Raw genomic sequence first — 144,179 nt, 5'->3', positions numbered from 1 at the left:
AAAAGAGGCCAAAGAGCCCAAAAAAAGAAGATAAAAAAAGAGGCCTAAGATCCCAAATAAAAAAAAGAGAACAAGAGAGAAGGGACAATGCTACTATCTTTTTCCACAATTGTGCTTCATAATAGCACCATGTTCTTCATGATTGAGCGCATCTTGCTTTGTCACTACCATATTCTAGTGGGAATCTTCACTATATAACTTGGCCTGTATATTCCAATGATGGGCTTCCTCAAAATTGCCCTAGGTCTTCGTGAGCAAGCAAGTTGGATGCACAGCCACTAGTTTCCCTTTTGAGCTTTCATATACCTATAGCTCTAGTGCATCTCTTGTATGGCAATCCCTACTCATTCACATTGAAATCTATTAATGGGCATCTCCATAGCCTATTGATACGCCGAGTCAATGTGACCATCTCCTCCTTTATGTCTCACAACCACCACCACACTCTATTCCACCTATAGTGCTATATCCATGGCTCGTGCTCATGTATTGCGTGATAGTTATAAAAAGTTTGAGAAAGTAAGAGTGCGAAAACAATTACTTGGCCAATTCCGGGGTTGTGCATGATTTACATTAGTTCTGTGAGGATGATGGAGCATAGCCAGACTATATGATTTTGTAGGGATAACTTTCTTTGGCCTTGTTATTTCGAAAGTTCATGATTACTTTGCTAGTTTGCTTGAAGTATTACTATCTTCATGTCAATAGAGAACTATAGTTTTGAATCTTACGGATCTGAACATTCATGTCACGTGAAAGAAGTTGCAAAGGACAACTATGCTAGGTAGCATTCCACATCAAAAATTCATTCTTTATCACTTCCCTACTCGAGGACGAGCAGGAGTTAAGCTTGGGGATGCTTGATACGTCTCCAACGTATCTATATTTTTTGATGGTTTCATGTTATTATCTTGTCCAACTTTGGATGTTTTGCATGCCTTCTATTTATTTTTTCACTACAAGAAATATGTCAACTAACGACCTTTTGTTAGTGACGCTGGAAGGAATAGTCATAAATCTATGACCATTTGACATCATTTGGTCGTAAGCTGTCTGGAGGGGTCCTAGCCCCAAAAACCAACGACCATTATCATCAAAAAGGTCATCACTTGCTTACTGGAAAAGGTCATAAAGCGGACAGCACCTGGCAGTGCCTTATTTCTAGGTGATAATGACCCATATGAATGGTCGTTACTAAACAGTTCGAATGCACTAGGCTGGTTACGCAGCCACCTCAGCAGCCTTGCTTACTTGTCACTGAGGTAGGACCCATTTGACAGGCAGGTGAGGGGCCGACGACTGAGCGGGGACATGCGCGAAAAAACATGCGCGTGCCTCGCTTAATTCCCGTGGGACTCGAACCCACGACCGAGCGCGCCCGCTAAGTGTTTGCTACCGCTGGGCTAGAGAGGGACTGTTGCTCAGCTATCGGTATTTGGGGGTATATTGTATTAAATCGCGGGTCTCCCGTATCATTGACAAGTGGGACCGACGGGGACGGCCAACACTTGGCCAATTTCCGACACGGGCCAACACTTAGCCAATTTCCGATGAGCAAATCTAGATCTCAGGGGCGGCGGCGACCGACGGGGACGGGGCGGCGGCGATCGACGGGGCCGGTGACCAGCGGTGGTGGTGATGGCGCCACGGCCACCTCACCCATCGGCAGTGGTGGTGGTGCCGATGCCACGACCACCTCGACCACGCCTCGGCCACGACGACCTCGCCCGACCAGTGGTGGTGCCGCTCGCCTCAGCCACCTCGCCCACTGGTAGTGGTGGTGGTGCCGCTCACCTCGAACAGCGACCTTGCCCACACATGGGGGACTCGCCGCCGCCGAGCAAGAGGGACTCACCACCGAGCATGGGGTACTCGCTGCTGCCGCCGGACAGAAGCTGGATTAGAAAAGGAGTTAGAAGGTTTTGGAAAGAACATATGAAAGGAGTTGATGAATTCATGCAATTTGTTCGGGCAAATTTTTCCAAGGACGCTGTCATTGTTTGCCGATGCTGTAATTGCCTCAACCGTTCGAGAAAAGCTCAAGGAGTAGTGGAAGATCATCTTCTTCTTAATGGGATGGCCAGCACATATGATAGATGGATATATCATGGAGAACCTTTAGCCGGACAACCTCAACATATTGAAGCCGATACACAGGCCCCTCATATGATGGGTGGTGGTGATGCTGGCATTAATTTTACGGAAAATATCTTGCGAGAGAATGCTGGTTTGGATGAACAGGATGGGCATGAAGATGATAGGATTCCTGACCTACTGAAGGGTCTATACGATGCTGAAGATCGTGCTGATGGGCAGAGGTCGATGTTTGCTGAGGTGTTGGAGGAGGCTAAGCGCGCAGCTCATGAAGGGGGTAAATTTTCAAGATTTACCTTCACCGTGAAGTTACTCCACATCAAGTCTTTCTACCGGATTAGCAATGCTGCATTCAACGCAATACTCCGCATTTTGACCTTGCAATTCCCTAATAGCTGTGTTCCCAGGTCTTATGATGAAGCATTATGCATAATCCGCAGGCTGGGGCTAGGTTATGTTTCAATACATGTGTGCCAAAATAACTGTGTCTTGTTTCGGAAGGATTTTGCGAAGCATGAGAACTGTCCAAAATGCAATGCCTCAAGGTGGAAAGATGCTGATGGGAAGAAGTCAATACCAGAGAAGGTACTGAGGCACTTTCCGTTGATACCAAGGCTGCACCGGATGTTTATCTCGAAGAAATCATCATTGGAGGTACAATGGCACAAGCTTCAGCGGCAACCTGTGGACAATGAGCTGAGCCATCCAGCGGACGGAGAGGCATGGAAAGAATTTGACAGTGAACATGGAGATTTTTCTGCAGATCCAAGGAATATAAAACTCGGCATTGCCACAGATGGCTTTAATCCGTTTGGGAACATGAACACGTCTTATAGCATGTGGCCCGTTTTTGTGGTGCCGTACAACCTGCCACCATGGGCATGCATGGATAAGTCCAACTTCATGACGTCACTGCTTATCCCGGGTCCAGAGTCTCCAGGAAAGGATTTTGATGTCTTTATGGAGCCCCTCGTAGAATAACTGCTCCAGCTCTAGACTAGTGTATGCACATACGACGCCTCTAGTCCGGAAGAAAAGTTCAATCTACGTGCTGTAGTCATATGGTCCATCCATGATTTCCCGGCACTGCACACTCTGTCTGGGAGGATCACAGCGGGTTATCAGGCATGTGTCCATTGTGACAAAGACCCTTGCTCAAAGAGAATAAGGAGCAAGATCTGCTATATTGGGCACCACAGCTTTCTTCCCCGAAACCATCGTTGGAGAAGAAGCAAAGATTTTAATGGTGAGAATGAAACCCGTGAAAAGCCAGCTAAATTCACTAAGGAAGAGCTGGAGAAGCAACTTGAGAGGGTGAAGGATGTGAGACCAGGAAAGCTTGCAAAGAAAAGAAAGCGCGCGGAAGGTCAATGTTGGGACCGGAGGTCTTGTTTTTGGATCCTGCCATACCGGGCTGGTCTGAAATTAAGGCATAATCTCGATGTAATGCACATTGAGAAAAACATATGTGAGAATCAGCTAGGGACATTTCTGAACATTGAAGGGAAGACAAAGGACACGGTTAGTTCTAGGCTTGATTTGGAGGACATGGGCATAAGAGAAGATTTGCATCTACAACATGATGAAGCTGAACATACATTTGAAATGCCACGAGCATGGTATACAATGAGTAAAGAACAAAAGCTGGCATTCTGTGAATTCATAAGAGCGGTGAGATTTCCAGATGGTTATGCTTCTAACCTAGCAAAGTGTGTTACTTCTGATGGATTCAAGCTTTCAGTACTGAAAACCCACGATTGTCACATCCTCCTCCAAAGGATTTTACCGGCTGGCCTCCGTGGAATCATGGACAATGATATATATGAAGCGGTTGCTGAGGTGGGAAATTTATTTAGAGAAATGTGCTGCAAAACACTCAAGTTAACTGTTCTGGAAAGACCTGAAAAAGAAATCCCAATTATTCTTTGCAAGCTTGAGAAGATTTTCCCTCCAGCTTTCTTCACCGTGATGGTCCATTTGGCGGTGCACTTACCAAAAGAGGCAATGCTTAGAGGCCCTGTGCAATACGGTTGGATGTACCCAATCGAAAGAAGGCTGCTTACTTGTCAGCGTTATGTGCGAAACACGACAAGACCTGAAGGTTAGATTGCTGAAGCATATGTCGTTGACGAGTGCTTGACTTTTTGCTCTAGATACTTTGGCGATGTGGAAACAAGATGGAACCGGCCGGGCAGAAATAGAGAGCGGTCTGATTCGCATATTGGTGATGTCTCGGTTTTCAACCATGGTGTGAACTTTCTTGGAGCCTCGCGGTACTTGGAGGCTGGTGATGAGTATGACAAGATTGTTTGGTATGTGCTCAGCAATTGCACCGAGGTTATACCATATATCAAGTATGTTATATCTTGTGCACTCGTTATTTATTTACTTTTTCTTGGGTTGTTGGCACCAGTCTAATATTTTAATTCACATGTTTTGTTGGCATTGCAGGAAATGCAAGGAAGAGTTAAATCAGGAAGAAAGCCAGATCAATGTTGATACAAGGGTTGCCAAGGGATTTGCTAAATGGTTTGAGAATCATGTTGGAAAGTTGCATGAGGAGAAGAAAGTTAGTGATGATCTATTTTCTTTGGCATGCTTACCGGATAAGCGAGTGCGAGTGTGTTCAGCATACATTGCTGATGGTGTCCGGTACCACACCGTTGATCACGAGGAAAAAAGGAAGACACAAAATAGTGGAATCGTCACTGAGGGGTCACATGATCGTGAGAACATTGACTTCTATGGTCAGCTGAGAAGCATCATAGAGTTGCAGTACAACTCTAGTGGAGGCATCCATCGCTCAGTTGTCTTATTTCGTTGTGACTGGTTTGATCTTGGTAACAAGAAGAAGAGACGCTCTTGTGTCAAGTATGATGGCCACTTCAAAAGCATCAACACTTCAAGGTGCTGGTATAAGAATGATCCCTTTATTCTAACAACACAAGCAACAATGTTGTTTTACCTGCCAGACACTCTTTTGCACAAAAAATGGCGAGTTGTGCAAAACTTTGAGCACAGACACTTGTGGAGTGTGACTGAAACTGAAACTGAAGTGGAAAAGGGCCCCGGTGGTAGTGGCCTAACATATCAGGATGATGACTGTACGGAAGTTCCGGTGCAAGCTCGTGATGACTCTATGGAAGTTCCGATGCAAACCAAAGTGCGTAGGGACCGGGAACGTGTGCTCATTGATGTTGCAACTGTTGGGGAATGTCGCATGGGAAACAAATTTTTTCCTACGCGCACGAAGACCTATCATGGTGAAGTCCATCTACGAGAGGGGATTTTCGATCTACGTACCCTTGTAGATCACACAACAGAAGCGTTAGTGAACGCGATTGATGTAGTGGAACATCCTCACGTCCCTCGATCCGCCCCGTGAACCGTCCCACGAACCGTCCCGCGATCCGTCCCACGATCTAGTGCCGAACGGACGGCACCTCCGCGTTCAGCACACGTACAGCTCGACGATGATCTCGGCCTTCTTGATCCAGCAAGAGAGACGGAGAGGTAGATGAGTTCTCGGGCAGCGTGACGGTGCTCCAGAGGTTGGTGGTGATCTGATCTCGGCAGGGCTCTGCCCGAGCTCCGCAGAAACGCGATCTAGAGGTAAAACCGTGGAGGTATGTGGTCGGGCTGCCTTTGAAAATTTGTCCCAAATCAGCCCTAATTGGTCCATATATATAGGAGGAGGGAGGGGAGGCTTGCCTTGAGGCTCAAGGAGCCCCAAGGGCTGCGCACCAAGGGGAGGAGTCCTCCTCCAATCCTAGTCCAACTAGGATTGGAAAGTGGAGTCCTTCTCTCCTTTCCCACCTCTTTTTTTTCTTTTCTCTTTGATTTCCTATCCTTGGCGCATAGGGCCCTCTTGGGCTGTCCCACCAGCCCACCAAGGGCTGGTGCGCCACCCCTAAGACCTATGGGCTTCCCCGGGGTGGGTTGCCCCCCCCCCCCCCACCGGTGAACACCCGGAACCCATTCGTCATTCCCGGTACATTCCCGGTAACTCCGAAAACCTTCCGGTAATCAAATGAGGTCATCCTATATATCAATCTTCATTTCCGGACCATTCCGGAAACCCTCGTGATGTCCGTGATCTCATCCGGGACTCCGAACAACATTCGGTAACCAACCATATAACTCAAATACGCATAAAACAACGTCGAACCTTAAGTGTGCAGACCCTGCGGGTTCGAGAACTATGTAGACATGACCCGAGTGACTCCTCGGTCAATATCCAATAGCGGGACCTGGATGCCCATATTGGATCCCACATATTCTACGAAGATCTTATTGTTTGAACCTCGGTGCCAAGGATTCATATAATCCCTTATGGCATTCCCTTTGTCCTTCGGTATGTTACTTGCCCGAGATTCGATCGTCAGTATCCGCATACCTATTTCAATCTCATTTACCGGCAAGTATCTTTATTCGTTCCGTAATACAAGATCCCGCAACTTACACTAAGTCACATTGCTTGCAAGGCTTGGGTGTGATGTTGTATTACCGAGTGGGCCCCGAGATACCTCTCCGTCACACGGAGTGACAAATCCCAGTCTCGATCCATACTAACTCAACGAACACCTTCGGAAATACCTGTAGAGCATCTTTATAGTCACCCAGTTACGTTGCGACGTTTGATACACACAAAGCATTCCTCCGGTGTCAGTGAGTTATATGATCTCATGGTCATAGGAACAAAGACTTGACACGCAGAAAACAGTAGCAACAAAATGACACGATCAACATGCTACGTCTATTAGTTTGGGTCTAGTCCATCACGTGATTCTCCTAATGACGTGATCCAGTTATCAAGCAACAACACCTTGTATATAATCAGAAGACCCTGACTATCTTTGATCAACTGGCTAGCCGACTAGAGGCTTGCTAGGGACAGTGTTTTGTCTATGTATCCACACATGTATATAAGTCTCCATTCAATACAATTATAGCGTGGATAATAAACGATTATCTCGATACAGGAATTATAATAATAACTATATTTATTATTGCCTCTAGGGAATAATTCCAACAGTCTCCCACTTGCACTAGAGTCAATAATCTAGCCCTCACATCATCATGCGAATTACATTGTGATAAATCTAACACCCATACAGTTCTGATGTTGATCATGCTTTGCCCGTGGAAGAGGTTTAGTCAGCGGGTCTTGTACATTCAGATCCGTGTGCACTTTGCATATATTTACGTCCTCCCCTTCGACGTAGTCGCGGATGAGGTTGAAGCGTCGTTTGATGTGTCTGGTCTTCTTGTGAAACCGTGGTTCCTTTGCTAAGGCAATGGCATCCGTGTTGTCACAGAACAAGGTTATTGGATTCAGTGCGCTTGGCACCACTCCAAGATCCGTTATGAACTCCTTCATCCAGTCACCCTCCTTAGCCGCCTCCGAGGCAGCTATGTACTCCGCTTCACATGTAGAATCAGCTACGATGCATTGCTTGGAACTGCACCAGCTTACCGCACCCCCATTAAGAATAAATACGTATCCGGTCAGCGACTTAGAGTCGTCCGGATCTATGTCAAAGCTTGCATCGACGTAACCCTTTACGGCAAGCTCTTCGTCACCTCCATACACGAGAAACATCTCCTTAGTCCTTTTCAGGTACTTCAGGATATTCTTGACCGCCGTCGAGTGATCCACTCCTGGATTACTCTAGAACCTGCCTTCCATACATATGGCCAGGCTAACGTCCGGTCTAGTGCACAACATTGCATACATGATAGATCCTATGGCTGAAGCATAGGGGACGGTGCTCATATGCTCTCTATCTTTATCAGTTTCTGGGCACTGAGTCTTACTCAATCTCGTACCTTGTAAAACTGGCAAGAACCCTTTTTTGGACTGTTCCATTTTGGACCTCTTCAAAACTTTGTCAATGTATGTGCTTTGTGAAAGTCCTATCAGGCGTTTCGATCTATCCCTGTAGATCTTAATGCCTATAATGTAAGCAGCTTCTCCTAGGTCCTTCATAGAGAAACTTTTATTCAAGTAATCCTTTATGCTCTCCAAAAACTCTACGTTGTTTCTAATCAGCAATATGTCATCCAAATATAATATTAGAAACGCCACAGAGCTCCCACTCACTTTCTTGTAAATACAAGATTTTCCAACCACTTGTATAAATCCAAATGCTTTGTTCACCTGATCAAAGCGTTTGTTCCAACTCCGAGATGCTTGCACCAGCCCATAAATGGATCGATGGAGCTTGCACACCTTGTTAGCATTCTTAGGATCGACAAAACCTTCGGGTTGCATCATATACAACTCTTCCTTAAGGAAATTGTTAAGGAACGCCGTTTTGACATCCATCTGCCAGATTTCATAATCGAAAAATGCAGCTATTGCTAACATGATTCTGACGGACTTAAGCATCGCTATGGGTGAGAATGTCTCATCGCTTTATAAATAGTCACATTGCCGTCAGCATCCGTTTTCTTCTTAAAGATCCATTTGTTCTGAATAGCCTTGCGGCCCTCAGGTAGTACTTCCAAAGTCCACACTTTGTTTTCGTACATGGATCCTATCTGGGACTTCATGGCCTCCAGCCATTTGTTGGAATCTGGGCCCACCATTGCTTCTTCATAATTTGCAGCTTCATTGTTGTCTAACAACATGATTGACAAAACGGGATTACCGTACCACTCTGGAGCAGCACGTGGTCTCGTCGACCTGCGTGGTTCGATAGGAACTTGAACCGGAGTTTCATGATCATCATCATTAACTTCCTCCTCAACCGGCGTCGCAATGACAGGGGTTTCCCCTTGCCCTGCGCCACCATCCAGAGGGATGAGAGGTTCGACAACCTCATCAAGTTCTATCTTCCTCCCACTCAATTCTCTCGAGAGAAACTCCTTCTCGAGAAAAGCTCCGTTTTTAGCAACAAACACTTTGCCCTCGGATTTGAGATAGAAGGTGTACCCAACTGTCTCTTTTGGGTAACCTATGAAGATGCACTTTTCCGCTTTGGGTTCCAGCTTTTCAGGCTGAAGCTTTTTGACATAAGCATCACATCCCCAAACTTTAAGAAACGACAACCTTGGCCTTTTGCCATACCACAGTTCGTATGGTGTCGTCTCAACGGATTTTGATGGTGCCCTATTTAAAGTGAATGCAGTTGTGTCTAACGCATAACCCCAAAACGATAACGGCCAATCGGTAAGAGACATCATAGATCACACCATCTCTAATAAAGTACGATTACGATGTTCGGACTCACCATTACGCTGTGGTGTTCCAGGCGGTGTCAACTGTGAAACAATTCCACATTGTCTTAAGTGAGCACCAAACTCGAAACTCAGATATTCACCCCACGATCAGACCGTAGGAACTTGATCTTCTTGTTACGATGATTTTCAACTTCACTCTGAAATTGCTTGAACTTTTCAAATGTTTCAGACTTGTGCTTCATTAAGTAGACATAACCATATCTACTCAAATCGTCAGTGAAGGTGAGAAAATAACAATATCCGCCGCGTGCCTCGACGGTCATCGGACCGCACACATCGGTATGTATGATTTCCAACAAGTCACTGGGACGCTCCATTGTTTCGGAGAACGGAGTTTTAGTCATCTTGCCCATGAGGCATGGTTCGCACGTGTCAAGTGAATCAAAGTCAAGTGACTCCAAAAGTCCATCGGTATGGAGTTTCTTCATGCGCTTTACACCAATATGACCTAAGCGGCAGTGCCACAAAAACATGGCGCTATCATTGTTAACTCTAACTCTTTTGGTCTCAATGTTATGTATATGTGTATCATCACTATCAAGATTCAATATGAACAATCCTCTCACATTGTGTGCATGACCATAAAAGATGTTACTCATAGAAATAGAACAACCATTATTCTCTGACTTCAAAGAGTAACCGTCTCGCAATAAACAAGATCCAGATATAATGTTCATGCTCAACGCGGGCACTAAATAACAATTATTCAAGTTCATGACTAATCCCGATGTTAACTGACGTGAAACTGTGCCGACGACGATTGCATCAACCTTGGAACCATTTCCTACGCGCATCGTCACTTCATCTTTCGCCAGCCTTCGCCTATTCCCCAGTTCCTGTTTCGAGTTGCAAATATGAGCAACAGAACCGGTATCGAATACCCAGGCACTACTACGAGAGCTGGTTAAGTACACATCAATAACATTTATATCAAATATACCTGATTTTTCTTTGGCCGCCTTCTTATCAGCCAGATACTTGGGGCAATTGCGCTTCCAGTGACCCATACCCTTGCCATAGTAGCACTCTGTTTCAGGCTTAGGTCCAGCTTTGGGTTTCTTCGTCGGATTGGCAACAGGCTTGCCGCTCTTCTTTGAATTACCCTTCTTGCCTTTGTCGTTTCTCTTGAAACTAGTGGTCTTATTCACCATCAACACTTGATGCTCTTTACGGAGTTCAGACTCTGCGACTTTCAACATCGCAAACAACTCGCCGGGTGACTTGTTCATCCCTTGCATGTTGTAGTTCAACACAAAGCCCTTATAGCTTGGCGGCAGTGATTGAAGAATTTTGTCAGTGATAGCCTCTTGTGGGAGTTCAATCCCCAGCTCAACTAGACGGTTTGAGTACCCAGACATTTTGAGCACATGTTCACTAACAGACGAATTCTCCTCCATCTTGCAAGCATAGAATTTATCGGAGGTCTCTTACCTCTCGATCCAGGCGTTCTTCTGAAAGATAACATCAACTCCTGGACCATCTCATATGCTCCATGACGCTCAAAGCGACGTTGAAGTCCCGGTTCTAAGCCATACAAGACTGCACATTGAACTACTGAGTAGTCCTCCTTACGTGTTAACCAAGCGTTCTTAACATCCTGGTCAGCCATAGAGGGTGGTTCATCTCCTAGCGCAGCATTAAGGACATAATCCTTCTTCCCAGCTTGTAGGATCAACTTAAGATTACGAGCCCATTCTACAAAGTTGCTCCCATCATCTTTCAACTTAGCTTTCTCTAGGAACGTATTAAAATTCAGGGTGACTGTCGCGTGAGCCATGATCTACAACACAAATATATTCAAAGTGGACTTAGACTATGTTCAAGATAATTAGAGTTTAACTTAATCACATTACTTGCTAAACTCCCACTCAAAAAGTACATCTCTCTAGTCATTTGAGTGGTTCATGACCCACTTACACTAGCTCAAGTCTGATCATCACGTGAGGTGAGTATAGTTTTAGTGGTAAGCATCCCTATGCTAATCATATCAACTATATGATTCATGATCGACCTTTCGGTCTCATGTGTTTCGAGGCCATGTCTGCACATGCTAGGCTCGTCAAGCTTAACCCGAGTGTTCCGCGTGTGCAACTGTTTTGCACCCGTTGTATGTGAACGTTGAGTCTATCACACCCGATCATCACGTGGTGTCTCGAAACGACGAACTGTAGCAACGGTGCACAGTCGGGGAGAACACAATTTCGTCTTGAAATTTTAGTGAGAGATCACCTCATAATGCTACCGTCGTTCTAAGCAAAATAAGGTGCATAAAAGGATTAACATCACATGCAATTCATACGTGACATGATATGGCCATCATCACATGCTCCTTGATCTCCATCACCAAAGCACCAGCACGATCTTCTTGTCACCGGCGGCACACCATGATTTCCATCAACGTGTCGCCATCGGGGTTGTCGTGCTACTCATGCTATTACTACTAAAGCTACATCCTAGCAAAATAGTAAACGCATCTGCAAGCACAAATGTTAGTTTAAAGACAACCCTATGGCTCCTGTCGGTTGCCATACCATCGACGTGCAAGTCGATATTATCTATTACAACATGATCATCTCATACATCCAATATATCACATCACATCGTTGTCCATATCAAATCACAAGCATACCCTGCAAAAACAAGTTAGACGTCCTGTAATTTTGTTGTTACATGTTTTACGTGGTGACCATGGGTATCTAGTAGGATCGCATCTTACTTACGCAAACACCACAACGGAGATATATGAATTTCTATTTAACCTTTTACAAGAACCTCCTCGGTCAAATCTGATTCAACTAAAGTTGGAGAAACCGACACTTGCCAGTCATCTTTGAGCAAGGGGGTTACTCGTAGGGATGAAACCAGTCTCTCGTAAGCGTACGAGTAATGTCGGTCCAAGCCGCTTCAATCCAACAATACCGCGGAATCAAGAAAAGACTAAGGATGGCAGCAAAACGCACATCACCGCCCACAGAAACTTTTGTGTTCTACTCGAGAAGACATCTACGCATGAACCTAGCTCATGATGCCACTGTTGGGGAACGTCGCATGGGAAACAAAAAATTTCCTACGCGCACGAAGACCTATCATGGTGATGTCCATCTATGAGAGGGGATTTTCGATCTACGTACCCTTGTAGATCGCACAGCAGAAGCGTTAGTCAACGCGGTTGATGTAGTGGAACGTCCTCACGTCCCTCGATCCGCCCCGCGAACCGTCCCACGAACCGTCCGGCGATCCGTCCCACGATCTAGTGCCGAACGGACGGCACCTCCGCGTTCAGCACACGTACAGCTCAACGATGATCTCGGCCTTCTCAATCCAGCAAGAGAGACAGAGAGGTAGATGAGTTGTCCGGCAGCGTGACCGTGCTCCGGAGGTTGGTGGTGATCTGATCTCGGCAGGGCTCCGCCCGACCTCCGCAGAAACGCGATCTAGAGGTAAAACCGTGGAGGTATGTGGTCGGGCTGCCTTTGAAAAGTTGTCCCAAATCAGCCCTAATTGCTCCATGTATATAGGAGGAGGGAGGGGAGGCTTGCCTTGAGGCTCAAGGAGCCCCAAGGGCTGCGCACCAAGGGGAGGAGGAGTCCTCCTCCAATCCTAGTCCAACTAGGATTGGAAAGTGGAGTCCTTCTCTCCTTTCCCACCTCTTTTTTTTATTTTCTCTTTGATTTCCTATCCTTGGCGCATAGGGCCCTCTTGGGCTGTCCCACCAGCCCACCAAGGGCTGGTGCGCCACCCCTAAGGCCTATGGGCTTCCCCGGGGTGGGTTGCCCCCCCCCCCCCGGTGAACACCCGGAACCCCTTCGTCATTCCCGGTACATTCCCGGTAACTCCGAAAACCTTCCGGTAATCAAATGAGGTCATCCTATATATCAATCTTCATTTCCGGACCATTCCGGAAACCCTCGTGACGTCCGTGATCTCATCCGGGACTCCGAACAACATTCGGTAACCAACCATATAACTCAAATACGCATAAAACAACGTCGAACCTTAAGTGTGCAGACCCTGCGGGTTCGAGAACTATGTAGACATGACCCGAGTGACTCCTCGGTCAATATCCAATAGCGGGACTTGGATGCCCATATTGGATCCCACATATTCTACGAAGATCTTATCGTTTGAACCTCAGTGCCACGGATTCATATAATCCCGTATGTCATTCCCTTTGTCCTTCGGTATGTTACTTGCCCGAGATTCGATCGTCAGTATTCGCATACCTATTTGAAACTGGTTTACCGGCAAGTCTCTTTACTCGTTCCGTAATACAAGATCCCGCAATTTACACTAAGTCACATTGCTTGCAAGGCTTGGGTGTGATGTTGTATTACCGAGTGGGCCCCGAGATACCTCTCCGTCACACGAAGTGACAAATCCCAGTCTCGATCCATACTAACTCAACGAACACCTTCGGAAATACCTGTAGAGCATCTTTATAGTCACCCAGTTACGTTGCGACGTTTGATACGCACAAAGCATTCCTCCGGTGTCAGTGAGTTATATGATCTCATGGTCATAGGAACAAATACTTGACACGCAGAAAACAGTAGCAACAAAATGACAAGATCAACATGCTACGTCTATTAGTTTGGGTCTAGTCCATCACGTGATTCTCCTAATGACGTGATCCAGTTATCAAGCAACAACACCTTGTATATAATCAGAAGAACCTGACTATCTTTGATCAACTGGCTAGCCGACTAGAGGCTTGCTAGGGACAGTGTTTTGTCTATGTATCCTCACAATTATAGCATGGATAATAAACGATTATCTTGATACAGGAATTATAATAATAACTATATTTATTATTGCCTCTAGGGCATAATTCCAACAGCAACAGTTGAAGGCATCAAGAAAAGAAGAAAGGTGGTAGCGGATGGACATGAGAGCGAGGATGAGGAAAACAGGACTGGTCATACTATGCTGCAATATTGTAGTGACGATGAGGAAAACAGAAGTGGGCATAGAGTTACAGGTTTTGGTATCGACGATGATGAGTAGCGAATAGACATGAAGGTAAATATTGTCTCCTTGGTGATCTAAAACTATTACTGCATGTTCCTTGTTTTGATTGGTGATCAACCTTCTCTATAGTTTTTGTTGTTGTGATCCTAATGTAGTTTTTGTACTACAATTCTCTCCAGGTAGCAAAATGCATGAGACTGATGGTTGTAGTGATGGAGAGGCAGGTGGTGAAGATCATGATGGCTGGAGAGGAAAAATGATGTAGTTTTGGTGATCATGATGGTTGGAGAGGCAAAATGTTGTATTCAGAAATGGCTCGAGAGGCAAAATGATGTAGTCTTAGTTTTGGTGAGAACTGTTGGTTGTGATGTGATCTTGATTCAAACTATTGTGTTGTAATGCAAAATATTGCAAACTGTTGGTTGTGATGTTCCTGAAGTTTTTTTGAACTGAATTGACATGTTGTTTTCAGAGCTATTTTCAGAACTACATCAGAGAGCTGTTGCTATCTACATCATAGAACTGAATTGAGATATTGCATGTTGTTGTTGTTTTCACAACTGTTGCTGTTCCTGAAGTTTTCAGAACTGAATTGAGATGTTGTTTTCAGAGCTATTTTCAGAACTACATCACAGAGTTGTTGTTATCTACATCAGAGAACTGAATTGAGATGTTGCATGTTCCTGTTGTTTTCAGAACTGGGAAACCTTTGCATTATGTCATCATATGTGATAAAGTTACCATGTAAAATAATAAACTTGTAATACGACAATTTTTTTTAAAAAGTGTTCACACAAATGAGCTATCATTGTGAAGATTCATGGCTTTCAAGCCACATGATCCATCTCATGGCCATATTCATGGCATAGTTTGTTGAAATGGTCTCATATTTTGCATAATCGTGCATGTTGGAATGACAAACAATGTTGATTAAGGAAGTTTTCATCTTCCTTGTATGAAAAATTCATTTTCCATTTTTCAAGTGTCCGTAATGAGTTTTTTTGTGAAGGACCTACCATATATTTGTTTCAAAATTGGTCCAAATCATTTTTCTAACATACTAGGCCATATTTAATGTACAATTGACAAAATGGTTGGGTGTCAAAAGCTTTTATCCGTCTCTCGTGAAAAAGACAAATCTATGTCGAATCAGTTGGAAGCGGGTCAAATTTGAACTGCGGCTCCCTTATAGTTTGCTCTTTATTTTTTCCAAAAATCATTCCTAGGTACACAAGTATCTACTTAATCATAGAAACACCAAAAGCTTTCCAAGATTCAACCACTAGGTAGGAACGGTCATGCCCGCTGTTTCGACCGCATTTTGAAACGGCCATGAAAAATTCAAAAAAATCAAAAAAATGGGAAACCTTTGCATTATGTCATCATATGTGATAAAGTTACCATGTAAAATAATAAACTTGTATTACGACAATTATTTTTAAAAAGTGTTCACATAAATGAGCTATCATGTGTGAAGATTCATGACTTTCAAGCCACATGATCAATCTCATGGCCATATCCATGGCATAGTTTGTTGAAATGGTCTGATATTTTGCATAATGGTGCATTTTGGAATGACAAACAATGTTGATTAAGGAAGTTTTCATCTTCCTTGTATGAAAAATTCATTTTTCATTTTTCAAGTGCCCGAAATGATTTTTTTTGTGAAGGACCTAGCATATATTTGTTTGAAAATTGGTCCAAATCATTTTTTAACATACTAGGCCTTATTTAATGTATAATTGACAAAACGGTTGGGTGTCAAAAGCTTTTATCCATCTCTCGTGAAAAAGACAAATCAATGTCGAATCAGCTGGAAGCGGGTCAAATTTGAACTGCGACTGCCTTATAGTTTTCTCTTTATTTTTTCCAAAAATCATTTCTAGGTACACAAGTATCTACTTAATCATAGAAACACCAAAAGGTTTCCAAGATTCAACCACTAGGTAGCAACGGTCATGCCCAACGTTTCGACCACATTTTGAAACGACCATGAAAAATTCAAAAACAAATCAAAAAACTGGGAAACCTTTGCATTATGTCATCAAATGTGATAAAGTTACCATGTAAAATAATAAACTTGTAATACGACAATTATTTTTAAAAAGTGTTCACACAAATGAGCTATCATATGTGAAGATTCATGACTTTCAAGCCACATGATCAATCTCATGGCCATATTCATGGCATAGTTTGTTGAAATGGTCTCATATTTTGCATAATGGTGCATGTTGGAATGACAAACAATGTTGATTAAGGAACTTTTCACCTTCCTTGTATGAAAAATTCATTTTTCATTTTTCAAGTGCCCGAAATGAGTTTTTTTGTGAAGGACCTACCATATATTTGTTTCAAAATTGGTCCAAATCATTTTTCTAACATACTAGGCCATATTTAATGTACAATTGACAAAATGGTTGGGTGTCAAAAGCTCTTATCCATCTCTCATGAAAAAGACAAATCTACGTCGAATCAGCTGGAAGCGGGTCAAATTTGAACTGCGGCTGCCTTATAGTTTGCTCTTTATTTTTTCCAAAAATCATTTCTAGGTACACAAGTATCTATTTAATCATAGAAACACCAAAAGGTTTCCAAGATTCAACGACTAGGTCGAAACGATCATGCCCGCCGTTTCGACCGCATTTTGAAATGGCCATGAAAAATTCAAAAAAAATCAAACAAATGGGAAACCTTCGTGTCGCATCATCACATGTGACCTGCCAACTAGAAAAGATATACAAATTTGAGTACCGATGTCTTCTTGAACTATTCGGTATGATTTTAACCATTATTTTCACCATGTTCATAAAAAAGAAAAAGAAAAAGTCTGCCTCCAAACCCCAAAAAATTAGTGAAATTTTCCCTCACACCCCACCAAATTTTCCCTCTCACCCCACCAAAATTTCCCTCCACTCCCTCTGCCACTACCACGCGGGACCCACCACTCCCTCTCCCACTCCCCTCTACATTCCACTCCCCACTAACCACTCCCCACTCCCCACTCCGCCGCCCCTCCCCTGCTCCGCGCCGCCCCGCCGCCCCTCCCGTGCTCCGCGCCGCCCCTCCGCCCCTCTCCCTTCTCCCCGACGACGACTACATCGACGACGTCGACGGCTACATCTACATCGACGACGTTGACGGCTACATCTACATCGACGTCGACGGCTACGACTACATCGACGACGACAGTACCTCTCCCCTCGACCCATCTCCCGTTGATAGATCCCCTCGACCCATCTCCCCTCGGGTTTGGCAAGGTCAAATCCGAGGCCAACCAGTGGTATGCAAGTTGCTCCTTGTGGTTATACTGTCAGATTTATAAAATGTGTCTTAATATGCTAAGTGAAATGTAATATGCTAAGTAAAATATCTTGGAGGGTGGTGATGTAAAATACTGTCAGATTTTATTATGCAAATGTATTGTTGTAATCTGAATTAGCTGTCTTAGCTGTGCCTGTGTGCTGTTACTCTTCCTTAGCTGAATAAGTAGGATTAAATGATAATAAAATATCGTAAGATATGTTTGGCTGTCTGTCCATGCATTCCAACAATTAACCTAATAATTATGTTTCCTTTGCCTTGCAAAGATGAGCCTCCTCTCACCGAGTACGAGAAGGTTAGGGCTAGAAATATGATGAGGAATAATCAGATATTCCATTCCCTTGGCATTGATGCAATAGCGTCAATGATTAGGAAAACAAATGATGTACAACAAGGTACGACTAATGGGGTTCAAGAAGGTAGTGGAGTTATCAGTGATGACCCAGAGTACAATCCTAAGGAGGATGCAGTTGTAGTGCACAAGACTGTTAAGGTGCAAACTCTGTCTTGCTTGGAGGGTTCAGGTTCTTGTATGCTCTGTGTTTCCTTGTGCTCACATATTTATCTTGTGATCTAATTTTTTTGTGTGCTGTTTATACAAGGCACTGAAGGAATCTAGAACGAAGAGGCCTGGTGTTAAGAAGACAGCCAACAAGAATAGGAAGAGCTCAGAAGCATCTCCTGCAATGCCTCCAGGAAGGGTGATGGCCCCACCTCCAGGACAAACAAAGAGGATCCTGGAACCTGATGAACCTGATAGAGTCACAAGGCAGAAAGCAATTATGGCGGTTGCGACGGACCATCAGGAAAGTCCGCTGGGCATGGACTTTGAGAGCTCGGTGGAAATGCGTGATGAGTTTTTGCTGATGGACGAAGAAACCACTCTCTGCATGAATGAAAGAGGCACTATCTGCGTACGCCTCAGGCGTGGTGCACCTTCTATTGACAGGAATGATGTCGTCAGTGAAGAAGAACAATAGCTTGTGCTTCAACCAGGCAAGTTCACCTTCTCTTTTACTAGTGCATTTTGCAAATGGAAGTGATCATGTATGCTTACGTGTTTAGCAGAACCATTTCTGCATTTGTCGATTGCTCTTCTAATTTACGAGTTCGATTTCATTTTCAGATGCAATGACTAACAAGCATAGACTTAGATAGGGCAAAGGGCTAGAGAGAATCACCAAGGCGCTTGGCACAAAGGTGCCTATCCAAATTTCCCAAGGGATGAAGCATCCAGAGAAGCCTCTACAGGCAGCAAAGTTTGCTTCTGAGTGTGGACTCGTTGCAAGAAGCCATCTGCCGGTTCTTCCTCACTTCAAGGAATACAAAAATAATGCTACTCTAGTGGAGGAATACATTGGGAAAGTTGTTGTAAGCTACTTGTTTTATAGTTAATGTGCTACTCTATTTTCTGTTATGTACTTAATGATCACTAATGTTGTTCCTTCCTTGTTTGCTGTCTTGGTAGGCAAATTTTGAGATAAACATAGACTCGGAGACCATCAAGTACGCGTGCAAAGATGTTCTGCAGAAAAGTTCAAAGAATCGACGCCATAATATCAAGAAGAAGTATTTTGATACCGTAGCAGCAAACAAAGTGAGCACCAAGTCTCCGGTGCCAGATCTGACGGACGGTGAATGGCAAGCTCTGGTGCAGATGTGGTCTGCCCCAAGACACAAGGTATGTATATGCTGTGTTTGCTGATTTATGTTCTGCACATCAGGATGGGAATGGGCCATGGTCCCCTTCTTCCTGTTCCATGTTTCTGATAAGAGTAGGAACAATAGAGAACATCAACTTTCAAAATCAACACCATATGTAATACACTGACTCTTATATAGTACTAGTTGTTCATGTACTTGTGCTAGTGCAGGATAACTGAAATATTTCCAAATCAAATATGCTCAGACTCGTATTGTCCTACTATACTACTGCCTATTCCACTTTCTTTCAACTTGGCAAATAACATTATGCGTTTTTGTAGGAAACCTGTGTGTCGAACAAGATTAATTGAGAGAAGGTCGTGTACCAACAGAGAACTGGTTCCAGGCTCTACACCGCACACATTTTTACCACTGTGAGTACCTTTTTCTTAAGACCTTACCGTTTGATCCTCGTTGAATATTATTTCTTATTCTTGCTGAATAACATTTTGATTTTTGTTGAAAAACATTTCAGAAAGAAGAGCGTAAGGGTGAGGAGCTGTCTGCGATTGACTTGTTCAAGGCCACCCACAATAGCAAGAAGCACGGGTTTTCGGAGTCAGTCAAGATTGCTATAGTAAGTCACCCCATGCTTTTGTCCAGCTAGTTCAAACTTTTGTCTATAGACCTCAGCCCTGTTTGATTCACAGCCAGCAAGAACACACACTATGTTCCATGATTTGATGTTGTTTGCTAGAGCCTAAGATAGGTTTGGTATCTCAACAAAGATATCGGAATTTGTTGTACAGTTCTAAACAAAGATATCAGAATTTGCTGTAGCTATTTGTTGCATTTTTATGATATGATGAAAATTGATCTGAATGTTAGTTCTCAACAAAGAAGCCATATTATATAGAACCACCATATTGTTCTGATTGCATGTCTCGAGATCACATAAGTGTGTACACTTGCTGTAGCCAGATTCAAATAATGCTTTAAGTTTAGTAGTTATCATCTACTTCTGTTTGAGTTTGAGTAAAATATCTACATATAGATTTTGTGTGCTGGTTTGATTACTTCAAATAATCCATTTCTTGGTCTGGTTTGGTGGCATTCTTATTTGGTTTCTCTTGCAGAATGTGAAATAGATCTGCCACTAATGTCTATCATTTTCCTCCATATTCTAGCTTGAGATGGAAAAAATGAAGGACGCGCCGGTACCAGAAGGTGAAGAACCAAAGTCTGATGCTGAGATTGTTGAAGAAGTGCTCAAGACCGAAGTTAACCAAAGCACATTCCTCAGGAATGTTGGGCTCAAGTCATCTAGTAACAACTCTGGCAAAGGAACTGTTGTTGTGGCTGCTCATGTTCGTGATCTTCAGCAGAAGCTGGAGAGGTCAGAGCTTCAAGCTGAAGTGATGCAAGAAGAAATGGCAGCAATCAAGCTAAAGGCGGAAGAATATGAAGCTGCACGCGACAAGGAACTTGAGCTGCTGCGCAAGAAGTCTCAGGAACAGGAAGAGAAGTTAGCCCACTTGATGGCTCTCTTCGGTGCTAAAGCATTGTACAAGTTGAACCTGTCGTAGAACCTGTCCTAGAAACAGTGAAGTGGGCTAACTTCTCAAGAACCTAATGAAGTTAGCCCACTGGATTGGTCATTTTGGTGATGAAACAATGTCTTGCTCTATTTTGTGAAGCCGTGCACCTGTGAAGTTGTCAATTATTTAAGTTTTGTTTGGACCATTTTGTTTGGGCACTAAAGTTAGTTTTGACAGCAAAAAGGCCGAGGCCCAAACAAGAAATAGACTAAGAAGGCTTGGGCCTAAAAAAGAGTAGGCCAAGGCCCAAAAGAAAAGTGGACTAATAAAAAACCTGCTCAGTAAAAGATTCTATCCCCGAAAATAAAAGGCCAAATTATTGGGCCCGGCCCATGTAGACGACCGGAATGGACCGGGCTGAATCTTATTTACGACCTTTTCATTTGGTCATAATGCTGCCACGTCAGGCTGCCACGGTGGATCTGACGTGGTGCGGGCAGATTGCTAGTGACCAAATCATTTGGCCGTTAAACCTACGACCTTCTATTTGGTCATAAAATCCTATGACCAATCTAGAAAAAGGTCGTTATAGTTCATCAAAGACCCTCAGCTTTAGACCTTCTGTTTTTGGTCATAAAAAGGTCACAAATGGAAATCAATGACCATTCAGTGACCAATATTGAAGGTCGTTAGTTGACATATTTCTTGTAGTGTTTGGGACTAACTTATTAACTCAGTGCCAAGTGCTAGTTCCTGTTTTTTCCATGTTTTTGACCCCTTTCAGAGGAGATTTTGAAACGGAGTCCAAACGGAAGAAAATCCCCGAAAAGATTTTTTCTGGAATGGAAGAAGATCGGAGGACTTGGGAGCCAAGCCAGAAGAGCCCCAGGGGCCTCACAAGACCCCACCCCGCGGCCAGGGGGGCGCCATGCAGGCTTGTGGCCCCCCTGGAGGTCCCCTGACCTAGATTTTGCGCCTATATATTCCTAAATATTCCCAAAAAACAAGGGGAGCATCGTAATCACTTTTCCGCCGCCGCAAGCTTTTGTCTCCGCAAGATCCCATCTGAGGCATGTCCTGGTGCCCTGCCGGAGGGGGGATTCGGACACGGAGGGCTTCTCCATCAACACCATGACCTCTCCGATGATGCGTGAGTAGTTCACCATAGACCTACAGGTCCATAGCTAGTAACTAGATGGCTTCTTCTCTCTCTTGGATCTTCAATACAAAGTTCTCCATGATCTTCATGGAGATCTATCCGATGTAATCTTCTTTTGCTGTGTGTTTGTCGAGATCCGATGAATTGTGGATTTATGATCAGATTATCTATGAATCTTATTTGAGTTTCTTCTGATCTCTCTTATGCATGATTTCATATCCTCGTAATTCTATTCGAATTGTGGGTTTTGTCTGGCCAACTAGATCTATGATTCTTGCAATGGGAGAAGTGCTTGGTTTTGGGTTCATACCGTGTGGTGACCTCACCCAGTGACATAACGGGTAGCGAGGCACGCATCATGTTGTTGCCATCAAGGGTAAAAAGATGGGGTTTTCATCATTGGTTTGAGATTATCCCTCTACATCATGTCATCTTGCTTAAAGCATCACTCTATTCGTCCTGAACTCAATACACTAGATACATGCTGGATAGCGATCGATGTGTGGAGTAATAGTAGTAAATGCAGAATGTATCGGTCTACTTGTCTCGGACGTGATGCCTATATGTATGATCATTGCCTTAGATATCGTCGTGACTTTGCGCGGTTCTATCAATTGCTCGACAGTAATTTGTTCACCCACCGTAATACTTGCTATTTTGAGAGAAGCCTCTAGTGAACACTATGGCCCCCAGGGTCTACTTCACACCATATTTTCAGCCTTACACTTTTCACTTCATTGCACTTTCCACCTTCAGATCTCACTTTGCAAACAATCTTGAAGGGATTGACAACCCCTTTGAAGCGTTGGGTGCAAGCTTGTTTGAGTTTGCGCAGGTACTCTGGACTTGACGAGACCCTCCTTCTGGATCGATACCTTGGTTCTCAAACTAAGGGAAATACTTACTGCTCATGTGTTGCATCACCCTTTCCTCTTCAAGGGAAAAAACAACGCAAGCCCAATCTCCGTCAACGTGTCAATTTCTGGCGTGTTGTTTGAGAAGTAGGAGAAGAATTTCTGGCGCCGTTGCCAGGGAAGGACTTTTGTTGCCGTAGCAGTGTCATGTAGTCGACGTTCACATAACACCACTAGAGGAAAGACAACATACAGCGCATCAAAATATCGAACGAATACCAAATTCACATGACTACTTATAGCAAGACTTATCCCATGTCCTCAGGAACAAACGTAACTACTCACAAAGCATAATTATGTTCATGATCAGAGAGGTATTGAATAGCATTTAGGATCTGAACATATGATCTTCCACCAAGTAATCCAACTAACATCAACTACAAGGAGTAATTAACACTACTGGCAACCTTACAAGTACCAATCGGAGTCGCAAGACGGAGATTGGGTACAAGAGATGAACTAGGGTTTGGAGATGATATGGTGCTGATGAAGATGTTGATGGAGATGAGTCCCCTCCGATGAGAGAAGTGTTGGTGATGACGATGGCAACGATTTCCCCCTCCGAGAGGGAAGTTTCCCCGGCAGGACGGCCCTGCCGGAGCTCTAGATTGGTTCTCCTCAAGTTCCGCCTCGTGGCGGCGGCGTTTCTTCTCGAAATCTCTCTCTTGATTTTTTCTGGGACGAAACCCTCCTTATAGCAGAAGATGGGAGCCGGAGGGGTAACAGGGGGCCCACGAGCCCTCAGGCGCGCCTAGGGGAGTGGGGCGCGCCTGGCAGGCTCGTGACCTCCTGGTGGCTCCCCTCCAGTATTTCTTCAGCCAGTATTTTTTATATATTCGAAAATAATTCCGCGCTGATTTTCACGGCTTTTGGAGTTGTGCAGAATAGGTATGTCAAACTTGCTCCTTTTCTAGCCCGGAATTATAGCTGCCGGCATTCTCCCTCTTCATGTAAACCTTATAAAATAAGAGAGAAAAGGCATAAGTATTGTACCATAATGTGTAATAACAGCCCATAATGCGATAAATATCAATATAAAAGCATGATGCAAAATGGACGTATCAAGTGTAAGCCAACTCCTTATACTCATCTTTTTAGTACATGTACTTGTAACGATATCCATTCTTTCGAAACTATGAGATGCGTTTCTATACCCGTCGAGGCCCTCGCGCAAAAATAAGGATTGGAACGCATCTTGGGTGTTACAACCATCCTATCGAGGGTTAAGGGAACACATTCACAAACTCCTACCAACCTTTCCTCTGGGAGCATGCGTGTAGTACCTTGTTTTGATGACTAATAGACTTTTGCAATAAGTATGTGAGTTCTTTATGACTAATGTTGAGTCAATGGATTATACGCACTCTCACCCTTCCACCATTGTAGCCTCTCTAGTACAGCGCAACTTTCACCGGTGCATCACACCCACCATATAGCCTTCCTCAAAACAGCCACCATACCTACCTATTATGGCATTTTCATAGCCATTCCGAGATATATTGCCATGCAACTACCACCATTCCATCTCATGACATGTGCCACCACTTCCATATTGCCATTGCATGATCGTAAGATAGCTAGCATGATGTTTCCATGGCTTGTCCATTTTTTATGTCATTTCTATGCTAGATCATTGTCACGGTACACTACCGAAGGCATTTCATATAGAGTCATCATTGCTCTAAGTATTGAGTTGTAAGTGTGATGATCATCAATAGAGCATTGTCCCATGTGAGGAAATAAAAGAGGCCAGCGAAGCCCATTTATAAAAAAGAGGCCAAAGATGCCCACCAAAATAAAAAAATAAAAATAAAAAGGAGGCCAAAGAGCCAACAAAAAAATGAGAGAAAAGACAGAAGGGACAATTGCTACTATCCTCTTTCCACACTTGTGCTTCAAATAACACTATGATCTTCATGACACATAGTCTCCTATGTTGTCACTTCCATATACTAGTGGGAAATTTTCATTATATAACTTGGCTTGTATATTCCAATGATGGGCTTCCTCAAAATTGCCCTAGGTCTTCGTGAGCAAGCAAGTTGGGTGCACACCCACTAGTTTCTTTTGCGAGCTTTCATACACTTCTAAGCTCTAGTGCATCCGTTGCGTGGCAATCCCTACTCACTCACATTGATATCTATTGATGGGCATCTCCATAGCCCGTTGATACGCCTAGTTGATGTGAGACTATCTCCTCCTTTTTTGTCTTCTCCACGACCACCATATTCTATTCCACCTATAGTGCTATGTCCATGGCTCATGCTCATATATTGAGTGAAAGTTGAAAAAGTTTGAGAACACTAAAGTATGAAAAAATTGCTTGGCTAAAACCGGGGTTGTGCATGATTTAAATACGTTGTGTGGGGAAGATGGAGCATAGCCAGACTATATGATTTTGTAGGGATAACTTTCTTTGGCCATGATATTTTGAGAAGACATGATTGCTTTGTTAGTATGCTTGAAATATTATTGTCTTTATGTCAAATGATAGACTATTGCTTCGAATCACTTGTGTTTTAGTATTCATGCGATGATTAGATTATATGATCAAGATTATGCTAGGTAGCATTCCACATCAAAAATTATTCTTTTTTTCATTTACCTACTCGAGGACGAGCAGGAATTATGCTTGGGGATGTTGATACGTCTCCGTCTTATCTATAATTTTTGATTGTTTCATGCCAATATTCTACAACTTTCATATACTTTTGGCTACTTTTTATACTATTTTTGGGACTAACATATTGATCTAGTGCCTAGTGCCAGTTCCTGTTTGTTGCATGTTTTTTGTTTTTCAGAATATCCATACCAAATGAAGTCCAAACGTAATAAAAACTTATGGGGATTTTTTTTTTGGAATATTTATGATTTTTGGGAAGAAGAATCAACGCAAGGCGATGCACGGAGTGCCCACAAGCCGTGTCACCGCGGCCAGGGGTGGGCCCGCGGCAGGGGGCTTGTGGCCACTCCTTAAGGCGGTTGGTGCCCTTATTTCTCCGCAAGAAAGATAATATCCAGAAGAAAAATCATGTTAAAATTTCAGCCCAATCAGAGTTACGGATCTTCGGGAATTTAAGAAACGGTGAAATGCAGAATCTGAGAGCGCACAAACAGAAGGACACACAGAGAGAGATCCAATCTAGGAGTGGCTCTCGCCCCTCCGCCGCCATGGAGACCATGGACCAGAGGGGAAACCCTTCTCCCGTCTAGGGAGGAGGTCAAGGAAGAAGAAGAAGGAGGGGGGCTCTCTCCCCCTCTCTCCCGGCGGCGCCGGAACGCCGCCCGGGACATCATCGTGTGACGGCGATCTACACCAACACCTCTGTCATCTTCACCAACATCTCCATCATCTTCCCCTATCTATAGTCAGCGGTTCACTCTCTCGCAACCCGCTGTACCCTCTACTTGAACATGGTGCTTTATGCTACATATTATTATCCAATGATGTGTTGCTATCCTATGATGTCTGAGTAGATTATCGTTGTCCTATCGGTGATTGATGAATTGCTATGATTGGTTTAATTTTCTTGTGGTTATGTTGTTGTCCTTTGGTGCCCATCATATGATCGCGCGCGTGGATCACACCATAGGGTTAGTTGTGTGTTGATAGGACTATGTATTGGCAGGCTAGAGTGACAGAAGCTTCAAACCTAGCATAGAAATTGATGCATATGGGATTGAAGGGGGACCAATATATCTTATTGCTATGGTTGGGTTTTACCTTAATGAACGTTAGTAGTAGCGGACGCTTGCTAATAGTTCTAATCATAAGTGCATAGAATTCCAAGTAAGGGATGACATGCTAGCAGAGGCCTCTCCCACATGATACTTGCTATCGATCTAGTAACATAGTCAATTGCTTAGGGACAATTCCGCAACTCCTACCACCACTTTTCCACACTCGTTACACACTCATAGTTGTTTCTTTTTCTAACCAGCCCCTATTTTTATTTACGTGTTTTTAACTTTCTTGCAAGCCTATCCTATCACGCCTACAAAGTACTTCTACTTTCATACTAGTTCTAGGTAAAGCGAATGTAAAGTGTGCATAGAGTTGTATCAGTGGTCGATAGAACTTGAGGGAATATTTGTCCTACCTTTAGCTCCTCGTTGGGTTCGACACTCTTACTTATCGAGAAAGGCTACAATTGATCCCCTATACTTGTGGGTTATCAGATAGCGGTCGATGTGTGGAGTTATAGTAGTAGATGCAGAAAATATCAGTCTACTTGTCTCAGCCATGATGCCTATATGTATGATCATTGCCTTAGATATCGTCATGACTTTGTGCGGTTCTATCAATTGCTCGACAGTAATTTGTTCGACCACTGTGATATTTGCTATTTTGAGAGAAGCCTCTAGTGAACACTATGGACCCCGGGTTTACTCCACACCATATTTTCAGCCTTACACTTTTTTACTTCGTTGCACTTTCCTCCTTCAGATCTCACTTTGCAAACAATCTTGAAGGGATTGACAACCCCTTTGAAGCGTTGGGTGCAAGCTTGTTTGTGTTTGCGCAGGTACTCTAGACTTGATGAGACCCTCCTTCTGGATCGATACCTTGGTTCTCAAACTGAGGGAAATACTTACTACTCCTACGCTGCATCACCCTTTCCTCTTCAAGGGAAAAACCGACGCAAACCAGAGAAGTAACAAGAAGAATTCCTAGCGCCAAAGAAGGACTTCTGTTGCTGTAGCAAGGACCCATACGCTATGCAAGGCCTCTAGAATAAACTCAACATAAGGGGTCACTATCCCCTACTATATCTCTTCCGGGAGTTAGGGAGGATGAGATTCAGGGTCTATGGGACCTTCTAAGGCCCGAACTACTTGGGGGTCATGGGACTCCAGAAGCGGCAACACTCTAAATGTCCCATGCGTTAGATATGGCATGAGATGACCCTCTCACAGGATGTAGGTCACATTCCCACAAGGAGACTAGACATATTTAAAAAGCATAATCTTGTCCCTTTGTAGAATGTACAACGACCTTCGCTATAAGGTCACTGTATGCATCCTTTCCTATTCGTCCCTAACAACGTTGCTAAGGATACACATAGGAGAAACTTGGAACGTCAACGTTGGTGACGACCGTGGGTAATCCTCGCAACGTGAAAATTCATCGACCTATGAGGCTAGATGGCCCCACCTAAATGAAGTTCCAACAATAGTAAAAGGTAAGAATGGGTAAGGTGTGTAGATGTCGAAAGGTGAAGGACTCCTTGAGTGCACCTCGGAGTCGTCGACGTGGATGCTCAAGGCTACTCTACTTAGGAATCACATGAATCCTCAATGTGTAACTCGCACGACTTCACCAACCTCTAAGTTGCTCACATACTTGGCGTCACACTACTTAGGAGTCATTGGATCCTCGACGCCATGACCCTACATGTCTTCACCAACCTTGGAGTCATTGTGGATTCTCGATGTCGTTTTACTTAGGAGTCGCATGGATCCTCAATGTTGTGACCCACTGATACGTCTCAAACATATGTATAATTTTTTATTTTTATGCTATTATATTATCACTTTTGAATACTACCTCCATCCAGAAATACTTGTCAAAGAAATGGAAGTATCTAGACGTAGATACATCTATTTTTATCCATTTACGCGACAAGTAATTTCAGACGGGTGGACTACTTTTTGTAGGAATTTTATTATTTTTCTAGACTAACCTATTAATTTACTGTCCACAACTAGTTAGCGTTATCTCCATGTTTTAGACTTTTCATATATTTACGGAGCTCAAAATAACTTGAGGACTTATGAGGATTTTTTTGGAGGTAGAAGAATCCATAAAGCACCACATGGGGAGGCCATGTGGGCCACCTGGCAATCGCTTTTCATCCGATTTTTCCTATAAATCCCATAATCCCAAAACCCCATGTACCATTATAGCGATTTTTCACCGTTGCAAGTTGCTCTTTTGGGTAGATCCAATGTGGATGCTTGTTTCGGCATCCTGTCAAAGGGGAATCCATCACCGGAGCTATCTTCATCAACCTTGATACCACCCTAACCACATGTAAGTAGCTTTCTTAGGACAAAAGGGTCCATATCAGTAACTAGATGGCATGCTCTCTCTCTTATGACTGAATACAAATTTCCTATGAGCCGTCTGACATGATTGGGATACATATGATGTAATGTATGGTTGTGTTTGGTTGGGATATTATGGATTGTCCAATGATGAGATTGGTCATCGAATTTTGCCAAATCTTCTTTTGTTAATTTGCTCCATAATTAAGTGATCATGTATGCTCTTCGATCTATTTGTCTTCTTTGGCCAAGATTGATGGGTAGTTCTTTAGATGGAGTTGTGCATGGTAGTGGGTTCAATCTTACGATGATTCATTCTAGTGACAAGAAGGGAAGAAACATGTATTGTATTGTTTATACTAAGGTTAAAAGGATGGTTTGTCTATCACACTCGGATGATAGTTTTACAATCTACATTTTGTCACTTCAATTATTGCGATACGTTGTTTCTTCTTACCCCTATAAACGATGTTGAAGTAACTGCCTCCCTGGGGGGCTTAGCGAGCGAAGAGGCCCTCCGAGCCATCCAGTTGGCTTGTTGTGATGGCATCTTCGAGGCTTTGCAAACCACCCAATCAACCAGGAGGACTCATGCCCGGGCGACCCTCCTCCACGATCCATGACGGGCGGACCATGTGCCCGACCGGGGCCACCATCATTGGGTGGAGGCTGTCGCGCATGCGAGCATGGTCTAGGTATTGCCCCGATTCCCGATGGGGAAGTCGGGACCGCCTTGCGGCATACGTAAGCTATGTCGGGCTAATCGGATCATGCCAGACACGATCACATTGTGTCCGCCTGCGTCGGCTCACACGTAGGGCCTGCCTGGTTGGAGCATTTTGGCGATGTTCCCGGCTCACGTGCGACATGAAGCTTGGGTCTACTTGTTAGTTGCCTTTGACCCTGGTCTCCTTGCGGCACTCGCTCTAGGTGACCCCGGGGGCACTGTTGGGCCAGCTGATCAAGCTTGCCAAGTAGGGTGCTTCCATTTGGTCAGGTCTGGTTGCTCAGACTGATAATTCAGTTGTTTTCGTGGGCCTTTTAGTCTTTACCGTAGGTTGGTTCCAAATTTCTATCAGTTCATTGTTTAGGCTACATGTTTGGCGTCACATACACAGGGTTCCCTTTCATTTCGTTTTTCTCAATGGAGAGCACATCTTTGAAGTTGAATTCTTCAGCGTGACAACTGACAGATCCAAGGCTGCAATGCATACCTGAGGCCATCACCATGAATGCGAGTGTAACCGGGGGGCAAGCTGATGACCCACAAGTATAGGGGATCAATCGTAGTCCTTTCGATAAGTAAGATTGTCGACCCCAACGAGGAGCAGAAGGCTCTGATAAACGGATTTCAGCAAGGTAATAACTGCAAGCACTGAAAGTAGCGGTAACAAGTGATTGTGTAGCTAGGTGAAACGTAGCAAGCAAAGAGTAACAAGTAACAAGTAGTAGCAACGGTGCAGCAAGTGGCCCAATCCCTTTTACAGCAAGGGACAAGCCTGAACAAAGTCTTATAGGAGGAAAAACGCTCCCGAGGACACACGGGAATTTCTGTCATGCTAGTTTCATCATGTTCATATGATTCGCGTTCGTTACTTTGATAGTTTGATATGCGGGTGGACCGACGCTTGGGTACTGCCCTTACTTGGAAAAGCATCCCACTTATGATTAACCTCTATCGCAAGCATCCGCAACTACAAAAGAAGAGTTAAGACAAAGTCTAACCATAGCACTAAACTAGTGGATCCAAATCAGCCCCTCACGAAGCAACGCATAGACTGGGGTTTAAGCTTCTGTCACTCCAGCAACCCATCATCTACTTACTACTCCCCAATGCCTTCCTCTAGGCCCAAATATGGTGAAGTGTTATGTCACGCCCAAGATGCGACCCTATCCTCAATTTGGCACGAGGCCTCGTCAGGGATAGAAGCGCATCTCGTCGTGTCACAAGAATGGATATCGTTACAAGTACATGTACTGAAAAGGAGAGATATATAAATAGAGTTGGCTTACACTCGCCACAAGCTACATCAGAGTCACATCAGTACATTGCATATTCATCAAGAGTAAGAGCAGGGTCTGACTACGGACGAAAACAAACGACAAAAGAAGAACGACGTCCATCCTTGCTATCCCAGGCTGCCGGCCTGAAACCCATCCTAGATCGATGAAGAAGAAGAAGAAGAAGCAACTCCAAATGAACAATCAACGCGCTCGCGTCAAGTAATCTTTACCTGTACCTGCAACTGGTGTTGTAGTAATCTGTGAGCCACAGGGGACTCAGCAATCTCATTTCCAAAGGTATCAAGACTAGCAAAGCTTAATGGGTAAGGTATGGTTAAGTGGTGAGGTTGCAGCAGCGGCTAAGCTTATATTTGGTGGCTATACTTACGAGTACAAGAATAAGAGGGGGAAGATCTACGCATAGCGGACGTGAACTACGGATGATCAAATGGATTATCCTGAACACCTACCTACGTCAGACATAACCCCACCGTGTCCTCGATCGGAGAAGGAACTCACGAAAGAGACAGTCACGGTTACGCACACAGTTGGCATATTTTAATTAAGTTAACTTTAAGTTATCTAGAACCAGTGTTAAACAAAGTTTCCATGTTGCCACATAACCGCGGGCACGGCTTTCCGAAAGATTTAACCCTGCAGGGGTGCTCCAACTAGTCCATCACAAATTACCACAAGCCTCATAGAAATCCTCAATCACGAAGCTCGCGATCTCGTCGGATTCCCTAGTGGAAAACCTCAACTCTGAGATTACCCAAAGCATCACCGGAATCCCGATGCACAAGATATCTCGTCAAAGGTAAAACTAATCCAGCAAGGCCGCCCGACGTGTCGACAATCCCGATAGGAGTCGCGCACCTCGTTCTCAGGACACGACGGATGAGCGACGGTTACCACGCCAAACGCCGAGTTGCCCCGGGTAGCGTTAATAAGCTGCTCTCTTTTGGACCAACACTCATGAGGAGCACTGGCTCGGGGGTTGATTAAGATAGTCCGCGGGTGCCGGCGGGTCCCTATGCAATTTTATTAGGTGATTAGAAAAATGTAGTACCAATGTTGGGCCTTGCCAGACCAGCTTTAATCTAAAACGAATTATCAAGGGGGTCCCCATAACAACCCCGATCGTGTTAGGAGCGCTCATTTATGGAACATAACACCGGTAGCCGGTAACTAAAGGGGGCAAAGGTGGAACAAAACACTAGGCTAGAAAGGCCGAGCCTTCCACCTTTTACCAAGTATATAGGTGCATTAAATTAAATAGCATTAATATGGTGATATAACAAGGAACCCATGCTTTCACATGGAAGCAAAGCACCTGCAACTAGCAACGCTAACAACAAGGTTAAGCAAGCAGTAACATAGCCAATCAGTGGTTTGCTAGGTCGAACAGGTTGAAGGTTAACATGGCAATGTTGAGAGGCTGATATTTAACAAGTGGTAGGCAACGAGACATAATCGGTAGCATCGGAATAACTAGCATGGCAATGATAGTAGTGGTATCTGGGGAAATGATCATCTTGCCTGAGATCCCACTTGGAAGAAGAACAACTCCATGAAGCAGACGAACCGACGTAGTCGAACGGGTCCTCACATCCGACACGCTTGCGGACTCTATCGAAACGAGGAAAACCGGAAACAAGAATCAACACACGATATTCAACACATGATGCACGACACAAATGATGCATGAGCTACTGGATACATGCAAGTCACGGCATGACAATTCACACAACCAAACACTATACATTAAGTGAAGTTCAATATGCAAAGAGTTGCATATTGACGATACTCCACGTCTATTTATTTAGTTCACTCTCGGTTATCTACATGGCCATATTAATGTTGTCAAACATGCAAGAGGTGAAACGGAAAATAAACTACCTATCTAGGCATTTTAAGTGAGGTTGGAAATGACATATAGCACCTCTGAGACGACCTCACATGTTAATTTACAATTCTGTCCAGATCTGAACTAATGCATTTAATTGGTTGTTAAACAGCAAAACAAATAGGTTCACGTGATTCTACGCGTCAAGGCAAGCAATCTACACATAAAGAACATCTCCAACGGAGCTACGGTTCAAAAGATACAAGCACCGCAAGATATGATGGCATGAATGCAATATGTGTGCAACGACAGCTACGAGCACTTCAAAACAAACAACCAGCACGAGAAAAAGAAACTACACAAGATTCTAAGCAAGTTTCATGTAGGACTCGATCAAAACGGAGCTACGGTTCGAAAACTACGAGCAAAACAAGAAAACGCAACAATCTGCCAAAATCAGCCACATAGCATTTTCTACGCCTCACATCTTCGGCTACACAACTCCGATAAACTCAAGCAAGGAATGGCACGGAAGAGGGCAAGAATCACTACTACAAACAACTAACAACAACTAGCATGGCAGCAAGGAGCACTAGGAAAAGAAGACACAAAATGGCATCTCACGCACTATTTCAGACTTAGTGAAAATAACACCTCCTGAAAGTGCAGTTTTCAGCCTGAAGCTATATTGACAGAAGCAAAACCCTAAGCTACAGGTCTCAAAATGACATGAAACTTGACAGCATGCTAGAGAAACATAAGGGGTACAACTAACTCCATTGGACCAACCCCAAAAGAGCTACAGATCACAAGATGCAAGCAAGACAAGACAGCAACAAAATATAACAGATTCCAGACTTAGAAATATTTCAGCTCCTCCAAATCAGCACTATTTCTAGCAACTTGAGGGCAGTCAAACCACACCTAAACATGCATTTCCATTGCAACCAAAAATACCAGAGGCTAAACAAAACATCCGAGATCAACTCTCTAGTTGACAACTCCGTCAAACGACGCACGGATTAAATCCTACGAATTAAACAAAAGGGCATCACGGCAAAATATCTCGTGAACTAACTTCCTCAAAAGCTAAAACTAATTGCACAGAAAAATCCATGGGATTTTTCTACCCCGGAAACATATAAAATATGTGGGGTTTGCAACACAAAATAAATCCACACATTAATGCGGGAAAAATGACCTATTCACGGGAAAATAAACTACCGGCAAAACCCTACACGGAAAAATAAGATTGACCGCTCTTAAATACGTAGAAAAATGATCCCTAAAACATGGACATTTATACTACGGCATTCGGGCAAACCGGACACGCGCGAGAAATAAACTACGGGCAAAACTTTATAGGCAGCACGCTATTCTAGGCATACGGCGCGTTATCGACGTCAAATAAACATGCATGAATCAAAATCATTTTCTACGCGCGAAACTACCACAAATCCATATGCTACACGTCTCAATCCAAAGCACAGTTAATAAGTTACGGGCGTTTTAAATTCTAATATAATTCTGAAACGAATACTAGCAGATTATAAGAAAATCCTAATCAGGCCGATACTAGCAGCGCAAGATAATATCAGACGCCCAGGGCGACATTTAAAAGGGTTTGGGGGATTGGCTCACCTCGGCCCGGAGGCCGGCTGGGGCGGAGATGGGCCACGGCTGCTGGCCTGGGCCTCGGGGCGACGGAGGCTGGGCCTCGGGGCGCTGGGCCTTCGGCGCTGGCCAGCTGGGAGGAGAGGCCCACGCGGGCGCTGACCGTCCCGGGCTCGATCCCGAGCGGCGGCGCTGGGGACCCGCCGTCGGGCGGCCGGCAAAGGAGGGGCCACGACGGGGCGCAGGCCACGACGGGGAGGAGACCCGGCGGATCCCGTTGGCCAGCGCGGGATCTGGCCGTTGGAGGCGACGGTGACCGGAGGGGCGGCGGGCAAGGCAGGCGGTGAGATCGCGGCAGCGGCCTGATACGGGGCGGCGCAGCTGGCGGCGGTTGGAGGCGCAAGGTGGTGGGGCTGACAAGGCAAGGGCCGGCGGCGGCGGTTGCGGGAGGCCGAGGGGCGACGGGGAAGGCGCGGGGTGGCCGCTGCTGCTGATGCGGCCGCTCACTTCGGCCATGGCGGCGGGCTCCGAGACGGGGCGGCGGATCTGGCTGGCCGGAGGGGATGCTGACCGGCGGCGTAGGCAGCCGGGTCTGGCAGCCGCGGCGAGCTGCTCCGGCGGCTCAATCCCGGGAGGGGCCGGCGAGAACGGGAGCTGCTGGGCGCGGGAGGAGCCTCGGGCAAGGCGGCGGCCCGGGCTGCGTGGCGGCGCGAAGCGGGCTCGGGCGGGCCCCGGATGGGCTTCGCGGGCCCGCGGCGGCGGGGCTGGTGGGAGGAGAGATAGAGGGATTAGGGTTAGGGAGCAGATCTCGAGGTGGGAGGAGAGAGGCTGTCCAAAAATTAAGGAGGAGGGGGGTATTTATAAGGAAAAGGGGGCTCGGTTAACCGGAATCGTGATCCGGATCCAACTGCGGGGTCGGATTCGGACGATTCCGAACGCGGGTATGGGTACGCGGCCGTGTTGTGTAGATTTCCGGAGACGAGAAGGAGAACGGGCGGCGCGGCACGGTTTTAAAAACACCGAGAGACGTCCGACGAATAACCGAAGACGGTGCCGCTACGGGTGACCGTTCGGGTACCAGACGGTCTCCGATCGCGACGAAATTCGACAGGCTGCCTAGCTATAACTAATCGCGACCGCGTGCCAAGTTTCACCTCGATCAGAGAAATTTTTAAACGCACTTTAAAAACAGAGTTTCGACGGTGCCTCGGGCGCGTGCGAGTACGGTCGGGCTCAGAACGGACGACGACGCGAACCGACAACTAACAACGAATGCAAGTTTTGAAAACTGGCGGCAACGGAGATGCCGATGCAAAGCAGATGATGCGCATGATGCGATGATGATGTGACAAATAAAATAAATCACATGACGAAAACGGAAAGAGAGGGGAATCTTCTGGAACGTCGGCACCGGGCTGTCACATGTTATGTAGTCGACGTTCACATAACACCACTAGAGTAAAAACAACATACATGATATGAAAATACCGAACGAATATCAAATTCACATGACTATTATTAACATGACTTATCCCATGTCCTCAGGAACAAAAGTAACTATTCACAAGACATAATCATAATCATGACCAGAGGTGTAATGAATAGCATCAAGGATCTGAACATAAACTCTTCCACCAAGTAATCCAACTAGCAACAACTACAAAGAGTAATCAACACTACTAGCAACCTTAGAAGTACAAATCGGAGTTGCGAGACGAAGATTGGTTAGAAGATATGAACTAGGGATTGGAGAGGAGATGGTGTTGATGAAGATGTTGATGAAGATGCCTCCCCTTCGACGAGAGGAGTGTTGGTGAAGACGTGGCGATGATTTCCCCTCCGGGAGGGAAGTTTCCCCGGCAGGATCGTCCTGCCGGAGCTCTAGATTGGATCTGCTCAAGTTCCGCCTCGTGGCGGCGGCGAAACTATGAAAAAGCTCCCGATTAATTTTTTTCCAGACCAGGACGCTTCATATAGCAAAAGAGGGGGGCTAGTGGACCTTCAGGCAGCCCACAAGCTTGCCCACCGCCACCAGGGGGGGTGGTGGCGGAGTGGGGGCTTGTGGGGCCCTGGTGGCCCCCTCCGGTAGTTCTTTCGCGCAGTATTTTTAATATATTCTAGAAAAAATCCACGTAAATTTTCAGGGCATTTTGAGATGTGCAGAATAGTGGACTACGATTTGCTCCTTTTCAAGTCCAGAATTCCAGCTGCCTAAATTCTCCCTCTTCAAATAATCCTTGCAAAATAAGAGAGAAAAGGCATAAATATGCTACCACAAGTAATATAACAGCCCAAAAAGCAATAAATATCAACATGAAAGCATGATGCAAAATGGACGTATCACATGCCCGTAGAGGCCTGCTCCCGCTTCCAGTGCGAGCTGCATTGCCTCGCATGCCTCACTGCCAAGTGCTAACCCACCACAGATCGGCGAGGCCACCCTTCCACACCACATGTTATTATTCATCAAACATGCAACATACCAACGGACAAAGCAGAAGTGCTTCAACAAGCAGATACGGATAAACGCGGAGGTCTACGTTAACGACATTGCTACTTGTGAGCCCCGTTGGGTTTTTCCCCGAAGAGGAAGGGTATAGGATATAGTAGCGATAAGTATTTCCTTAAGTGATAACCAAGGTTACCGAACCAGTAGGGGAATCAAAGCAAACTCTCTCGTGAGCACCTACACACACAAAACCAAAAACTTGCTCCCAACGCGGGCAAGAGGGTTGTCAAGCCCCTTGAACTTGTTACTTGCAAGGATTAATCCTGATAGAGATATATATAGTAAAATAAAAACAAATAATAAATTGAAGCAAGGTATTTTTAGGTTTTGAGAAAATACGACTAAGTAGACTCGGGGACATTGTTTTCACTAGAGGCTTCTGATAACCCACAAGTGTAGGCGATCGCAATAGTTTTCGAGGGTAGAGTATTCAACCCAAATTTATTGATTCGACTCAAGGGGAAGTGAAAGAATATTCTCAAGTATTAGCAGCTGAGTCATCAATTCAACCACACCTGAAAGATTAGTATCTGCAAGAAAAGTATCAGTAGCAAAGTGGTATGATAGCAATGGTGCCAGAAAAATGTGTGTCGACGACAGACTATTCCTAACTTGTTGTATCAATGGCGCCAGAAAAGTCTTGCAGCAGGTAACAACAAGGTAGCAAGTAACAACAATAGCGACAACAGTAGCAAGTAACAGCAGTAGCAAGGAACAACAGTAGCGACAAAGTAACATAGCAAGGACCAGTAGTAAAAGACTGGTAGGCATTGGATCGGTGATGGATGATTATATCAGATGTGATTCATCATGTAACAGCTATAACACGGAGTTAAGTAGCTAGATCCCGTTCGTCAATCTAATGTAGGCATGTATTCCGTATGTAGTCATACGTGCTTAGGGAAAAGAACTTGCATGACATCTATTGTCCATCCCTCCCGTGGCAGCGGGGTCCTAATGAAAACTACGGGATATTAAGGTTCTCCTTTTAATAAAGAACCAGACCAACGCATTAACACTTGGTGAATACATGAACTCCTCATACTATGGTTATCTCCGGGAGTGGTTCTGGCTATTGTCACTCCGGGGTTGTCGGGTCATAACACATAGTAGGTGACTACAACTTGCAAGATAGGATCTAAAACACACATATATTGGTGACAACATAATAGGTTCAGATCTGAAATCATGGCACTCGGGCCGTAGTGACAAGCATTAAGCATGGCAAAGTAGTAGCAACATCAATCTCAGAACATAGTGGATACTAGGGATCAATCCGCGTCAAAACTAACTCGATTACATGATAGATCTCATCCAACTCATCACCGTCCAGCAAGCCTATGATGAAATTACTCATGACTGGTGAAGAGCATCATGGAATTGGCGATGGAGGAAGGTTGATGATGACGATGGCGATGATTTCCCCTCTCCGGAGCCGAGAACAGACTCCAGATCTGCCCTCCAGATGAAGAACAGGGGTGGCGGCGCCTCCGTATCATAAAATGCGATGAATCCTTCTCTCTGATTTTTTTCCGGGCGAAACGGAATATATAGAGCTGAGTTTGGAGGCGGTGGAGCCTCGTGGGCCCCACAAGCCCTCATGGCGCGGCCAGGGGGGTGGTCGCGCCCCCTGGGCTTGTGGCCCACTGGCTCACCTCCTCCGATGGATCTTTGCGCAGGCATTTTTCATTATTTCCAGAAAAATTCTCCGTAAATTTTCAGGTCATTCCAAGAACTTTTATTTCTGCACAAAAACAACACCATGGCAATTCTGCTGAAAACAGCGTTAGTCCGAGTTAGTTCCATTCAAATCATGCAAATTAGAGTCCAAAACAAGGGAAAAAGAGTTCGGAAAAGTAGATACGACGGAGACGTATCAACTCCCCCAAGCTTAAAGCCTTGCTTCTCCTCAAGCAATTCAGTTGACAAACTGAAAGAGACAAAAGAAAAACTTTGACGAACTCTGTTTGATCTTGTTGTTGCAACTATGTCTAACTCATAGCGAGAATTTCAGCAAGATCACAAGCAAACCAGATAAGCAAATGACATCTAGGTCTCATGGTAAACTCATATCAATGGCACAATCAACTAGCGAGAAAATAATAATAAGCCTCAAATGTCAACACTTCAATCAAACCAACATGAAGCAGTATGAACAGATGGTATCTTGCTAGCTCTTTCTGAGACCGCAAAACATAAATGCAGAGCACCTTCAAAGACGAAGGGCTAACTAAACATTGTAATTCTTGGCAAAGAAGATCCACTCACAGTCACACTCAACACAGTTAAAACCAAAGCATAAAAATGTCAGAGGTGCTCTCTAATTGGTTCTTTTGTAAGAGGAGGATGACTCAACAAGAACATAAATAGACAGGCCCTTCGCAGAGGGAAGCATTGATTTGCAGAGATGCTAGAGCTCAAGCTTTGAAAACAGAGATAATAATTTTGGGTGGCATGCTTTCATTGTCAACACAATGATTAAGAGTTCTCAACATCTTCCACGCTACACATGCTATAGGCGGTTCCCAAATAGAACAATAAAGTTTTGGCTCCCCCCACCAATCAATCACACTCCACGGCTAGCCGAATCCTTGGGTACCGTCCATACCAACATCAATCTTGGGGGAGTTTTGTTTGCAATTATCTTTTCGATTTGAGCATGGAACTGGGAAGTCCAATTACTGGCCCTTTCTCGTGAATGATAGTGAATAAACACATATCGAGGATAACACGCCTAGCATGGAAGATACTAATAGCCCCTTGTCACTACATGAGCGGTTCGGGCATGCAAAATAGATTATTTCTTGAAAGTTTAGAGAGTGGCACATGCAAATTTACTTGGAACGGCAGGTAGATACCGCACATAGGTAGGTATGATGGACTCATATGGAACAACTTTGGGTTTATGGAAGTGGATGCACAAGCAGTATTCCTGCTTAGTACAAGTGAAGGCTAGCAAAAGACTGGGAAGCGACCAACTAGAGAGTGACAACGGTCATCAAAATGCAATGAGATTAACTAGCATCGAGTGCAAGCATGAGTAGGACATAAATCACCATGAACATGAACATCATAGGGGCTATGTTGATTTTGTTTCAACTACATGCGTGAACATGCCCCAAGTCAAGCCACTTGAATCATTCCAAGGAGGATACCATTCTATCATACTACAACACTGTCATCTAAACATTCATGTGGGCAACCAAGGCAAACCATTATAAGCTCCTAGCTAAGTAAGCATGGCATAAGCAACTATGATCTCTAAGTTGTCGTTGCAAACATGTTTCTCTCACAACAAAGTTGAATCAGGCATGATGAGCTAGTCATATTTACAAAAGCAAAATAGATCGAGTTCATACCAGCTTTTCCAGGCTCAGTCACTTCGTCATATATCGTCATTATTTCCTTTCAATTGCAAGAACGAACGATGTGAACAATAATACGCGTTCTCGTGCATTGGACTAAAGTTGGAATCTGCAGGCAAACACAAAGGAGAAGACAAAGTAATATGGCTCTTTGAAAGCTAAACAGGTATGCATGCAAGAGCCACTAAACATTGTAACCATGGTCTTCTTCCTTGACCCAAAGAAAAAGAAAACTATTTACACGGGAAAGCTCCCAACAAGCAAAAGAAGAAAAGAAAATCTTTCTGGGTTTTCTCAACTAGACAGACACACGAAAAGAAAACAAGAAAAATAAAATAAACTAGCATGGATGATACAGTCGCAAAGTGTGAACACCAACGAACAAAGTGAAAGCATAAGCAAGAATGTAAAGTCGGTGAGAAACACGTACTCCCCCAAGCTTAGGCTTTTGGCCTAAGTTGGTCTACTCCCAAGGAGGAAAGTAACTAGCTCTGGGGTACTCCGGAGTGGACTGAGGATGCCACTGCTGTGTGAGCTCCTCTGGCTCCCACTCATAAACTGGCATCTGGTACTCGACTGGTGGCTCGGGCACGGGCACCTATGGTTGGGCCAAGCCCCAATATGCGTAGATGTCCGAGGGCATAATAATGTACCTGCCTGCATGAAGATTGAACAAAGAAGGAGCAGGCAAAGTAATAGTCTCACGAGTACCCTGACTAAATACCAGGTTATAAATCATCCTTCTATTTATATCTCTATCAAGAAAGTCATGGCAAACCATGCTATCATAATCTAGATATCTGTCGGGAAGAAGAATCTCTTCTTCCTCGTCCAGTATAATAGGTATCTCAAAGTGTCTAGCAAGACGAGTAGCATAGATACCTCCATAGACAATGCCTTTAGAATGGTTCGTGTTCAACCGTTGAGCTACTATAGCGCCCAAGCTATAAGTTTTATCATTATAAAGGGCTTCGCGCAAGACCGCAAGATCTGGGGAACTAAGTGACCCAGCTTTCCCATGGCCAATCAAACATTTTCCCACAAATAATGAGAAGTAACGAAGCACGAGAAAATGTATGCTAGCAGCCCTAGCGCAAGACACTCCTCTCTCCTCTCCTACAACAATTGTATCGATGAAAGCTTCCAAGTCCCGTGGACGAGGTTCATGAATATACCCAACATAAGGTAATTTGTAAACATTGCAAAAATCCTGGAGTGACATGCGCTAGGGGATATCATAAAGTTTGAACTTAACCATTGGAGGATTCTTCCTCGGATAGAAGTTAAAGCTTTGTACGAAGATATTAGTGAGGAGGAGGTATTGCGGACACTTATCTTCAACGAAGGCGGTAAGGCCTGCGTTCTCCACCAAGTGATAAAAGTCCTCATAAATTCCAGCGGCGCATAAGAACACGTCGCTTGGCCACTCGCACGCTCGAACTTCTGCGACTCGAGGGACCAGATACTTGGGCTTCTTCTCACTCCCATCATCTTTGGGGTCACGGCTTGACGAGCCTCTTAAGAACCTCCTCATCTTTTCCCTTTTCCTATCTCTGAAAATTTCTGAAATTTTTAGTGATTCTAAGGAAAAGTGAAGAGGGCTCAACAAAACTCGTAGAAACTACTCCCACAAGTGCCTAGAGGCCATATTACGCATCAAAACTACTTGGGACCAGCTAAAATCAGCATGCAAAGCTGAAGAACATGGTCACCAAGGCAGCAAAAATACGCGGAGTATGAGGCAGTAGAGCAAAAACTAATTGGACCAATGGTGGAGCCACTTACCAAGGAGTAATTTCCCCAAAATAGTTCGGAGAATGGTGCTTTGAGCAAAGAGATCGAAAATCCCAGCAAGAGGAGCAAGAACACGGGTTTGAGCTGCGAAACAATTTTTTTTCTGGAGGTAGGAGAACTAGATGAGAGCAAGAATGAATGGAGGGGGTGCCTGTGGGCCCCACAAGCCTGGGTGACGCGGCCAGGGGGGTGCCCGCTCCCCCTGGGCTTGTGGCCCACTAGTGCAGCCCCCAAACAAGCTCTTCGTCTCAGTATTTTTCAAAAAATCCAGAAAAAATCGTACTTGATTTTCACGACGTTCGGAGAACTTTTATTTTAGGGGTACTTTTCTACCGGACACTAAAATAGAAAACATGGAAAACTAAACTAAATCTATCATTTTTCTTCTAAGCAACCGAAGGTGAAACCAACAGAGGTTCGTGACTCCTCGATTCATCCATCTCATGGTCATCGAAAGAAATCCGTCAATGAAGTTGATCAAGTCCCCTCGACAAACCTTTTCGAATCGCAAAAGAAGACGGAGAATTTTCGAACAGTCACTAGGTTACCTCAATGGGGATGTGTATCTCCCCAACAAGCAAATCATACTTCATCTTGACACGAGGAATAGGGCATTCAAAGCTACCAATAAGAATCGATGAAGTTTTTTTGATAGCATTGATGCAATGTACTCGATATTGTTTCTTCGAAAAGTGCACTATATGCTCATTACCGTTGACATGGAAAGTTACGTTGCCTTTGTTGCAATCTATAACATCCCTTGAAGTGTTTAAAAAGGGTCTTCCGAGGATGACAGCGATGGCATCGTCCTCGGGGATATCTAAGATTACAAAGTCTGTTAAGATAGTGACGTTAGCAACCACAACAGACACGTCCTCGCAAATGCCAATAGGGAAAGCAGTTGATTTGTCGGCCATTTGCAAAGAGATTTTAGTGCATGTCAACTTATCCAGTTCAAGCCTACGATAAAGAGAGAGAGGCATAGCACTAACACCGACCCCAAGGTCACATAACGCAGTTCTAACATAGTTGCCTTTAATGAAGCAAGGTATAGTGGGCACACTCGGATCACCTAGTTTCTTGGGAGTTCCACCCTTGAAGGTATAATTAGCGAGCATCGTGGAAATCTCAACCTCAGGTATCCTCCTCTTATTAGTCACAATATCTTTCATGCACTTAGCATACGGAGACATTTTGAGCATATCTGTCAGACGCATTTGCAGAAAGACAGGTCTGATCATTTCAACGAATCGCTCCAAATCCAAATCATCCTTTTTTTGGATGGTTTGGGAGCAAAGGGCATAGGTTTCTGAACCCATGGTTCCCTTTCTTTACTATGCTTCCTAGCAGCAAAGTCATTCTTATCGTATCTTCTATTCTTAGGTTGTGGGTTATCAAGATCAACAGGTTCAATCTCCACATCCTTTTCATTGCTAGGTTAAGCATCTTCATGAACATCACTATTGATATTATCATTAGGCTCATGTTCATCACCAGATTCTGTTTCAGCATCAGAGACAGAGACATCGTTTGGACTCTCAGGTGTAGCAGCAACAGGGTTGCAAGCGTGCAGGTTCCTATCATCTTTCTTCTTCTTTCTAGGATGACTAGGTGCATCAGTGCTAACTCCTTGAGAATCTTTTTCAATTCTCTTCGGATGACCGTCAGGATACAAAGGTTCCTGGGTCATTCTACCGCCTCTAGTGATAACTCTGACAGAATTGTCATTCAACTCATTGAGCAAGTCATCTTGAGCTTTAAGTACTTGTTCTACCTGAGTAGTAACCATAGAGGCATGTTTACTCAAAAGCTTAAGATCATTGACATTTTTGTCCACACAAGCACTTAAATGACTAAGCATACGAGCATTCTGTTCCAATTGTCTGTTAACATAATCATTGAAACTTTGTTGTTTGGCAACAAAGTTATCAAATTCATTCAGGCATAGGCTAGAAGGTTTATAAAATGGAATATCACTCTCACCAAACATATGCAGAGAATTTACTTCTACTACCTGTATCGGGTTATCGAGACCATGGATCTCTTTGATAGATGGTAGATTTTTGCCATCTTCAGATTTAATGCCTTGCTCTCGCATAGGTTTCTTGGCTTCTTGCATATCTTCAGGACTGAGGAATAGAATACCTCTTTTCTTTGGAGTTGGCTTAGGAGGTGGTTCGGGAATAGTCCAGGCATTCTCATTGCACAAGATGTTATTCAATAGAATCTCAGCTTGTTCTACGGTTCGTTCCCTGAAAACACTACCGGCACAACTATCTAGATGGTCTTTGGAAGCATTGGTAAGTCCATTATAGAAGATATCAAGTATTTCATTCTTCACAAGAGGGTGATCAGGCAAAGCATTCAGTAGTTGGATGAGCCTCCCCCAAGCTTGTGGGAGACTCTCTTCTTCAGCTTGAGCAAAGTTGTATATTTCCTGCAAGTCAGCTTGCTTCTTATGGGCAGGGAAATATTTTTCAGAGAAGTAGTAGACCATATCCTGGGGGCTACACACACAACCAGGAGCAAGAGAAGTGAACCAGGTCTTAGCATCATCCTTTAGCGAGAAAGGAAACAGCTTGAGGATATAGTAGTGGCGGATCTTTTCCTCACTAGTTAATAGGGTGGCTATATCGTGTAGTTTGGTAAGATGGGGTACAATCGTTTCAGACTCATAACCGTGAAAAGGATCAGATTCGACTAGAGTGATTAACTCAGGGTCGACACAGAATTCATAATCCTGATCGGTCACAAAGATAGGCGAAGTAGCAAACTTCAGGTCGTATTTCATCCTAGCGTTCAGAGATTTTTCTTTCCACTTGCGCAGTAATTTCTCAACATCATAGCTATCCTTACACGCAAGAAAATCCTCAGCTATCTCTCCCTCTATAACATAACGCTCAGGTATAACAGGTAACTCAGGCATATCACGAGAGCTAGTTCTACCATGCAAAATAGCAGGTTCTACTTCAAGGGCATCAACAGTTTCAGAAGTATCATCACACCTAGCAGCAACTCTAGCAATTTGTGCATCAAGGAATGCACCTAGTGGCAAAGTAGTATCAAGCATAGCATCATCAGGCATAGTATCAAGCATAGCATCATCAGGCATAGTATCAATCATAGCATCATCATGCATAGTATCAAGCATAGCATCATCAGGCATAGTATCAAGCATAGCATCATCATAAGCATCATGGGCAGGAGAAGTAGCATCATCGACCACAGGCGACATATCAAGATTTCTAGCAGGAGGTGATGTCGCAAACTTAGTCATAACTGAAGGTGAATCAAGTGCAGAGCTAGATGGCAGTTCCTTACCTGTCCTCGTAGTGGAAGGCAAGACTTTAGTTCTTGGATCTATCAGATTCCTCATAGTGACCAGCATACATAAATCCCAAGTGACTTAGAGAATATAGATGTGCTTCCCCGGCAACGGCGCCAGAAAATAGTCTTGATAACCCACAAGTGTAGGGGATCGCAACAGTTTTCGAGGGTAGAATATTCAACCCAAATTTATTGATTTGACTCAAGGGGAAGCGAAAGAATATTCTCAAGTATTAGCAGCTGAGTTGTCAATTCAACCACACCTGAAAGATTAGTATCTGCAAGCAAAGTATTAGTAGCAAAGTGGTATGATAGCAACAGTGCGAGAAAAAGGTCTGTTGACGACAGACTATTCCTAACTTGCTATATCAATGGCGCCAGAAAAGTCTTGCAGCAGGTAATAGCAAAGTAGCAAGTAACGGCAGTAGTGACAGTAGTAGCAAGTAACAGCAGTAGTGACAACAGTAGCAAGGAACAGCAGTAGCGACAAAGTAATGTAGCAAGGACCAGTAGTAAAAGACTCGTAGGCATTGGATCAGGGATGGATGATTATGTCAGATGTGATTCATCATGTAACAACTATAACACGGAGAGATAAGTAACTAGCTCCCGTTCGTCAATCTAATGTAGGCATCTATTCCGTATGTAGTCATACGTGCTTAGGGAAAAGAACTTGCATGACATCTATTGTCCATCCCTCCCGTGGCAGCGGGGTCCTAATGGAAACTATGGGATATTAAGGTTCTCCTTTTAATAAAGAACGGGACCAACGCATTAACACTTGGTGAATACATGAACTCCTTATACTATGGTCATCTCCGGGAGTGGTTCCGTCTATTGTCACTCCGGGGTTGCCGGGTCATAACACATAGTAGGTGACTACAACTTGTAAGATAGGATCTAAAACACCCATATATTGGCGACAACATAATAGGTTCAGATCTGAAATCATGGCACTCGGGCCCTTGTGACAAGCATTAAGCATGGGAAAGTAGTAGCAACATCAATCTCAGAACATAGTGGATAATAGGGATCAATCCCCATCAAAACTAACTCGAGTACTTGATAGATCTCATCCAACTCATCACCGTCCAGCAAGCCTACGATGAGATTACTCACGAACGGTGAAGAGCATCATGGAATTGGCAATGGAGGAAGGTTGATGATGACGATGGCGACAATTTCCCATCTCCGGAGCACAGAACCGACTCCAGATCTGCCCTCCAGATGAAGAACAGGGGGTGGCGGCGCCTCCGTATTGTAAAACATGATGAATCCTTCTCTCTGTTTTTTCCAGGCAAAATGGAATATATAGAGCTGAGTTTGGAGGCGTTGGAGCCTCATGGGCCCCACAAGCTCTCATGGCGCGGCCACGGGGGGTGGCCGCGCCCCTTGGGCTTGTGGCCCACTCGCTCACCTCCTCCGGTGGATCTTTGTGTAGGTATTTTTCATTAATTCCAGAAAAATTCTTCGTAAATTTTCAGGTCATTCCGAGAACTTTTATTTCTGCACAAAAACAACACCATGGCAATTATGCTGAAAACAACGTTAGTCCGGGTTAGTTCCATTCAAATCATGCAAATTAGAGTCCAAAACAAGGGCAAAAGAGTTCGGAAAACTAGATACGACGGAGACGTATCAGCTTCTCTCTCGAACATAACATAAAGTGGGTAAACAAATTACTATTTGGCAATTGAGAGAATAGTGCATAGTTATGACATGCTATTCACACCAATGAACATGTATATAGGTATCACGTCCATAAGGAGGTAGACCAAAACGATCATGCATCTACTACTGTTACTCCACTTTGAGAGAACTTCTATGCTTGCTTCTCTAGGTATTAAGTTCGTGACAAATAGAGTAATGCTTGGAACAAGATGACAAGATGTAGACAAGTCAAGCAATATGAATAGACCCTAATGACCCACAAGTATATGGGATCAATAGTAGTACTTTCCATAAGTAAGAGTGTTGAACATAACAAGGAGGAAAATGAAATGACATGTGCTTTTAAGCAAGGTGATTCCTCAAAGTACTTAGAGTAGTAGTAACAGATAATATTATAGCAGTGTAATTCAGAACAAGTGTTAGGTAACAATTGTAAGTTGTAACAATGGTACAACAAGGCGTCACAATCCTTTTTATAGGAAAGGATTAGCCCCAAAGTTTTCTTTTATGAAACAAAGCGCTCTTGAGGACCCACACATGGGAATTGTTGTCTAGTCACATTCATCATGTTTAGTTTATTCACGTTTGGTACTTTGATAATTTAATATGTGGGTGGACCGGTGCTAGGTTGATGTTCTTACTCGAAAGAATAACCCTCTTATGATTACCCCCTCTTCACAAGCATCCGTGATGTCTACTATGCAAGTTTATTCTCGTAGATGTTGTTGGGCCTCGAAGTGCATAGTTTTATAGGACAACATCCAATTTCCCTCAAGTGGATGACCAAAGATTTATTGATCCGTGGGAGGTGTAGGAAGAAGATGCTCTCTCTCAAAAAACTCTGCAATCGAATACAAGAAATCTCTTGAGTCCCCAACATACCCAATACAAAGATAAATTGTATAGGTGCACTAGTTCGACGAATAGATGGTGATACAAGTGTAGTATGGATAGTAGAAATAGATTTTTTATCAGAATAAATAAAAACAGCAAGGTAAAAAATGGTAAACAGCGAGCAAAACATTATATAAATGCTTGAAAATGAGGCCTAGGGTTCATAATTTCACTAGTGCAATCTCTCAACAATGCTAACATAATAGAATCATATGATCATCCCTCAACCTCCAACAAAGAGTAACTTCAAAGTTCATATTTAGCAGAGAACATAAGATGAAATTGTTTTAAGTAGCAAAATCATCTCAAATTTATTTTTTTCGATCAATCTATTGAGCCATTTCTATAAGTGACACAAACAACCCTAGGGTTCGTACTAGAATAACACTTATGATACGCATCAATCAACCCTAATGCCACCTATAAACTCCTATGTCACCTCAAACAATTTTAGACCTGCATCAAACAATTTTAGATGTATCATATTCAATCCAACACAAAGAACTTCAAGGAGTACCTCAAGATTTGTATGAGAGAATGTAGGAAAAAATGTGCATCAACCCCTTTGCATAGATCCCTAAGGTCATCGGAATCCGCAAGTTGGTGCCAGACCATATATGAACTGAATAAATAGAATACTCCATTGTCATCATGGGTATCCGCATGTAAGGCGTACATCAAGTGTTCAGATCCAAAGTATTCAATCCATCATATCGAAATCCCAAAGGGAAAGACTCAATTCATCACATTAAGATAGCAAGGGAAGAACACCATATGTTCCAACTATGTTAACAAAGCTCGTGATACATCAAGATCATGTCATCTTAAGAACACTAGAAATAGAGATCAAACACATAGCTACTGGTACATACCCTTCGCACCGAGGCTGAACTATTCCATCCTCGTCATGGGCACGGCCAGGATGATGAAGATGACCGTCGCTGATGATTTCCCCCTCCGACAGGGTACCAGAAAGGCTCCAGTTGGGTTTATCTTTGATACATAGAATTGCTGCAGTAGAATGAAAGTTCTAGGTAAAATTTCAGGAGTTTCTCGATTTATAGGAACTTTTGATGTTGGAATTACTTCAGCCAGAGCCATGTGAGCCCCACAAGCTAACAGGGTGTGCCCTATTGTCTTGTGGACGAAAAGTGGCTCCATTCCAGTGGTTCTTCACTTCGGTATTTCTCATATTGTCCAGAATTTTTTTTTGAAAATTTTTGGGCGATTCCAACGAATTTTATTTCTGCATAAAAACAAGACCATGGTAATTCTGCTGAAAACAACGTCAGTTCGGCTTAGTTCTACATAAATCAAATAAAATGAATGAAACCCATATAAAAGTATTGTAAACATAGGTGAATATGGCATGATTACTCCATAAAATATCATTACATTGTAGACATATCAGCATCCCCAAACTTAATTCCTACCCATCCTCGAGTAGGTAAATGATAAAATAAATAATTTATGAAGTGTGAATGCTAGCATAGCGAATAATTTTGAGGAAGGTATTTCAGTCACTTTTCTAGCATCATAACCAAAAACTTTTTCTCATGCAACTCATTATGATAGAGTAGTAATCAGTTCACATGTCATGGTTCAAACAGTGCATTCTCCTCAAACTTAACAACATATATTCTTAGTCATTAAACAATATCAATGCATCATATTTTTAGGAAAGTCTAAGTAAGAGCTACACATACTCAGTTATCATATAGTCTTCTCTGATTGCTAATACTCAAAGCATATTCTTAGAAAAAACAACTCGGATTAGCCATACGTGTACGACAAGGGCCACCAGTCAGTCTCTGTTGACTTGCAAGTCAACTTAGTCAACGAGGACCCCCTGGACCCACATGGCAGCCATAGTGTGCACACATGTGTGCACTCTGCTGGGCTCACATAGCATTTATACTTTTATTTTCGAATTAAGCTAATTTCATAATATTGTTAAAACTTTGAAAAATCATATAAAATAATTTATAACTCGGATGAAAATATTCTATACATGAAAGTTGCTTAGAAAATCTAACGTCTCCGAATACGATGTCCGTTCATCTGTTACACGCCCCTAGCATGATGAACTTGGAATTTTCTTCCCCTATTCATCTGTTCGGTAGTAGCCAAAGACCGGGAAATATCGTTAGATATTTTCCCGCTCTATGTGTCGCGTGTAGCACTGCTTTTGCTCATCCTAGCACTGCATATTGGCATGTCATGCATCGTGTTGCATGTGCTTGCTTTTATTTATTGTTTCCTCCCCCTCTTCTCTCTAGTATGTCCCAAGAGCGACGCTGCTGTCGGGTATGACTACCCATTGACGATCAGCCTTTTGCAGTAGAGCAACAAGGCAAGCACACCCCTTGATCATTCCGATATCACCCATTCTTTCTCGCTCATGCTTGCATTAGATTTTGCTACTGTTGTAGATAGATCCCATTATGATTCATAGCCTATTTTTGCTAATCTGCTTTTGTACCCTACTGCATATTAAATTCTTAGTATAGGTTGATTAGTCATCCCCAGTGACCCCACTTAGTCTTAGTTGCCCTTGCTTCATCAACGAAGACTCGACACTTGAAGACTCGGAGACTCGAAGACTCGACCATCCGATCGACAAGCCATGACCCGTCACATCATCTCACACCCCTTAGTTGTACAAATCTACAGAACTACTATTGAGTACCGAGGGTGATACCTCGTAATGTACTCCTGATGTTAAATTTGTAGTGTAGTTAACCAGAGGTCAATTACAGAGGGTTATTCCTCCTACACCACTTCCGATAATGACTCTGTCAGGCAGCCCCTCAAGCGTGAACCATCGAGGGTGATTCCTCCCTAGTCACCATGAAGTTTACATCGATTGGAATCCGTCGAGGGTGATACCTCGGATTCCTGTGATGTCATAGACACATAGTTACTTTAACTTTACTACTGGGACATGATGAGATGTGTGGATCGGGTGGATTCCCGCATTCTTGTGATGAGGCATGGCCGGGCATTCTTGGCCCTTGCCACACATCCTTGAGACGGGGCGAAGGGACCACATATCGTGGATCACTAATCGTCACCGTAGTTAACAAAACATTAATGGGTTTGGGTAATTGATGGGAGTTGGTCGATTGACCTATTACACACTAACCTTCACACGGGGACAGTTATGGGTACTCGGCGTCGTTGTATCACCCGAAGCTCTTCGGATGTCGGCATTGGACCGGCCCGCACCCGATTGATCCGCGTAAGCACTAATCTTGTATAAGAGGTGCCAGGACTGATCTCGGCCGTCCAGCAACATGCAGGAGTGCAAAGGGTGATGGGCCCAAGACCCTTGCACACATAGGACTTAGTCTGGCGGACTGGCCTCTCCGTTGAGCCTAGGTAGGCCTACGACGTGTTGATGTCCCAAGGCCGGTGATGACCGAGGAAAGTGCGTCTGACCAGAGGTTATCAAGCGTGTTGGTAAATGTGGTGCACCCCTACAGGGATGATTAAACTATTCGAATAGACGTGTACACGGTAACATGACAACTTGGAGTTGTACCCCGATCTAATGTAACTAGAAGTGTGAAACAAATTGAAATGCTGGATCTGTGATTACTTTCTCACAGGGAGTCGAGGAAGGATCTCTGGGTGGTTTTGAATAAATTTGCTGCAACATAATTATTACATATGTGTTAATGATCTACACTATTCTAATGTTGCAAGACACTGAAGATGCTAGTATTCGATAGGACTTGGCTCTCTCTCTATTCTTGCATTTATGTAGTCACTCCAAATATATATCCCCATTCCTTTCATACTAATGCATACTTAGCATAGTTCTGATATCAGTCTTGCGAGTACTTTGGATGAGTACTCATCGTTGCTTTGGTCCCCCTTTTCCTCTTGATTTGATTGCCGCAACCAAATGACGGAGCCCAGGAGATGGTTGATCCCGGTGACGACTACTACCCCAACGGATCCTACTACTACATGGAGGCCACTAACGACCAAGAGTAGTGAGGAGGCTCCCAGGAAGGAGGCCTTGCCTCTTCGATCCATGTTATGTTTGTGCTAGCCTTCTTAAGGAAACACTTGTTGACTTATGTATGTACTCAGATATTATTTTCTTCCACTGGCTCATGTGTTTTAGAGCTTATGTATTCGAGCCCTCAAGGCCCCTGGCTTGTAATATGGAGCTTGTATGAATTTAAATTGTGTCTAGAGTTGTGTCGTGATATCTTCCCGTGAGTCCCAAATCTTGGTTGTACGCATTTGCGTGTATGATTAGCGTATGCTCAAGTTGGGGGCATCATATCCATCTAGCCTAACCCGACACACAAGAAGAGGAAATGACCAGGTAATAAGACGAAGGTCAATGTCGCCAGCCAGCTGATACGTCTCCAACGTATCTATAATTTTTGATGGTTTCATGCTAATATCTTGTCAAACTTTGGATGTTTTGCATGCCTTTTATTTATTTTTGGGGAGTAACTTATTAACTCAGTGCCAAGTGCCAGTTCCTGTTTTTTCCATGCCTTTGACCCCTTTCAGAGGAGATTTTGAAACAGAGTCCAAACGGAAGAAAATCCCCGAAATGATTTTTTCTATAACGCAAGAAGATCGGAGGACTTGGGAGCCAAGCCAGAAGAGCATCAGGCGCCCCACAAGCCCCCACCCCGCGGCCAGGGGGGCGCATGCAGGCTTGTGGGCCCCCTGGAGGTCCCCTGACCTAGATCTTGCGCCTATATATTCCCAAATATTCCCAAAAAAATCAAGAGAGGTTCGCAATCGCTTTTCCACCATTGCAAGCTTTTGTCTCTGCAAGATGCCATCTGGGGCACGTCCTGGTGCCCTGCCGGAGGGGGGATTCGGACATGGAAGGCTTCTTCATAAACACCATGACCTCTCCGATGATGTGTGAGTAGTTCACCATAGACCTACGGGTCCATAGCTAGTAACTAGATGGCTTCTTCTCTCTCTTGGATCTTCAATACAAAGTTCTCCATGATCTTCATGGAGATCTATCCGATGTAATCTTCTTTTGCGATGTGTTTGTCGAGGTCCGATGAATTGTGGATTTATGATCAGATTATCTATGAATCTTATTTGAGTTTCTTCTGATCTCTCTTATGCATGATTTCATATCCTTGTAATTCTCTTCGAGTTGTGGGTTTTGTGTGGCGAACTAGATCTATGATTCTTGCAATGGGAGAAGTGCTTGGTTTTGGGTTCATAACGTGTGGTGACCTCACCCAGTGACAGAAGGGGTAGCGAGGCACGCATCATGTTGTTGCCATCAAGGGTAAAAAGATGGGGTTTTCATCATTTCTTTGATATTATCCCTCTACATCATGTCATCTTGCATAAAGCGTTACTCTGTTCGTCATGAACTCAATACACTAGATGCATGCTGGATAGCGGTCGATGTGTGAAGTAATAGTAGTAGATGCAGAAAGTATCGGTCTACTTCTCTCGGACGTGATGCCTATATGTATGATCATTGCCTTAGATATCGTCATGATTTTGCGCGGTTCTATCAATTGCTCGACAGTAATTTGTTCACCCACTGTAATACTTGCTATTTTGAGACAAGCCTCTAGTGAACACTATGGCCCCCACGGTCTACTCCAGACCATATTTTCAGCCTTACACTTTTTACTTCGTTGCACTATCCGCCTTCAGATATCACTTTGCAAACAATCTTGAAGGGACTGACAACCCTTCGGAAGCGTTGGGTGCAAGCTTGTTTGTGTTTGCGTAGGTACTCTGGACTTTACGAGACCCTTCTTCTGGATCGATACCTTGGTTCTCAAACTGAGGGAAATACTTACTGCTCCTGTGCTACATCACCCTTTCCTCTTCAAGGGAAAAACCAACGCAAGCCCAATCTCCATCAACGTGTCAATTTCTTGCACTGTTGTTTGAGATGTAGCAGAAGGATTTCTAGCGCTGTTGCCGGGGAGGAAGATCAAGTCAAGAACTCATCCAAGTAGGTGTCGCAAACGCATCTCTTGCATTTACTTTGTTTCCAGTTGCCTCTCGTTTTCCTCTCCCCCACTTCACCAACTTGCCTTTTTTGTTTTCCTTTTTCGTTGGCCCTTTTCTCTCGCTTGCTTTCTGTTCGCTTGTGTGCCATATGCCTTCAATATGCTTGCATATTCTCTTGCTGAAAATCTAGTGATATGGATCCTCATCCACTTGCTAATCTCTTTAAGAGATCCGATTATGTTGATCCAATTCCTAGTGAGTTGAGTGCACTTGACTTCTCTATGGAGTTTTGCTTGAGATGCGTGAATCTTAAAATTGTGAGGAAGAAATTTATGAAGTGATTCACGAGGGCTCCTTGGATGAAAAGCATGATTGCAATGGTTTCACTATAAATTCTATTAGTGACAATCATGCTAAGAATATGCAAAACCCTAAGCTTGGGGATGCTAGTTTTGCTATGTGTGCTACTTGTTGCAATGATCATGTGTGGGGCCATGATTTTTCATATGATCTTGAAAATTAGTTCAAGCCTCATGATGAATATGATATTTGCAATATTATTGAAAGTGGGTTTGGAGAACTCATGACTTTAGTTGATGATAATCCCACTATTTTTGAAGAGCGTCAACTTTGCATGCATGTGGATCATGAAAAGAATATCCCATGTGATAGTTACATTGTTGAATTCGAATATGATCCCACATATAATTGCTATTAGAGAGGAAAATATTGTGGTAGAAACTTTCATGTTACAAAATTACCTCTCGTTATGTTGAGATTGCTATTGTCTCTTTCTTCTTCCTTGCATTTGGTAACTATTGGTTGTCTTGCTAATTTGTTTTCCTTTAAAATGCCTATGGATAGGAATGTTAGACTTAGATTCTATCACCTTATGCCTAGCTAAGGGCGTTAAACAATAGCGCTTGTTGGGAGGCAACCCAATGAATTTATCTTTTTCTTTCTGTTTTGCTGCGTCCACACTTTCATAATTCTGTTGTGATTGTGTTTTTTGTGTTTCTTTTTGTGTTTGAGCCAAGCAAAGCCTTTATGACTATTCTTGGTAATGGTTGTTTGATCCTGCTGGAAAAAGACAAAAACTTTTCGCTCATGAGATGATTTTTCATTTTATTCAGAAAGAGCTTTTCAGTTGATTCTTTCTGCTACTAATTGATATACCTTTTTCCGAGGCCGTCGTAATGTTTCAGATTTTTTGAGGTACCAGAAGTATACGAAGTATACAGATTGCTACAGACTGGTCTGTTTTTGACAGATTCTGTTTTTGTTGGGTTGGTTGCTTGGTTTGATGAAACTATGGTTAGTATCGGGGGGTACTAGCCATGGGAAAGTGAGAATACAGTAGCCCATCATCAATATAGATAGAATTCAAGTTTTCTACAGTACCAAAAGAAGTGGTAGTTTGTTTTCTTGTACTAATGTTATCACAAGTTTCTGTTTAAGTTTTGTGTTGGGAAGTTTTCAAGTTTTCGGTGACGTTCTCATGGACAAAGAGATAAGGAGTGGAAAGAGCTCGAGCTTGGGGATTGATACGTCTCCATCGTATCTACTTTTCCAAACACTTTTGCCCTTGTTTTGGACTCTAATTTCCAAGATTTGAATGGAACTAACCTGGACTGACGCTGTTTTCAGCAGAATTGCCTTGGTGTTTTTTTGTGCAGAAATGAAAGTTCTCAGAACATCCTGAAAATTTACGGAGAATATTTCTGGAAAATATGAAAAATACCTGCACAAAGATCCACCGGAGGGGATGGGCCAGTGGGCCACAAGCCCTGTAGCCGCCACCCCCTGGTGGCGGCTAGCAAGCTTGTGGGGCCCACATGGCTCTGCCGCCCCCAAACTCAGCTCTATAAATTCACTTTCGCCCAGAAAAAAATAAAGAGAGAAGATTTCGTCGCATTTGCGATACGGAGGCGCCGCCACATCCCGTTCTTCATCTAGAGGGCAGATCTGGAGTCCGTTTTGGGCTCCGGAGAGGGGAAATCGTCGCCATCGTCATCATCAACCTTCTTCCCTCTCCAATTCCATGAAGCTCTTCATCGTTCATGAGTAATCTATTTGTAGGCTCGCTGGGCAGTGATGAGTAGGATGAGATCTATCATGTATTTGAGTTAGTTTTGACGGGGATTGATCCCTAGTATCCACTATGTTCTGAGATTGATGTTGCTACTACTTTTCCATGCTTAATGCTTGTCACTAGGGCCCGAGTGCCATGATTTCAGATCTGAAATTATTATGTTGTCACCAATATATGTGTGTTTTAGATCTAATGTTGCAAGTTGTAGTTACCTACTATGTGTTATGACCCGACAACCCCGTAGTGACAATAACCGGAACCACTCCCGGTGATGACCATAGTTTGAGGAGTTCATGTGTTCACCAAGTGCTAATGTGTTGGTCCGGTTCTTTATTAAAAGGAGAACCTTAATATCCCGTAGTTTCCTTTTGGACCCCGCTCCCACGGGATGGATGGACAATAGATGTCATATAAGTTTTTTCCCTAAGCACGTATGACGACACACAGAATGCATGCCTACATCACATTGACGAACGGGAGCTAGTTACATATCTCTTCGTGTTATAACTGTTGCATGATGAATATCATCCAAACAAATCACCGACCCATTGCCTACGAGGTTGTCCCACTACTGTTGTTACTTGTTTTGCTCTATTGCTCTTACTACTGTTGCTGCTGTTGTTACTTGCTCTGCTGTTAATTGCTACTGTTGCTACTTGCTCTGTTGCTGTCACTACTGTTGCTACTTGCTCTGCTGCTGTCACTACTGCCGCTACTCGTTACACTGTTGCTACCTGCTATAATTCTGGTTCGCTGGTCGTTGACGGGAAAAGATAATTTCCGTCAATGGGCAACTTCTGGCGCCATTGAAACAATCTTTAGGAATAGTCTGCCGTCAACAGATTGTTTCTGACACCGTTGTTATCATACTACTTTGCTGTTGATACTTTGCTTGCAGATATTAATCTTTCAGGTGTGGTTGAATCTGACACATTCAACTGCTAATACTTGAGAGTATCCTCTCGCTTCCTATTGGCGCACCAACAAATTTGGGTTGAATACTCTACCCTCGAAAACTGCCTCGATCCCACGCGCTGGTGGGTTATTGCAAGACAATTGCTAATTGTTGAGCAATCGAGAATAGCATTCGTCCAACCATTGCAAGAGATCTGCTAAACAACATTTTTCTGGCACTCTTGTTGGAGATTGCCATCAGGGATGCCCAAGGCACCCCAAGCCAAATTCAAGGACACCAAAAAGCTTAAGCTCGGGGATGCCCCGGGAAGGCATCCCCTCTTTCGTCTTCTATCCATCGGTAACATTACTTGGAGCTATATTTTTATTCACCACATGATATGTGTTTTGCTTTGAGAGTCTTGTATTATAGGAGTCTTTTCTTTTTGTTGTGTCACAATCATCCTAGATGAACACATTTTTGAGAGATAGACATGCACTCATCGTGATTTTTCTAGAATGCTCATTGTGCTTCACTTATATCTTTTGAGCTTGATACTTTTGCTCATGTGCTTCACTTATATCTTTGGAGCTAGATACTTTTGCTCATGTGCTTCACTTATATCTTTTGAGCTAGATACTTTTGCTCAAGTGCTTCACTTCTATCTTTAGAGAACGGCGGTGCATTATTTGGTAGTTTGGCTTATGCTATGAAAGTAGTCCCATGTGCTAGGTACCCAAAGAGGAAGAAAAAACCTCCATCTTCATGTGCACTGAGTAGAAAGAGAAGTTTCGATTCCTCTCAATTAGTTTTGAGACATGGATTCGGTAATATTAAGAGTTATGTTTGTAGGGTGTTGTGAATCTAGAAATACTTGTGTTGAAGTTAGTGATTCCCATAGCATGCATGTATGGTGAACCGCTATGTTAGGAAGTCGGAGCATAATTGATCTATTGATTGTCATCCTTTGTGTTGAGGTCGGGATCGCACGATGGTTTACACCTACCAACCCTTCCCCTCGGAGTATGCGTTTAGCACTTTGTTTCGATTACTAATAAAAACTTTCGCAACAAGTATGTGAGTTCTTTATGTCTAATGTTGAGTCCATGGTATAGATGCACTTTGACCTTCCACCTTTGCTAGCCTCTCTAGTGTCCCGCAATTCTCGCCGGTGCACAAACCCACCAAATTCCTCCTCAAAACAGCCACCATACCTACCTACTACAGCATTTTCATAGCCATTCCGAGATATATTGCCATGCAACAACCACCGTTCCGTCTCATGACTTGTGCCGTCACTCTCATATTGCCATTGCATGATCATACTAGATCGTTGCACATCCCGGTACACTGCCGGAGGCATTTCCTATGGAATCATCATCATTGTGATTTTCGAGCTTTGAGTAAATAAAAGTGTGATGATCATCATTCTTAGAGCATTGTCCCATGTGAGGAAATAAAAAAAGAGGCCAAAGAGCCCAAAAAAAGAGAAAAAAAAGAGGCCTAAGAGCCCAAATAAAAAAAAGAGAAAAAGAGAGAAGGGACAATGCTACTATCTTTTTCCACACTTGTGCTTCATTATAGCACCATGTTCTTCATGATTGAGAGCTTCTTGCTTTGTCACTACCATATTCTAGTGGGAATCTTCACTGTATAACTTGGCTTGTATATTCCAATGATAGGCTTCCTCAAAATTGCCCTAGGTCTTCGTGAGCAAGCAAGTTGGATGCACATCCACTAGTTTCCCTTTTGAGCTTTCATATACCTATAGCTCTAGTGCATCTCTTGTATGGCAATCCCTACTCATTCACATTGATATCTATTAATGGGATTCTCCATAGCCTATTGATACGCCGAGTCAATGTGACCATCTCCTCCCTTTTTGTCTCACAACCACCACCACACTCTATTCCACCTATAGTGCTATATCCATGGCTCGCGCTCATGTATTGCTTGATAGTTATAAAAAGTTTGAGAAAGTAAAAGTGCGAAAACAATTACTTGCCCAATTCCGGGGTTGTGCATGATTTACATTAGTTGTGTGAGGATGATGGAGCATAACGAGACTATATGATTTTGTAGGGATAACTTTCTTTGGCCTTGTTATTTCGAAAGTTCATGATTACTTTGCTAGTTTTCTTGAAGTAATACTGTTTTCATGTCAATAGCAAACTATTGTTTTGAATCGTACGGATCTGAACATTCTTGTCACGTGAAAGAAGTTGCAAAGGACAACTATCCTAGGTAGCATTCCACATCGAAAATTCATTCTTTATCACTTCCCTACTCGAGGACGAGCATGAGCTAATCTTGGGGATGCTTGATACATCTCCAACGTATCTATAATTTTTGATGGTTTCATGCTAATATCTTGTCAAACTTTGGATGTTTTGCATGTGTTTTATTTATTTTTGGGGACTAACTTATTAACTCAGTGCCAAGTGCCAGTTCCTGTTTTTCCATGTTTTTGACCCCTTTCAAAGGAGAATTTGAAACGGAGTCCAAACGGAAGAAAATCCCCGAAAAGAATTTTTCTAGAACGGAAGAAGATCGGAGGACTTGGGAGCCAAGCCAAAAGAGCCCCAGGGGCCCCACAGGACCCCACCCCGTGGCTAGGGGGGCGCCATGCAGGCTTGTGGCCCCCTGGAGGTCCCCTGACCTAGATATTGCACCTATATATTCCTAAATATTCCCAAAAAAATTAAGAGAGGGTCGCAATCGCTTTTCCGCCACCGCAAGCTTCTGTCTCCGCAAGATCCCATCTGGGGCACGTCCTGGTGCCCTGCCGGAGGGGGGATTCGGACACGAAAGGCTTCTTCATCAACACCATGACCTCTCCGATTATGCGTGAGTAGTTCACCATAGACCTACGGGTCCATAGCTAGTAACTAGATGGCTTATTCTCTCTCTTGGATCTTCAATACAAAATTCTCCATGATCTTCATGGAGATCTATCCGATGTAATCTTCTTTTGCGGTGTGTTTGTCGAGATCCGATGAATTGTGGATTCATGATCAGATTATCTATGAATCTTATTTGAGTTTCTTCTGATCTGTCTTATGCATGATTTCATATCCTTGTAATTCTCTTTGAGTTGTGGGTTTTGTCTGGCCAACTAGATATATGATTCTTGCAATGGGATAAGTGCTAGGTTTTGGGTTCATACCGTGCGGTGAGCTCACCCAGTGACAGAAGGGGTAGCGAGGCACGCATCATTTTGTTGCCATCAAGGGTAAAAATATGGGGTTTTCATCATTGGTTTGAGATTATCCCTCTACATCATGTCATCTTGCTTAAAGCGTTACTCTGTTCGTCATGAACTCAATACACTAGATGCATGCTGGATTGCGGTCGATGTGTGGAGTAATAGTAGTAGATGCAGAAAGTATCGGTCTACTTGTCTCGGACGTGATGCCTATATGTATGATCATTGCCTTAGATATCCTCATGACTTTGCGTGGTTCTATCAATTGCTCGACAGTAATTTGTTCACCCACTGTAATACTTGCTATTTTGAGAGAATCCTCTAGTGAACACTATGGCCCCCAGGGTCCACACCATATTTTCAGCCTTACACTTTTTACTTCATTGCACTTTCCGCCTTCAAATCTCACTTTGCAAACAATCTTGAAGGGATTGACAACCCCTTTGAACCGTTAGGTGCAAGCTTGTTTGTGTTTGCGCAGGTACTCTGGACTTGACGAGACCCTCCTTCTGGATCGACACCTTGGTTCTCAAACTGAGGGAAATACTTACTGCTCCTGTGCTGGATCACCCTTTCCTCTTCAAGGGAAAAACCAACGCAAGCCCAATCTCCATCAACATGTCAATTTCTGGCACTGTTGTTTGAGAAGTAGCACCAGCCGGTTCAGAAGAGTAAACAAGTTCGTCCTATCGTTGCATGGAAGAATTACCATTCCCCAGGTGATCCGATCCTTCTCAAGGAGCTCAGCGATCTTCTGTAGATAGAATTGAAGATTCTACATGGCACAATTCTATGTAGGGAAAAGTATGCATTCTCTACTGGAGGTGGATTTTGCCTAGTTTTTTAGTGATGGCGCCACCAAATCTTGGTTTGTGCATTGATTTTTGCACAGAAATATTATATGTATCGTTCGAAGACATCTTCAACATGTTCCGTCAAATGAAGCTTAGTTCTTTCTTAGTACGCCTATGGGCAATCAATGCTTCCTACACTGCCAAATGAGAGCACAACAAGGATGTCGTCGTAGCGGACCCTTACCTCATGAACGAGACCAATGCTAATCACCGTGAGTGCCAACAAGCTATGCGGAAGTATTTGACAGACTTCAAGATTGCCAACATGGACAAAGACTGCCTTCTCGTGCCCTACTATCCGAATGAAGTCATTTTGTCTAGGTAGAATACTGTTTTGTACAATCTCATTATGAATGATTCCACGTAAAATCATTTACTCGACTTTTACACAAAGAACATTGTGTCCTCATAGTTGTTACCCCGAAGTTCGCCGAGACTTATTTCTTGGATTCGCCTAGGAAAGTGAAAAAAGACTACAGGTGGCACATGAAAATTTACTTGGAATGGAAGTGAAATACCATATATAGGTAGGTATGGTGGACTCTAATGGAAGAAACTTGGCTCAAGAATTTAATGCACAAGTAGTATCTATAATTAGTAGGAAGTTTTCGCTAGCAAAAGGTTCTAAACAAGCACCACATGTTGGAGGATCCATAACAATATAACTTCTATGAAAATATATCCAAACATAACCATTATGTTGTATTCCTTGTCCAACTTAAACAATTTGATCAAGGTTGAAAATAATAAATGTGTATTCACAATCATAAAAGATGTCCAAGATAATATATTTGTATGTGAAAATTCTCTTTCTTATACCAATCATTCATGAATTGCTTGTATGACCAATATTGTGATTGTTAAACTTCAATAGATTTTACTTTCTAAACAAAATGCGAAACTACTACTAAGAATATTGCACATTGATATTTTAGGATTTATGATATTCAACTCATTCACAATTTACTCTTAGTATATAAGTGAAGCAAAAGAGTAAACATCAAACTTCTCTCAAAAGATATAAGTAAAGAATAATGAGTACTGAAACAATTAAGTAACTATGTGAGGAACCTCTCTCAATAAACATTTTTAGATCTGTTATTTATTCAACAGCAAAGGAAACAAAAATATACTCTGAGAATATCACATATCATGTGAACAAATGAAAACTTAGGATCAACATAGGCTAATTGATAGTTGTTGATGAGGAGAGGTGGGATGCGTAACATCCCCAAGCCATTCCATAATGTGCAACACAAATTCCTATTGAAAGACATCCACATAATAGAATCATATTATCATCCTTCAACATGCAAGAAAGAGTCACTCTGAAGTTCCTATCTAGCAGAGAACATAAAATGAAATTGTTGTTGAAGGGGAACACGACAGAAAACATAAATTTTCCAGATTATGAACTTGTCCAGGAACACTACAGAGATGCATACAAGGTTTTGATATGATCATTACCCACTCTTAGCGTAGCGGGAGTAGATTCAATGAAGATGGTAGATGCAGATCCCCGCGGCTAGGATTTTACAACCTCCCAACCAGGAGGATGTTCTCCCTCATCCGCCCCTCGGATGGTCCCTCGGACAGCCCTTCGGGAGGACCCTCGAACAACCCCTTGGGTAGAAGATCAAACCTACAACCTTTGTACAGGTTTGCACATATACGGTGTCAGCTATCCGACAAGACTTCACCGTCTAGAACTAGTTCCTACCGGAACCTAACAACCTTTCGGCTCTATGAAACTATTTCGTGTAAGGGACAGAAGAAAGCCACATCATGCATGGAATTTGTGTGAGAGATGGAGTGAGTGTGGAGAGCTTCTCTCCACCTCTATTTATAGTGGGAGGCAAGGGGTTGGGGCTAGGGGACAATACCAAAACAACCTCCCCATGACATCAGCCATGACATCAGCCACTACTTTAATGTATGAGTGACATCATTACGACATCACACACTACTTTAAGGTATAGGTGACATCATTATGACATCGCCCACTACTTTAAGGTATGGCTGACATCATTATGACATCACTCAATACTTTATGGTACATTTGCCATCACCATGACATCACCCACTACTTTAAGGTACATGTGTCATCACCATGACATCACCCACTACTTTAAGGTACATATGTCATCACCATGACATCACCCACTACATTAGGTACGGCTGACATCATTTTGATATCACCCACTACGTTAAGGTACATGTTTCATCACCATGACATCATCCACTACATCAAGGTATGTGTGACATCATTATGGTATCACCCACTACTTTAAGGTACATGTGTCATCACCATGACATCACACACTACATTAAGGTATCGGTGACATCACCCACTACTTTAAGGTACATGTGTCATCACCATGACATCATGCACTATTTATGACAACTTTTCATTGTCGTTGAAACCATTCTGGTTTCTTCCTCTCGCATTCCGTGTCTAGTATTCAACACATAAATGAACCTTAAGCGTGTGACCGCGTAGGTTCGGTGAAGCGTAGACAAGATGAGAACACTTCTCTATCAATGATCAATAACGGAACCGTGGACATCCATATTGACCCATATACCCACACGAATAAATATTCGAGTGAACCTCTAGTTGTCGTAGGCTATTGTTGTTGCTTCGCCATATATTAGAAACACCCATGGTGAGATTTATCAGCATCCTCGTGGATCAAACACTTGTCCACTATGCGAGTTCATCATTACTGGTTTGTTCTATTTCCTCAATGCCGCATTCTGGCATCGCTGTGATCAAATCACATTGGGTCTGGTCAGACGATGATGGATACTGTAACATCGAGAGGGCCCAAAGAATATCTCTGCATCGTCGGAGGAGCAAATTCCAATCTTGAGTATCAAGTTCCTTGTCATACTTTTCCATGAACCTGCAAGCCGCTGTAATAGCCACCCTTTTATGGATGATGTTTAACAAACCCAAAAGTTCATGGAGCAAGCATGAACAAACTCAATACTCTTATGGTCTAAGGAATTATGCAAACATTAATTTTTTGTGTGTATTTACCATTAACTTGTGACGAATGTATCTCATAGCATAACATCAATTTGGGATGATTCAACACAAGTGTTTTTCTTATATTGTGGCCTCAAAGTTGCCCGCATAGTCATGCCCTTGATCAGGAAAGCAGAACTATCATGCAACACTTGAGCTAGTTTGAGAGGCGAGACTAGGAATACATTTATCCGTTTATTATTCCATGCGTGCATATCAGTCTTCCTGTGAGCCTCGTGGTTATTGTAGACTTGAGAACCATAACTGTTATAACACAAAATATAGACATAATTACGAACATGGACATATATAATAACATTTATTATTACCTCTAGGGCATATTCCCAATAGACTCCCTCTTGCACTAGAGTCAATAATCTAGTTACATGGCTATCCGATGCTGCTCATGCTTTACTCGTGGTAGAGGCTTTGTCATCAGGTCCGACACATTCACATTCGTGTGAACTTTGCGTAGTTTCACTGGGCCTTCTTCGACATGATGTTGAATGAGTTTGCATTTAATATGGCTTGTATTATGGTGAGAACTTGGCTCCCGTGCGTGAGCCACGACGCCACTATTATCACAATAGATCTCCACTAGGTCGAGTGCACTTGGGACCAGACCAAGGTCTTCAAGAAACTGCTTGATCCAGACCGCCTCCTTGGATGCTTCTAAAGCCGCAACATATTTTTCCTCCGTCGTAGAATTTGCCATAGTCTTTTCTTTGGAACTTCTCCAGTTAACTGTGCCACCGTTAAGTATGAAAACTTATCCTGATTGAGATTTGAAGTCATTTGGGTTAGTCATGAAGCTTGCATCAGTTTAACCACTTACAATGATCTCTTCATGGCCTCCGTATACAAGGAGTAAACCCTTGGTCCTTCTGAGGTATTAAGAATATTTTTTACTACGGCCCAGTGTTCCAATCCTCGATCACTTTGGTACCTGTTGCTAACACTTAGCGCATAGGAAACATATGGTCTTCTACATAGCATGACATACATAATAGAACCAACGCCGAAGCATATGGAACATCATTCATTTGTACTCGCTCATCGGGAGTCCGAGGATAGTGATTCTCGCATAGTACTGTGCTAGGTGACATTGGGAGTAGGCTCTTCTTGGCGTTCTCCATGTTGAACCTTTTAAACACCTTGTCAATGTACATGCTTTGGCTAAGCGCTATCAGGCAATTTGGTCTATCTCTATATATCTTGATGCCCAATACGTATGTTGCTTCACCTAAGTCCTTCATTGAGAAACTTTTCTTTAATGAGTCTTTTATTTCGCTAAGAAAATGCACGTCATTTCGAGTCAACAATATGTCACCCACATACAAGATAAGAAATGCTTTTGCGCTCCCACTAAACTTCTTGTAAACACAAGATTCTTCGTCATTCCTCATGAAAGAGAACTCTTTGACTACTTCATAAAAACGAATGTTCCAACTCCTTGATGCTTGCTTCTGACCATAAATGGCCCTCTAAAGCTTGCACACCTTTTTAGCATCCTTAGGCTCGACAAAACGTTCTGGCTATATCATGTATACATCCTCTTTGAGATTTCCATTTATGAAAGTTGTTTTGACATCCATCTGCCATATTTCATAATCGAAATAAGCATCAATTGCTAGTAGTATCCGAACAAAGTTAAGCATAGCTACAGGCAAGAAAGTCGCATCGTAGTCTACTCATTCAACTTGCGTGAATCCTTTCCTGACAAGTCTAGCTTTATGGATAGTAATGTTACCATCTACGTTTGTCTTTCTTTTGAAAATACATTTACAACCAATGGGCTTTACGCCTTCTCGAAGTTCTACCAAGTTCCAAACTTGATTTTCGTACGTGGATTCCATTTCGGATTTCATGGCTTTGTGCCATTCACTTGAGTTGGTCCGTGACATTGATTCCTTTTAGTGCGCAGGTTCATCGTATTCAGGAATGAATATTTCGTTATGAAACTACTCAAGCGGCTGGATAGCCCTACCTGATCTACACGGTTCAGCTACAACCCTTTCTGAATTTTCCGCATCACATGTGACAACTTCCGGTTCGGTTGTAGGGATAATTTGCGGAATTTCTTCTAGTTCCTTAGCTATATCAATAGTCGCCGAAGATTCACTAATCTCATTAAGTTGTACCGTCGTACCACTTAATTATTTAGCAAGAAATAATTTCTCAAGGAAGTGTCCGACTTTTGCGACAAACACTTTGCCCTCTTACTAGTGGTAGAAGGAATGCCCAATGGTGTTATTGCGATAACCTACAAAGTAACATTTGTCTGATCAAGGTTCCAGTTTGGTTGGCTGTAATTTTTTTACCTATGCCTCACTACCCCAAACCTTGAGATGTGACACACTAAGTATATTCACATGCAACATCTCATGTGTTGTCATCTCAATAGATTTAGACCGTGCTCTGTTTAATGTATAAGTGGTAGTAAGTAGTGGGTAACCCCAAAAAATATTGGCAGATTGGTCAGAGACATCATCGACCTTACCTTGTCTAATAGGGTTCGTTTACATCTTTCCAACCCCCGTTCCTCTGTGGAGTTCCGGGGTGCATAAGTTGTGAAACAATTCCACGGTCACTCAGATGTTGGCTAAACTCATGACTAAGATATTCGCCCCCACCATATGATCATAGAAACTTAATCCTTTTGTTATGATGATTTTCTACTTCTTTCTGAAACTCTTGAACTTTTCAAAGGTTTCCGACTCATGCTTCATCAAATAGATATATCCATACCTACTTAAATCGTTAGAAAAATCACGAAGTAGAAATACCCACCCCACGCAATTGTGCTCATTGGACCACATCCAATACTATGTATTATTTCCAATAATTCAGTTGCCCATTCAGGATGACCCATGACGGTATCTTGGCCATTTTCCCCATCAGGCAAGCCTGAAATCTGTTAAATGATTCAAAATCAAAATATGGTAAAACTCCATCTTTGTGCAGTCTTTGCATGCCTTTCTTTCCGATGTGGTCAAGACGACAATGCCACAAGTAAGTTGTAGTGGTATCAACCTTCTTAAGGCGTTTAGCATTTATGTTAAAGACAACATTACCACATTCAAGATTCAGTATGAAAAGGCCCCCAATGATGGGTTAAAATCCATAAAACATATCCTTACAATGAAGTGTACAACCATTGTTCTTAGACTTGTAGGAATATCGATCGTGTATCACACATGATCCAGAGATAATGTTTCTACAAGATGCGGGAACCAAATAACAGTTACTTAGTTCTAAGATAAATTCTGAAGGGAGACATAGAGGCATGATGTTGAGGGATTGAGCGGCAATTTCGGCACCGTTCCTGATGTGCATCACGACTTCATTATTTGCTAGCTTGCGCACCTTCTGAAGCCCCTGTATCGAGTTGGAAATGTGAGCAATAGATCTGGTATCAAATATCCAGGACTTCATATTTTCGTTAGCAAGCAAAGTGTCAATGACAATAGCATGTATAACAATTGTACATTTTCACGTCTCTTGAGACTTCTTACCTGCCAGGTAATTCTTGTTGTTTCTCTTCCAGTGTCCGGATCCCTTATAGTTGAAGCATTTAGTTCTAGTCTTATCTCCACAGTTATATTTTGTTCGGGAGCTGGTTTTACCGGTGTCTTGTCCTTCTTGGACTTGCATTTATTTTTGAAACTGGCGGTTTTATTCATAAGAAACACATGCTTGTGATTTTTTTGCACTACTCCTTCTACAATTTTTAGCATGGTGAGCAACTCGTTCGGTGTCTTGTTTATCCTATACATGTTGTAGTTCATGATAAAACCGTCGTAAGATGAGGGGAGTGAAGCAAGCAACATGTTCACTTCAAGAGCTGGTGGAATCGGAAATTCCAGGGTTTTAAATAATTGAGTGTAGCCAATCAATTTGACCACGTGCTCGTCAACTGAACTTCCGTCAGCCATTTTGCACTGAATCATGGTATTTGTTACATCGTAACATTCAGACCGTGATTTTTCCTTGTACAGACCATCCATAGCCCGGATCATATCACGGGCGGAAAGATATTCAAAACTTTTTTGAAGCTCTACACTCATACAAGATAGCATGAGGCACTGTACTAGAGTGCAGTCATCATCTTTAGTGGCCCACACATTTCTATCATCTTCCGGAGCAGTTGCTGCCAGTTTAACTAGAAGAGGTGTGTCAAGCACATACTCTTTATTGACACTCCTGAGGACAATCCTCAAGGTGAAGACCCAATTTGCATAGTTGTTTCCAGGTGCAGCTAATTTCTTTTTCTCTAACATCGGGCTTAAGCTGGAGGGTGTATTGCGATCCATGTGGTCCACAATGGCAAGCACAAAATTCACTTAGACTATGTTTATAATTAATTTTCACTAGTGAATAAAATAATTTTATTCTAATGTGTGCTCCCACTCAAATCAATATCTCTCATAATTTATTGTGAGTGATGCAAGACCCAATTTTCAATTCAACGTCAAGGATGTATTCATCTCAAGTGACGAGAATTACAATTGGTAGGCCAACTTGGCAATCACACCTCTATGTGACTCTTGTTCATCTTTCGATGGGCGTGTTCCGACCTCAGGATGATCCTGTGGAACATCAAAATAACCAAGTGATCTTGTTGCGAGGTCACAACTCACCCGCCTCACACTTCTCTAATTGTTCATATCCATGTAACCATCTGATACCCCGAATAGATAGGTGTTGTGATGGTGCTACACTTGGGAGAACACTAACTACTTGATATTTTGAAGTGAGAGATCGCCCTAATAAAAAGCGGCTACTGGGCAGTCAAGAAGGGTGCATCATAAGGGATAAACATCCCAGGCAATTCATAATAGCATGATATGGTATAGCCCTTTCTAACGGAGAAGTCATTAATTTCTTCGTCTTCGACATTTGCGTTGGTGTTCACCTTCGTGAAGATTTCACCACCTTGTTGATGCACCAGATAATATTGCCATCTCTATAGATAATAAAATAAGTGTATTACATAAGGTTGACACACAAGTCATTCAAGTGACAATCATATGGCTCCAGCCATCCTGTCGAATCATGACTCACACGTCATGTTAATTAATTTACATCACATAGTCATTTCATACATAATCAAATTAATATGAATAATGCTATACCACATCACATGAAATCCTGCGAAACCAAGTTAGACGTTTCTAATCGGTTTATGCAAAATTTTAATTTATGTGGCTTCTAAGATTTTGACTTAGACCACAACTACCAACGTTTATTATCAAGTATGATTATTCAAGTTGCTAGGTTAACTTTCGGGGCGTATGAAAAACGAGATAAAAAATTTCGACCGCAATACTCAACTTCGTCATATGCAATAACCTCGTGCACATCATATCTGCACTACCCTTTAGTCTGCGAAATATCCATCTTTCTTTAACTATGGTAGAACCCAAAGAATAGTTAGCACTTCGTTGATGTGTCGAACAACATACCCATGAGAAGCATGTAAGGATTGCGGATTGCTAGAAATTTGTAAGATTCTATCATGTCGTCAAGATCAGGACTATGCAAATTCAAGGGAAGCAACAAGAACATAGGGTAATAGATTTCATGTGCTACGAGCAGAAATAATTTCCATCAATAGATCTCATCTACTACAAAATTATATTATGCAATACCCATACATCTCATGTATTCTAGATCATAACCTGCATCTACGCATAGCACGGCTCTGGTGCCACTGAAGGGTAATGCGACACAAAATAAAAAAATTCCACACTACAAACACGTCCAGGAACACTATGGAGATACATACAAGGTTTTGATCTGATCATTACCGACTCGTAGTGCAACGGAAGTAGAATCTATGAAGATCATTGGTGAAGATCCCCACAGCTAGGATTTACAACCTCCTAATCACGAGGATGTTCTCCCTCGTCTGCGCCTCGGGCGGTCCTTCAGACAGCCCTTCGAGAGGCGGTCGGATAGTCCCTCGGGAGGACCCTCCAACAGCCCCTTGGGAAGAAGATCGAAGCTATGACCTCTCTACGAGGTTGCGCACATATGGTGTCAGCTATCTGGCATAGCTTCGCCGTCCAGAACTAGTTCCTGTCGGAATCTAGACAGGCTTTTGGCTCTACAAAACTATTTCGTGTGAGGGAGAGAAGAAAGCAACATCATACATGGCATTTGTGTGAGAAATGGAGTGGGTGTGGAGAGATTCTATCCACCTCTATTTATAGTGGGAGGCAAGGGGTAGAGGCTAGGAAAAATACCAAAACAACCTCCACATGACGTGACCCATGACATCACCCACTACTTTAAAGTACGAGTGAAATCATTATGCCACCCCCTACTTTAAGGTATATGTGACATCATTATGATATCGCCCACTACTTTAATGTATCGGTGACATCATTATTACATCACTCACTACTTTAAGCTACATGTGGTATCACCATAACATCACCCACTACTTTAAGGTACATGTGACATCATTATGACATCACACACTACTTTAAGGTACATGTGTCGTCACCATGACATCATCCACTACATTAAGGTATAGGCGAAATCATTATGACATCACCCACTACTTTAAGGTACATGTGTCATTACCATGACATCACCCACTAAATTAAGGTACGGGTGACATCATTATGACATCACCCACTACTTTAAGGTACATGTGTCATCACCATGAAATCACCCACTACATTAAGGTACGAGTGACATCATTATGAAATCACCCATTGCTTTAAGGTACATGTGTCATCACCATGACCTCATCCACTATTTGTGACAACTTTTCATTGTCTTCGAAACTATTCCAGTTTCTTCGTCTAAGATTCCATGTCTAGTATTGAGCAGACAGATGACCCGTAAGCGTGTGATCCTCTAGGTTTGGTGAAGTATAGACATGATTAGAACACTTTTTGATCAATGATCAATAACGGAACCGTGGACATCCATATTGACCCCTATACCCACACGAATAAATGTTCAAGTGAATCTATAGTTGTCGTATGCTATTATTGTTGCTTCACAATATGTTACTAACACCTGAGGTGAGATTTATCGTCATCCCCATGGATCAACCACTTGTCCACTATGTCAGTTTCCACGGTTTTGTTCTCTTTTCTCGTTGCCACATCCCCGCATCCATGTGACCCAATCACATTGAGTCTAGCCAGACGATGATGGATACCGTAACACCGAGAGGGCCCAAAGAATATCTCTCCATCTTTGGAGGAGAAAATTAAATTTTGATCTATCAAGTTCCTTGTCATACTTTTCCGTGAACCCGCAAGCCGCCGAAATAGCCTGCCTTTTATGTCTGGCATTTAACAAACCCCAAAGTTCATGGAGCAAGCATGAAGAAATTCAATACTCTCATGGTCTAAGGTATTATGCAAACATTAACTTTCTTTTTGTTATTTACCTTTAACTTGTGAAAATGTATCTCATACCATAACATAAATTTAGGTCGGTTGACCAGAAGTGTTCTTCTAACATTGTGTCCTCAAAGTTGTTGGCATAGTGATGCCCATGATCGGGAAAACACAACCATCTTGCAACACTTGAGCTAGTCTTAGAGGTGAGATTAGGAATACATTTATTTGTTTATTATTCCACACGTGCATATGAGTCGTCCCCCGAGCGTCGTGGTTATTGTAGACTCGAGAATCATAGCAGTTGCAGCACGAAATATAAACACAATTACGAACATGGAGATAAATGATAACATTTATTATTGCCTCTAGGGCATACTTCCAAAAATTGTAAGGAGCAAAACCATTTCAAAGTTATTCTTTCCGATCAATCTATTGAGCCTTTCCAATAAGTGTCTCAAACAACCCTAGAATTCATTCTAGAATAACACCTATGGTACATATCAGTTAACCATAATGTCACCTGGATACTCCAATGTTACCTGAAGTATCTATGGGTTAATTATTCAATATGCGCCAAAAAATTTCATATCATCATATTCAATCCAACAGAAAGAACTTCAAAGAGTACCCCAAGATTTCTATCGAAGAAAGTAGGACAAGAACGTGTATCAACCCCTATGCACAGATTACCCAATTTCACCTCGAAAATCACTAAGTTGAGTACCAAAACATGTATCGAGTAAATCAATAGAAAATCCCATTTCCACCACGGGTATCCAGATGCAATACATACATCAAGTGATCTCAAATCTAGTATTAAATCCAACATAACAAAATTTCAAAGGGAAAGATTCAATTCATCACATCAAGATAGCATGGTACGAACACCATATGATCCGACTATATGAACAAAGCCCATAATACATCAAGATCATGACATGTCAAGAACACAAGAGATAGGTCAAACACATAGCTACTGGTACATACCCTCAGCACGGAGGGTGAACTATTCCCTCCTTGTCATGGCCTCCACCGAGATGATGAAGATCGCCACCGGTGATGATTTCCCACTCCAACAGGGTACCAGAAAGGCTCGAGATGGGTTCTTCTTTGAAACAAAGAGTTGTTGCGGTGGAGCAGAAGTTCTAGGTTAGCTTTCGTGTTTTTTGGATTTATAGTAATTTTCAGCGTTGGAATCACGTCATTCGGAGCCACGTGGGCCCTAGAAGCTAACAGGGCGCGCCCTGTTGGCTTGTGGCCCACATGTGGATCCCCTACAGTGAATGTTCGCATCAGTATTTCATATTTTCCCCAGAAAAAATACAAAAAAGTTTTGGGCGATTTCGAGAACTTATATTTTCTACAAAAACAACACCATGGTAATTCTGCTGAAAGCAATGTCAGTCCGGGTTAGTTCTAAATAAATCATATAAAGTGCATCAAAACCATATAAAAGTACTGTCGACATAGTCAAATATGGCATGAATAGTTCATAAATTATCCATACGTTGGAGACGTATCAACATCTTGAAGCTTAATTCCTACTTGTCCTCGAGTAGGTAAATGATAAAAGAAATAATTTATGAAGTGTGAATGCTAGTATAGTGAATAGTTTCCATCATTGATAATCTCAACCACTTTTCTAGCATCATGACCAACAACTTTTTCTAATAAAAAATCTTCATGATAGAGCAGCAATCAATTCACATGTCATGGTTCAAACAATGCATTCTCTTGAAACTTAACAACATATGTTCTTAGTCATCCAACAATTTCAATGCAATCAAGTCTAAGTAAGATCTCCACATACTCAATTATAATATAGTCTTATATGATTGCCAATACTCAATGCATATTCTTAGAACAAATAGCAACCATCGAACACAAAGGAAGATACATGCTTAATGTTTTGCCTCCCAACGTACTTAACATCTTGATAATTGTCAACAATAATGAATCACGATCAAATATATCTGACCGGATATATATGTTTGAATCTTTCCCCACCACATGGTGCTTGCCAACGATTGATTAAGGTTAGAGTAAGACGTTGACTCAACATGAAAAGTAAATAGCATAAAGTAAATAACATAAAAGTAATAGATTGTCCCTTTGGAGAGGAAAGGGGGATTTGTAGATGAAAGGATCGATATGGTTGACTAGAGGGGGGTGAAGAGGCAACTACCAATTTTTAGCTTTTCTAAATAAATATGGAGTAGCAATCATAAAGGTACACTAATGGCACTAGGAGAACAACCTATATGGTGCTACTTAGTAACGAGTAACGAAGCACGTAGGAGATACTCTACAACACCAACATATACAAAGTAAAGGTAAGAGATATCCACAAGTGGAACCGATGAAGACGAGGATGTGTTACCGAAGTTCCTTCCCTTTGACAGGAAGTACGTCTCTGTTGGAGCGGTGTGGAGGCACAATGCTCCCCAATAAGCCACTAGGGCCACCGTATTCTCCTCACGCCCTCGCACAATGCAAGGTACCGTGATTCCACTATAGGTGCTCTTGAAGGTGGCGACCGAACCTTTACAAACAAGGTTGGGGCAATCTCCACACAAAGCTTGGAGGCTCCCAACAAGACCACGGAGCTTCACCACAATGGAATGTGGATCCGAGGTGACCTCAACCGTCTAGGGTGCTGAACCACCCAAGAGTAACAAGATCCGCAAGGGATTAGTAGGGGGAATCAAATATCCTTTGGTGGAAGTGTGGATCAAGGCCTTCTCAAGCAATCCCCAGAAAATCAACAAGGTTGATTGGCTAGGGAGAGAGATCGGGCTAAAATGAGCTTATGGAGCAACAATGGAGCTTAGAGAGGTCAAAGGTAAGCTCAAGGAAGAAGGAGATGCATTTATATAGTGGGTGGGGCAGATCCAACCGTTACCCACCTTCCACATAAATGCACGAGCGGTACTACCGCTCCTCGAGCGGTACTACCGCTTCCCAGAGCGGTACTACCGCTCCAGGGAGCGGTACTACCGCTCAGCTCCTTACCAACTACGGTAGTACCGGGGGGTACTACCGCGCCACCTCCTCCGTAGGAAAGTATGCGAGAAAAGGTCCGTCGGTGCGGTATTAAAATAATACTACCGCACTAAGGGCGGTAGTACCGCCCTTGGAGCGGTAGTAAAAAACTACTACCGTTCGTTGGGCGGTAGTAAAAGTTTACTACCGCACCTGGGATGGTAGTACCGCTCGTGGAGCGGTAGTAAAAATTTACTACCGCTCTGAGCTCGGTACTACCACTTACCCCTTTTCACATAGGCAGGAAAAAGACAATGATGCTCCATTGAGGCTCAAATATGGGTGGGTGCATGAGGTGTGTGCGTGAAGATTCCACCCAAATCTTTCTGACGCGGACCCCCTCTTGGTACGAAGACTTTCCTATGACTCAAACTAAGAAGAGCAATGTAGAACAAAATCCGTCTTCGAGATCCTCCGAGGGGCGTCGAGTCATATTGTGCCTAAAGGACAATATTCTGAAATGCTCAGGACACAATATTAGTCCGTACAACTATTGTCATCAATCACTAAAACCACTTAGGAGAAATATGCCCTAACAATCTCCCCCTTTTTGGTGGATTGATGACAATGTTGGATTTGCACAAAGAAATAGAGATAGGCATATGCAAACTTCAAAGATATCACGAGGGGGGTAGTTTCCTCTGGGTATGTGCATACCAACAACTAACCACAGAGAGAACACTCCCCCTAGATTATATAGACTAAGCCATCCTTACTACATACGTACGAGAGATGAAGAATATTGAAGCATGGCAAAGCATGTGAGCAAAGGAATACTGGCACAAGATACTATGGCTCACAGGTTAAACAAAAATAATAATACTAATAATACTGAGACAAAAGATAAGCAAGATAAAACATATATCTCACAATAAGATAGGATCTGACGACTCAGTCGCAACCATAAAGCAAAAGTAGCGAATGAAAGCAACAAAGTTTTCTCAAACCAACAGACCAGAAGAACTAGAGAACAAACGAGCAAATCCTATGCTCTCTCCCCCTTTGGCGTCGAAACACCAAAAAGGCAGAGAGGAGCCCTAACACCCAGGTGGTAGAAACATCAGTCAGTGTCCTCCTCATCACGATACTCCTCATCAGAGCCATCCTCGGTGTCCTCCTCCTCCTCAGATGCAGCCCACGGAAGTTGATGCTTCTCCATCCTTGCCGCCTTGGGGGTGATCTCAGACTCAGAACTGCTGGAGAAGGGTATGTCAAGCTTCCTCATGATCAACTTGTCGCGCTGGCGACTCTCCTTCTGAGCAACATGTGTGCGGTACTAGCCCTTGGTCTGCATACAGAACAGGGTCTTCATCCTGTTAGTGAGCCATGTGGCCCAAGACGGGGCCGCAGCTGTGTGGGAACCCTCACCCTGTGTAGGAGCCGCTGGAGGGGCCCCATCCTCAGCGCCTGGCAGATCGTCATCAGAATCCTTGGGGGCAGCCTGACGAGAGGAGGTGTTGGCCCATTTGTCTTTCTGACACAGCTTGATGGGCTCATGGCGGACCCAATCAGGAGCAAGAAACTCAGCCCCGGGGAATAGCTTGGTCCAGGTAGCCTTGATAAAATAGAAGAGGTATGGACCGTAGATTGGGACCTTACGGTTAATGACTGCAGAGTAGAGTTCAGTCCACATGATATGAGAAACATCAAGGGGCTGACACTGACGGTTCCTCGCTTTCTGACACAAGAGGAGCATGTCTACCATGTAGGAGTGCACTTGGTCCTTGTTGCCAACCCTGGCAAACAGTGTGTTGCGAAAGATCCCGTGCATCACATCCCAGAAGGGGTTCATCACATAGGATACCTGACCAGTGGGGGTGTGCTTCACAGAGAGGTACGGCAGCAGCTTCTCCTTGGGAGCGGCTTGGGCCTTTGCATGGGGGCTCAAGCCAACAACAATAGTGAGGCCCTCATCCCTGACCTGAAGGAGATCTATGAAGTCTTTCCATGTAGCAGTCAGTTGCATGCCATTTGTCATCCAAGTCATAGTGCGGGCGTCATCATGGTGAAAGTGCACGGTAGCGAAGAAGTGAGCTACAATGGTAATATCAAAATCCTGGTGGAACGAGATGAGGTCTGCAATCTGAAGTTGCTCCACCATAGCAAGGGCCTCCCCAAAATAAGTCATGTTCTTCCTCAAATGTTCAAGATCTATCCACTGCACCAGGACATAGAGGTTCTTCTTTGATCTGAGCACGTCTTCATAGATTAAGAACTGATCGCGAGTCCAGAACTGTTCACCTCCAGGGAACTCCTCCCTATTGCTGGCATATGGGTTGAGCTTGCGACGGTGTTGGAACTCGGCAAGCGGCATAGTGTTCCAGTTGACGGAGGGCTTCTTTGGAGCAGGCTTCTTGAACGAGCTCTTGGGGGCGTTGGAGCCTTCAGACGGATCAGAGGAAGGTCGCTTGGAGCTAGCAGTGCGAGACGGGTTGGAACGATGGGAACCACCACCTGGGATACGCAAAACAGCACACAAAACACGAAAGAAGGGAGAAAAAAGTCAAGGCAATGAACAAGAGCGACCCAAAACCTCATAAAACACAATAGATCAGTGGGTGTGCACAAAGGGGAGCGGTAGTACCACAGGTGGAGCGGTAGTAAAATTTTACTACCGCTCTCGGAGCGGTAGTACCGCCCAGAGGGCGGTAGTACCGCTTCGGAAGCGGTAGTAAATTTTTACTACCGCTCTACAAGTGGTAGTACCGCTCCTCGAGCAGTAGTAAAGCACGGGACGGCCTAATCTCAGATCAAATCAATTTTGACATGGAAAAACTAGTGAAGTAGACATAGAAAACCATAGATCTGGATCCTAAGCGGGCCTAGGCACACACACACCTAAGCAAAGAATCATATTACCCAAAAAAGCTACCATGAACTCCTAATCACGATGCCATGAGTCTATATGCCCTATCCCTAGAAGGAATCAACGAACAAAGCATAAAATTGCAGATGAGGGGCAGTACCGGAATCCATGGCGCATGGGGAAGAGTCCCACCAGTCGGAATCGGAGGATGATGGCCGGATAGGGAGATCCGGCGATGCCCTAGTGCAGTTTTTGAGGAGAGGAGAGAGAGAAACAGAGAAGAACTCGGGGCAGATCGGGAAAAAGAACGGCTTGCCGGCCCTTTAAATAGTCCCCTGGGCAAGGCGGTGCGGTAGTGCCGCAGTCATCGCGGTAGTACCGCTCTACGTGCAGTAGTAACGCACCCACAGTGGTAGTAAAAAATTAGTACCGTGCTGGGGGCGGTAGTACCGCATGGTGAGCGGTAGTACCGCTCCCCCAGCGGTAGTAAAATTTTACTACCGTGCTGGGGGCGGTAGTACCGTGCATGAAGTCACAAAAATGCCCACAAAGAGCCCTCTACTCCTAAGGTGGTGAAAAAACTCGATCAAGCCAAGAGAAACCAAAACACGAAAACAAGAAGGACACACCGAAGAGAGAGAAACAACACAGAGACTCCAGGGGAGAGGGCGGTGGCCTAGGCCACCAATGTTTGAGACAAATGGTATGACACCGCGAAGAATTATCCTTGGGTTCATGACCATATCTCGTCTTTGAAGCACAAGTGCCATTTGGTGATGGCCAAAGTGAAAGACTTGATCGATTTATGCATAATGGGGGGAGGGAAAGTTCATTGAGAGAACAACACTCCCCCTATGTCCATGCCTACATCTAGCGCAAGATGTAATGTAGAGTGAGGTGCAGACTGTCTAGTTTCAACCCACATTACTTGAATCAATGATATTTAGCTCATGCCTTAACTCCCGGAACCTTGCTTCATCTAGTGGCTGAGTGAAAATATCTGCAAGTTGCTCTCAGTATTGATGAAGTGAATCTCAATATCACCTAGCTTGATATGTTCACGAATGAAGTGATGACGAATATCAATGTGCTTGGTCTTGCTGTGTTGAACTGGATTGAGAGATATCTTGATAGCACTTTGATTGTCACATAGGAGAGGTACTTTGTCACAGGTGACACCATAGTCCTTTAAAGTTTGCCTCATCCATAGTAACTCGGCACAACAACTTGCAGCTGCTACATACTCAGCTTCGGTGGAGGATAGTGATATACAGTTCTGCTTCTTGGAAGACCAACTTACCAGTGAATGACCAAGGAATTAGCATCCTCCAGAGGTTGACTTCCTGTCCACACAGTCACCTGCCCAATCTGAGTCAGAATAGCCTACTAGGTTAAAGTTTTCTCCTTTGGGATACCATAGACCAAAGTTTTGGGTATGGGCCAGATATCGAAAGATTCATTTGACAGCCATGTAATGACTCTCCTTTAGTGTGGATTGAAACCGTGCACAAATACCTACACTCAACATGATATCAGGTCTAGATGCACAAAGATAAAGGAGGGATCCAATCATGGAGCGATATACCTTTTGATCCACTGCTTTACCATTGGGATCACTGTCAAGCTTACATCGTGTTGGCATGGGAAACTTGACCGGCTTGACATCCTCTAGCTCAAAACTTTTGATCATGTCTTGAGTGTACTTGGATTGTTTAATGAAAGTCCCTTCTAAGCCTTGTTTGATCTCAAACCCGAGGAAGAACTTCAACTCACCCATCATCGACATCTCAAATATCTCGGTCATCAGTGCAGCAAATTCTTCATTGAAAGATTCGTTGGGAGAACCAAAGATGATCTCATCAACATATAGTTTGCATATGAACAAATCCCCTTTGACCCTCTTAGTAAAAAGAGTGGGATCAATCTTCCCAATTTCAAACCCACGATCTTGTAATAACTCAGTAAGATACTCATACCATGCACGTGGGGCTTGTTTAAGGCCATAGAGTTCCATATTAAGTTTGTACACATGATTGGGGAGCTTGGGATGTTGAAACCCCGGGGGTTGTTTGACATACACCAACTCATTTAAAGGACCATTAAGAAAAGCACTTTTCACATCCATTTGTTGTAATTTGAAATTATGATGAGAAGCAAATGCAAGCATCATGCGAATAGATTCTAAACGACCAACAGGGGCAAAGGTTTCACCGTAGTAGATACCCTCGACATGGGAATAGCCTTGAGCCACCAATCTTGCCTTGTTTCGAATCACAGTCCCATTGGCATCTTGCTTGTTTTTGAAGATCCATTTGGTCCCAATGATATTATGTTCCTCCGTTGGCCTTGGCACTAAATCCCAGACTTGATTGCGCTCGAAATTGTTGAGTTCATCATGCATGGCCATAAGCCAATCCTCATCATCGAGCGCTTCCTTTACCTGTTGAGGTTCACAATATGACACAAATGCGTGATGCTCACAATAATTCCAAATTTGTTGACGAGTGGATACTCCCTTTTTCAAACTACCAAGTACATTCTTCATAAGATGTGACTTGACTCTCAGCTTGTTCGCAATCTTGGCTGTGCGATGCTCCAAGAGTTCTTCATTGGATAACTGGGGAACATCGACTTGATTGCTTTGTGTGCCCTTGAGTTTTGATCTTCCCTTGGCACCAGTACCCCGTTTAGGCGCCGCAGAAGGGAATTGTGAGACAGCATCCTGATCAACTTGATCTTCGTCTTGAGCAGGTTCACTAGTTTGTCCTTGTTCTTGTGGTTGCTCTTGATCTTGATCTTGTGCTTCTATTTGGTCCGGATCATGTGGTTGTGCTTGATCTTGATCTTGAGCCGGTTCGGAACCTTGGGTGAGTGCTTGTACTTCATGGGGCACATCACCATCTTTAGGCACTTGGTCGTGATCTTGAGTTTGTTCAACTTGTTGAGGGTCTTCTCTTTGTTCATCGGAAGCGTGTGGGACTTGTGAGGATGATGGCTCCACTTGAGTAGAGCATTGTCCTTCTCCTTCGGCCACAAGGGGTTCCTCAATGGGGAGTATTTGACCAATCCCCATTCTTCTTATGGCTTGGGGAGGAATTTCATCACCTACATCATATATACCACTTTGCTCCACTTGGGAGCCATTATTTTCATCAAACTCCACGTTACACGTCTCACCAATGAGTCCGGTGGACTTGTTGAGGACACGGTAAGCATGAGAGTTTGTAGCATAACCAACAAAGATGCCCTCATGTGCTCTAGAATCAAATTTAGCTAAACGTGCACCTTTCTTGAGAAGGAAACACTTCCACCCGAATACCCGGAAGTACTTGAGATTGGGTTTGTTTCCGGTGAGAATCTCATATGGGGTCTTGTTCAAGCCTTTGCGGATATAGAGCCGATTTGACGCATGACATGCTGTGTTGATGGCTTCGGCCCAAAAGTTATATGGAGATTTGTAATCTGCCATCATAGTTCTTGCAGCTTCTATCAGTGTCCGATTCTTCCTTTCCGCCACACCATTTTGTTGACGGGTATATGGTGCCGAATATTGATGTTTTATTCCCTCATCACCTAGAAACTCATGCAAGGTGTAGTTCTTGAACTCGGTGCCGTTGTCACTTCTGATCATCAAAATCTTTGCTTCATGTTGATGTTGAGCATCATTAGCAAAGTTGATAACAGTCTCTTGAGTCTCACTCTTCCTCTTGAAGAAATATACCCAAGTGTATCTTGAGTAATCATCAACAATCACCAAGTAGTACTTTCTGCCCCCAAGACTATCAAATGATGGAGGACCGAAGAGATCCATATGAAGGAGCTCCAACGGTCACTTAGTGTAAATGAGGGTCGTTGGACAATGAGCAGTCTCATGGATTTTTCCTTCAATACAGGCACTGCAATCACGTTCTTTGGCAAAACTCACATTTGTTAGTCCACGAATATGGACCCCTTTAAGGAGACTTTGCAACGATCTCATATTGACATGGGCTAGTCGGCGATGCCAAAGCCAGCCCACATCAACTTTAGCCATTAGACATGTCGCTGTCTTAGTGGGTCGCTTTGAAAAGTTCACCACATAGAGACCATTTTCGACATGTCCAACATAGGCTACTTTAAGAGTCTTGCTCCACAAAAGGACAACAGTATCAATATTAAAGAATGTGGAGAAACCCATGATTCCAAGTTGACGAACTGAAAGTAAATTATAAGCAAGGGACTCAACAAGCATAACCTTCTCAATAGATAACTCTTGAGAGATGACCACCTTACCAAATCCCAATACCTTTGACAAGGATGCATCGGCGAATTGGACATGGGTGGGCATAGATGGGGAAGGATGCACATCCACCACTAAGTCCTTGCTTCCGTCATATGATTTGTTGTCCACTATCGAGCAACCATGACACCCCTCCGGAAGAAAACTCCCGCAAAGGATCAAGGCTTGGTTTTAGGTACCCATTTTTGAATGGGTCCTTTAACCTTAGAGACAAGGGTCTTAGGAACCCAAATAGCACATTCAATGTACTCATAGTAAGAACCAATAAATCTGGCATAAACATGCCCATCACCAGCACGACATAAAACATAGGAAGGATTTAGTTTGCCGGCCGTGTTGGTAGGACTGGTTTTGCCCTTCTTGATGCTCCCATTTTCCACCTTGCTCCTGTTCACCTCCTGAGTCCCTTCGCCCTCTTTGACAAAGATGTCCATGAGGGTGGGGGATCTGTTGTTCCTGTTCTTTCTTTTTCTCTTAGACTTAGATGTAAGTCCAAGTCCCTCCTTTCCTACCACAAGCTTTTGATTGCTCAAAAGGTCGTTCAGGCTCTTCTTACCTTGGATGCATCACACAAGGCCTTTCTCAAGTTTAGCCTTCAACTCGGCAGTTTCCTCCACTAGATGTACATGCTCACAACAAGGGTTAGTTGTACAAGCATTATCAATTAAAACAAAAGGAGGACAAGTAGAGATTTCCTTGGTAAGCTTTGCTTGAAGTTGATCATGAGACTCTTTCAGGGAGAAATGACTACCTTTCAAGGTCTTGTGATCCTTGTCAAGTGTGTCAAACTCCATTTTGAGTCTGTCATGGTCAATCCCAAGAGCATCCTTTTCAGACTTAAGCATACGAGTAAGAACAGTAGCATGATCTAGTTTATTTTGCAATTTAGCGCAGTCATCGTTGTATGACTCCTCAGGAGTCAAACGAAGAGTGCGCTCTGTTTCTAGAGCAATAGAAAGTTCAGCAATCTCATCGGCATAGTCACGACTATGACCTTGCATCTCAGAGATGGTCTCCTCATGAGACTCGATGAGGTCATTAGCCTCACCCAATTGTTCCAAAAGGGCAACAAAGTGCCTCTTGGTTTCTCCTTTGATAGTACACAGAAATTTGTCAAGATCATGCTCATTAAGTTCTGCAACATCACTATCATCAACACTGTTCAACAATGAGGGAGCACTAGTGATGTTGGTCTTAATGTTGGGTGTTACCTGAGTGGTACCTTTCGCCATGAGGCAATTGGCGATGTGATTATCGTTGGGAGCGTTGAAGAGGGACACCTTCTTGGAAGAAGGAGTGGCAATGGAGATAGTCGCATTTGCCACCATATCATCATCATCATCATCATCGGAGGGGTACTCTTCAAGTGCCACCATACCCTTTGGATGGGGTTTCTTGACAAAGTTGTTCTTGCTTGGGAATGGCTTTGTTTTGTCCTTGCGAATGAGCTTTCCTCCATTCTCTTCCCTCTTCTCATAAGGACATTCCGCCACGAAGTGGCTCACATTACCACAGTTATAGCATGTCCTCACTCGTTGCTTGGGTTCGAACCCACTTGAGTTGTTCTTGGTGAAGTTGGGTCTTGAGTTCCTCTTGTTGCCCCAAAATTTCCTAGACGCAAGAGCCATGTGCTCGTGATAAGCATACTTAGTGTCTTCAGGGCAGCTCTCTTCTTCTTCATCCTCCTCTTCTTCTTCATAAGCAGCCTTTTCCTTTAAAGCAAGGTTAGGTGAAGCTGTGTTTGATCGAACTCGAGCAAGTGCATTGTCAGCGGTCTCATTCATGATTGACATTGCGATGAATTCATCCAAGACCTCACTCGAAGACAATGAGTGAAAATCTGGTCGTTGCCGAATGACTGATGACATGGCTTTGTTGAAAGGCATGATGGCCTTAAGAAACTTGCGCTTGACCCATGTGTCATCCACACCCTTGCTCCCATGATCCTTGAGAGCAACAGCAATAGAAGTCACCCTCTGATAGAGATCACGAGGGTCCTCATCTTCCTTCATTACAAACTCATTAGCCTGATCAAGTATCACTTCATAGTTTGACCATTGAATACTAGAGCTTCCCTTGTATTGCACCATAATGTGCTCCCAAGAGTCCTTGGCCAGAGAGAAGGGGCGCAAGTGAGGAAGATCTTCAGGCGGTACTGCAGATTGTAAGATGAACAATGCGGAGTGATTATATTGATTGTCCGCTTCTTCTCTTGGAGTGAGGTTGCTTGGGTCATGAGGATAGAAGCCTTGCTCGATGATTCTCCACAAGTTTATTGAGCTATGATGCAAATGAGACTTAATAGAAAACACCCAGTTAGACAAAATCACCCTTAACAAGCTTAGGAGGAGGACCAACAGGATTAAGACGCGGTGTGGGAACGGGTCCTCCATAGACCATGGGAGGTGGAACTGAGGCATAGGTTCCAGTCCCATCCTTTTCGTGAGATGAGGAAGGTCGCATACCTTTAAGCGCTTCCTTAGAGGAATTGGCCTTCGAATCGGTGATGGTGGGTTTAACCACTAACGCCGGTTTGGGTGGACTTTTAAATCCCTCAATTAACACTTTAAGCATGGTCTTGACTTCGTTCGTCAAGGATGTCTTGAGGGCGGCCATAGCCGTATTCAAGTCGTCCCTTGTGACCGAAGTCAAGTCCATGGCCTCGGGTTGCCCATGGGGACCTCCCTCTTCGCCTTCCATACTCTTCGGGTGGTGAAACCCTTAATAAAGAGACGAGGCTCTGATACCAATTGAAAGGATCGATATGGTTGACTAGAGGGGGGTGAATTGGCAACTACCAATTTTTAGCTTTTCTAAATAAATATGGAGTAGCAATCATAAAGGTACACTAAGATGGCACTAGGAGAACAACCTATATGATGCTACTTAGTAACGAGTAACGAAGCACGTAGGAGATACTCTACAACACCAACATATACAAAGTAAATGTAAGAGATAACCACAAGTGGAACCGATGAAGACGAGGATGTGTTACCGAAGTTCCTTCCCTTTGATAGGAAGTACGTCTCCGTTGGAGCAGTGTGGAGGCACAATGCTCCCCAATAAGCCACTAGGGCCATCGTATTCTCCTCACGCCCTCGCACAATGCAAGGTACCATGATTCCACTATAGGTGCTCTTGAAGGCGGCGACCGAACCTTTACAAACAAGGTTGGGGCAATCTCCACACAAAGCTTGGAGGCTCCCAACAAGACCACGGAGCTTCACCACAATGGAATGTGGCTCCGAGGTGACCTCAACCGTCTAGGGTGCTCAACCACGCAAGAGTAACAAGATCCGCAAGGGATTAGTAGGGGGAATCAAATATCCTTTGGTGGAAGTGTGGATCAAGGCCTTCTCAAGCAATCCCTAGAAAATCAACAAGGTTGATTGGCTAGGGAGAGAGATCGGGCTAAAATGAGCTTGTGGAGCAACAATGGAGCTTAGAGAGGTCAAAGGTAAGCTCAAGGAAGAAGGAGATGCATTTATATAGTGGGTGGGGCAGATCCAACCGTTACCCACCTGACACATAAATGCACGAGCGGTACTACCGCTCCAGGGAGCGGTACTACCGCTCAGCTTCTTACCAACCACGGTAGTACCTAGGGGTACTACCGCGCCACCTCCTCCATAGGAAAGTATGGGAGAAAAGGTCCGTCGGTGTGGTAGTAAAGTAATACTACCGCACTAAGGGCGGTATTACCGCCCTTGGAGCGGTAGTAAAAAACTACTACCCTTCTTCGGGCGGTAGTACCGCCCCTGGAGCGGTAGTAAAAGTTTACTACCGCAACTGGGACGGTAGTACCGCTCCTGGAGCGGTAGTAAAAATTTCTACCACTCTGAGAGCGGTACTACCGCTCTCAGCACGGTACTACCGCTTACCCTTTTCACACTCAAATATGGGTGGGTGCATGAGGTGTGTGAGTGAAGATTCCACCCAAACCTTTCCGACGCGGACCTCCTCTTGGTATGAAGACTTTCCTATGATTCAAACTAAGAAGAGAAATGAAGAACAAAATCCGTCTTCGAGATCCTCCGAGGGGCGTCAAGTCACCTTGTGCCTAAATGAGAATATTCTAAAATGCTCAGGACACAAGATTAGTCCGTACAACAATTGTCATCAATCACTAAAACCACTTAGGAGAAATATGCCCTAACAGTAGAGGTGCGAGAGCTCATTGTTTTTAAATATAGATGAATATATTTTGGGTGGTGTTTCTTTCGTGTCAATGTTACAACAAAGGATTTCAACATCTTCCGTGCTAATCACAATACTGGCGGTTCCCAAACAGAATTAAAATTTTACTCCCCTCAACCATCCAAACACTTTCCATGGCTAGCCGTATCCACGGGTGCCCTACACACAATCAACTTTCTAGGGTGAGTTCTTATTTCTTAGTTTTTGTATTATGCAGGTCCGAGAATCCTTTTTACTAGCCTTTCTCGTGCAATTGACAAGTGAATAAACACTCATCATGGGATTAACCTGCTTAGCATGGAAGGTATTGATCGGCTTGATTGCTCCATGAGCGGTACGGCACACAGAACGGAAGTTTATTTGAAGATTTTAGAGGTGGCACATGCAAATTTACTTGGAATGGTGGTGAAATGCCATATATAGAGTAGGTACGGTGGACTCTCATGGAAGAAACTTGGCTCAAGGATTTGGATGCACAAGCAGTATCCCTACTTAGTACAATGTTTTGGCTAGCAAAAGGTTCTGAACAAGCACCACACGTTGGAGGATCCATAACAATATGACTTCTAGGCAAATATACCCAAACATTACCATTACGTTGTCTTCCTTGTCCAACTTCAACTATTTGATCAACTTTGAAAATTATTAATGGGGATTCACAATCATAAAACATATCCAAGATAATATATTTTTATGTGAAAGTTCTCTTTCTTATACTAGTCATTCATGAATTGCTTGTACGACCAATTTAATGATTGACAAACTTCAATAGATTTTACTTTATAAACCAGATGTGAAGCTACTACTAAGCATAAAGCACATTGATAATTTTATATTTATGATATTTCATTCATTCACAATTTACTCTTAGGGTATAAGTGAAGCACAAGAATAAACATCAAACTACTCTCAAAAGATATACATGAAGATCAATGAGTAGTCAAACAATTAAGTAGCTATGTGAGGACTCTCTCTCAATAAAGGTTTTCTGAGTATTTTATTCGAACAACAAAGAAAACAAAAATACATTCCAAGAATAGCGCATATCATGTGGATAAATAAAAACTTAGGATCAACACAGGCTAACCGATATTTGTTAACAAAGAGAGGTGGGATGCATAGCATCCCGAAGCTTAGATGCTTGAGACTTCTTGAAATATTTACTTGGGCTGCCTTGGGAATCCCCAAATTTACTTGGAATGGCGGTGAAATGCTATATATAGGTAGGTATGATGGACTTACATGGAAGAAACTTGGCTCAAGGATTTGGATGCACAAGTAGTATCTCTACTTAGTATAAAGTTTGACTAGCATATGGTTCTAAACAAGCACCACATGTTGGAGGATCCATAACAATATAACTTCTATAAAAATATAACCAAACATAACCATTACGTTGTCTTCCTAGTCCATTTTCAATTACTTGATCAAAGTTGAAAAATAATTAATGGGTATTCACAATCTTAGAAGATGTCCAAGTTAATATATTTGTATGTGCAAGTTCTCTTTCTAACACTAATCATCCATGAATTGCTTGTATGACCAATATCATCATAGTCAAACTTCAATAGATTTTACTTTCTAAACCAAATGCAAAACTAATACTAAGAATATAGCACATTGATAATTTCTGATTTATGATATTCAATTCATTGACAATTTACTCTTTAGTATATAAGTGAAGCACAAGTGTAAATATCAAACTACTCTCAAAAGGTATAGGTGAAGATCAATGAGTAGTCAAACAATTAAGTAGATGTGAGGAGACTCTCTCAATAAAGATTTTAAGATCTGAGTATTCTATTCAAAAAACAAAAAAACAAAAATAAACTCCAATAATAGCACATGTCATGTGAATGAATAAAAACTTAGGCTCAACATAGGCTAACCGATATTTGTCGATGGAGAGAGGTGGGATGCGTAACATCCCCAAGCTTAGATGATTGAGAATTCTTGTAATATTTAATTGGGGTTCCTTGGGCATCCCAAAGTTTGAGATTTTGTATCCAATTCAATCCTCTCATATCCCGGTTTCATCTAAGTCACAAAAACTTCATCCACAAAAAACTTGAAAAGAACTCATGAGATAGGTTATACACATAAGAATACATCAACCCTTCATATACTGATAAGACGAGTTGAAAATAATTTTCAAACATTAGGTAATGTATACTATCATTTCCACAATTTATATCTGTCAATATAACCCATGAAAACTCTAGGATAGGGAGATAACAAAACTATGACATCAATGTGTCCAAATAGAACACTGTGTAGAAATCTATTTAAAAAGTTTATTTATGTACCTCTAAAAATTATGAAAAATTAATACATGATAAATAATTTGTATGACCGTACTTTGGACAAATTTAAAAGACTTTCCACGTTCTAGTGAAATCTGTAATTCAAATACTACATCAAAAAAATTTGTTTTGTACAACACACATCACGAATACAATTCAAGCATTCTAAAGGCAATTCTTGGAAGTTTTTATTGAAAATAAGATTATAAATAACAAAAAATAGTAACAAAATAAAATTATGATTGAAGGAAAACACATATCATGTGAACAATAAAAATATAGCTACAAGTAGGATATACCGATAATGTAGAAAACGAAAGAGGGGATGCCTTCCGGGGAATGCCCAAGCTTAGATGGTTGAGTCTTCCTTGGATATTAGCTTGGGGTGCCTTGGGAATCCCCAAGCTTAGGTTATTACCGCATCTTATTCTCCTCGTATTGATATCTCGCCCAAAACCTGAAAACTTCAATCACACAAAACTTAACGGAACTTCGTGAGATGGGTTAGTGTAATAAAGATAGATCATTCACTTAGGTATTGTCAAGACAAGATTCATAATCGTTATCACATATACCTACTATATTCTATCATTCCCATATATTATATCACTCAATATAAGATATGAAAACACTAAAACAAGCAAACTATGCATGCAAAACAGAATCCGTAAAAGTTAGAACACTCTGTGAAGATCTGGATGAACACCATACTTCCATTACTCTACAAATGCTGAAAACTTAGGACAACATAGTGAATTTGCATATCAAAACTCTGTAATATTTTCAGAGTTCTTGATGATCTAGTAAAATCGGAGAAATTATACACTGGATGTAAAAGTTTTTCTTTTTGCACAGAATCAAACTAGCAAGTATCCACACTATCCCAAAGGATTTACTTGGCAACTTATTGGAATAAAGGACACAAAACATGATTAATACAGTAGATTAATCATGTGAACACCCAAGAAAAAGTAAGTGTTGGATTGTCTCCCAACAAGTGATTTTCTTTAGTGCCTTTTATCTAGGCATGATGATTTCAATGATACTCACATAAGAATAGTAATTGAAACATGCAAAAGAACATCATGAATCACATTGAAAGCACATTTAAGTCTCACCCACTTCTTATGCGTAGGAATTTTGTGAGCAAACAATTTATGGGAGAAATAATCAACTTGCATAGGAAGGAAAAACATGTATGACTTTAAAATTTTGAACACATAGGGAGGAAACTTGATATCATTGCAATTCCTACAGGCATATGTTCCTCCCTCATAATAATTTTCAGTAGAATCATGAAGAAATTCAACAATATAACTATCATGTAAAGCATTTTTTTCATGATCCACCAGCATAGAAAATATATCACTATCCACATAAGCATTTTTTTTCTCCTTCATAATAGAGGTGGGATCAAACTTAACAAAATAAATATCATGTGATACTTGATTGGCATAATCCAATTGATCATTAAAATCATGATGACAAGTTTCAAGGTTATTATTAATCTTTATAGCATACATGTCATCACCATAATCATCATATATGGCAACTTTGTTGTCATAATCAATTGGAACCTCTTCCAAAATAGTGGACTCATCACAAAATAAATTCATGACCTCTCCAAATCCAGTTTCATCATTACTACAAGAAGATTCAACACCCTCCAAAATAGTGGGATCATTAGTACCTAGAGTTGACACTCTTCCAAACCAACTTTCATTAATATAATCATCACAAATAGGAGGCATGCTTTCATCATTATAAATTTTCTCATCCAAACTTGAGGGACTAAAAATATCATCTTCATCAAGCATAGTATCCCCAAGCTTGTGACTTTGCATATCATTGGCATCATGGATATTCAAAGAATCGATACTAACAATATTACTACCATGCTTGTCATTCACGAAATTCCCATTAAGCATGTTTATTATTCTTCCGCTAACAATTGAGTAATATTTTCTGAACCATCATTTTTTACGAAAGTCATTAAAAAGGCAAAGCAATTGAGGCAACCAATTTTTTTTAGATTGTGGTTATAAAAGCAAACTAGTGAAAAACAAGAAGCTAAAAGATTTAATTGGAAGATCTAAAGATATACCTTCAAGCAGTCACATCCCTCACAATGGCACCAAAGTGGAGCTTGATGTCTACATTTATTCTTGTAGACGTTGTTGGGCGTCCAAGTGCAAACTTTTGTAGGACAACAACAAATTTCCCTCAAGCGGATGACCTGTGGTTATTAATTTGTGGGAGGTGTATGTGACGCCCTCGATATAACCGTACGCTAAACATACACGCAAATGCGTACGATCAAACCCAAGGACTCACGGGAAGATATCACAACACAACTCTAGACACAAATAAAATAACATCAGCTTCATATTACAAGCCAGTGGCCTCGAGGGCTAGAATACGAAAGCTCGATAAACACACGAGTCAGCGGAAGCAACAAATATCTGAGTACAGACATAAAACAAGGGGTGCCTTAGAGAAGGCTAGCACAAAAGATACAACGATCGAACGAGGCGAGGCCTCCTGCCTAGGAACCTCCTAACTACTCCTGATCATCAGCGGCCTCCATGTAGTAGTAGGCACCGTCGGGGTAGCAGTCGTCGTCGGTGGGGACCTCCATCTCCTGGGCTCCATCATCTGGTCGCAGCAAATGGATCAAGGGGACAAGTTGGGAGCAAAGCAGCGGTGAGTACTCATCCAAAGTACTCGCAAGTCTTACATCAGAACTGTTCTAATTATGCATCATTATCAAAGAAGGGGGTGTTATATGTGGAGTGACTACAACAATGCGAGAATAGAGAGAGAAGGCCTAGTCCTATCAAAGACTAGCATCTTCAGGGTCTTGCAGCAATAGACGAGAGTAGAACATGGGTAACACAATAATAGTCATATTGTTGCAGCAATATTAAAGTGAGGTCACGCCTAAAGATCCTCCCTCGACTCCCTGCGAGGAAGCAATCCCGAGGCAAACTAAATCCAGTTAAGTAACAATTGTAGTTTGTATAAGATCGGGGCACAACTCCAAGTCATCCTGTAACCGTGGACACGGCTATCCGAATAGTTAATTTTCATCCCTGCAGGGGTGCACCACATGTCCCGTCACGCTCGATAACACTCTGGCAGGACATACTTTTCTGGGTCCTGCCCGGCCTCGGAAAATCGACACATCGCAGCCCCACCTAAGACTAATCAGAGAGGTCAGCCCGCCGGTCTAAATCCTAAGCGCAAAGGGTTCATGGGCCCAGTTCCCCTCCGCGCTCATGCACGATGCGAGGGCGGCCGACGTCAGTCCTAGCATCCCTTAATCACAAGCGCAATGCATCTCGGGACCACTCGGGCGCGCGCCACTACGATTGCTGACATCTGAAAAGCTTCGGCTAATACCGTGACGCCGAGTACCCATAGTTCTTCCGGCGTAGCCCGTTAGTGCGAAAAGGTCTCCGACCAACCCAGATCAAATACCCAAATCAATTAACATTTTAATTAGGCCAGCAACACAGTCTCACGGGAATCCACCCGTCTTACAACTAATCACCATAGATCCTAGTAACAAGGTCGAGTAACTGTGTGGTTGTAACATCGGGGGGGGGGGGGAATCCGAGGTATCACCCTCTTTGGATTCCGAACGATGTACCCCTCAAGGTGGGCTTAGAGGAATCACCCTCGAGGGTCCCACACTTGAGGGGTTGCACGACAGAGGCGTCATCGGGAATGGTGAAAGAGGAATCACCCTCGATAACCACGACCGACTAGCTATTCTACAGAGATATCATCAGGAGTACTTAGCGAGGTGTCACCCTCGGTACCCGATAGTATCTCTGTAGCGTCGTACAACTAAGGGGGTGTATGTGCGGTGTCGGGTCTGGCTCGTCGATCAGAGATCGAGATTTGAAAACAAGCGGGGCAACTGGACTACGGGGTCAGAGGGGATGACTGCTCCACCTATACTAAGCAGATTTAAAGTACAGGACTGAAAGTAGTAGTTCATCAAAAATAGGCTATGCATCAGATATAGGAGCTAACTACAACAGTAGCAAAATACTAATGCAAGCAGTAGGAAGAAAGACATAGGCGATATAGGAATGATCAAGGGAGGTTTGCTTTCCTTGCTGCTCTATGGCAAAGGACTGATCGGCAGGGTCGTAGATGTACCCGGCAGCAGCGTCAGTCTCGGGGTCTACCGGTAAGAAGAGGGGGAAGAAACAATAAATAATATCAACGGTGCAACACAAAGCATGACATGGCAAGATGCAGGCTAGACATGAGCTAACGCAGCAACATCCGTCATAGACGGGTCGGAAGAATATCTGACGATATTTTCCGGGTCTCGGGCTACTACCGGTCAGACTGGAAACGATGGAAATGTTCCATGTTTGCTATGCTAGGGATGCGTGACAGACGAATGGACCGTGCATCCGGGTTCGTCTCGTTCTGCTCATCAACTTTCATGTTGAAAATATTTTGATCTGACTTACGGATTATTTAATATTAATTTTTAAAGTTTTATTCAATAATTAGAAATAAAAAAAGATTTAAATAATTTAATAAAAAGCTATTATGACATCAGCATGATGTCATGCTGACATCAATAGTTGACTGGTCAACTGACCAGCGGGTCCCGAACGTCATAGGCACAAGTTTTAATTAAGATTAAATATTAATTAATCAGATTAATTTAGTGGGGGACCCACGTGTCATACTCTAATTATTCTAATTATCCAATTAATTAATTTAACTAATATATCTATTTATTTATTTAATAAAAACATTAACATTATTTTTATTTATTTTTAATTACCGCATAGGGCTTCCCTGTCATAGACAGTGGGTGCGTTGGCCCCACCGGTATGTGACTTTAGGCGATATACTCATCTTTTTCACAGATACATAATCATGCAATTATCGTATTCCTCCAAATACCTATATACGCAATACATACATCGCATCTCATACATACATACATACGGCATCTAATACATCTTTTATTTTATTTTCTTTTAACTCTCAACACTCCCATCTCTCTCTGTGTTAACAGAGTTACACAGAACTCTTTGCTCTAACTCAACATAGAAGAATACATCTCCAAATCTTCCTACCGGTCACTACCGTCGACGGATCGGAGTCCCGTTTGCCGGAACGGAACCGGGACGGTGAGGGGAACGCGATGGTGGGAGGAGCCCGAGGAGCGGCTCACCAACGTTGATGAGACGGCACGGTGAAGCCGGAGTTCGTGGGAAGGTGGAGGTGACGGTGGTGATGGCGCGGTGATGACGGTGGTGCCGGTGGTGACGGTGCCGGCGAGGTCGTCGTGAGAGCCCCGATGAGGAAGAGACCCTCCCGGAGGGGGGGACGGCGTTGAAGGACGGGGCCGGCCGAGGTGAGGCCGGCCGGATCCGGCGAGGTGGAGGTGTCTCCCTGCCCGGTCCCTCCTGGACCGAGCGGGAGGAAGGGGGTGGGCCGGCCGGCGGGGTGGGGGACGCCGGAGCTTGGCCGGCCGGGGAAAGGTGGGGTGGCTCGGTGGGGGGGTGAGGCGAGGTGAGGAGGAGGGGGCCTCGGGGTGGCTCGCCGGTGGGAGGAGCGCAGGGGAGGGGCGAGCTCGGTGGGGATTAGCAGGGGGGCCGATCTGGGATGGGTGCTGCCGAGAGATGGGTAATCGGGCCGGGGGTTCGTGGGGAGTGAACCCTCGGGTGGATCTGTGCGTGGGGGAACTGGGAGGGAGAGAGGAGACCGAGAGGTGAGGGTGGCCTCTCGTGGGTGTCGTGGGAGGGGGGGGCGAGAGAGTAGGTAGGGGTGGGTCCTAGGTTGTCGGTGGGAAGCAGGGGGCGAGAGGCTGGGGGTGGCTCTCGCGGGGGGGAGCCTCTCGTGGCGGCGGCCGGAGGGAAATGGGAGGAACCGGGGGTTTCGCTAGGGTTTGGCGCGGTGGTGGGCTGTGGCCTGGCCGGCTGGGCCACTAGGCCTAGTTGGGCCAGGTGGGGGGTTCGGTTGCTTCCCTTTTTTCTTTTTTTTCTTTTTTTTCTTTCTTTTACTTTCTGACATTCTATTATTATTATTATTATATATATATCTTTCTGTTCTAACTATATAGGACTTTTAATACCATTAAAAATGTCCGACTCATTTTTATAACCTATTAGGGAATTTCATTGACTCTCCCGACAATTTTACTTAACATCACAAAACGTTTCTCGTTCAATTTTATTTTTAAATTTAAAATTCGACTTGGTTTTCGACTAACACGAGATCAATGATAGAATTTATGATGACGTGGCTTCATTAGCGTGGATTACTGTCGCTAGCGTGGATTACTGTCGCTTGACTACACGGGTTACTGTAGCACAAATTCGGGGATGTCACAGTGTAGGATGAAGATAGTCTCTCTCAAGCAAGCCTGCAATCAAATACCAAAAAAGCATTTATGTCCCCAACACGCCCAATACAATGGCAAATTGTATAGGTGCACTAGTTCGGTGAAGAGATGTTGATACAAGTGTAGTATGGATATTAGAAATATATTTTTATAATGTGAATAAATAAATATAGTGAGTTAATACGTAGTAAACAATGAGAAAAATGGTATGTTAATGCTTAGAAACAAGGCCTAGGGTTCATAATTTCACTAGTGCAATCTCTCAACAAAGCTAACATAGTAGACACTACTGGAATTCCTATATTTGCCGTCCGCCAAATCTTTGCCGTCAGCCAGCGGACGGCGAAGAACCTCTTTACCGTGTGTTGGCAAAAAACAGACGGTAAAGAGGAGGCTGATGGCAAAATAAATATTTGCCATCAGCCACCTCTTTGCCGTCGGCTGACAGACGGCAAAGGTAGGGATGGCCGACGGCAAAGCTGTCCCACCACACCCCTCCTCTCTCCCCATCCCACCCCGGCCCCACCCACCCCTTTGCCGTCTTCCTGAGTAGCTTTGCTGTCCGTGGCTGACGGCAAAGGGGATCAGTGGCAGACGGCAAAGGAGATGGACCCCCGAAAAGTTAACGGTCGCCGCGCGCCTACCTCTCTCCTCTCTCCCACGCACTCTCTCTCTCCCACGCGCTCTCTCTCTCTCTCCCACGCACGCCCTGCGCCCCCCCCCCCCTGCGGGCCTCCTCCTCCTCCCTGCGCCCCCAGCGCCGCCGCCGCCCCACCGCCGCCGCCGCCCCACCGCCGCCGCCTCCCCCCCCACCTCCCCACCGCCGCCCTGAGACCCCCCCTGCGGGCCTACTCCTCCTCCCTGCGCCCCCAGCGCCGCCGCCGCCCCACCGCCGCCGCCGCCGCACCACCGCCGCCTCCCCCCCCCCACCTCCCCACCTACACACCCCACCGCCGCCCTGCGCCCCCCCTCCACCGCCCTCTCCTCCACCGCCGGAGCTCGGTGAGTCCTTTTTTCCTTTTTTCGTTTAATTCATTAATTAGGTTAGTTAGGTTAGTTGTTAATTACCTATTGTTAGTTAGGTTAGTTGTTAGTGGTTACGTACTGGTAATTAGGTCAGTTAGGTTACTTGTTAGTTGTTAGTGGTAATTAGGTTAGTTGTTAGTGGTATTACCCCTCGAGCTAGGTTAGTTGTTAGGTTAGTTGTTAATTACCTACTGTGTGTTAGGTTAGTTGTTAGGTTTGTAGTTGACCGTGTAGAGCCCTCCGGTCGCCGCCTATGCTTGCACTAGCCACAACGTTGGGGAACGTCGGTGAGCTTGTCACGCACCTGCCATGGCTACTATGCCATCGATCTCACGTGCTGCAACAACGATGCTGCTGCAACCACCCCCATGCAGGTCGGTGCAGAAACATTACTGTTGGGACCACCCCCTTCAGGCACCGGTGATATTCGACTTCAACACCGAGGATATTACAACAGCTCGCAATAGTAGTTGTCGCACCGACACGACATCTCGACGACACCCCTGACACCCGTCACGATGCCCCGAAACCCCGACACGACGCCCCGACACGACATCTCGACGACACCCCTGACACCCGACACGATGCCCCGAAACCCCGACACGACGCCCCGACACGACATCTCCACGACACCCCGGCATGAAATATTTTTTTATGGAACCTGGAAAGTTTTATAAAGTAGTATAGGTAACCTGGAAAGTTTTATAGGTAACCTAGAAAGTTTTATAGGTAACCTAGAAAGTTTTATAGGTAACCTAGAAAGTTTTATAGGTAACCTCGACCCCCGACCCCCGACCCCCGACAACACTCACCCTCGACCCCCGACCCCCTACCCCGACCCCCGACGCCTGCGCCGCGGTGGCCGGTAGCGACTGTTGGGGCAGCCCCCCAGCGGCGCGGTGGTGGCCGGCCACACCGGCCAGGGAGTGCCCGCGGCGTGGTAGTGCTGCAGCACCAGCTGCGGCGGCAGTGGCGGCGCCCCTCCGTGGAGTGGCTGGAAGGCCGGGGTGGCCCACGGCAGCAACGGCGGCCCGTAGGTAGTGGGGGCGACGCTCCGCGGCGGGGGTTGGGTCCCAGCGGGGCGGTGGTGGTGGTTTGCGGCAGTGGGGCGGTGGTGGTGTTGAGCGGCGGCGGTGGTGGAGGGAGCGACATGATCAACCTGGAATCTCTGGATACCAAATTGGTAGGACTAGGGTTCCTACCGGGCCTCCGGCGTAGGTTGTAAGGGCGGGGAGGAGGGGAGCGAGGGCTGGAGCGGACGCGCCGGTGAGATGGCGCCGTCGCGGCTAGGGTTAGGTGCGGCGGAGGCTAGGGTTCCGGCTCCTTGGAGAGCCGGGCAACAGAAGATAATATCTATATATTTTAATATTTATTATTCATGTACATATTATTATTCATGTGAGTCATTCAATTTTTTTTATGTTGTACTAATTTCTTTTAATCTTTATCATGGCAGGTGTTGAAAGATGGTGGGCGCGGGTCCAGAGCGCTAGACGGGTTCTTCCCAGGCGCCCCGCACGAGGGGTGGTACTTCCCTTCCACCCCTATCTCTCCGTAGAGCCTTGGCAGACAGTCTTTCGACACCAGCCGGGGGTTCTTCTTCGTCGGCGGCATTGCCCGCTGGTAGAGGTGCTGGTCGGGTAGGGAAGAAGGGGAAGGGTACAGGGAGAGGTGGTGGCCGCGGAAGATCCAGGAGGACTGTTGAGCCGTCCTCGCCACCACCACCAGCTCATTCACCCGAGCATAGGACTAGTATGGTCGACCCGTTTGCGGAGGAGGCTACGGGGACTCCGGTCCAGGAGCCTGGTGTTCACGGGCATTCGTCCCATGAGACTCCGGTCCAGGAGCAGCCTCGGGTCGAGGTGCATTCGGCCCAGGAGCAGCCGGAGGAGACTACGGTTCCGGAGGCTTCACCCGACGTGGAGAGGTCCGGATGGGAGCCTTGGCCGGATCGTACCGAGTTGCCGGATTGGACCGAGGGTCCGGGTGGCTCAGGGTGCGGGGATGGCAGGGATGAGCTTACGGATAGCGAGGGCGATGTGCAGGTGGACGGGGCCCCGGCTACCGTGTACAAGCGTGGTAGTACACGTCTCCCGGTCGCCCCGGCTACCCGCGAGCAGAGGCCGGTGATAAAACCTGAAGGAGATAGGTAAGTAAATTTACCCTTTTTTTAGCTTTTGCCTTCAAGTTTGTTCAAATATCTAATGCGCTGACCTTATCATACTGCAGGGGATGGGTACACCCTCTTGGAGTCCGCAGGCCGAACTCCGTCCTTGGTGTGCTTTGCCGGACAAATTTCCCGGGGTTTGTCACGTTGCCTGGTGAGGGTCAGGTTCCTACACTAGGATTTACCTGGGAGCACTACCAGGCTGCGCAGGCCCCGCCGGAGGAGATTATAGATGGTGTCTTGTGCCACACGAGGGCCGAGATGGTGATCAGGAGCTTTTGGGTAAATTATCCTTTTACAGAATCTAAAATTAAGCATATACCTCATTATTGTACTAATCGGTGTTTTCACGTTTGATTGCAGACCTTCTATAGGCGTGAGGATGGACATGAGGAGGCGGCGGCCAGGGTTCTCGAGGTCGAGTGTAGGCGGTTACTACAGAACTTGCGCCACGAGGCTCGGCCGCAGGCTATTCGAGATTACTACGCCACGCGTGGTATTAAGAAGGAGAAGAAGGATTGCCGCGGAAAGTTTCTGAAGAAGGAGCAATACATGAAGGTAATTACCTATTCTTAAGTCCTTCTACGTAGTTTTCTTGATTTCATTCATAGGCATAGCGCTGAAAATTCTTTCTAATAACTTACAGGTGCCCCCGAGATGGTGTGCGGATAAGATGGATTGTTGGGAGGCGTTGGTTGATGAGTGGTGCACAGGCAGCTGGCGAGCCGTCCACGATAATGCGAAGGATCGGCGTAGCCAAATGGTTGGTGTGCCACACCATCAAGGCAGCGCCAACTTACTTCAGTTTGGACGAAACTGGGTATGTGATTTGCTTCATGATTCATGCAATTCATTCTTATGCTAATATTTTGTTCCTCTCTTTTAGGCACATCACAATAAGACTGAGATGCCACACTTGTACGAGTTTATGGCATGGCCCATACTGCCTCGTACAAGAAGGCGAAGGCATTCTCTGAGTCTGACCTGGATGATCCCAGTAACTTCACCAACATATCATCCCACCAGAAGCTCATGGCATACAGGGACGCGGGGAAGGCTACAAAAGGGGATGACTTTAACCCTAGCCAGGAACCTTTGGATCCAGAGCTGGTGATGATATCTGGTGGCGGGAGGCCCCATGGCTCGATAGCCATTGGAGATGGGATAATACGTTGTCCACTCACTCTTCCGGAGATCAAGGCGCGCCAGTCGAGCAACTATCCTGAGATAACGCGTCGTCCACGGCCAGTCGAACTTGCCATCGAGGTTAGTTGTACGGACTAAGAACACTTTCATCAATTTCATTATGTGTGTCACCATAGATCATTACTGTGGTAACGAGGAATGGTTTTTCAGGCTGCTCTTTAGAAAGAGAGAGCGGCAAACCAGGCTGCTCTTGAGAAAGAGAGATTGGCAAGCCAGGCTGCTCTTCAGGCTGCTCTTGATGAGAGGGACCAGAGCACGGCACGATTGCTTGAGGAGGACAGGGCCCGGAATGAGGCGGGTCAACGGGCCCTGTACGAGCTTTTTGTGGTATGCTTTTTTTCACATTAGCCAAATCATGTGTGTAATGTCTGTTTCAATACTAACTAATATGACCCACTCTTCAGGGTCTGTGCGAGAAGAGCGGTCAAGTCCCTCCGCCGATGCCCGTCTTCTCTTCGATTGGCACGGTGAGTTTCATTATAAACTAGTATTAATAATTGAGTGTCATCATGCTAACTGAGACATTGCAAAATATATTTTCTGCAGAATAACTCCCGAGCGGCATCGCACGACCCTTCTCCAGGGCAACCGTCTCCAAACGAAGCCGGCGCGAGCAACCGTGGTGTTTCTCCTCCTTGATGACCACTACGATAAGTTTCTCCTCCAAACTTAGCTTGTTTTCCTCTAAAATGAGATAATTAGCCAATTTAGCTCCAAGAAGACATAATTAGGTAATTTAGCTCAAAAAAGACATAATTAGGTAATTTAGCTCAAAAAAGACATAAAGAGGAGGAGGACGAGGAGGAGGAGGAGGCCAAGGCCAATTTGGCGTCCGAGCCGCCAGAATGTCATCGTGAGGGCGTCGAAGTCCCGGATATGCCTGGCGCGTGGCATGCCAGGGCTTGGAATCGGTCGGCGTAGTCCTGGACCGTTGAGGTAAACGGTAAGCGGCCGAGGGCTGCCAGTCGGCTACCACGGATGGGGGGGCCAAACCGGAGAAGGCAGAGCTCGCGAAAGCGGTCCCACGGTGGCATGGTGAAAAATTGGAAGCGGGTAATATGGTGAAAAATTGTGGTTGCTCCAAACCTTCTAAAAGCGGCTTCTTGCGACCTGCCCAGAATGCTCAGACATACCTTCGGTTCCAAGAGCTTGTTTATCTTTCGGCTTTTTAAATAAGATAGACCATTACAAAAACAAGGTATAACAATCGACGTTCCTATGAGGATTTTACAACCTGAATACCAAGGGACCACTATTAGAAGAGACCATAATAAGTAAATGCCGGCGCCATCTTTTACTTTTTGGATGGTCGGCGGCGCCATAAACTCGATAACCAGCACCGCGGAGTCAAGAAATTCAACTAAATCGAATCCTAAAATAATATTATTCGAGCACACACGGGACCCACAACAATGAAATTCACACAAGCGGCAATCATCCGATCAGAGACTGGAAAAAGGGAAATATATTGATTGGACTACCTATATTGATGCTTTAAATCTGTATTCAGAGCTTTTTTCCAACTACCAGGACTAGTAATTTCAAGTAAAAAATCTCTCCTACGAATATGCTACTGCTCTTACTTTCTACCTGAATCCGAGAATTGGAGCAAGATCTTTACCACACCATAACCGAGTCTCTCCTTGTATCTCTAACCAATACACGAGTCACTACAAATAACTGCTCTCTTTGATTGTATGTACATTTTTGCTTGATGTCTAGATCACGGATCTGGTACATGAAAAAGCCATTCCTTTTCGCTTTCCTTCAACCACTTATTATACTTTTCTCCTGGAAGAGTCAAGCGAAAGCAATTAGTTTAGAAGGAAGAGGAAGACCTAGGAGGCTTACGTCCTCATTTCACTATTATTGCTCCTGCAAGACACGAATCAACAACTTTTTACAATTGACATGGTAGCCCGGAGGTCACTATTATCACAATATCCCTCCTTGTAGGCTTAATGCTATCAATTGTGAATCGATCATTCGCTATCCTTTTTTTTGTGAAGAGCTTTTTTGAATGGAAGAAAAGTAATGAAACCCGCGATGGCTACTGAATAACCTCCTTTGATTTTTTTATACTAAACCCTTTGACATTTTTCTTCGTTCGCCAAATCTTCTTTAGTTCTATCCAAGCTCGGTTTTGTCTGAATCTTTGTGGAAGAAGACGCGGTTCACCAGCCGCTACATCCAGGGTCCACAAAATCATTAAACCTGGTGGCTGCTCGCTCTTTGATAAGTGATTCATTGGCCACTAGATCGATAAAGAACATCTCAGAAATCCGCTTTTTGATGAGTCATTCACCAGCCACTAATTCTTTGATACCACCTTATTCTCAAGCCTGGTGGCTCCCTTGATTGGCACTCATGTAAGCTCATCTTGCATGCAAATTTTTGTAGTACTAGGTCCTGCATCCACCAAGAACATTTCATCCCTTAAGCGTAAGCGTAAAACTGAAGATTGTGAGGTGTTTCAACTACATAATAAGAAACTAGAATTAGATCTTGGAAATGATCGACTCCAATAGATGCTCATCAATAGCTTTTTTTTCCTCCTATTCCTATTGAACAGAAGTATCCAGCAGCGCCACGCCAAAGTGACTTCTGAAGTGCTATGGACGGGACGAAATCAGGCCTTACTCACCAAGTGGTGGTATAAGCTTCATTGCGGATGAAAAGAAGTCCTTTTGTGCGGAGCTACAAAAGGAAGTTCAAGCTCAAGAAATCCTCTCAATAGGGATTGGGCAAGCAAGTTGTTTGTTTATTAGATCTTACATGGTTGTGAGACGGGACGTCAAGTCAACCAAGTACGTGTGTGTTCATAGTGTCCCCGTCACCTTCCTCATAGCTGAGTATGGATGCTGAAGTTAGCTGGAGTGTGGGTCGAGTGCGTGGTAGATGGAACTCCTATTTACCGCATTTCTTCTTACACTTCCAACTTGAAGAGGAAGAAGCATCTCTCTATGCATTTTCAATAGATAGGAAAAAGGATCTTGACCTGAGGCCTTCGACCAAAGAAAGGGAGACTTGGCGAAGTCACAGGTGGTTTTCCGTCCCTAGATTCATGGAAGGAATATTTGAAGGTTGAGTGAACAAGGAAAGTAAGGAAATCGGGAAAGGTCTGATACAAAAGAAAGGGTTGCAAGGCTTAACGATTTAGAATATAACTGTTGAGGTGGCACTTGTTCCCCCAGGGCAGGGGTATATGCATGTAGCTTTCTTCTGTCACTTCTTTCAGATCAATGAAGTGGAAAAGTAATAAAGTAAGGGACCCTTGTGTACAAAGAAAGTTGTCACTCCAAGAACTCAAAGTCAAGCATGTTAGGGAATATCCAGATTAGTCTTCAACTAGAGAAAGCATAGGAATATCCTTTGCTGACTTTTCTTCTCCAGCGGATGTAGCGGTAAAAGATTATATTATTTTCACGGTCTAGTTACGTCTTTCCTCTCCCTATCTAAAGAGCACTATTAACATAGACCCTCTCCTGACTCTCTATCATTTTCAGAAAGTAGAAGATCCTTCTCTCTATTCTACTATCCGATCTCGTCTGTTGAATTGATCAGAAATATGGTCATATCTTCGTTATCCCAATAGTAAACCTTCTTAATTCTCTTCGCATATCGAAAGACGCAAAAGATCTATTATTAGCTTATATATAAGTTGTCGAAGGTCCGTAAAAGCCTTGATGAGGAAAAGATGATATTGGAGTTGGATGTTGCCGAGGTGCGTGACGATCACAAGATCAAGATGAATGCAATGCACTTGAAGATTAGAAACATTAGAAAATATGCCATAATAAGCTCCTCCTCTTTCTTCTTCTTCTCCTCCTCCTCCTCCTCCTCCTTCTTCTTGATTTCTTCTTCTTCTCCTCTTCCTCCTCTTTCTTCTTCTTCTCCTCCTCTTTCTTCTTCTTCTTCTACCATAATAAGCTCAAAATGAAAAGAAAGAAGAAGAGGAGATGAAGAAGAAGAGAAGAAGGAGAAGGAGGAGGAGGAGGAGGAGGAGGAGAAGGCCAAGGACCTTCTATCCTTCTCCTCCTCCTCCTTCTCCTCCTCCTCCTCCTTCTTCTTGATTTCTTCTTCTTATCCTCCTCCTCCTCCTCTTTCTTCTCCTCTTTCATATTATCCTTGCTTTAATTAACCCAACAATGACATAGTTAGTTCATTTAGCTCCAAAATACCGTAATAAGCTCAAAATGGCATAAGAACCTTGGTTAGCTCATGAATATTATATACTTAGCTTCTTTTCCTCTAAAAGGACATAATTGGAATATTTAGCTCAAAAAAGACATAATTAGGTAATTTAGCTCCAACAAGAGGAGAAGAGGAGAAGAAATAGGCAAAATGAAAAGAAAGAAGAAGAAGAGATGAAGAAGAAGAGAAGAAGGAGGAGGAGGAGGAGGAGGACGAGGACGAGGACGAGGAGGAGGAGAAGGCCCCTGGCCTTCTCCTCCTCCTCCTCCTCCTCCTCCTCCTCCTCCTCCTCCTTCTTCTTCTTGATTTCTTCTTCTTCTCCTCTTCCTCCTCATTCTTCTTCTTCTCCTCCTCTTTCTTCTTCTTCTTCTACCATAATAAGCTCAAAATGAAAAGAAAAGAAGAAGAAGAGATGAAGAAGAAGAGAAGAAGGAGAAGGAGGAGGAGGAGGAGGAGGAGGAGGAGGAGAAGGGAGGAGGAGGAGGAGGAGGAGAAGGCCAAGGACCTTCTATCCTTCTCCTCCTCCTCCTTCTTCTTGATTTCTTCTTCTTCTCCTCCTCCTCCTCCTCTTTCTTCTCCTGTTTCTTCTCCTCCTTCTTCTCCTTCTTCTTCTCTTCTTTTTTCTTCTTCTCCTGCTCCTTCTCCTTCTCCTTCCCCTTCCCCTCCTCCTCCTCCTCCTCCTCCTTCTTTTTTTTCTTCTCCTTGTTCTCTTATTGCTTCTTCTCTTTCTTCTTCAATTTAGCTTATTTGTCACATATGTTGTTGTTCTTCTTCTACTTACTTTCTTATTCCCATTTTGCAGATTGGATGTACTACATGCATGGAAGCTGGCGTTGGAGTGCTTTAGTTTCCTTTTTTATTTGAGTTGATGAACAATGTGTTGGTTCTTTGTATGTGTTGATGAACAATGTGTTGATGAACAATATATGTGGAACTATATGTATATATATATGGATGAAACTTTGTATATGTTGGTTTCTTTCGATATATGGATGTCCATTGATGATCAAATGACATTGGTGAACTTTATATGTATATCATATATGTGTTGTGAACTATATATCATATATGTGCTATGAATTATATATATTATTGCTGTGAAATAACATAAAATAAACAAAACAGTGACAATATGGGCTCTTTGCCGTCTGCTGGCTGATGGCAAAGGCCTTTGCCATCAGCCAGCAGACGGCAAAGGTGCCACATGGCACCCAGCTGTGCTTCCTGGGCAGTAGCAGCTGGCCATATAGGCTCTTTGCCGTCTGCCTGCTGGGGGGGCAGACGGCAAAGAAGAGGGCACAGAGGAGGGGCAGGAGTGGAGAGAGGGGGAGGGGAGGACACGGCAGACGGCAAAGATATTCAATAGGGCAGACGGCAAAGATTGACCAGCAGGCAGACGGCAAAGAGCCTTCGTTCACCCCTAACGGAGGCAACGCCTCTCGGCTGCCGTCTCAGGCTCTTTGTCGTCTGCCTGCTGGGGGGGCAGACGGCAAAGAAGAGGGCACAGAGGAGGGGCAGGAGTGGAGAGAGGGGGAGGGGAGGACACGGCAGACGGCAAAGATATTCAATAGGGCAGACGGCAAAGATTGACCAGCAGGCAGACGGCAAAGAACCTCCGTTAACCCCTAACGGAGACAACGCCTCTCGGCTGCCGTCTCAAGCTCTTTGCCGACTGCTCCTTAGGGAAGCTGACGACAAAGAGCTTTGTCGTCCGCTTTGGGGGGGCAGACGGCAAAGAATGTCCTATGCCGTCGTAGGCTGATGCAGAAAATTTGCCGGTCATGACAATCTTTGCCGTCTGTGGTACTGTCTTTGCCGTCCGGGTATTTGTCTTTGCCATCTGTGATGGCAGACGGCAAAGAAGGTGATTCCTGTAGTGAGAAGCATATATTGTCATCCCTCAACGTGCAACAAAGAATAACATCATAGTTCCTATTAGCAAAAAAACATAACAAGAATTTGTTGTAGGCAGCAAACCACCTCAAAGTTATTTTTTTGATCAATATTTTGAGCTATTCCTACAAGTGTCACAAACAGCCCTAGAGTTCATACTAGAATGACACCTATGATACATATCAATCAACCATAATGTAACCTAGATAGTCTAATGTCGCCTCAAGTATCTGTAGTTTAATTATTCGACATGCGTGAGGCAAGTTCAGATTCCTCATATTCAATCCAACAAAACAAATTCAAAGAGTACCCTAAGGTTTCTATTGAAGAAAGTAGGACAAGATCGTGTATCAACCCCTATGCATAGATTACCCCAATGTCACCTCGGGAATCCGCAAGTTGAGTACCAAAACGTATATCAAGGGAAGCAATAGAAAACCCCACCGTCACCACGGGTATCCACATGGAAGACATACAACAAGTGATCGCAAATCCAATATTCAATCCAACATAACAAAGTCTCAAAGGGAAATATTTAATTCATCACATCAAGGTAGCAAGGGACAAACAAAATACGACCCAACTATATTAACAAAGACCAGGATACATCAAGATCGTGACTTCTCAAGAACATGAGAGAGAGATTAAACACATAGCTACTGGTACATAACCTCAGCCCTAAGGGTGAACTACTCTCTCCTCCTGATGGCCTCCACCAGGATGATGGAGATGGCCACTGGTGAAGATTTGCTCGTCCGGCGGGGTACCCGAAAGGCTCGAGATGAGGTTTTCTTCGTACATAGAGTTGTGGCAGCGGAGTGGAGGTTCTAGGTTATCTTTCAGGGGTTTGTGCATTAGAGGAATTTTCAGTGTTGGAATCACGTCAGCCGGAGCCACGTGGCCCCGACAAGATAATAGGGTATGCCAAGGGGGTGGGAACGCCCTGTTGGCTTGTCGCCCATAGGTTTCTCCCCTCTAGTGGCTCTTCGCTCCGACATTTCTTATTTTCCCTAGAAAAACATAAAAAAGTTTCGGGCGATTTCGAGCACTTTTATTTTTTGCACAAAAACAACACCACAGTAATCCCATTGAAAATAATTTTATTTTGGGTAAGTTCTAAATAAATCATATAAAGTGGATCAAAACCATATAAAAGTATTGTTAACATAGGCAAATATGGCAGGAATACTTCATAAATTTTTGATACGTTGGAGGCGTATTAATATACTTTTGGTTGGTGTATGGCCCCATCTGATTGACTTGAGGCTTCAGGTTTGATGGCGGCTTTCCATTCTTGGGGCACTGTCTGGCATAATGCCCAGTTTGACCATAGGAATAGCATGCATTATTACGCTGACAGTATTCATTCACTGGTTCTGTAACCATAGTCTGGAACTTATTCTCTTTCTTGGTGTTCCCTTGTTCCCATGCTGTCTTAAATTCGAACTACAACTCATGCCAAGTATGAACCTTCTAAAAAGTTGGTACTTCCTTCTTGGCTTCAAACTTACGTTTGCGTATTGCAGGCTTACGATCATTAACAAGCTGGTACTTCCTTCTTGGCTTGCAATGAGTGCCTAGTTCACCAAGGTTTGGAAGTCGGCAAATCCAGCATACTGAGTGTGAATCGAAGGGTATGGTTAATCCCTTCGAGAAAGTGGTCTATCTCCCGTTCTTCAATGGCCGCATCATGAGTGGAATAACATGCCAAGTGGTTGAACTTGTTCAGATACTCACTTGCAGTGGAGTTCGCTTGCATACGGGACAAGAACTCGCGCTGCTTTACCTTCATAATGTCGGCCGAAATATAATACTTGCAGAATTTCTCCTTGAACTTATCCTAGGCAATTTCATCATCAACTGGACACATGATTTTGGCATTATCCCACCATATAGAAGTTGTCCCTTCCAAAAATGGGTACAAAAAAGCACTTTGTGAGCTTCTTCAGTACGTGCAATTTCCAACTTCTTTTTAGTGGTCCTTATCGAATCATTGGCTTCCATCGTATCTGTTGCCTGACTGAAACTTGGTGGCTTGGTCCGTTGAAAGTCTGATAGATTAGACTGCAAACATTTATGGTGTTTATTGTTATGCCCAACCATGGTCCGCATGTTTCTCAATTGTTCCATCAGTTCTTGGTTTTTCTTTTCTTCAAACATGTGCATAATATGCTTTTTTGTGGGTGCTTGATGTGGAGGAGGGGGTGGCTAATATGGTCCTAATGAATGTCCTCCTTGCCTAGTGGACAGAAGAACTGGGATATCTTTGCCACCATGACTGCTGCTGTCACACGTTATCATCATATATTTATTTCCCGATACGAAGCATCGAGATGAGCAACATCCATAAGGAAAATGACAAGGCGAAGCAATAACCCCGAAAAAAGGAAATAGAGGAAAACCTAGGCGAATAAAAGAAAACAACATCATTTGTACACCATCACACATCATACATGATAGTATTCTTTCAGGGAAAATAATACTCCACTACAGGCATATGACCATACATAGATGTCATACTCATCTACTCATGGCTGCATGCATCGCAATGGGTGTGTGAAGGTCTTGATGGCATCTCCTTCTACTCTGACTTGGACTCAAAACTGATAACATTAACCGATACCTCCGAGACAAAGGAAACACGATGACACTGAGGAGATGGATCTCCCTCAAGGTCTTGGGTAGGATATCTACGAATCATAGGAGTAGCTGGAGTAGCAAGGAGTAAAGTCCACTCGGCGGAAGACTCTTGAGGAGTTACCGTCAAGGTACCTGAGTTACTGTCGGTGGATGCAGGTGTAATAGATGTAGGTGGCGGGATAGAAACTGGAGGACTGAGTGGTCTATATGATAAATAAGGTTGAGCAAATGTAGATCGAGCGGCTGCAAGTACCTGCCGAGTGCAGCTTAGCTCCATGGAAAGGCCATCGATCAGGAGGTATACAACCGTTATGTACCGAGACATATGACTGGCTAAACAATCACACTCCAGATTAATGAGAGGAAAGAAGACTCGTCATGTGTCAAACAGGGACGGGTAGAAGAAGAAACATGGGTTAGTCTGCATCTGAATCTCATTGTAGCGCAAGTTAGTGAGTGCCTCGAATGCAACAAACTAGACTACCTAATCATGTGTCGAAGTCGTCCCGCCCTTAGTTCAGCGAGTATAGGTGCCCGCCAAGGTGCTGTTGTGCATAACGACATCAGCTTGATACTCATACACGCCTTTTTTAAGTTGATCGTAGTACACCTGGAAGACAAGGTCACCATTGTAGGGGTAGAGTCGGCAGCACACATTGCAAAGCAGGTGCAGGAAAGTAGCACATGCCGGCTGTGGCTGATATGGGTACGAAGCTGGTGCCATATACACTCACCACGTTAGCTGGTGAGACATAAAACAAAAGACGTGTATGCAATGCACTACCTAATGCAGAAGCATCACCACAAGGTTTAACTATCGCTTCCTAATGTGTCAGCTAACTAGCATGTCCTACAATTGCGTGGCTCTGATACGAAACGTTGTGGCACCCCAGCTCAGAGCAACCTGTTTACCTTGCATTGCCAGCCCAAAGATCAAGTCTTCTGGCAACACACAACAACTTGGTATAGAAAACAACCGCTTTATTATCTCATGCATATACAAAGGTTCGAACATTACATGATAAGCAAGGCCAAGCGGCACACATGGTGCGGCTGCACTTCTGTACATTATTTATTAGACAACCTAGGTGCCTCGATGATAGAGGAAGCAACTATGCGACATCGGAACAATGAAGTAGCAGAACCCCATTCCACAAGGACACTGTTGGGACACAATCCTAGGTAGCGTTAACCGATTGACATTAACACCTTGCACGACTCCTCCTATATCTGGCATGATAAGAAAGGTGAGTACTTTGAATGTACTCGCAAGCTCACAAGAAGCAAAGTAAATACGACAAACAATAACAAGGCATTTAACAGGTTAATGCATCAGCATGGACATGATACTATTCTACATGATCTGCAATGTAAATATGATCATGGTCCCTCAGACCAACTTACCATCTCGGAGTTACCTCCTAACCACCGTGACCAACTTACCATCGTGATCATCAACAAATCACAATGTGCCATCTCAAGTTATTAAGTGTGTCGGTTATTTATTACTGTTGACCGATAGTGTGACTGATGACCCACAAGTATAGGGGATCAATAGTAGTCCTTTTGATAAGTAAGAGTGTCGAACCCAACGAGGAGCAGAAGGAAAGGACAAGAGGTTTTCATCAAGGTAATTTCTGCAAGCACTGAAATAAGGGTAAAAAGTTATTTGATAGAGGGATAATTGTAACAAGTAACGAGTAGCAATAGTAACAATAGGTGCAGCAAGGTAACCCAATCCTTTGGTGGCAAAGGACAGCCCGGAACAGTTTCTTGTAATAGGCAAAGCGTTCTTGTGGGCACATGGGAATTTCATCTAGTCACTTTCATCATGTCGGGTTAATTCATGTTTGGTACTTTGATAATTTGATATGTGGGTAGACCGATGCTTGGGTGTTGTTCTTACTTGAAAAGTCTCCCACTTATGATTAAACCTCCCGCAAGCGTCCGCAACTAGGAGCAAAGTATTAAGAACAAATTCTAACCATAGCATTAAACATATGGATCCAAATCAGCCCCTTACGAAATAGCGCATGAACTAGGTTTTAAGTTTCTGTCACTCTTGCAACCCCTCATCTAATAACTACTCCACAATGCATTCCCTTGCCCAAATATGGTGAAGTGTTATGTAGTTGAAGTTCACATAACACCACTAAACGAATTACAACATTCATATCATCAAAATATCCAACGAATATCAACTTCACATGACTACTTCCAACATGACTTCTCCCGTGGCCTCAAGAACAAAAGTAACTACTCACAAGTGATAAACATGCTCAAGATCAGGGAGGTATTAAATAGAATATTTGATCTGAACATATGATCTTCCACCAAATAAACCATAAAGCATCAACTACAAGATGTAATCAACACTACTATTCACACCTCACGTACCAATCTGAGGTTCTGGTAAAAGATTGAGCACGAGAGATGAACTACGGTTTTGAGAGGAGATGGTGTTGTTGAAGATATTGATGAATATTGGCATCCCCAAGATGAGAGGGTTGTTGGTGATGACAATGGCCTCGATTTCCCCCTCCGGGAGGGAAGTTCCTTCGACGGAATCGCTCCACCAGAGGGAAAAAGTGCTCCTGCCTGGGTTTCGCCTTGAGACGGCGGTGCTTTGTCCCGAAAGTCCTCTCCAGATTTTTTTTCCATGTCAAAAGAGAGGATATACCAGAAGATGGTCACTAGAGGTGGGCTGGGTGGCCCACTGCCGACCAGGCCGTGCTAGGGGGGCTGGCGCGCCCTGGTGCCTAGTGGGAACCTGGAGCCCCCCCCCCCCTCCGTACTTCTTTCCTCCAATATTTCTTATATATTATGTAAAAAATCCCCATGAAGTTTTAGACCATTTGCAGATGTGCAGAATAGGTATCTCAGACGTAGCTTTTTCAGATCCAGAATTCCATCTGCCCGCGTTCTCCCTCTTGGTGTAAACCTTGCATATTATCTGAGAAAATGCATTAGAACTACTCCATAAAGTGGTATAATACATAAAAACACTATAAATAACGGTAGTAAAACATGATGCAAAATGGATGTATCATTAGAATTGCCACGAAGCTTGTCCATAACCGAAGACACGACTATCAATAGATTATACACTCTGCAGAGGTTAGTACACTCTGCCCACACCATGGAACTCATGGCCTCATGCTCCCACTAGGGTGGAGGAATGACATTCTGACAAAACCAATCTATTTCATGACACTCTCTATGCCACTCCGACAAATTCCCCTTTGGGCTATGCCTTGGCTGGCCCCGATGTCAACTCGTGACATCCGCCACTGATACGTCTCCAACATATCTATAACTTTTGATTTTTCCATGCTGATATATTATCATTCTAGAATACTTTTTGGGTATTTATTTAACAATTTTTATTATTTTTAGCACTAACCTATTGACCCAGTGCCCAGTGGAAATTGTTGTTTTCTGCATGTTTTTCACTTTTTAGGTTTTCCATACCAACCAAAGTCCAATTGACCTGAAACTTTTTGGAGATTTTTTTGGACCAATAGAAAACCAACGAGCATCGGATGAAGGTTGGAGGCGACCCGAGGGCCACACAATCCAACCCGACACCGCCTAGGGGGCGCACCCTGATGGCTTGTGGGCCCCTCGAGGCCCTCCCGACTCCGTTCTCTGGCTTATTAATTATAATATATCCTAGAAACCCTAGAGGCAGTCCCGAAACACTTTTTATGTCGTCGCAAGTCTCTATTAAGACGAGAGGCCATCTGGAGCTCCGTTCTGGTACCTTGCCTGAGGGGGGATAGATCACGCAGGGTCTCTTCATCAACCTTGTTGTCGTCATGATGATATGTGAGTAGTTCACTAGAGACCTACGGGTCCATAGCTAGTACCTAGATGGAAATCTCTCTCTCTCTCTTGATATTCAATACAATGATCATCTTATTTTCTCTTTGATCCATATAATGTAATTCATTTTGTGCGGTGCATTTGTTGGGATCCAATATATTGTGGGTTTATGTTCAAATTATTAATGATAAATATTTGAGTCTTCTCTGAATACTAATAGGATTCTTATGTGCATGAATATGATAGCTTCGTAATTCTCTCTGATCTATTGATAGTTTCGCCAACTAGATTGATATTTATTTAGTGAGAGAGGTGCATTGTAGTAGGTTCAACCTGGTGAATTTATATATCTTAGTGACAAAAGGGGACAAGATGCATCTTTGTGTTGCTGCTACTAAGGATAACACGATGAGGTTTATTCATATTGCTTGAGTTTACTTTATCTACATCATGTCATCGTTCTCCATGCGTTTGTGACGCCCCCGGCTTAATCGTAAGCTAATCATACACGCAAATGCGTACGATCAAACCCAAGGACTCACGGGGAGATACCACAACACAACTCTAGACACAAATAAAATAACATCAGCTTCATATTACAAGCCAGGGGCCTCGAGGGCTAGAATACGAAAGCTCGAAAAACACACGAGTCAGCGGAAGCAACAAATATCTGAGTACAGACATAAAACATGGGGTGCCTTAGAGAAGGCTAGCACAAAAGATACAACGATCGAACGAGGCGAGGCCTCCTGCCTGGGAACCTCCTAACTACTCCTGATCATCAGCGGCCTTCACGTAGTAGTAGGCACCATCGGGGTAGCAGTCGTCGGCGGTGGGGACGTCCATCTCCTGGGCTCCATCATCTGGTCGCAGCAAACGGATCAAGGGAACAAGGGGGGAGCAAAGCAGCGGTGAGTACTCATCCAAAGTACTCGCAAGTCTTACATCAGAACTATTCTAATTATGCATCAGTATCAAAGAAGGGGGGTTATATGTGGACTGACTGCAGCAATGCGAGAATAGAGAGAGAAGGCCTAGTCCTATCGAAGACTAGCATCTTCAGGGTCTTGCAGCAATAGATGAGAGTAGAACAGGAGTAACACATTAATAGTCATATTGTTGCAGCAATATTAAAGTGAGGTCAGGCCTAAAGATCCTCCCTCGACTCCCTGCGAGGAAGCAATCCCGAGGCAAACTAATTCCAGTTAAGTAACAATTGTAGTTGTAAAAGATCGGGGCACAACTCCAAGTCGTCCTGTAACCCTGGACACGGCTATCCGAATAGTTAATTTTCATCCCTGCAGGGGTGCACCACATGTCCCGTCACGCTCGATAACACTCTGGCCGGACATACTTTTCTGGGTCCTGCCCGGCCTCGGAATATCGACACGTCGCAGCCCCACGAAAGACTAATCAGAGAGGCCAGCCCACCGGTCTAAATCCTAAGCACAAAGGGTTCGTGGGCCCAGTTCCCCTTCACGCTCCTGCACGTGGCGTGGGCGGCCGACGTCAGTCCTAGCATCCCTTAATCACAAGCGCGATGCATCTCGGGACCACTCGGGCGCGCGCCGCTACATTGCTGGCATCTGAAAAGCTTCGGCTGATACCGCGACGCCGAGTACCCATAATTCTTCCCGCGTAGCCGGTTAGTGCGAAAAGGTCTCCGACCAACCCAGATCAAATACCCAAATCCATTAGCATTTTAATTAGGCCATCAACACAGTCTCACGGGAATCCACCCGGCTTACAACTAATCACCAATGATCCCAGTAACATGGTCGAGTAACTGTGTGGTTGTAACATCGGGGGGAACCCGAGGTATCACCCTCGTTGGATACCGAACGATGTACCCGTCAAGGTGGGCTTAGAGGAATCACCCTCGGGGGTCCCACACTCGCGGGGTGGCACGACAGAGGCGTCATCGGGAATGGTGAAAGAGGAATCACCCTCGATAACCACGACCGACTAGCTATACTACAGACATATCATCAGGAGTACTTAGTGAGGTGTCACCCTCAGTACCCGATAGTATCTCTGTAGCTCGTACAACGAAGGGGGTGAATGTGCTGTGTCGGGTCTGGCTCGTCGATCAGAGATCGAGATTTGAAAACAAGCGGGGCAACTAAACTACGGGGTCAGAGGGGATGACTGCTCCACCTATACTAAGCATATGTAAAGTACATGACTGAAAGTAGCAGTTCATCAAAAATATGCTATGCATCAGATATAGGAGCTAACTACAACAGTAGCAAAATACTAATGCAAGCAGTAGGAAGAAAGACATAGGCGATATAGGAATGATCAAGGGGGGGTTTGCTTGCCTTGCTGCTCTGCGGCAAAGGACTGATCGGCAGGGTCGTAGATGTACCCGACAGCAGCGTCAGTCTCGGGGTCTACCGGTAAGAAGAGGGGGAAGGAACAATAAATAATAACACCGATGCAACACAAAGCATGACATGGCAAGATGCAGGCTAGACATGAGCTAACCCAGCAACATCCGTCAGAGACGGGTCGGAAGAATATCTGACGATATTTTCCGGGTCTCGGGCTACTACCGGTAATACTGGAAACGATGGAAAAGTTCCATGTTTGCTATGCTACGGACGCGTGACACACGAACGGACCGTGTATCCGGGTTCGTCTCGTTCTGCTGATCAACTTTCATGTTGAAAATATTTTGATCTGACTTACGGATTATTTTATATTAATTTTCAAATTTTTATTAATAATTAGGAATTAAAAACAGATTTAAATATTTTAATAAAATCCTATTATGACATCATCGCGATGTCATGCTCACATCAACCTTTGACTGGTCAACTGACCAGCGGGTCCCGAACGTCATAGGCACAAGTTTTTATTAACATTAATTATTAATTAATCAGATTAATTTAGTGGGGGACCCACGTGTCATACTCTAATTATTCTAATTAATTAATTTAACTAATATATCTATTTATTTATTTATTTAATAAAAACATATATTTTTATTATTTATATTAACTATCGCGTGGAGCCTCCCTGTCATAGACAGCGGGTGCATTGGCCCCACCGGTAAGTGGCCTAAGGCCAAAAACACATTTTTAATCACAAATACATAACCATACAAATGTCGTATTTCTCCACATGCCTATATACGCAAATACATACATAAATACAGGTATCAAATACATACATACATACATACATACGGAATACAACATTTGTTTTTTTTATTTTCTCTCAAAACTCTCATCTCCCTCTCTGTTAATAGAGAGACAAAGAACTCTCTCTCCTAACTAACATAGAAGAACCAAATGTTCAAATCCTTCCTACCGGAGTCTACCGTCGACGGATCGGGGTCCCGTTTGCCGGAACGGAACCGGGGCGGTGAGGGGAACGCGACGGTGGGAGGAGACCGAGGACGGGCTCACCGACGTTGACGGGAGGGGCCGGTGAAGCCAGAGTTCGCGGGAAGGGGCGGAGGAGACGGCGTGGAGGCGTTCCCGGAGGCGGTGACGGTAACGGCGTTGTTCCGGTGAGGACGGTGACGGTCGTGCCGTCGAGGAGGAGCCGGCCGGAGGTTCGCCGAGGGGGGCCCCGGTGAGGAGGGGCCCCCGGGATGGAGCCGCCGACGGGGAGGGGCTCGGCCGGCAGGGCTCCTAGGGGCAGTCTCCAGGGGGGGTGGTGCCGCGATGGGAGAACAAGGGGCCTTGGCCGGCGGGGAATCTGAGGGCCGCCGGCGGGATGGAGGGCCGAGGGCGCCGGGGCTTGGGGCCGAGAAGGTGGAGGGGGTAGGGGAGGGGCGTGTCGGCCGGGAGTAGAGGGGCCGACGGGGGCTCGCCGGCGGGAGGGCGTGGATCTGAGGGGGGGTGGGCGACGGGAGGAGAGAGGAGGGCCGTGGGGGGGCGTCTGGTTCGTGCGTGGGGGACTAGGAGGGGGAGATGCGAGGGGAGGGGGTACGAGAGGTGGGGAGGGGCCCCCACGAGGGGCGGTTGGTGGCGCTGTCGGTGGGGGGTGGGGCACCCCACGAGGGGGAGGCTGGCGGCGCTTAGGGGGGGAGGGAGTAGCGAGGGGGGGGGCTTGCTCGCCAGGGGGGCTCTAGGGTTTGAGGGAGGGGGCGCGGGGGCCTGGCCGGTTGGGCCTCTTGGCCCAGCTGGGCCAGGGGGTGGGGGTTGCTTCTTCTTTTCCTTTTTTTTATTATTTCTTTCTTTCCTATTTATTTTACTAACTGATTTTTCTTTTTGAATACTTTCTTTTATTATACTTTCTTTTACAATTTATTATACATACTTTTAATTCTCTCTTTCACATACATATTCTTTTAATATTTAACATGAATTTATAAAATACTTTTTCTTTTGTTTTCAAATTTTTGGATCCGGACAGACTCGAATCAACGCGGGTCTGAGATGGGAATTCGATGATGTGGCATCATTATCGGGTGATCACTGTAGCTTAATCACAATAATTACTGTAGCAAAAGTCGAGGATGTCACAATTCTTCCCTACTAACAAGAATTCTCGTCCCGAGAATTAAGAGGTAGAGGGAAAGAGCCCGGGGTATTCATCACGAAGATGATCCTCGCGTTCCCAAGTGGCTTCATCTTCAGAGTGATTTGACCACTGCACCTTAAGGAACTTGGAGACCTTGCGACGAGTCTTATGTTCAGCTTGGTCGAGAATGTGAACCGGGTGCTCTTTATAAGAGAGGTCTTGTTGTAGCTTAAGCATATCGTGATCCACTGCTCGAATAGGGTCCTTGAAGCAGCGACGGAGCTGAGAAACATGGAAGACATCGTGAACCTGAGAAAGGTTCGCCGGCAGTTCCAATTGATAAGCCACTCTTCCACGCCTTTCGAGAACAGTGAAAGGACCAATATAACGAGGAGCTAACTTTCCCTTGATTCCGAAACGGTGTGCACCTCTCATTGGTGTGACACGAAGATAAGCCTTTTCGCCAGGTTGATAGACCATATCTTGATGATGACGGTCATACTAACTCTTCTGACGAGACTGAGCAGCCTTCAGATTCTCATGAATAATGTGGACTTGATCTTCGGCATTTTGAATAATATTCAGACCGAAGAGTGATCGTTCCCCAGTTTCTGATCAATTCAGAGGAGTTCGACACCTTTGCCCATACAATACTTCGAAAGGGGCCATCTTCAGACTAGCTTGATAGCTATTGTTGTAAGAGAACTCGGTATACGGGAGAGATTCCTCCCATTTCTTACCGAAAGAAATGACACAAGCTCGAAGCATGTCCTCGAGAATTTGGTTGACTCGTTCAACTTGTCCCTGGGATTGAGGATGAAATGCAGTGTTGAAGGACAGATGAGTCCCCATAGCCTTTTGAAAACTTTCCCAGAATTTTGAAGTGAACAAGCTGCCACGGTCCGAACTGATTACCAACGGAATTCCGTGAAGTGAAACAACTCTTGACATATAAAGATCTGCCAGCTGACTAGCATTAATCGTTTCTTTGACGGCCAGGAAATGTGCAACTTTGGACAGTCGATCAATGACGACAAGAATAGCATCATTACCTTTCTGAGATCTGGGAGAACCAGTGACGAAGTCCATTTCAACATGGTCCCATTTCCTCTCGGGAATAGAGATAGGTTGCAGAGTCCCAGCAGGCTTTTGGTGTTCTGCTTTGATACGCCGACATATATCACATTCTGCCACATAGCGTGCAATGTCTTGTTTCATATTGGGCCACCAGAATCTTTGTCGGATGTCTTGGTACATCTTGGTACTACCCGGATGAATAGACAATGGTGTGTCATGAGCTTCCTCCATCACCTTCCCAGTCATCCTGAGATTTTCCTTCTTATTTGGGACGAATAGGCGACCCTTGAAATACAAGGCGCCACCTTCATCACTAGTGAAAAAGGAGGGTTTACCCTTCGCAATATAGCTCTTAATCCTGTCGACATCATCGTCAAAGTCTTGTATATTCTTTATGGAGCTCACAAGATCTGGTTCAACCACTAGGTTACTGAGGGAACCCTGATTAACAACACGGAGGTTCATCTTTTGACACTCTTCAGGAGGGGGAACAAGGTAACCCTGGGGAACAATGTGGAGGTTCAGCTTACGGAATTCCTCTTGCAGTCGATCGTGAACCTGATGAACCTAGAGGTGGTTGCAGTATGAATTGCGACTTAAGGCATCAGCCATTACATTAGCCTTGCCAGGGGTATACGATATACTACAGTCAAAATCTGCTATACGCTCCATCCATCTTTGTTGACGCAGGTTCAGCTCCGGTTGAGTGAACAAGTACTTCAAACTTTGATGGTCGGTGTAGATTTCACAGCGATTACCGACAAGGTATTGTCGCCATTCCTTCAATGCATGAATGACTGCGGCAAGCTCGAGATCATGAACTGGGTAGTTCTCTTCATGAGAACGCAGTTGACGTGAAGCATAAGCGATCACCTTGCGATCCTGCATTAGGACACAACCTATTCCTTGACGAGAAGCATCACAGTATATGACGAAGTCCCTTTTCGTATCTGGAGGAGCAAGTACTGGAGCGGACGTCAGTTTGTCCTTGAGCGCCTGGAAACTTTCCTGACATTTATCAGTCCATTCATACTTAACACCTTTCTGAAGCAGGTTGGTTAAGGGCTTCGCAATCTTGGAGAAGTTCTCGACGAATCGACGGCAATAGCTGGCGAGTCCGAGAAAACTTTTGACTTGCTTGACATTCTTCGGGGGAGTCCAGTCAAGAATAGCTTGAATTCGTTTGGGGTTGACCGCAATACCATCCTTGGAAATCACATGACCAAGGTAAGTCACTTCGTCTAGCCAGAACTCACATTTGGAATACTTCGCATAGAGTTTATGCTCCCGAAGCTTATCCAGTACAAGACGAAGATGTTCAGCATGCTCTTCTTTGTTCTTCGAAAACACCAGAATATCATCCAGATATACCACGACAAATTTGTCGAGATAGTCCATGAATATATAATTCATCAATCGAGAGAAGGTCGCCGGTGCATTGGTTAAGCCGAAGGACATGACGGTGTACTCGTATGATCCATATCGAGTAACAAAGGCGGTCTTTGGAATATCCTCCTTGCGAACACGGATCTGGTGGTATCCCAATCTCAAGTCGAGCTTAGAGAAAACGGTGGAACCAGCAAGTTGATCATACAAATCATTTATCCGAGGGAGAGGATATTTGTTTTGAATATTGGCCTGGTTGATAGGACGATAGTCTTGGACCAATCGATTTGTCCCATCCTTCTTCTTAACAAAGAGAGAAGGTGCTCCCCAAGCAGAGGAACTCGGACGGATGAAACCCAGACGGAGCGAGTTGTCAATTTCTTGCTTAAGTTCAAGGAGTTCATGTGGTGGCATTTTATAAGGACGCTTGGCAATAGGAGTGGTACCGGGTACCAAGTCAATGACAAAGTCGACAGCTCGAGCAGGGGGAATCCCCGGAAGTTCTTCTGGAAAGACATCTTGGAACTCTCGGACCACTGGAATGTTTTCAATCCCTTCAAGAGGCGACGCATTTAATGCATTCAAAGCATATGGCCGTGCCTCAGCATTACAGACAAGATGAGCATGGTAGCTTACTAGTTCATCTAAAGGGTGTAGGAGGTGGACGGTTTTGGTGGCACAAACGATCGATGCCGTATGAGCTTTCAACCAGTCCATCCCCAATATGAGATCAATGTTGGATGACTTTAGTAGGATGGGGTTGGCAAGGAATTCTAATCCTTCAATTTCAACTGGAACATGGGGGCAAACCACTGAGGTTCGGCATTCGCCCCCAGGGGTGTTTACCACTATCGGGATGTTCATCTCTTCGCTCCTAATGTCATGCATGTATGCAAAATTTTCCGACATAAAGGAATGCGATGCTCCTGTATCAAACAATACAGAAGCAGGTACTGAGCTAACGAGAAGTGTACCCATCACGGTAGCAGGCTGGTCTTGAGCTTGACCCATATCAATGTTGTTGGCCTGACCACGAACATAAGCAGGCTTAGTGTTGAAGTTGCGGTTCTGGTTGTTGCCACTCCCAGTTGCGGGAAGTGCCAGCTGATTCGGATTCTGCCTGCAGTCTCTAGCACGGTGACCTGGACGGCCACACTTGAAGCACAGCCCGTCCTCAGGGCGGGAAGGAGGAACTCGAGGCGGTGGAGCTGGAAGCCTCGGCTGCCTAGGTGGTGGAGGAGGCAGGCGAGGTGCAGCATAGGACGGCCTCGGAGTAGGAGCAGGTGCATGGTACATGTTGTTGGGAATCCAGATCTTCCGCTTCTGTGCAGATGAGCCCGAAGATGAGCCCATGTCACGGTTGCGCTTGCTGCTATCTTTGTATTCCTGCAGACCAGTCTCAACCTCAATAGCCTTGTTCACCAGGGTGGCGAAGTCAGCATAGTCCTGAACGAGGAGTGTCAGCTTGATATCAGGGTGGAGGCCTTCACGGAACTTCTCCTGCCTGCGTGCATCAGTCGCAATGTCTTCTTCAGCATAGCGAGACAATTCCAGAAATTCCCGTTGATAAGCATCCACAGTCTTATTGCCCTAGACCAAGTTGCGGAACTCACGCTTCTTCCGGTCCATGATTCCCTGGGGAATGTATCGAGCACGGAAAGCAGCCTTGAACTCTGCCCAAGTGATGATAGTTCCATCGGGCTGAGAGCGCCTGTGGCTGTCCCACCATTAAGCAGCGGGACCCTTCAGAAAGTAGGCGGCAAAGTTGACATAGCTCGCCAGGGGCATGTTGGCAGACTCTAGCTCATAAGAAATGTCACGGAGCCAGTCATCAGCATCAAGAGGCTGAGTTGAGCTGCGGTAGATCGCAGGGTTGAGGCGGCAGAAGTCTTGCAGTGTCACGCCTTGTGGTTGGTTCATGTTCGGCCTTTGGAACTGATCCATGAGCCCTTGCATAAACTGGCGGTTCAGCTCAAACTGTTGGATCATCCCCGCCATATACTCAGGAGGCGGGGGTGGTGCATCGTTGGTAGGGGCACGCGGGCGGCCAGCTGGTCTAACCATCCTGTTAAATATTTAGCAGGGGTAGTTTAGCTTAAAGTAATTGTAAAAGCATCGCACGAATTCATGAAGTAATCAAGCATAATGAAAGGGAAATGGGATAGATACTCCATAGTAGTTGAGTTCGACATACAGACCCATACATAAGTTCGATTACAGACTAACGATTACAAATTCGAAATTTGGCGATAGCCCGGACGCATTAGACGATACCCTGGACTCACTAGGCGGCGCGCAGGCACGCGGTGGAAGAGTACCACAACGAGATGTAGCGATAAGGCTACATCAACGTCGGAGAGGACGATCGAATCCTGGTAGCTAGCGGTGATAGAAGGTAGGGACAGGACCCTGTGTCCCGTTGTGACTCTGGTGAGGGTACCGCATCCAGTCGAGCAGCTGAGGTCCAAGTGCAGGGGTTCTACCCCCAACATCAGTCCACTCGAGAGCTGATGGTAGCTCTGTCCTGCTCGGCTCGCGGATGCGCATAGGTGGAACCCTCGGACAGTGTGATGGCTGCAGCTCTGTCAACGCGTCGTAAAGACGAGCGCGTGTAGCATACAGCTCCACAGTCAGAGCTCGGAAAGCACGATCCATTGCCTCGGTGTACTGCACCAGAATCCGCGCGTCGTAGCGACGCGTCACGTAGGGGGCGCAGACAGCGACGTAGGAACGGTCGCTGCGCTCCCGAACTTCAGAAGCGTAGACAGTGAGATCAGACCCAGTCTCATCCCCAGCAGGAGCATGCGGTATGTATCTGAAAGGGCTCTCCTCCAGGTGAGGGTACGCTCCACGGAGACGGGTGATGGCGATGTAGGCCGCATCATGGACGGCCATCTCGACCGACACTCCAATACCACAGAACACGTGGCGCTCGAGGGTCTCACCGCCCCTCTGGTCGAAGATGCGAACCTCAGCCTGGTACTGATACTGGTTGTACTCGCGGAAATCCTCGAACACAGTGTACTCGGGGTACCAGCGATATCCCAGCCTGGTCAGGAGATCGACCAAAATGGCCGGGAACCCAGTCGTCTCAGTGGCCTGTGTCAGGCGCACGTGCTGTCTTGCGGGACGCATCTGAAAATAAGATTGACGGATGTCAATGACAGTGTGTGTAATACATATTCAGGAGAAAAAGAGTAGATAGTCCAGCGCTCCGGATCGATGTGATTCGGGAACCTAATGTTAGAGTTAGTAAAATCTTTGACCCAAAAGAGAAGAGAAAGTAGAGCCCAGAGTATAGGAAAGGAGTAAAAGATACAAATACCACCCAATTGAGATGTGGGCCCGTAAGCCACAACATTAGTGTTAGTAAAGTTTTTCAAACACTAGACTCAACTTCGGCCAAGGAGTTGGAAAGGGGGCTACCTACAGGCAGTTGGCTCTGATACCAACTTGTGACGCCCCCGGCTTAATCGTACGCTAATCATACACGCAAATGCGTACGATCGAACCCAAGGACTCACGGGGAGATACCACAACACAACTCTAGACACAAATAAAATAACATCAGCTTCATATTACAAGCCAGGGGCCTCAAGGGCTAGAATACGAAAGCTCGAAAAACACACGAGTCAGCGGAAGCAACAAATATCTGAGTACAGACATAAAACATGGGGTGCCTTAGAGAAGGCTAGCACAAAAGATACAACGATCGAACGAGGCAAGGCCTCCTGCCTGGGAACCTCCTAACTACTCCTGATCATCAGCGGCCTTCACGTAGTAGTAGGCACCGTCGGGGTAGCAGTCGTTGGCGGCGGGGACCTCCATCTCCTGGGCTCCATCATCTGGTCGCAGCAAACGGATCAAGGGAACAAGGGGGGAGCAAAGCAGCTGTGAGTACTCATCCAAAGTACTCGCAAGTCTTACATCAGAACTATTCTAATTATGCAACAGTATCAAAGAAGGGGGGTTATATGTGGACCGACTGCAGCAATGCGAGAATAGAGAGAGAAGGCCTAGTCCTATCGAAGACTAGCATCTTCAGGGTCTTGCAGCAATAGACGAGAGTAGAACAGGGGTAACACATTAATAGTCATATTGTTGCAGCAATATTAAAGTGAGGTCACGCCTAAAGATCCTCCCTCGACTCCCTGCGAGGAAGCAATCCCGAGGCAAACTAATTCCAGTTAAGTAACAATTGTAGTTGTAAAATATCGGGGCACAACTCCAAGTCGTCCTGTAACCGTGGACACGGCTATCCGAATAGTTAATTTTCATCCCTGCAGGGGTGCACCACATGTCCCGTCACGCTCGATAACACTCTGGCCGGACATACTTTTCTGGGTCCTGCCCGGCCTCGGAATATCGACACGTCGCAGCCCCACCTAAGACTAATCAGAGAGGCCAACCCGCCGGTTTAAATCCTAAGCACAAAGGGTTCGTGGGCCCAGTTCCCCTTCACGCTCCTGCACGTGGCGTGGGCGGCCGACGTCAGTCCTAGCATCCCTTAATCACAAGCGCGATGCATCTCGGGACCACTCGGGCGCGCGCCGCTACATTGCTGGCATCTGAAAAGCTCTGGCTGATACCGCGACGCCGAGTACCCATAATTCTTCCCGCGTAGCTGGTTAGTGCGAAAAGGTCTCCGACCAACCCAGATCAAATATCCAAATCCATTAGCATTTTAATTAGGCCATCAACACAGTCTCACGAGAATCCACCCGGCTTACAACTAATCACCAATGATCCCCGTAACATGGTCGAGTAACTGTGTGGTTGTAACATCGGGGGGAACCCGATGTATCACCCTCGTTGGATTCCGAACGATGTACCCGTCAAGGTGGGCTTAGAGGAATCACCCTCGGGGGTCCCACACTCGCGGGGTGGCACGACAGAGGCGTCATCGAGAATGGTGAAAGAGGAATCACCCTCGATAACCACGACCGACTAGCTATACTACAGAGATATCATCAGGAGTACTTAGTGAGGTGTCACCCTCGGTACCCGATAGTATCTCTGTAGCGTCGTACAACGAAGGGGGTGAATGTGCTGTGTCGGGTCTGGCTCATCGATCAGAGATCGAGATTTGGAAACAAGCGGGGCAACTGAACTACGGGGTCAGAGGGGATGACTGCTCCACCTATACTAAGCATATTTAAAGTACAGGACTGAAAGTAGCAGTTCATCAAAAATAGGCTATGCATAAGATATAGGAGCTAACTACAACTGTAGCAAAATACTAATGCAAGCAGTAGGAAGAAAGACATAGGCGATATAGGAATGATCAAGGGGGGGGGGGGGGTTTGCTTGCCTTGCTGCTCTGCGTCAAAGGACTGATCGGCAGGGTCGTAGATGTACCCGGCAGCAGCGTTAGTCTCGGGGTCTACCGGTAAGAAGAGGGGGAAGAAACAATAAATAATAGCACCGATGCAACACAAAGCATGACATGGCAAGATGCAGGCTAGACATGAGCTAACGCAACAACATCCGTCATAGACGGGTCGGAAGAATATCTGACGATATTTTCCGGGTCTCGGGCTACTACCGGTAATACTGGAAACGATGGAAAAGTTCCATGTTTGCTATGCTAGGGACGCGTGACAGACGAACGGACCGTGTATCGAGGTTCGTCTCGTTCTGGTGATCAACTTTCATGTTGAAAATATTTTGATCTGACTTACGGATTATTTTATATTAATTTTCAAAGTTTTATTAATAATTAGGAATTAAAAACAGATTTAAATATTTTAATAAAATCCTATTATGACATCATCGCGATGTCATGCTGACATCAACCTCTGACTGGTCAACTGACTAGCGGGTCCCGAACGTCAAAGGCACAAGTTTTTATTAACATTAATTATTAATTAATCAGATTAATTTAGTGGGGGACCCACGTGTCATACTCTAATTATTCTAATTAATTAATTTAACTAATAAATCTATTTATTTATTTATTTAATAAAAACATATATTTTTATTATTTACATTAACTATCGCGTGGAGCCTCCCTGTCATAGACAGCGGGTGCATTGGCCCCACCGGTAAGTGACCTAAGGCCAAAAACACATTTTTAATCACAAATACATAACCATACAAATGTCGTATTTCTCCACAAGCCTATATACGCAAATACATACATAAATACGGGTATCAAATACATACATACATACATACGGAATACAACATTTCTTTTTTTTATTTTCTCTCAAAACTCTCATCTCCCTCTGTGTTAATACAGAGACACAGAACTCTCTCTCCTAACTAACATAGAAGAACAAAATGTTCAAATCCTTCCTACCAGAGTCTACCGTTGACGGATCGGGGTCCCGTTTGCCGGAACGGAACCGGGGCGGTGAGGAGAACGCGACGGTGGGAGGAGCCCGAGGAGGGGCTCACCGACGTTGACGGGAGGGGCCGGTGAAACCGGAGTTCGCGGGAAGTGGCGGAGGAGACGGCATGGAGGCGTTCCCGGAGGCGGTGACGGTGACGGCGTTGTTCCGGTGAGGACGGTGACGGTCGTGCCGTCGAGGAGGAGCCGGCCGGAGGTTCGCCGAGAGGGGCCCCGGTGAGGAGGGGCCCCCGGGATGGAGCCGCCGACGGGGAGGGGCTCGGCCGGCGGGGCTCCTGGGGGCGGTCTCCAGGGGGGTGGTGCCGCGGTGGGAGAACAAGGGGCCTCGGCCGGCGGGGAATCTAAGGGCCGCCGGCGGGATGGAGTGCCGAGGGGGCCGGGGCTTGGGGCCGAGAGGGTGGAGGGGGTAGGGGAGGGGCGCGCCGGCCGGGAGTAGAGGGGCCGACGGGGGCTCGCCGGCGGGAGGGCGTGGATCTGAGGGGGGGTGGGCGACGGGAGGAGAGAGGAGGGCCGTGGGGGGGGGGTCTGGTTCGTGCATGGGGGACTGGGAGGGGGAGATGGGAGGGGAGGGGGTACGAGAGGTGGGGAGGGGCCCCCACGAGGGGCGGTTGGTGGCGCTGTCGGTGGGGGGGGGCCCCCACGAGGGGGAGGCTGGCAGCGCTCAGGGGGGGAGGGAGTAGCGAGGGGGGGGGCTTGCTCGCCAGGGGGGCTCTAGGGTTTGAGGGAGGGGGCGCGGGGGCCTGGCCGGTTGGTCCTCTTGGCCCAGCTGGGCCAGGGGGTGGGGGTTGCTTCTTCTTTTCCTTTTTTTATTATTTCTTTCTTTCCTATTTATTTTACTAAATGATTTTTGTTTTTGAATAATTTCTTTTATTATACTTTCTTTTACAATTTATTATACATACTTTTAATTCTCTCTTTCACATACATATTCTTTTAATATTTAACATGAATTTATAAAATACTTTTTCTTTTGTTTTCAAATTTTTGGATCCGGACAAACTCAAATCAACGCGGGTCTGAGATGGGAATTCGATGATGTGGCATCATTAGCGGGTGATCACTGTAGCTTAATCACAATAATTACTGTAGCAAAAGTCGAGGATGTCACAACGTTACTCTATTTTACTTAATAATCTAGATGCATGTTGGAGAGTGGTCCATGAGTGGAGTAATAGTAATAGGTTCAAGCAAGAGTCGGTCTATTTGTTTGTGTATGTGATGCCCATATACACATGATCATTGTCGTTAATATCGCATAACCGTAATTTGTTTACCCACGGTTTGCAGTTTTTCCTGAGCGGTGCCATTAGGGAAAACTATGCCCCCGGGTCTATTCACCATATATTTACAAAATCTTGAATACCTTGCTGCCATTTACTTGTTTTTATTTTGTTTTACAACTTGCAATTATCTACAATTATCTAGACACCTCACTTGCTTGGAAATAACAAGATCAAGGGGATTGACAACCCTCTTGCCTGCGTTGGGTGCAAGTTGTTTTTTATTTTGTGCTCAGCCGCTCAAGATGGTTGTGGTTTATATTCCTATTGGTTCGATAAACCTTAGTTTCATAAGTGATGGAAATACTTATTCACATTGTGCTACGATAACCCGTTCCTCTTGAGGGAAAACCCAACGCAGATCACAAGTATCATGGAGGATTTCTGGCGTCGTTGCCGGGGAATATCATCACTAACTACCAAGTAACTCCACACTAATTTTCATTCACCTGTTCTCCTTTTTTCTAGTATATTTAATTTATCTCATAAAAAATAAAAATAAAAAATTATTTACCTTTGCTTGCTTAGCTTGTCACTAGTTTGCATCTTCGCTCTCTAGTTTGCTTGAAAGTTGCTATCATGTTTGAGTTTGAAATTTGTGATGCCTTCGCCTCTAGTGCGGAAGCCCTTGATTGTACACCTTGCAATCAGAATGCTAGAATAAATTTTGATGAAGTTACTAAAGAAGAATTTGATAATCTTGCGGATGATGATCCTTCCAAGGTGGAACCTATTATGCAAACTAAGAAACTTCGCATAGGTAGTGGTAGCATTATTGGAAAGAGAGTGAATACCATTGATAGGAGGCTCTATTGTTGCTAGAACTAAAAGTTATGCGGATGTTATATATGTACTTATAGTACAATTAGAAAGACAATTTGTGCACATGATCCTTTCATACAATGGTTGTTTCGAGAATTCTCTAATATCCATGAAGCTTCCACTAAATGTCTAGCTACTATATTTCTTTGTCAGGAATTTAGCAATATCATACAAGAAGCTAGGGATATATTTTCTTATTATAGGGTTAGCGGTGAGTGCCCACCCATAGAGGGGATTCTTTATGACTTGGAAGAAATAAGAAAACTAAGATCCACACACTATGTTGCTTATGATGAGAATCTTAGAAAGAAGGTTCCGCTTAATGTCTTGGTTGATAAGATTTCTATACACAATGATCGATTTGCTATATCAAAACTTGGATTGGGTTATGATCTTGAAATAAAATTAAGAAAATACCTCTATCGAAACTTATATAATGAGGAGCTAAGTATCACTTATTGAAAACCTAAAGAAGAGACTCATGATCCTCCCGAGATAGACCTTTCAGATCCTGGTGTTGTGCTATTTTTCCCCTTTAATTCTTTTTACTTAGCTATCATAAAATCTGCTGCTGAAAGGAGGGAATATGATTATACCATGATGGGTCATTCTCGCAAAGATGACAACACTTGATCATATGCATCATGCCTAGCTAGGGGCGTAAAACAATACCACTTTTGGGGAGGCAACCCAATAGTTATCTTTATTTTTGCTTTTAATTTATGTTTATTGGTGATAACATGATTATTACTATAGTAATGATTGTTTAAAAAAAAATTAATTAGTGTTTGTGCCAAGTAAAGCCTTTGGGATGATTTGTATGATGAGTAGAATTGATACGGTGCAAAAACACAAACTTTGACATCCAGTGTAGAATTTCTCTGGTTTTACTGGAATACCTTTTTAAGCTGAATGTTTTACACAACATTAATCTACAAATTATTTAGGTCTTCCTAATGTTTCAGAATTTTTGGAGTTACATAAGTATAGGTTCATTACAAATTACTACAGATTGTTCTGTTTTAGACAGATTCTATTTTGCTTGCATAGTTTGCTTGTTTTGATGATGTTATGGATTGTATCGGAGGGGTATAAGCCATGAAGAAGTTAGAATACAGTACCTTCTGCTAAAATAAAATAATATTCAACTTATAACAGTACCTAAAGTATTTGATATGTTGCTTACACTAACGGATTCCATGAAATTTTGTTGAGTTTTATGTGATTGAAGTTTTCAAGTTTTGGATATTATCCCGATGGACAAAGGTATGAGGAGCATAAAAATCCTAAGCTTGGGGATACCCAATACACCCAAGTTAATATTCTAGGAATAATCAAGCATGTATGCTTGGGGATGCCTCGGAAGGCATCCCCTCTTTCGTCTCAATCCATCGGTATGTCACTTGGAGCTACATTTTATTCATCACATGATATGAGTTTTGCTTGGAGCGTCGTTTGTTTTTGTTTACTTTTACTTTAAGTTTTCCAAAATCATCATTTCCTCGACACACATATTTGAGATATACATAACATCATCATAATTTGTTAGAATACTCTCTGTGATTCACTTATATGTTTTGAGCATAGTAGTTTCTCTAGTACTTGACTTATATATTTTTTAGCACGGTGGCATGTAGATTTTATTGAAATATTGTGTTCCCATTATTCACTTATATTTGTTTGGGATATAAATGAATAGTGATGGTAATTTGTATGGGTCATAACACTAGACCAAAAATAATAGGTATTCAATGAGTGATAATTAAAACCATCATGTAACACATATAGATAAATTTTGGGTTAATTATATGTATGTGGTGATATGAAAAAGGTGTGAGTGCATTATTATTAATTCAGAGAGGTGTTGTTATTAAGAGATGTTAACTTCTTGGTCATCTAAAAATTAAAAGGGCATGGTGATGGAATGTGAGCATTTCTATTCCTCGTTGAAATCCTAGTGTTGTTTTGAGTTGGGGCGCGTGATGGTTAAATCCTACCAACCCCCTCCCTCGGGACATGCGAGTAGTACTTATATTTGTGATAAAAATAATAAAACTTTGCAATGAGTATATGAATTCTTTATGACTGATGTGATACCATGGACATACGCAATCTCACCTCCTCATATTTGCTAGCCTCTTCGGTACCGTGCATTGCCCATTCTCACCTCGAGGATCGGTGCAACTTTTGCCGGTGCATCCAAACCCCGTGACATGAAACACTATGTTGCACATTATCCTCATTATATCTTCCTCAAAACAGACACCATACCTAACTATCATGTCATTTCATAGCCATTCCGAGAAATCTTGCAAGCAAATTTCATCGTAACTTCGCATGACTAGTTCGTTCATCATCGTATTGCTGTGCATGGTCATATAGAGCTGACATAGTATTCATGGCAAAGCCGCCGTTCATCGTATTTTTGATACATGTCACGCTAGATCTTTGCACATCCCGGTTCAGTGCCAGAGGCATTCATACAGAGTCATACTATCCTATAAGTCTTCATATTTAGTTGTAAGTAAATAAAAGTGTGATGATCATCATTATTAGTTCATTGTCCCAATGAGGAAATAAAAATGTGGGAGGCCAAATGAACCCACCATAATAAAAAATGAATGAGAGAAAAAGAGACAAGGGACTTTTCTACTGTCCTTTTCCACACTTGTGCATCAAATTGGTACCTTGTTCTTCATATAGAGAGTCTCATGTTATACAATTCATACGCTAGTGGGAATCACTTTTTCATAAACTTGGCTTGTATATTCCGATGAAGGGCTTCCTCAAATTCTCGAGGTCTACATGAACAAGCAAGTTGGATGCACACCCCACTTAGCTTGAGTTGACCTTTCATACACTTATAGCTCTAGTGCATCACTTGCATGGCAATCCCTACTCCTTGCATCAATATCTATCATCGGGCATCTCTATAGCCTGTTGGTATGCCTAGTTGATGTGAGACTATCTTCGCCACTTTTTATCCCCTTTATACTTACCACCATATTTGTTCCACCTATATGCTATGTCCAATGGTTCACGCTCATGTATTGCATGAAGAATAAAAAGTTGATGTATATTGGAAAAGTACGATCCAATTTCCTGACTTGGGAACCGTGCTGCTTGACATTTGTATTAATGTGGTGAATATGGAGCCACACCTTGCTAATATAATAAGATAAATGGGGGTAAAACAATCTTTGAGGATCATATACTTTGAAAGATTAATGATTTTATTGCTTATACTTATAAGTATTCCTATGTTAATGTTTGTTAATTCATCGTTTCTAAGTGAGCATACATGCATAAAGTTATATAATGGGTAGCATGACACATAAAAAATTATGTTTTTTTATCATTTACCTACTTGAGGACGAGCATGAATTAAGCTTGGGGATGCTTGATACGTCTCCAACGTATCTATAATTTTTTATTGTTCCACGTTAATATATTATCATTTTTGGGATACTTTTTGTGTATTTATTTACCAATTTATATTATTTTCGAGCACTAACCTATTAACCCGGTGCCTAGTGCGAGTTGCCGTTTTCTGCATGTTTTTCACTTTTCAGGTTTTCAATACCAAACAATGTCCAATTGACCTGAAACTTTCTAGAGATTATTTTTGACCAAAAGAAGACCAATGAGTATCATAAGAAGGCTAGACGCCACCCGAGGGCCCCTCAAGACAACACTACACACCTAGGGGGGCTCTCTCTAATGGATTGTGGGGCCCTCAAGGCTCTTCCGACTCTGTTCTCTCGCTTATAAATTCTTGTATATCCCAAAAACCCTAAAGTCAGTCCCGAAACATTCTACACCACCGCAAGTTTCTATTTTGATGGGAGGCCATATGGAGCTCCATTCTAGCACCCTCTAGGAGGGGGGATTGATCACGAAGGGCCTTATTATCAACCTTGTCAACCTCATGATGATGAGTGAGTAGTTCACCACAGACCTACGTGTCCATGGCTAGTACGTACCTAGATCGAAATCTCTATATCTCTCTTGATCTTCAATACAATGACCATCGCATCTTCGCTTTGATCCATATGATGTATTCCTTTTGTGTAGTGCATTTGTTGATATCCGATGATTTGTGGGCTATGTTCATATAATTCATGATAAATATTTGAGTCTTCTCTGAATACTAATATGATTCTTATGTGCATGATTATGACAGCTTCACAATTCTCTCTGATCTATTGAATAGTTTGGCCAACTAGATTGATATTTCTTCGGTGAGAGACATGCGTTGTAGTAGGTTCAACCTGACAAATTTAGATATCCATGTGAAAGAAGGGGACAAGATGCTACTTTGTGTTGCTTCTACTAATTATAACATTATGGGGTTTATTCATATGCTTGATTTACTTTATCTACATCATGTCATCGTTCTCCATGTATTACTCCATGTTACTTAATACTCTAGATGCATGCTGGATAGCGGTTGATGAGTGAAGTAATAGTAATAGGTGTAGGCATGAGTGTGCCTATTTGTTTATGGACGTGATGCCTATATACACATGATCATTGACATGAATATTGCATAAATGTCCTCTTTTCTATCAATTGCCCAACGGTAATTTTTTTACCCACCGTATGATGTTTTCATGAGAGATGCCATTAGGGAAAACTATGGCCCCGGGGTCTATTCACCATATATTTACAAAACCTTCAATACCTTGCTGCCATTTACTTGTTTTTAGTTTATTTTGCAATTTTACAATTATCTACACATCTCACTAGCTTGCAAATAATGAGACCAATGGGATTGACAACCCTCTTGCGTGTGTTGGGTGCAAGTTGTTTGTTCTTTTGTGTGCCGCCGCTGAAGATGGTTGTTGTTGATATTCTTATTGGTTCGATAAACCTTGGAGGGAAACACTTACCCACATTTTGCTGCGATAACCCGTTCTTCTTCACGGAAAACCCAATGCTGATCACAAGTATCACAAAGGATTTGTGGCAACGTTACCGGGGAGTATCATCACGAACTACCAAGTAACTTTACACAAATTTTCATTCACTTGTTCATCTTATTATTTGCTGGTATATTTGTTTATCTCAAAAAATACATAAATATTTACCTTTGCTTGCTTAGCTTGTCACTAGCTTGCATCTTCGCTCTCTAGATTGCTTGAATGTTGCTATCATGTCTGAATTTGAAATTAGTGATGCCTCCACCTCCAGTGCAGAAGCCCTTGATTTTCCATCTTCACCTTGCGATAAGAATTCTAAAAGAAATTTTCACAAAGTTGCTAATGAAAAACTTGATAATCTTGCAAACAATGATCCTTCTAAGGTAGAACCTATTATGCAAACTAAGAAACTCCACATAGGTAGTGGTAATATTGTTGGAAAGAGTGTGGTTCAAGGTTTTTTCACTCATGGTGGATCATTACCATTGATATGAGGTTCTACTGTTGATAGAACTACAAGTTATGAGGATGCTATATCTTTGCTTATAGTACAATTGGAAAGACAATTTGTGCACATGCATCCTTTCATACAATAGTTGTTTCTAGAATTCTCTAATGTCCATGAAGCTTCCACCAAACGTCTAGCTACTATTTTTCTTTGTCAAGAATTTAGTAATATCATACAAGAAGCTAGAGATATATTTGCTCATGATAGCGTTAACTGTGAGTGCCCACCCATAGACGGGATTCTTTATGAGTTGGATGAAATAAGAAAACTATGATCCACAGACTATGTTGCTTATGATGAGAATATTAGAAACAAGGTTCCGCTTAATGTCTTAGTTGATAAGATTTCAGAAAACAATGATGAATTTGCTATACCAAAACTTGGATTGGGTTATGATCTTGAAATAAAATTAAGAAAATACCTCTATCGGAACTTATATAATGAGGAGCTAACTATCACTTATGAAAATCCTAAAGAAGAGTCTCATGTTCCTCCTGAGGTATTACTATGTTAATGTTTATTAATTCATCATTTCTCAATGAGAATACATGCATAATGTTACATAATGGGTAGCATGTCACATCAAAAATTCTGTTTTTATCATTTACCTACTCGAGGACGAGCAGGAGTTAAGCTTGGGAATGTTTCATACGTCTCCAGCGTATCTATAATTTTTTATTGTTCTATGCTGATATATTATCTTTTTTAGGATACTTTTTGGGTATTTATTTACCAATTTATATTCTTTTTTAGCACTAACCTATTAACCCGGTGCCTAGTGCGAGTTGCTATTTTCTGCATGTTTTTTATTTTTCAGGTTTTCAATACCAAACAAAGTCCAATTGACCTGAAACTTTTTGGAGATTTATTGGACCAAAAGAAGACCAGTGAGTATCGGAAGAAGGCTAGAGGCCACCCGAGGGCCCCACAAGACAATAGGACACATCCTAGGGGGCGCGCGTTGATGACTTGTGGGACCCTTGAGGCTCTCCTCACTCCATTCTATGGCTAATAAATTTGCACATATCCCAAAAAAATTAAAGGCGGTCTCGGAACACTTTTTACGCTGCCGCAAGTCTCTTTTCCATTTGGAGGCCATCTGAAGCTCCATTCCGGCACCCTGTCAGAAGGGGGATCTATCATGGAGGGTCTCTTCATCTACCTTGCTGCCCTCACGAAGATGTGTGAGTACTTCACCACAAACCTATAGGTCCATGGCTAGTACCTAGATGGCAATCTCTCTCTCTTAATCTTCAATGCAATGATCATCGCATCTTGGCTTTGATCCATATGATGTATTCCTTCTGTGCGGTGCATTTGTTGGGATCCGATGAATTGTGGGTTTATGTTCAAATTATTCATGATCAAAGTTGTCAGAATCGTGATTCTGAATCGGATCGGAGCTCCGTTGCTAGGATCGTGAATCGTAGAATCTTAACTATCAGGATCGTAGAAACTTTGATTCTATGAGAAAAATCGTAGAATCGGAGGGGCTAGTCTGGATCGTAAGATCATAAGATTCTAAGACTTGAGACACGATTCTGACAATTTTGTTCATGATAAATATTTTAGTCTTATCTGAATACTAATATTATTCTTATGTGCATGATTATGATAGATTCGTAATTCTCTCCGATATACAAAAATAGTTTGGCCAACAAGAATGATATTTCTTCGTTGAGAGGTGCGTCGTAGTAGGTTCAACCTGGCGAATTTCTATATCCAATGACGGAAGGGGACAAGATGTGCCTTTGTGTTGCCGGTACTAAGGATAACACGATGGGGTTTATTCATATTGCTTGAGTTTACTTTGTCTACATCATGTCATCGTTCTCCATGCATTACTCTCTTTTACTTAATACTCTAGATGCATGCTAGATAGCGGCCGACGAGTAGTGTAATAGTAATAGGTGTAGGCAGGAGTCGGCCTATTTGTTTATGGATCTGATGCCTATATACACATGATCATTGCTGTGAATATCACATAACAATCCGCTTTTCTATCAATTGCCCAACAGTAACTTGTTTACCCATCGTGTGTTGTTTTCATGGGAGATGCCATTTGGGAAAACTATGGCCCTGGGTCTATTCACCATATATTTACAAAACCTTCAATTCCTTGCGTCTACTTATGTGTTGTCATTTTATTTTGCAATTTAAATTTATCTACAATTATCCACACCTTTCACTTGCTTGTAAATAACGAGACCAAGCGAGTTGACAACCCTCTCGCGCGTGTTGGGTGCAAGTTGTTTGTTCTTTTGTGTGCAGCTGCTGGACACGGTTGTTGTTGATATTCCGATTGGTTTGATAAACCTTGGTTTCATAACTGAGGGAAATACTTACCCATATTGTGTTGCAATAACCTGTTTCTCTTCACGAAAACCTGAACGTAGTCACAAGTATCAGTGCACGCGAATGCACCCATCAAGGGCCCCTTAGCGGATTGGATCGTCGTCATCGACAACTTCCTCATGGCGCCCTTAGTCTCCGCCTTCTTACCCCTCACCCGTCGGTCGTGCGCTGACTCGCTCTTTGATTTGGAAGTCCATAAAATTCGGGTCTCGTTTGAAGAATTCAACAACTGTGCCCTGGAGCACGACATCGCCGGTGCAGGATGACACCACCGCCAACACCATCGCCTCTGTGACTAGTTTTCTTTATATTGTTTCTTGATCATATGAATGTAAAGTCAAAGCTTGACTGAATGAAATCTATGGTTTGATCAATTAAGTATTTATCTCTGAATTCACATAGTAAATAAAAACCATCATTGATTTCTCTGAATAAACACTCATCACAAATGGTTCAGGTTGAATACTCGTTTGCAGATCGACAACTATGTTTCCTTCGCCCGTAAGCCAAGTGAAAAATTAGCGCGAAGGATTGGTGCAATGCGTAAGCACAAACATTTCTCAAATACGGCCTATGTGCTTAGTACAGACAATCCGGGAATATTTGCATCTATCATATTGGGTAAAATTCCATTTGTCAAATCGGAAACATTGGCATTTGTTGATCTAGTAACAATGGCATTTGTCAATGTTTTACTGACATTTGTCAAATTTTGCAAGAACAAAATCACAATAAGGGTGCAATTTTGCAACTGAAATTCACTAAACACGGATTTCATTCATACCTTAGCCAGTAGTCTTTGTACAAAATAGTTCAACTCAACAGTTGAACCGAACAAACTTTTCCCCAATTGATGCCAACCACGTACTCAAATAGCTAGTTCAAATATATATACTAGCTAATTTAAAGTATGTTGTACAGTTTAACCATATCTATATTAAATAAACTGAAAAAATAGCCCCTAAGTACTAGTACTACGGAGGGGCATTGTACTACTTCTAGGAGAATCAAGCTCGCTCATTAAGAGATAGTGGAGGAGGAGCCTACCAATGAGTTGGTGGAGTTATGTCTGTTGCCAACTAGTGCTGCCCTCCGGTGCTCAGGAAGCCCCCCTCGAAGCGACGGGACTCGGCGTAGATCTCACATTCCATGCCACCATTGTGGCTTCCCCTGTGGACACAACGTCGGTGGGCTTCTTTGCGTGCGCAACATGGCGCTCCACCTCATTCTATAGGAAGTACATGTAACATGCAAGGTTTGCGACGCAGAAGCCCGACGGCGGGACTTTGGCGGCCTCCACCTCTCGCTTTCGGATCAAGGTGGACGATTGGGTTATGAGCCTGCCACCCGATGGCGGGGTCGTCCCCAAGTCGGACAACATTGTAGTGTGGCCTCGACAGCTACCTGTGGGGTGGCAACCACCGCGGCCACCGGCAGCAGCTGCCTTCGGGCAACGGTGGTGGAGCATGCAGCGGGTGGCGTGCAAACACCCACTAGGGACACCACGTGCACTACACGCTTCAGACGACTATCGCGCCAATGCAGTGAAGCCTCCTAGCTCGAGTTGTCCTCTGGAAGATTGGCTGAGCGACGAAGAATGACCGATGCCATGGGAGATTGGGGGAGAAGCAAACTAGATAACCTATAGGGAGGGAGGGGATGATTGCAATGTGGAGTCGCTGGCCGTGAGGGTTTATATAGTAGGCCAACAAGAATTGGGGATTTGAGGATATTGCTGAGCCGGACCGGAAGCTAGAGTTGTAGCACGGTTTTGTGTGTGGGCACCTGCACAGTTGTGCGGCAAAACAGGTTGATCGATATGATGCGTGGCCAAAAGCAGTGCCGAAGCATGCTCTTGAATCCTCGAGTGGCAACATAGTGAAAAGACATGAAAGAGGAGGACAGGGTGATGCGCAGGCAGGCGGGTCATAATAATAAAACGTAAGCGATGTTAATACAAGAAAATGGCACTTCCCAACATAGCGTCGGCAATGATTTCATCTATCGTTGATAATTGTTTGATAGCAACCGTCTTCCCATAACATGCACAGCTTGTCGAGATGACCCGTGTGTGTTATTATTAGTCTTCCCGCACAATTCTCGTGAATCAGCAAAAAGATTTTATCCAAGTGAACTGTATATTATGATTTTTTTCTAGGTAAAAACACACACTATATGAGAAGAGGGGGTTTAGGAGATCTATTTGGCCCCCATGAGGCAACATGACGTTACCAGGGGATGGTCGTGCCCTGTTGGCTCGCGGCCAGCAGGTGTCCCCCTTTTGGTATATTTTTGGACCAATAGTTCTTATATATTCCATAAAAATTCTTCGTGAAATTTCTGGTCATTTAGAGTCTAGTGAGTTTTTATCTTTTTTCTTGGATTTTAGGTCTAGAACTCCATTTTCCGGCAGTTTCCCTCTTTGTGGTGTACCTTGCATATTCACAGAGAAAAGGCATAAATTGTATCACAATGAGGGATAATTGACAATAATAATATGAATATCAATCAGAATTCATGATCCATAATAGACGTATCAACTCCCCCAAGCTTAGACCTCGCCTGTCCTCAATAGAAAGCCGAACTCAGTAATAATGATCACATAATTTGAGAGAGATGTGTCGATAGAAATAGAATACGGAAATGAGGGCATCATGAATATTCACATAGCAGCAAGTTTTTCATCATATAGCTTCTCATAAGCAAGTATAATCCATCCACAATATTTCAAATATAAGGCATAGTCATTATTGACAATCAACAAACTATGTTATTAGTTATTGAGACAATCATATTTCATCATATTCCATACAAGAGTCTATGTAAGAGCTTTTGATTGTAGCAAGTTCACAAACTCAACTATTATTTAATCTTCTATGATTGCTGACACTCATTGCATATTTTTTGGAGCTAGGGTTTCCATTGGACACATAGGAATATGGGGGCTTGATAGTGTTTGCCACCCAACTTATTTACCTCGAGGATAATGTCAACAATAATGTTTCATGATCACCTACATTCAAATGGATATATTTATCCGGATCTATCCTTAACCCATGATGCTTGCCAACTAGAGACTTAATAGGTTGGAGAAAGGATAAACTTTATCGACTCTTGCATAGAAGTGAATTCATGAAGATAAAAGATTGGCCCTTCATAAGGGGAAGCAAAGGCTGTCATGCGCTTTTAAGTTTTTTGATGTGCAAACTCTTAATGAAACGGAACATCACTTTATATTGCCCCTTACGATAGAAAAATTATTATGCACTTTGTCGCTTTTATTTCTTTTCCATGAGAAGATCGTACAAAGATTATTTTCCCTTGCAATAAAATAACATACATATTTAAGAGCAATTTTTATTGCTTGATGCACCGGTGACAACTTACTTGAAGGATCTCACTCAATCCATAGGTAGATATGGTGGATTCTCATGTAAAGCAACTGGGTTTCAGGGTTATGGATGCACAAGTAGTATCTCTACTTAGTGACTAAAATTTTGGCTAGCAAAAGATCTAAAGAAATCACCACATGTTAAGAGATCCACGACCATATAACTTCTAGTGAATGTAAACTACTATGATCATTACGTTGTCTTCCATGTCCAAAACCAACACTTGATCATTATATAAGATTTGATGGGGGCTCGCAATCATAAAAGATGTCCAAGATAGTATATTTTACATAAATCTCCTCCCCTCTATCATAATATTGCATAGATTGTATCAATGACTAATGCTATGTTTGTTTATTCTCAACAACTTTTATCACTTCTACCTTTTCTATGTGAAGTCATTACTCCCCGTGGGACTAGCATCTGAGCTTTTCCATAACTTTCATTTCAATGCTATGATGACAGATGCATGAGAGTAAAGGACGCAAACTCAATTAATCTTTATTGTATAACTTCCACACTCGATTACAAAGATAGATAGATCTTAAAGAAAAACTTCACACCAAAGAAAAAGTAAAAAAATTATTTCTCTAAATCACGAAATAACTAAGGATCAAACTGAGATAGATGGTCATGATAAGAGTGATGGTGATACGATACCAGGGCACCTCCCCCAAGCTTGGAACAAGTTAAGGGTCGTGCCCATACCCATGTACTCAGGTGTCCTTCTTGGGTGATGGTGGTGATGATGTGATCCTTTTAGCGATAATGCCCCTTAGGGTACATATCTCCTCATTGAGCTTATTAACCTCTCGCTTAACGTCCAGATTTTCCTTGCGGAGTTTGTTGGTGATGGTCATTGCTCCTTCCATCAAAGTGTGTGCTTTGTTGGCTAAGGCAGCAGTGGTGTATACCTAGATTCGTCGATAAGGGATAAATCGAGTATTGGAAGGTGTAACCTTGTTTGGCAAACTTGATTTTTTGAAATCCACGTGCATCTCTCCAGGTTGAGGTAGAGGTACTAATCCTTCTTCATCATTTGAGGGCTCAATCCTTTTTAGATCGGCCTCTACTTATTCCTCTGTTGACCACCCATAAGGATCCACATCCCTATAGACTTGAGGGTTGGCAACGTAGATTTCTCCTTCCGAATCTTGCGATGACATATTGCTTTGAATCTGCCAGGAAAATAGCCCAAAACAAGAATAGAGGAGAAATTCATAATGCAGTGGTCAAAACATACGTGAGTATTATAATGATTTTTTAGGATAGGATACATGTCTAGGAAGAAAACGGAGTCCGGGAGGCACACAAGGGCCCCATGAGGCAATAGGGCACGCCAAGGGGGTGGTCGTCCCTTGTTGGCTCATGGTCCCCTCGTGGGTCCCCTTGGTTCCTTTTTATTTTTGGAATTTTTCTAAAATACCAATACCAACAGAAAATATATTTTTGGAATTTTTGGAGTCGGCTTACTTACCGTATCACATACCTATCCTTTTTCACCGTTCTAGGGTGATCCAGAAGGTCTCTGTTATGTGTTCTTGAGGAGTCATGACTTGGATAATGTTAGTTTCAACATTAAGGGGCATACTTGAGATATAATGTTTAATTATTTGCCCATTTACCATTCTCGGGTTTTTGCCTTAGAAGTTGCTAATCTTTATAGCACCGGAGTAATAGACCTCCTCAACGACATAAGGGCCTTCCCATTTGGAGAGAAGCTTACGTGTAAAAAATCTGAAACAAGAATTGTACAAAAGAACTAGGTCTCCTACATTGAATTCCTGTTTTTCGGTTCTCTTATCATGCCATCTTTTAACTTTTTATTTAAACAACTTGGCATTCTCATAAGCTTGTGTCCTCCATTCATCTAATGAACTAATATCAAATAGCCTCTTTTTACCAGCAAGTTTAAAATCATAGTTGAGTTCTTTAATAGCCCAATAAGCTTTATGTTCTAACTAAAGAGGTAAATGACAAGCTTTTCCATAGACCATCTTATAGGGGGACATTCCCATGGGATTTTTATAAGTAGTTCTATAATCAAATAAAGCATCATCCAGTTTCCTTGATCGGTTCTTTCTAGATCTATTAACAGTATTTTCAGAATTAATGTTATTTCTCGATTCCTCAATTCAACTTGTCCACTAGACTTAGCATGATAAGGTGATGCAATCATATGGTTAACATCGTATTTAGCTAGCAGTTTACAGAAAGCACCATGAATAAAATGTGAACCACCATGAGTCATTAAATATCTAGGGACTCCAAACCTTAGAAACATAACGTCTTTAAGAATTCTAATAGAAGTGTTATGATCAACACTACTAGTTGGAATAGCTTTGACCCACTTAGTAACGTAATCAACATCAACTAGAATATGAGTATACCCATTAGAAGAAGGAAAAGGTCCCATATAATCAAAGCCAAATATCAAGTGGTTCAGTGGCAATTGAATAATTCATAGGAATTTCCTAACGTCTACCAGTGTTACCAATTCTTTGTCATTCATCACACGAAAGGACATACTTACGAGCATCTTTAGAAAGAGTAGACGAATAAAAACAGAATTGTAATACCTTGTGTGTAGTTGTGTCACTAGCATGGTGTCCTCCGGAAGCTTCGGAGTGGCACTTCCATAAGATTTGTCTCCGTTCATGCTCAGGCACACCACGTATAATAACACCATCCACTCCTCCTTTATAAAGATGTGGGTCATCCCAAAAGTAATGTGCACATCATAAAAGAATTTTTCTCTTTTGTTGATAGGTTAAATTAGGTGGTATATATTTAGAGACAATATAGTTAGCATAATCTTCATACCAAGGAGTACTATGCGAAGTGTTTATAGCACCAAGTTGCTCATCAGGAAAATTATCATCAATAGGCAGTGGGTCATCAAGAATATTTTCCATCCTAGAAAAGTTACCTGCTACATGGTTTTCAGCTCCCTTCCTATCAACGATATGCAAGTCAAACTCTTGAAGTAAAAGCATCCACCTAATAAGTCTAGGTTAAGCATCTTTCTTTTCCATGAGGTATTTTATAGCGGCATGATCAGTGTGAATAGTAACTTTGGAATCAACAATGTAAGGTCTAAACTTATCACATGCAAACACGACTGCTAAAAATTCCTTCTCAGTAGTAGCGCAATTTCTTTGAGCATTGTATAGGGTATTACTAGCATAATGAATAACATTCAATTTCTTGTCTACTCCTTGCCCTAGAATAGCACCAACGGCATAATCACTAACATCACAATAATTTCAGATGGTAGATTCCAATCGGGTAGTTGCACAATAGGTGTGGAAATCAAGGCTTTCTTAGGTATTTCAAAAGCTTCTACACAATCATCATAAAAAACAAAACGAATATTTTTTTTGAAGATTAGATAGTGACCTAGAAATATTTGAGAAATCTTTAATGAAATGCCGATAAAAACTAGAATGACCAAGGAAACTTCTTATACCTTAGATATCTTTTAGACATGGCAATTTATCTATTGCATCAACTTTAGCTTTGTCTACTTCGATGCCTCGTTCATAAATTTTATGCCCGAGTACTATACCTTCATTCACCATAAAGTGGCACTTCTCCGAATTAAAGACAAGACTAGTTTCTTCACACCTTTGCAAAACTTGATCAAGGTTGCTCAAGCAATCGTCAAAAGAAGTCCCACAAACGGAAAAAATCATCCATGAAAACCTCAACAATCTTTTCACAAAAGTCAGAGAATATAGCAGTCATGCATATTTGAAAGGTAGCACACACATTGCATAAAACAAAAGGCATACGTATATAAGCATATGTTCCAAAAGGGCATGTGAAAGTAGTTTTCTCTTAGTGCTCTTTTGGCACATGCATTTGAGATAAACCGAATATCCATCAAGAAAATAAAAGTGTGCGTTCTTAGATAATCTGTCTAACATTTGATCAATAAAGGGCGATGGCTAATGATATTTCCTAGTAGCTTTATTAAATTTCGTAAAATCAATTACATCCTATAACAAGATCCTATTCTTTGTGGAATAAGTTCATTTTTATCATTAGGAACAACAGTTATACCTCCTTTCTTAGGAACACAATGAACTGGACTTACCCATCTACTATGAGGAGTAGGGTAAATTATACCTGCCTCCGGAAGCTTCAGTACTTTAGTTCTTACCACTTCCTTCATCTTAGGATTTAAGCGGCATTGATGATCAGCAACAGATTTAGCAACCGGTTCCATATTGATCTTGTGCTGACATAGAGTGGGGCTTATGCCCTTAAGATCATCAAGAGTATATCCAATAGAAGTCTTGTGCTTCTCCAAAGTGTTGAGTAACCTCTTTTCTTCTCATATGGTTTTCTACCAAACTCAGATAAATTAAACTCATGAGACTCATTACCAAAGCTGACTTTAATATTCTTGGTGACACATTTAATTTCAGCATTAACAGTATTCAAGAAAGGTCTACCAATTATAATGGGACAAAAGTTATCTTGTTCAAAACCAAGTAGTAGGAAGTCAGTGGGTTACTTGACTTTTCCACACAAGACATCAACATGTCTAACAATCCCAACCGGTGAGATAGTATCTCGGTTTGCAAGTTTAATAGTGACATCAATATCTTCAATCTTAGAGGGTGCTATACATTTATAATTTAATGGTGACATCAATATCTTCAATCTTAGAGGGTGCTATATCATTCTTGATTTATTAACCACAATTGTAGCTTTAGCATGTTCCCTAATCCTAACAGGAAAAGGCGGTTTCTCAATATAAGAAGTAGGTACAACTGGATCAACATGATAAACAATTGCTTTGTCTTGAACTTTAATGGGTTCCTCTAATAATTTTTCAATAGGTCGATGATATCTAAACCACTTCTCCTTAGGGAGATCAAGATGAATAGCAAATGATTCACAGAAAGTAGCTACTATCTCGGAATCAAGCTTGTATTTATTGGTAAACTTATGGAAAGTGCCGGTTTCCATAAAAGATTTAACACAATGAAACTTAAGTTTTATACCTAGCTCTTTACCTTTGTCGAATTCCTAGTCTTCAGAGTTTCATTTAATTATTACCATAAGATACCATTGGAATCCAATAGTCTTGTTCTTATAAAACCCAGTAGAAGAAGAATCAAGTTGTACTTGATCATTATGAGAAATCCGGGCATAAAGATTTTGTATAATCGTTTCTCTCGAGAGCTCGTGATTGGGGTAGGTGTGCATCATATATTTAAGCCTCTACCAAGCTTGAGCTATGCATCTCCTTCACAAGGCTAGCAATTATAAGTAAAATTCCGATCACGATGAACTAGATGCATAGGATAAAACTTTCGATAAAATTCTAGCTTCAACCGATTCCGGTCCAATGATCCAATATCATGTACCACATTAATGATTTACCTCCAAATATAAATGGAAAAATTTCTTCGTAACTTTTTCTCCAAGAAAACCCCCAAGCTTAAATAATCTAAAAACCTCGTCAACATATATCATGTGGTAATTTAGATGAGTTGTACCATCATAAAGATTAGCTTTCAGTTTCTCTAGCATACCCAAAGAAATCTCGTAATAAATATTTTTAGTAGGAGAAACTTTTTCAACTTCCATTCGAGGTGAACATGGCCCGAATAAGCCACTCAAACGATGACCGTCCATAGTAACAAGCAACACTAAATTTTAGCACGTACCAAAAATGTTTTCTTACCAATTTCCATTTACCCAAGGCGCTTCACTCCCCGGCAATGGCGTGAGAAAATAGTCTTGATTAACCACAAGTATAGTATATCAATCGTAGTCCTTTCGATAAGTAAGAGTGTCAAACCCAACGAGGAGCGGAAGGAAATGATACGCAGTTTTCAGCAAGGTATTCTCCACAAGTGCTATAAGTAACAATGATAGATAGTTTTGTAGCAAGATAATTCGTAACAAGTGATAAGTAATAATAGTAAAACATATGTAGAAAGATATCCCAATCCTTTTTGTAGCGAAGGACAGGCCAGAAAGTATGCTTATATGAGGAAAACTCTCCCGGGGACATATGGGAATTTATGTCTAGTCATGTTCATCATGTTGAGTTGATTCGTGGTCATTACTTCAATAATTTGATATGTGGGTGGACCGGTGCTATGGTGTTGTTCTTACTTAAACAAGAAACCCACTATGATTACCCCCTCTCGCAAGCACCCGCAACTACGAAAGAAGAATTAACATAAATCTAACCATAGCATGTAATATGTGGATCCAAATTAGCCCCTTATAAAGCAACACATAAACTAGG

Source organism: Hordeum vulgare, chromosome 4H, assembly GCF_904849725.1.
Source record: "Hordeum vulgare subsp. vulgare chromosome 4H, MorexV3_pseudomolecules_assembly, whole genome shotgun sequence".
In the NCBI taxonomy this organism is placed as follows: Eukaryota; Viridiplantae; Streptophyta; class Magnoliopsida; order Poales; family Poaceae; genus Hordeum; species Hordeum vulgare.
This window is presented reverse-complemented; position numbering follows the sequence as displayed.